Source organism: Stegodyphus dumicola, chromosome X2, assembly GCF_044657685.1.
Source record: "Stegodyphus dumicola isolate Sdum_Otavi_A_Nest chromosome X2, ASM4465768v1".
Classification (NCBI taxonomy): domain Eukaryota; kingdom Metazoa; phylum Arthropoda; class Arachnida; order Araneae; family Eresidae; genus Stegodyphus; species Stegodyphus dumicola.
Window position 1 is genome coordinate 178,725,222 of NC_140781.1, and position 134,898 is coordinate 178,860,119.

At 32.5% G+C, this 134,898-nt stretch overlaps 1 protein-coding gene across 2 annotated transcripts; it reads right to left on the reverse strand.

Moving 5' to 3' along the window:
• Positions 1 to 1,576: 1,576 nt before the first annotated feature.
• On the reverse strand, positions 1,577 to 119,312 carry LOC118180854 (uncharacterized). 2 transcript variants are annotated; one of them, XM_085809612.1, is made up of 15 exons: positions 119,182 to 119,312; positions 89,558 to 89,642; positions 88,430 to 88,493; positions 76,850 to 76,989; positions 63,361 to 63,460; positions 55,306 to 55,418; positions 49,905 to 50,060; positions 33,260 to 33,376; positions 29,543 to 29,668; positions 28,949 to 29,077; positions 26,440 to 26,608; positions 23,736 to 23,906; positions 17,359 to 18,641; positions 10,167 to 10,302; positions 1,577 to 6,747 (listed from the first exon to the last, which is right to left on the reverse strand). In XM_085809612.1, exons 3-15 carry the CDS (start codon positions 88,479 to 88,481, stop codon positions 6,503 to 6,505), a joined length of 2,937 nt encoding a protein of 978 aa, XP_085665738.1. In that variant the 5' UTR covers positions 88,482 to 88,493; positions 89,558 to 89,642; positions 119,182 to 119,312; the 3' UTR covers positions 1,577 to 6,502. The 2 variants fall into 2 exon arrangements, with proteins under 2 accessions (XP_085665738.1, XP_085665739.1); XM_085809613.1 differs by lacking the exon at positions 119,182 to 119,312 and adding an exon at positions 115,479 to 115,500.
• Positions 119,313 to 134,898: the final 15,586 nt, after the last annotated feature.

Consider the following 134,898-nt stretch of genomic DNA (forward strand, 5'->3'; position numbering starts at 1 on the left):
GCAGAAGTTTTGTGAAAGTCACACAAATATATATATATTTTTTTCAAAATTAGAATACAAAAGTTAAGTTTCTTAGTTTGGAAAAAAAACTTATTTGAAAGTTACTCACGAGAACAACTCGTATCATAGTTCTACTAACAATGCTTTGTAGATTCAAAACCATGGAATAGGCAAACATTTGTTTTGTGGTACCATAATTAATCTTCCCTCAGCACAGCCAATGCACACTACGTGGCTACGCTGGAATTATACAATTGCCCTCGCTTCGCTGCTAGAAGCTGAGAATGAATAAACGTGTATACTGCCTTTCATATGGGGGGGGAGGACGATTTCACACCATATACTCTATACTTACATTTCTGATACAGATAATTATATTATATTATTAGGAATACCACATAAATCTGCTGCTTTTTAGCAATCATCAAGCAATGCACTTCGACAAACAAAATACAGTCAAAAGTCGTTAATTCGGACACCCATAATCCAGAATGATCTATAAACCGGACCTCAAAGCTACAAACTTTCTGCGCATGCATTGCGTTACAGCTGCACATATGCGTGTGCGCATAATACGTTTACGCATGAGCGTTTAATGTATAACGGACGGTATAAGCTAAAATTATCTATTTCAGTTAATGTTGCAGATTGTGTTGTTCCTTAATCTTCGAATTGAATCCGGCTTATTAATTTTTGCAGAGTGTTAGAGCAATTTTATAAAAGTAAGCTTGAACTTTCGATTATGTCAAATAGAATTTCCAATGCTGGAGCTCCCAAAGGATCTATAAAGCGAAAGTATGTTTCGATGTCCATCAAACAAAAAGTGGAATAGCTGCAAAAAATGGATAAAGGCATATCCTTTGTTTCTCTAACCATTCCGAAATCTGTTTATCAATTTCACGCCGCGGCACGCAATGAAATGGAAGTTGATCTGTCAGGAATATCCTTATCTTCAGGGCAGATGTTTTAATTTTATTTGGCTTATAATTCCTTACTAAATGTAGTATTTCATCTCGATGTACTCCGTCTTTGATATGATTTAAATCAAATTCTTCCTCATTATAATTCGCTTCCGATAGTGAAGAAAGTGACACAGAGGTTATTGAAAACGAAAAAATTTTGATTGACAAATTAGTCGGTATTCTCGACACAGCAATTATAGGACTTGAACAGCGGAACTTTGTAACTGAACAAGAAATTATGTCTGTTTATAGAATTAAAGAGAAAGTATTATCACATAAAACGAAGCAACTTAAACAACTTACATTGAAAGAAATGTTTAATAAAGTAAACAAATAAATATTAAGCCTTTTTTTGTTGTAAATTTTGATCCCTTTAGATCATAATTGTTCTTAATTTCATAAATTACAGTTTCATATTTTTTATTTTATAATTTCTGCATGCCATCTTACCAGATTTAAACTGATGATCTATAATCCGGAATCGCTGAAGTCCCGATTAATGACTTTTGACTGCATAAGACATACCTACTTAACAGACTAAATCTAAAACTAATTTCTACAAGGTCACGCTTAACTATGATATTAAAATTACACAACAAAGAAGGTACAGACAATGTTTGAACACAAAATTTTATTTCACATTCTATTGTCAGAGACACAAAAATACTTTTTCCCAGTAATATTTCAAAGAGGTCAATATGACATGACACAAAAATAAATGTCATAGACACAAATAATTTTATTCAAAGAAGTCAGAAAACATTTAACTGCAAATGCAGTGATCTACAAAACTAAATATAAATGTCAAATTACTTAAAAAACATTAGAGACTATATTCTCATCATGATAAATCTCCAGTGTCAAATATACATTTCACAACAACTAAAATTACAATAGGACTGTCAATACTTATTACTTTACAGAAAACACTTACTATAAAAAAATTCAAACATGGCCAAAAATTTAAAGTCAATACTCATCATTTACATTCTCATAAAACAGTTAAATTAGACCTTTCACTCATATTCATTTAAAAAATTACAACCAAAAGAGGCAAAAGTTTCTGTCTTATCATACAAGTCTGGAAAAATTAATAAAGTATCCAAAACATCATAAATATATATAAATGCATTTAATGCAATAATCGTTGCGCAGGTATTAATATGAAAAAGAGCACACTAAAGCTCTATTTAACACAATTAAAACAGTTTTAACTGCATAAGAGTTGCCCAAATTATAGTAGACTTTTTTTGCGCTCATGCTATTAGACACCACCACATATAAAAAAATAACCTAATATCATTGAAAAATACTCAGTGGAAGAGAAGCAAATAGATATGGTAATGTAACCAAACACTCTTTTTGCAAATGGAGCTGATATTTAATGTCGTAAGAAGAATATATATATATATATATATATATATATATATATATATATATACAGAACTTTCTATATGCAATGGTGTTCCAAAGCTACTTGTTTTAACTTAGGGGTATCATCAAAGAAAATGACACCTATGCATTAGTCTCTACATCCTGTGTGTAATCTAAGCAATAAACTGTTACAGGCTCCAAGTAAGTTACTAACAGAAATCAATAAAATTCTGTTTCATTTTGGCAACTCTTTATGCTACAAATGGTTACACCGTTACACAAGATTTGAAGATTCAAAACAAAAATCAATACATTTCAGGTTTCCAATATAATAAATTACTCAACCAAATATTATGAAATGATCAGAGACATTCCAGTACATGAAAATCCGCACAACTGTTTAATATGCAATATCTGTTGAATAAAAACTGTATTTGGTCTCTATCAATTCTCGTTTAAGCCAAACTTTACAGTTTTCTTTTGTCTATTTAAATGTATGCAGTCTTTATAATTTTTTCTTTTACTAAAGTGAAATTATATAACAATAGTTGAATACAGAATTAAACATAAGAATTGACGTAAATGACAGCGACATGCATTACCAATTTATATAAACTTGAATGAAACTAATATTTCCATTATTCCCTATTTTAAATTTATATTCATCATAATAAATAATACTTTTACACTTCATTGAATTTAAGACAACGAAAGAGGAAAAGAAACTGGCAATAAAATAATAAAACATGTACTTAAGTTCACTTTAATAAGTACGTCTATTTATTCCGATTTTCAGTATAATTAGCAGCCAGTAAATTATTTCAAAGCTTTTTATACTTATTAAGAAAAGTGTCTTTCTATTTATAAACAATACATTGGAGAAAAATTTTAATACTTTTTTTCTTTGACAAGAGCACACAATTTTTTTTTTTTAACTTTTTAATTCACAAACATTTTTTCCCTTTTTAATCCACAATTAATTTCACATTTTGCTTGTTTGAAAAACTTAAAAAATGGGTGAATAAGAATTAGCTACTTTTATAACATAATGTAAAGTAAGACATATAACATAAAACAAACTAAATAAAAGAACCCAAGTTTAAATGATTCTCTTGACGCACAAGATAAGTACAGTGGAATCTTGGACTCAAAAATATTTCAAGATGAAAAATTTCTTGGATGATGATATCTTAAGATACAAACAAGACAGCCTGCAACAAATGATACTCCAAAACATGATTAATGTAGTTGAAAAAATTTTCAAATAATCAGTTGATCCACGAAACTTGGCAAACTTTGCTGAACATTATCACCCCGATAAAACAGTAGTACGTCACACATAAATATTAGCAATGAAAATGCCATGTCTTGATCTAGAAATATTTTAAAATATAGACATAAAAAATCACAACGGACAATTTTTTTAGACAAAGGCTCAGCAATTCTCAAGTAGAGGCAAGCGGAGTTTAAAGAAAAATGAAAAATACCACCCCCCAAAAAGGTTTGAGGGGAGACAAAAATGGCAGCAGCTTAATACTTTTATGGAACAGAATTTTCATTTCAAAAATTAACATTTTGCACATACAAAATACTTTATTAAGTACTTTGGGGAAAAGTGTTTTGACTCACCATCTATTTTCAGAAATGAACGTGAACCATGATTTTCACTGTACTGCTTATCATTTACGTTTTTCCCTTGAGCACTGTTAGATAATAAACAATGAAGCAAGGAAATTGAAAACTCCCTTACCTCAAAACACATGAAATCAATAAAATTTAGTTTGCTTGTATGTCAAAACAAAATTTTAATAATTTAAAAATTAGCTTTTAATTGCAAAATATAATACAATCAATGACAAATGACTGAATCTTTCTGACTGCACCACATATACTCTTGCACTATGAGAGGAATAAAATGTAAATAAATCGGTCACAAAAGATGCAAAATAAAATTTGTAATGCAAACCAAAACCTACAGATCGAATTTATTGCTTTATAAGAGCAAAAAATTACTTGTAACATATACAAGTTTAATATATATAGATATATAACACTCATAATGCAGGAAAATTTAAAAAAAAATCTAACTTCCTTTATAATTAATTCACTAACTATTTTCTTTCTTCTGGTGACATCTAACCAGTAAATCAAGATGCAGAATATCCAGTAAAATTATTAAAATGATTACACAGTTCGATTTATAAGCAGAAAAAACACGAGTAAAACTAAATCAAGAAGTAAATTTAGTTTCAAAGAGAAACAAAATTTATTAACCACTAAAAGAACATCTGTTCTTTATTACTATGTATGTAAAAACCTATATACACTCCACTAGTGAATTTTACAATAATGATTTAAGCATTTCTGTTAATTCTAGTCATACATTTCCTTATTGACAAAACATTTCTGTACTTTGCTTTTTCTCAATGTTTTAAATCTTTGGTTGAATTATAGCCATCTGCAGATTTTGATCAAACATTGATTTAGATTGTATTTAATCTTCAGATACACAAAGAACTGATAAACAAAGCATGTACGAGTCTCAACAACTAAAATTCTGACTTAACCATCATATTTACACAAGGATACAATTTATCTCAGTAAAACACTCCTTTAAAACTTTGAAGACAACAGGCAAATGAAACTCAAACATGTAACAGTGAAGATTTTCAAATTCGGTCATATTTGTTGCTTTTAAGTTGAAAAGCAAATGTCTTGCGGATATAGTTCAATAAAAGTGCTTCGAGATTAATTTCAGTATCAATGGTTAATTTTCTGTAATATTTTTCTGAATTATGATCAAGAAGTTATTCCATAATTTACATAACAGAAATAAAAATTTCCTGCAAATACAAAAAAAAAAAAAAAAAAAAAAAAAAAAAATTGAATTCATTTAATGTGTATGTATGTATATAGTGCAAAATGAAAAGGAGACGTATTTTACCACAAATAAATTATCCAATTTAATTTTTTTTAAAAAGGTAAAGATTGAATAGAAAATACGTATTATTGAATGCATTTTATGTACTTATTTAATAATAAGTTATTTAAATTTACCGATGTCAATAGAAACACAGTGCCATTACACTTTATATGTGCCTGTAATTTGAGCTGAAACAAATCACCCTTGCCAAGTAGAACAATAATATATGGTAAATTTTTCTCTATTAATACAGAACAGAGAACCCCTAAATGACAATACTGAATATGTGGTGGGGGGGAAAAAAACCTCACCAAATTCCATGCTGCATTTTGAAGTTCTGATACATAATTATTCAAAAAACTGTAAGCTTTGAATTAAGTAATGACTAACCCCTTTTAAATTTGACATATGTACAGGACCATAAAATGGTTGATGTAAAATGAAAATTTAATGGCTTGATGAATAATGCTTCTGCTAGCATATGCAGACAGATGTTCTCAGCTCTATATCCACAATCTATTTTCAACATAAAGTCTAAAAAAGAAGCAAACTATATTTTTCTCAAGTGGTAAATAAAACATGATGTTCTAGGTATAGAATACTAGAAATCAACATAACTACTTTTACAGATTCAACATTAGCAACCTAATTAAAGAATACTATAAGTAATTTGACAGTTAATTATAAGGAATTGTGCAAAATTATGTCGTGTCAATTCTATTTATATTTACCAAGTTTCTGAAATTTGCAAAAAATAAATGCCGCCCAAATTATTTTAGAAAAAGGAATGGCTGGAATGAACACTGTTTTACAAAATACAGTTCAGAAAAAGACAAGACTTTTCAAATGTTTACAAAATGTATGACAGCTGATCTAAGTATGACAATAAAACTAAAGGAAGTTGCGTGTCAATTATCAAACCACATTTTTTTTTCAATATTTATAAAAAAATTATCTACATGTACTTCTATAACCCTAAAAATGATCTTTCAATGAAATTGCTTAAGACAATGGTGCTCATTTTCAATTAAACTATTATTGAGAACAATGAATTTACTGATGTTTCTCAAAAATTTTGAGATAAGAGAATTCCAAAATGTTCATGACAATCAGAAAATGAGATGAAAAACACTTTGCAAGTAAGTTGTAATTCCCCCTTGTTATGATGCTTTTATTCTAGTTTAATGTACAATGTGATAAAAGAAAAAAGTGAAATTATCTGTACACCCAACAGAAGGCTTTTTCATTTTGCACCATACACAGATCCATATGGTGGTGTAGTTGTTGCAGTCTGCTGTCCATAATATTGACTAAAGTACTGATTAGGTTGTGACGGTTGTTGCTGATAAAATTGAGACCACTGTGGTTGTTCAGCAGCTGGTGGTTGTCCAACTGGATTTCCTGCAGAACCTGCCTGGGCTCCACCCCACTGCTGTGACCCAGCACCACCTGTTGGTTGATAGCCGTAAGATTGTGTTCCTTGAAAACCTGAAAATTGCAAAACAATAAAATTACATTCATATCAACAGCTTCTCAGTACTTCTAAAAATGAAGTGCAATCTGTTGTTTGCTGCTTTTCTCATCAGCACAATCATGCTGATTATAGCCACAAATGCTCAAAACAAGTTTGAAAAATGAAAAATCAATAAAAAATTACAATTATAATCCCAAGTGCTTTCTATCTCCCCCAAATTACAGTTTACAGATGTAATAAGCCCTTATCTACCTATATATAAAGAGTTCCAGATAATACTGATTTTCTGAAGAGGTGGTCTAATTTATGTCTGTGCTTGAAAAAGAGCTGCTTATACATAAAGCTATTATTACCATTTTTGTCAAGATTCTTGCAATACACACAGCAATTAAGCAAACTTACTGCAGTCATTTTTCTACCTGCTAAAGCAACCAGTTGGATAAAATTATGATACTCAATTTAATCATTGATTATCCCATTATTGAAAAGAAAAGGCCAAATTAAGTTTCAACGATTTAATTCTTAAGCAACTTAAAAAAAAACCTAGCTTCTCTTAACAACCCACTGCAAAAGCATCCCTATGGCATACACTCTTTGCTTGCTTTTGCTTAATCTTATAATTCATAGTCACATGCATATATTTGCATTTAGGCCTATATAAAATAGCCGATATTACTTCTTTTAACTCTTTGAAATCCAGACCCTTGGCTAACCTGTACCCTCAAAATACTGAACCACCTAAAATACTTTTCCAGTTTCACAGCAATTTACTCCCCTCCCTGTCCATTAATGCAGAAAATGAATGACATCCTTTGTACTCTTTAACAAAGATTCCATTAGCCGTTGACCCTGTTCTTTATAAAACTATTCTGGCTTTGTTATGATCACAACTGAGATTTTGCTTATTTCCATTATTTTTATAACAAGGAATAAATTGATTAAAAATAAATATAATCCTTAAATTTTTAAACTGCACTTTTATTTCTGTTTAAAGCTTAAAAGAACACTGTACAACAAAAGAATCAACAACGAAATTTCACGAGCAACCAAAAGATAAGAAACCTCTTAGGACAAGCTGTCTGCAGCAAACTGATACAATGCATTTGGGGAAACTGCACCAGCTATTGCATACCTTAGCGAGAAGGAAGAAAAAAAGGATTACAATCTTGGCAGACTGCAATACATGCAGGATGATTCCAGACAGAAACGAGCAATATTTTTCTCAGAGATGAATATCTTGTTCTATTATTTAAAACTAATCATCCAAAATGGAGAAACATTTCGGATATATGATTTACTGTAATTTTCAAATACGATTACGATGTCACTGAAACTGTAAGAGGCAGTTGCTTTTTTGATTACATAATTACAATCATACTGTATACCCAAATAGATTTCACAATTAATGCATTTGCATAAATTTTAATTGTAATTATAAAATAATTGCATACTACAGTTACATTTGCAGTTAAGACCATGACTTTCCTGGGCTACATAACTATATTTATCGGAAGCAATTACTTTCTTAATTATATAATTATAATTACCTACAGCAGTTACAATTAAGGTGTAATTGTAATTAGATTATATAATTGCAATTGCACTGAATATGAAATTTTATTTCACAATTACAGCGTATTTATAATTTAAATGGAATTGCGCAAATTGTAATTAAACAGCTACCTTGTAATAGTATTAACTAAATAATTGCATAATGTTATTATAATGCAATTGATACTACAAATACAATTATGATCATGATTTCATTACGATACATAAATTCAATTATCAGGGGCAGTTAACTTTCCTATTTAATTTCCCAATTGCAATTAAAATTACATTGTAATTAGCTAATATAATGTATTTACAATTACAGTTTTATTGTAATTCAATGTAATAAAATTTATAAGTGTAATTAGATTATATAATTATAATGTCTGTAAATGCAATTACAAAGTAATTACATAGTCTAATTATAATTGCACTGTAACTGGAATCACATATTTTCAAATTATTATTTCAATTCCTGTTGCATTTTAAATTTTAATTGTAATTGCAGTTACATGACCTAAAATTTGAAGAGTAATTAGGCTGGAAAATGAAAATTCTGTTAGTGTACATAACATTTCATTTTACTATAGCTGGCATATATACAGAAAAGACGGAGGTTTTAAACGAGCTATTTATTCCAAGTTGTTATTCAAATCTTAACGAAAAAACCTCTCTGCTTCTAGCATATACTTAGTTTCCCATTATCAGTTTAAATTAAAAGCAGAGTGAAGGGCACTCCGAGACAGGCTGTATATATGCTGCTTTGTGCCCCAAATCAGGTTTCCATATATATTATGCCTTCCTGTTATGGGGACCAAAATATTTGGACACATATATGCTGCCTTGCTGGCAAAACAGCCGATATTTTTAAACGCATATATGCAACCTTGCTGGTCAAGAGGGTTAAAGTTACATAATTGAATGAAATCTTTTGCAGTAAAAAATAACCTCATCACAATCTTAAAGATCTATAATTTCATGACATGAGTTTATGGCTAAATGAGTATTTTAAACTATAAGAAATAAGTTCAGCTAGATCTATTGTCTTCAATTAAAAATACACAGACAGCAGGCACATACAGGCTTTATTGCAAAATCTTTTTCTCTACATGGGCTTCATAACTCACTGTAATTCCAGGATTTCGTGATAGTTACAAAATTAATAAACTTTTATATCAAATTTTATTACTGGGATTTATTTATAAAATGCCCATTAAAAGGAATGCATTAAGCAAGCCTCTTTTATCATTCAGATAAATCTAATACTTTTCCATTAGAGCTTTACAATTTAATTTATGTTCATTATACACTTACATCATTAGTTTGCATTCACTACACTGAAAATGAAGTTTACAGTAAATTAGCATAAGAACTTTACTAAGAAATATTTGAAGCATTGTGGAAGTAAAGTTAAACCAAAATGCAAAATTTCAATGAAAATATGCATACTACTTATACACATTTTTAATAATATCAATGTAAGAAGTCAGTATATTTTGCATAATGAAAATTGAACATCTGCCAAGTACAAAACTGGTGAGATAAGGACTGCACCATTTTGCCATTCTGAAATTTCTGTACCAGGCATAATGTTTTGTGAAAGGACTGACTGAATGAGTTTTATGTAAGCACTCCAAACATTAGTAATTATACAGAACAAAATATTAATTAAAAATGAATTTGAATTTTCACTCCCCTCACAACTCATGAGCAGCAGTATCTTTTTCTGTCTTAAATGAAAATTTCCTGTTTACTACAACTTCAGTTTCTTAAACCTCCTATTCTTATTCAATGCTTGTATTTATACATAGCTTTGGTATTTTTTAATTCTGGTGCATATAATAAAAGAAGTTATAAATCAATTAAAATAATGAAAACAAACTTTGATTAGATGGAGTGCCTTGGCCGAAGTTTCCATAATTAGATCCTTGCCCGGAGAATTGATCATAGCGTGTATTTGCAGCAGGACCACCTACTGGTTCAGATTTGACTGCAGCTCCAAAACCAGAATAAGGGCTCTAAAAATAAAATAAAGTTGAAATATCAAAAGTACAATGAATTTCAAATATTAAATCAGGTAATGTAAAATTACTTCAGAGAGAATTTTTATAAATTATAAAGTGTTAGTTTTCACAAATGATGCTTAATTCTTAATCCCCCCCTAAAAGAGTCAACATTACAATGGGAAAACATATGAGCTTTTCTTCTCATATTAAATTTCTGATACATTCCTACACACATTTCATTTGTATGGCATTAAAAACGTAATACAGTACAAAGTCCGAGATCCTGACATCCAATATCCAGAATGATCTAAAATCTGGACCTCAATGAAATTCTCAATTGTCAATCAATTAACGAACAGTGAAATCTGCAGTACGGTTTTAGATCCAGAAAATACCATCTCTTCCCAGAGGCCCATTAGCATCAAAGTGATAAAGTCAATGAACATGATTCGAGGTGAATGGGCTGGCTGCATGTTTTTTTTTTTTGGTTGTTGTTTTTATGGTTTCTTATCTTCAAATGAATAAGAGCATGTTTCTTTTAGAAAGTCTTTTACGAAGGCATCCCTTCCCTTAGGTAGATAGTCCTTGCATGCTTTTCCATAATCAAATAATACCAAACCACAAAACGTTCTATTCCAAGAATATAAATTTCTGTAGCATTTAGAATTATGTAGCATTTAGCTATATGTTCCTGCACAGATCATGCAATATATATCTAAAAGCTGGCATTAATGATTTAAAGCAGAGACTGCAAAAAGTAAAGACTTTCAGATAAATAACTTCAGTAGTAGTAGTATATACTATACAGGAGAAATGTTTTACAAAGAAAAGGAATTGTGTTCAGATAGGAAAACTGGAAATTATACCAAATTACAGAGTAACCAAATAGCAAATAGCTACACATTCGGTGAAATAAACTTTGCATTTTATACAATTTGTTTCCTGATAAGCTCTCATGGATTTCTTTCTTTTTCTTTTTTGTTCAGCATTACAAACATGCCATCTTTTGTTATCAACTGCATTTTGGCGAGTTTTTTAATAGTATATAATATCTATTTATAAGAATAGTTTATAGACGGCACGTGGTATTTTTCCATAATACAAATAACACACAGTACTTTTCCGCTACGCATACACACGTCAAAACGTGAAGCAGATATATAATGGAAAAGTAGTGAATGTTTAAATTTCCCTGTGCACATATTAAATGCTTGAAAATGGGAAAGTTGTTCTCCATTTTGCATGCCTTGTGGTGCTCTAGATATTGTTTAGGTCCAAATGCCAACTATTTGGAAACAAATGTAACACTGTAATAAAAGTATTTATATGAAAATTTGAGTATATGGCAAGTACTTAAATACCAATTTTAACAGCTTTGAATGCACTTATTATGAAATTTAGATATATTCTTTGCAATCGTACATCATCACTAAACTGTAAGATGTCTTAAGTAAACAACTAAAACATGAGAAAGGTGCAAGAGAGCCTTTTTTAAAACTTAAGTAAAAGTAGAAGGTACACTTTGTGCGTACAACTCAGCCAACCACTTATGGCAAAATAACTTCAGTAAGTTCGAATATAAAATTTAAATTCAAGGGCTGCACAATTCAGTTTAACATAAAGTTGGCTCAAAGCTTAATGGGCGTGAAGTTCAACTATTGGCAGTTATAATGCAAGTCCAAAAACTACAAATCTTAACTCATGGTCTCGAGAGGCAAACACTGCCTTGTTTCACGAACTTAAAACCTGACCGTAACTACATGCTAAGTGTGCATGCTGGCAGGAAGGCACTAAAGATCCAAGAGATCAGTAAATTTTATCTGTTATGAAACTCAGTTGCTGTTGGAAAAACTGTTTCAGGCTGGAAAAAAGCGAGGTAACAGCTGTGAAAAGCTTTCATATAAAACTGACGTGGATAGCTCCTGCAGTGTGAGGCATAGAAGTATAAAAAGTAACATTACTTTTCAGAATATTTCGTTTTAAATCTTAATTAGTAAAGCTTTCATATAAAACATGCGTGGATAGCTCCTGCAGTGTGAGACAAAGCATTGCAAAATATTTCATTTTAACTCATAATTAAAAACTTTTTTTTTTCTTTATTAAAACTAGCTTAATTTTTTTGTTTTCTTATTGTGAAATGGCAAACAAACCATAGGGATCTGTGTTTAAGAAGACAGAAAAGTATTTATGAATAGAAAATAAAAATATATGCAGGATAGCAGAGGAAGGGATGCCTTTGTAAAGGACTTTTTAAGAGAAACTATCTCATATTCAGAGTGCATATGAGTGAAACCACAAAAACTGCCATATAGCTAGCCTGATATACCAGTCTTCATTGGTTTACCACTAGTGGATTTCAATGACTGAATCTTTCATAGAAATTATGAGTTATGACCATTGTTGCTGTGCATTATAACCAGTGGTACAAAATTTATTTACTATGATAATTTAAATTATAAGTATAAATTACTTATAATAGGTTGAATGAGTAATACACACTTCTTAATAATAATATTAACATTACATAATTTAATTTATGAAAAGTATTTCTAACATTGTGTATTGTTACTGGTATATATATACTGGTACAAAATTTACTTGTTATGCTACGTTAATTCAATTTACTTCAACTTGAAACAATTGTTTTTTATTTCCCTTTGATAATGGAATCTAAGAAAGTAAAGTAACATATACAAGCTTTGAGTACATTTATTAGCCTTTTGTAAATTTCATTTTTCATGACATATGATTCATTCATGGCAGTATTTCAAGAATTTATTTTTGCAGTATTAAGCTTTGAAAATTAAAGAAGTCTGTTTTGAGGTGAAAGATTTATGACAGTACTGTCAAATTTTTTGTATATATGTATTTTTTTGAATTATCATTACTTTCTTCAGTAGAATTTACCTGAAACATTTGTTTCCAAACAGTTGGCATTTGTACCTAAACAATATCTAGAGCACCACAAGGCATGCAAAATGGAGAACAACTTTCCAATTTTCAAGCATTTAATATGTGCACAGGGAAATTTAAACATTCACTACTTTTCCATTATACATCTGCTTCACATTTTGACGTGTGTATGCGTAGCGGAAAAGTACTGTGTGTTATTTGTATTATGGAAAAATACCACATGCCGTCTATAAACTATTCTTATAAATAGATATTATATACTACTAAAAAACTCGCCAAAATGCAGTTGATAACAAAAGATGGCATGTTTGTAATGCTGAACAAAAAAGAAAAAGAAAGAAATCCATGAGAGCTTATCAGGAAACAAATCGTATAAAATGCAAAGTTTATTTCACCGAATGTGTAGCCATTTGCTATTCAGTTACTCTGTAATTTGGTATAATTTCCAGTTTTCCTATCTGAACACAATTCCTTTTCTTTGTAAAACATTTCTCCTGTATAATATATACTACTACTGAAGTTATTTATCTGAAAGTCTTTACTTTTTGCAGTCTCTGCTTTAAATCATTAATGCCAGCTTTTAGACATATATTGCATGATCTGTGCAGGAACATATAGCTACATAAAATAGTAAGTTATTCTAAATGCTACAGAAATTTATATTCTTGGAATCGAACGTTTTGTGGTTTGGTATTATTTGATTATGGAATAAAAGTAAAAATTCTTAATGTAAAAAAATTCAGATTTCTGTTAGACTGAATGCCTAAGTAATGTAGAAAATTTGCCTAAAATTTAAAAGAAAATGTCAACGGGTGAACATGCTATTAATAAAAGTAATGATAATCAATCATGGTTATTCATGTACAACTATTAGATTGTGAGACTTACAAGATTTGAGAACTGTAAATTATGTGCAATATATTCCATAATCTAGACAAAATTATATTTTTTACAGTCAGACAAATTATAAAAATGTTATTTACAAGCAGTAACGAAAACTTGATTTCACTCTATAAATTCACTCAGTTAGACATTCCTATAGTTCTAATTTAAGAAATAAAGCAAAATAGGACTTCTAGACCATGGTAATTTTGATCATGACATACTTTGCTTGAAGAATATACTTCCTGCGCTTTTCCATACTGCGAAGAAAGGGGAAAAGTGAAAGTTTTAGAAAAGGCTAATCCCTGAATTAATTTACTTGCATCTAAAAATATGTTCTTTTAGAGTTTAAAAAAATGTAAACGATATTCATTTTATGAACTCTAGATAATGTCACTTTTGAACTTCGACACCGGTTTCGAGCTTTGGCGACAGATATATCGCGCATGCACAGCTGTTTCCCTCTACGATGGAACGGTGCCATGTCCTTTGCAGAGAGCTTGAGGTTACCGGAAACCAAAAGTTGCGGGAAACTTGCTTTGCCTTTCTAAAAGACAATCAAATTGGAGCTGCGAAAATTGGCTCTACGCGAGCTGCCCGAATGACACTCGCGTGATACACAATTCGCCAAAAAAGTGATCTCTTCCAACGTCGGCGCAAAACTCGCCTTTTTTGGCGATATCGTTGTATGAAATTCCCTGAATTTTTGGGTCAATTTCTGAATTCCCAGGTAGCGTGGCAACCCTGTATAAGAGTAGACCAATCAGAGAGAACAGGCAAAACCTGAACGGGATAGGCTGTAGATACATCCACGCATGTGCAAAGTTACATTCCCAAATTGGCTACTGCTTATATGGGTCCTGCAGATGTGAACGGAACTCCCGCGTTTTATACCTTATGACTAAGCCGCTGTGACATTTACGCCACTGTCTGAATGCAATTTAAAGTAACAAATATGACCTTAAAAGACTAACAAGATACTTTATTTTGCCTTAGTTTGATTTGGGGACCCAATATTAAAAACAATGGTTGTTGGTGGTTGAGGTTGGTTTTCATCAGCCTGCTGGATCAGAATTTAACAGAAGAAAAACATCACATCAAGTCATTGAAATCGATGTATCTTCAATACATCTTGATTTGACACAATTCAAATGAACGTGCGATTCATTTTTTATTTGACACTTGACACAATAGAAACATGGCAGTTGGGGAAAAAAAAATAATGTATCTTCAGTACAACTTGATTTGACACAATTCAAACCAACGTGCAATTAATTTTTATTTGACACAATGCAAACATGGCAGTTGGGAACCAATCAGATTTCACTCGAAGAAGCTGAACCTCACTACAGTTCATATGATAGTGAACTTCTCATAATTTATCTTTCTATTAAATATTTGAAACATTTGTCAGAGGAAGGAAAATTCACAGTGTATACTGACCTTGCATGCTGAACAAAAAAAAAGGGGGTACAGTTTTATTCTACTGGGTTGTTTGACTAAATTCAAATTGAGTTTTTCATGTCTCAAAAATGCAACTTCTGGTATTCTGATACAAAATTGGACATTTTCTGAAATGACATGCCAATTTTCTTTAACATTTCAATTCTATGACTAAATTATGCCAAACTGGCAAGTTTTGTAAAAATTAGCTTCCCCATGTTAACTGAATTTGGTACATATGTATTAATGATACCTCTTTTATTATTAAACTAACTTACTTGATTCTTTCTTCCTGATTTTGAAATTTAGGTTTATTCCAAATAAATTCACCCATTTTTAATGATTTATTTTAAAAATCTGTATTTTTAAATAATTTTAATAAATTAATTTATTAAAATTTCTGAAGATATACATGAATTTATATACTAGGTCGATTTCAAATTTGGCCTTTTTGTTGAAAGCAGGAACAATGCAACTTTTTTTCCGCTCATGCACAACATAAAAATATGCCATAAATTAAGAAGCTTGCCAAGTGAATTATTCTTCATGCAAACTGGGGAAAAAAATTTAAAAATGCCAAAATAAATTTTTAAATTTCTCCCCAAAAATTACAAATATATCTAGCGATAATTTGTGTGTCATAGAATGGAAATAAAAAAGAAAAGTCGATTTTGTGCCAAATTACCTGTTAGAATAATGCTATATATAAATCTAATATATATTATATAGTTGCACTTTCAAGACATGAAAAATGCAATTTCAATTTTGTTAAAAGGCCCAGTAGAATGGGAGATATAGAACTTGCTTTTTTTTGGGGGGGTGCAGTGTACATTACCAGCAGTTTCCTTAGGCTTAGAAACAGCAATCCATGACAATACCAACTATATAATAGTCAAGAAGGTACACTGAGAAAATATTAAACATCCCAGAGAAGCAGAATAAATTATATACCACCTGGAACTTTTATACATAAACTACAAAAGTATATGGAACTGATCCAGAAGGAAACTCAACAGAAAAGCATCCCTAAATTATTTGTACAGAAAAGTTTAGGATCAAGCTCTCATGTTTTTCTTCGCAATGGCACAGCTTGTAAGCAATTCAAACCCCCATATGAAGGCTATATTCCATTATTCAATCGTCCAAAACATTTTTTACTTGGATAAACAAGAAAGACATAAATGTACAGATAGAGAAATATACATCTTGTACCACAGGAAATTTCTAAACAAGAGAAATCCACAATTCCAATTTTTGTAAAGAATGCACCTACACTGCTTGAGATTAAAACTAGAAGAAATGAAACTCAATCCAAAATCAAATCAGATTTAAGACAATCCAGAACTGGTAAAATTCGTTTTGAAAATTTACATTTTATATTTATATATTAACTTTGTTATTATCTTGAGAATAGGCACCATTACTTTATACCCAACATGTAACATGTATTCTAACATAATGTTCATTACTGGTAAGTGAAGAAATGTAATGCCATAAAATGTAAATAATTTAAAAATAACTCACAAATACTTTAATAACTGTAAACATTTGTTTTGCGTATTTTTGTATTAACTTTTTTGGCAACAGTTTATGTATGGGATTCTTTTTCGGATTCCAATGTTCTGTTTTTAAAAAAAATCAGTTTTACTACTAGAGCTAAAAATTACAGTATCTAGTGTTAATACACTAGTAAGTTTTTATCTGGAACTTATTATATAGTCTCAACTGACAACCAAGAAAAATGTGAAGGTTCTACCTCTCTTCATATTTTATTAATCTTACAAAATACTAGTCTAAACACAAGAACATGTTAAATAAAAAAATTATTACCGAATCTTGAGAGACAGCAGGTGTTCTTTGAGGGTAAGTTTGTGGAGTTTCTGCAGACCATCTTGTACCTGTCCTTCCACTTGGTCGCGTAGTACCACGCACATTTCTACTGGAACCATCAAAACCACCGCTTTCAACTCCTTGACCTGGCTCTTTCTTAAAACCAGCTTGAGGTGTAGACCCATATGAACCTGCATCTCTTCGAGGAAAACTTTCACTGCCACCTCTAAAGCCAGGGCCAGGTTGGGGTTTTTCATTGTAATCTCCATAACTACCATACCCACTACCATATGCACTGGGTGGTTCTCTTCCATAATCACCACCATAACCTCCACGTGATGATATGTTACCTCCACTGGCATAGCCTCTAGAGCTAGCAGTATTTCCTCTAGCACCAACACTGCCACCACGTGAAGGAGCTCCTCGAAAACCCCGCTGGCCTCGGGTACCAGGTGAACCTCCTTTATCATATGCACCCAGGGCAGGTTCTTTGTTAAAGCTACTTTCAGAAAACTGCCCAGATGAACTATCATTACCATAATTAAAATCTCTACCACCATAATTACTCTGAGCTGCAGCTCCCCGCATGGGTCTGAATTCCCCTCTCCCTCTAGGTGCTCCCCGAGAACTATAAGTATTCGAACCATTACCAAAGCCAGTAGAGCTTTCACTGTAATTACTTGAAGCACCATAACCACCCCCATAATGACTTTGACTTCCTCCACCATAACCTCCAGGAGAATTTCCCCCAAAACTGCGATTTCCATTTCCATGACCAGGCTGCAACCTATCAAAGCGCCCTGGACCCTCATCAAAACCTCTTTTTCTATCAAATCCTCCCCGGCCAACATCATAACCTCCTCGATTAGCATCAAATCCCCCTCTCCCACCATCATAACCACCTCGATTGGTGTCAAATGCACCACGGCCACCATCATATCCTCCTCGATTGCTACCATAACCTCCTCTCCCACCATCATACCCACCACGACTGCCATCATATCCACCCCGCCCACCGTCATACCCACCACGACTGCCATCATATCCACCCCGCCCACCGTCATACCCTCCAGAACCACTATTGTAGCCACCACGGCCACCATCATATCCTCGATTTCCGCCATAGCCACCACGACCTCCAAAACTGCCTCGTCCGCCATCATGACCACCTCTCGAACTTTCAAAATTACCCCGGTTAGGATAGCCACCACCTCGGCCTGGACTTGATGTGTTGCGATTAGAAACAAAATTTCCACGTCCAGTGTCAAAACCTCTATTATTCCCTAAAAAAAGAGGAAATGAATTAAATTTAGAATAGATTCAATCACAGAGATTTCTTCAAAATACAATAGAAAGTTACATTATACTTTCAATGAAATAAGTTTACATTTACTGCAATCAAAACCCTTCTTTGGATGTAATTAAGAAGAAGTTCAGTTACTATGCAGATTTTTTTTTTATTTGTTCATACAAAATACAGAAAATAACGACATACAACTCATTTCCATCTAAAGCATACATTAATATATTTACTAACACAACAGTTAAAAAAGATCAAAATATAAGCACTATATTTTCAAGTGATCTATATTTTAATGCAAATACATTTTTTAAAATGTAAATGATGCATAACATGGATGGCATGAATACCATTTACAAAATTTCACAAAATAAAGTATACTGAATGTATTTGAAACTATTCATTTAATATTTAGTACATATAGTTTACATGGTAAGAATGAATACTTGAGTTTACGGCATTCATATTATAGCCTTATATAACTGATGTATAAGTGAATCCGAAAAGTAAGTTGAGCAGCAAGATATATACTTATGCCACTCTACATATTTTCTAAATAACACCTATCAAATACCCATACTTCGTCCCTACAAACACATAGACCATATTAAGAAAAAAAATTGGGGGGGGAGAGGGGGTTGCATGTGTGATACATCCAACATGCTAGTAATTTAACCCCCTGCGGCACAGTGTGTCTGGTCTGGACACACCTAAAAATTTCCTTCTGTACGCACAGAAAAATTGAATGAAAAAGGATTTATAGATTACTCTGAACCTTCTTTATTTATAGTAGATGGCAACTCAACACAGAACAGTCCATATATATTAGCCATATTTTGTAGAAAGAAAAAGTGCATTTTTCAATTCTCCAATATATATAGCTTTAAAATATGGAAGGGGGGGAAAAACGCAACTTTGGAAGCGATTTTTTCTACAAATTGAGCAGTCAGAGGGTTAATATAAAGTATTTAGAGCAATTTTTTGTTAGGACAAAGTAATAGTACTTTCACATAGAATTTGCTTAGAGAAATTCAAAATCTACATTTCACAGCAAAGCATGATAGATGAATAGGAAAAAATGTGTGATAGGTAAAGTAGGGAAAGTTTGAAATTTTCTACTTAGATATATATCTCTAAAAAAAAAAAAAAAAAAAAAAAAAAAAAAAAAAAATAATTTAATCTGGTATAATTTGGAACGTGAGCAATAGTATTCTATTTCTGTTCTGAAATCCCACTTTCTGTTTTCCTTTTCTTTCCCCACTCTTAACCCTTTTCGGCACAGTGTGTCCGGTATGGACACACCTAAAAATTTTCTTCCGTACGCACAGAAAAATCAAATGAAAAAGGATTTATAGGTTACTCTGAACCTTCTTTATTTATTATGGCAGCTCAACACAAACCAGTCCATATATTTTAGCCATGTTTAGATTTTTAAGACCCTCATTTTTCAAAGAAATCTTCCAGATTTTTTTTAGAGTGTAAAAGGAATTGTTTGAAAAGAAATTTCTATGTTATTTTTTTGCCTGTATGCTAATTTCCTTATTCTATATTAGTTTTAAATTTTTACCTTGAAATCTTGCCTAAAATCAAACAGCGAACTCTAGGTGTGCCCACACCGGGTTCACCGATAACCTAGGACAACTGAGAGTCAGTATTCTTTGTTTCTCCATAAACAAACTTAAAAATTTCCAAACAAAAGACACGGTTAAATCAGGTTTCAAAGGTTTTTAATCAATTTTTGGCAAAAATATTTAAAATATTAGCACAATATTATATTTTAAATCTAATTTCATATTTATTTGAAAATGTGCATGCATTGACTGTAAACGTTCTCTCAGCCAGGTGTGTCATATATGAATCGCCATTTAAAATGACACAAAGAACAGCTGCACCATATAGAAATTTTTATATAGAACATCAATTAGTATTTTTTGTTGGCCCAAGATGTAGCTCTATGTATGTTACAGTGGAATTAATAGAAACTGGAGAGCCCATCTTCATACCACTGCAATATTCTATTTTTGGTATTTTGTTTCAGAGTGAAAGATGGAATTGCAGGAATGAGTATGTATGTAACAAAACAGAACTGCTTCAGCTGATATAAACATATGCATGTGTTTTACATGCTTCTAAATACTTTAGCATTTGGCAATTTGAGGGTACACGTTCTATGGTTTCAGAGGTTTCATTCATTCACCTATCCGAGAGAGAGATGAATAATATGTGCATCATTTAGTGAACTACTATTTTGTACTGAAAATGGCAAAACAAAACAGTACTTAACAGAAGAATATACATGCAAGAAAAATGACTCATTTTCTGAGACTGACACATGGGAGGCACTGGCATAGGTGATGCACAATTACATACAATACACCATTTCTAAAATCAAAGTGGTACAACAAACTTTGCTTTTTATGGCTGATCGATGCTCTTTACAAAAAAAAAAAAAAAAAAAGGGGGGGGGGGAGGAAGGACTAAAGACATCATTCTTTGAATTTAAAATGAAAATTGTGAAATAAATGTTTGAAAACTAAGAAGGGCCAGAAAAAGTTAACTAGATCACTACTCTTCCTTTATCACTCTCCTGCTTAAATAAAAGTGGGGGGGGGGGAAATGGCACGTGATATGCAGTTTGCTCACATAAACGGCACTAAACACCAGAGAAGAGCAGCAGACATTATTTTCTTGTAAGCTGTGCAATGAAGGACTTTGTATACAAATGTTTGAAAAAGTATCATATACTTGAAATATTTTTTTCCGTTTAATCATTTTCATGATGGTTTTTTTATGAAAGATTTTTACTAATTCTTATTTTTGTTAATCTGTTGTGTGAAATAAAATATCTGATTGTGTGCACATTCTTCTTACATACTCATATTCTCTTATGAAAGTAAATAATTTTATTGTTCTACAATTTATTTATTTGTAGAATTTCTAAGGAAAATATGATGCTTAAAAATTAATTCTGATAACTATCCAAATGCCTCCCAAAATGCACTAAAAATTGGAACCATCACTTCCAAAGCCTAGAAGCACTAATTGTTTGTTTTCATAGGACAGTGCATCCTGTAAGCGTGCCACTGTGTGACAGCGGTTAGATGACCGAGTGCTTGTTGCAAAAAGGTTAATGTATGAAAAGTTTACTTCAGCCTACTGCTCAGTATTTGATCAACATATTCAACACTGGAAATAAAAAGATTCTGCGTAAGGAGAGACTAGTATCCTGCGAGGTTGGACTGTACTAATTAGCCAAAGAGAAAGCTGTTTCTGTATCTAGTCTTGCATTTTCAATAAATGAAGTATAGTATGGTTGAATCTACTCCAAAGACTGTGATAAATATATACCGACCACCACCTGGACATTTCAATGAAATTAGGGGGGAACACCAAAATGCAGGATGCTCACAAAAAAGGCTTGACCAACTACCCCAACTTTGGGAGCACGGAAAGCAAGGAATCCATTGGAACTGTTGCAGGAAATGTCAATGTAAAATTTTTTTGTAGTATACAAGATTTGTAATTCTTAATGATACAAAAAGTTTAAGGCACTGAAGTTGTGATTGCAGAACAAAAAATTCATCCTTAGACACTAAGAAGAAATTCAGTAGAAAGAAGTGTTCTTCCTTAGACAATAAGAAGAAAACGTGCAAATATTTGTAATAACACCATGGAGATATAGATTATTATTCAATACACTCACATCAATCGGGATTTAATCCTTTGCGGCACAGTGTGTCCGTTTTGGACACACCTAAAACTTTCCTTCTGTACGCACAGAAAGATTGAATGAAAAAGGATTTATGGGTTACTCTGAACCTTTTTTATTTATAGTAAATGGCAGCTCAACACAAACCAGTTCATATATTTTAGCCATGTTTAGTTTTTTTTAAGACCCTCAAAGTAACTGGTTTGGAAATTTAAGTAAAATTTCCACTGAAAAGAACATAAAAATTCAACCTACCAAAAACAGCAACAATTAATTTTACAGTGTATGCTTTGAACTTCTGACTGATTAGGCCCTGCACACATGGCCTATTTGTAACATCTTTAAGAAAGTATATGAATTTTGTACATACATAAATGAGAAGCTCTGCCCGAAAAATAAGATAAAATATATTTAACATTGAAGTAAATGGCTATCTCACTAAACTGGCAAGATATTGCCATGCAGGCGATTGTTTTATCAACTAATATTTGTTGCCAAATCTGGTGAGAAAGTGCCAGGTATAAAGTACCAAGGCCATTAAAATCAAATACTTTTTTCCTCATGGCTGGATCGAAGTTAATATTTTGAGTAATCAGTGTCACCCAAGTCTGCATATAGAAAAGAAGATACATTTGTGGTTTTTTAAAATTTTTCTCATCTTCTAATTACACTTCCTTAGCCTGTTAACTGGGTATGATGACACTTTTTGTAACTGAAATTAACTATATTATGCTGAACGCATTGTGTTTTTCGTAGTTCTTATATATTTAACGTTTCCTTGGAATAACGGCATCACATTATTAATGAGTTATGTACATGTACAATTTCTGAAAGTTGCCAATTCAGCGCTGTTCACAAATAATTGGCCCATGCTCGCACTCATCCGCTTATACATTGTGAAACGCATTTGCACAATTTGCCTTCATTTTTGTGTGCATTTCAGTATTTTACATATTACTGATTTCAGTGATTATTATTTTCTTCAAAATATGGTTAAAAGTTATTTGTTTGAATGTTTGCCATATTGCTTCAAGAATTATCACATAGTGCAAATTAATTCTTTGAACACTGAAAATACGCAACTGACACATTAAATATCTTAACATTCTTTTGTGAAATTAAAAAAAAACCCACAAGTTAACAATTTATTACTTGAGGTGTGCTGACATTATTTGCCACTGTGAAAAAAAAGGTCCCTAATACAAAACGAGTTTCACAACATTTTATTCCCTAGTGGACAGTTTAACCAATTAGTTTTTTTTTTTTTTTTCCAGGAAATCTGCCACCTCCCCAAAAAAGTGCCACTGCACAAAGAACAGGTATGCAAAATAATACACAAATACATTTTTAAGAAAATGTTACACATACCAAACCCTGAAGGCTCCTGGTTTGGTCTGAATTGTTGTTTTCTTGGTGGTCCTACTGCTGCTCTACCCTCCTCATTATACACATGAACAAGTTTTTCTGCTTCTTCTTTTGGCAGCTCAGTATAAATAACATCATCGAAAATATCAGAAACCTCTGGCAACTTAAAATTTGCTAAAAAATAAAATATCATTAGTAACAGTGCAAACTGTATAGAAATTTACACCTTTTAAGAGCTAAAAAGAAAACTACTTTAAAAAAAGTGAATATCAACTTAAAACTGAAATATTAATATCGGATTAAATTTAATTTTTGGAATGGTGATCTAATATTATAAGCCATGAAAAAATATCAAACTAATGTTGATATCCAAATAAGTGCATTTAATTTCGAGCTCTGACCCAGGTGCTACTAACATACTGAGACGTGCATATGCATTTCATAAAAAGGGGAGGCTGAAATTTAAAACACTAAATCAACATAAAAAAAGATGTTAAGACCTAGTGGAAAAAAATGAAGGTGTATAGTGTGAGAGAAGAAAAAGAAGTTAAAAAATGTACGTGAAGATAGCCCAGAAGCAGGTATTCCAAAGAAACAATGGTGAGTATTAATTATTAACAGAATGAATACAATAGAGTCAAATAAACAATTAAATGCAAGACTGAGTTAACAAATTACAGATTATATGAAAAATGCTGAAGAACTGGACATCAGAAACATTTTGGCACAGTCTGCATCTCTTATGATTACAGAACTCTACATACAAGGAATTTTAAGACAAAAAAAAAATATATATATATTACCCATTATTCATCCAATTTAACTCTTGGTAATTTCTGTTCCCAGCAATAAACTAGTGCGATACCATTTTTAAAACAGAATTGATACTTTTAATATAGGTTTTTCAGTAGCACCCCAGAAAATTAGTTAGCAACCAGCTTCAAAAATGACAATACTCTCTAAGTGAATGTAATAAAGTACAAAGTCCGAGATCCAGAATGATCTAAAATCCAGAACTCAAAGGCATCAACTTTTTCATTTATTTATTTTGTATGCTTTATTGAATGCACATTTGATCTCCCCACATAATAAAACATAGAGAGGCAGATCCTTAATTTCACTTCAGCACTAAATAAAATACCTCGCTATTGAAGAAACAATCATTTTAGCATAAATTTGGCTTTGTAGCTGCTTGGTATGGATCTCAAACTAAAACCGGCTACATAGATAACATCGTTGATTTTATACCTACTAATACTTTATATCCCTGATGCCAACCTGAAATCATTATTAATTTTATTTTGCTTTTATCACCGCATGTTTATCAACATGACAAGTTGAGTAATAATTCATGTAGTGAAGCCTAAAATTTTTTTGGTTAATAACTGAATAATAAAGAGTATGGTAACCTTTCATGCTCACATTACGCTTGGCGATCATTATAAATGTTCACGACGAAACATTTAATATAAATTTCTTCCCATTTGCTAAAAATAGATTTTGTTAATGATACTCATAAGCCAAAAGATTATATTTTAGTGCTATTAAAATTAAAGAATAACCAATTTCTTATTCATATAAACCCAGACCCAGCGCTTGTATGGCCGCACCGAGTGGCAGAATTTAAGGAAAACAAAGGGAGGCGCTTGGTAGCAGAATGTAGGACTTGCAGAGACTGCATCAGACATACGATAATGTGGGAATTTATTCAAGACTAAGATAAGCATATGCAAGAAAAAGACATGAGTATATAACTACAGTTCAGGCTTAATAGTCTCAGTGCGCAATAGAAGCAAGATAAAATTTAGCGGAACTTGTCTGTAGTTGCCAATATCATGATACACAGCGAAATATGTATAGCGAATGATAGCTAAATTTTATGATGATAGCCACAAATTTTAAGCATTTTCGGATATCGCAAATCAAGATGAAAATTTCTAATTAACAGATTTTGTATATATAAAAAAAAAATGCAGATAAGTGGTAATAAATGAAGATGTTATAAATGTAGTTTTCACTGTGATGACAATGCTCCTTAATCATCAATCAATTAATGAATTGCGAAATCTGTAGCATGGCTCTACATCTCTAAAATATCGCTACCGATAGTGAAGAAGGTGACAGAGAAGTTACTGAAAATGAAAAAAATTTTGATTGACAAGTTAATTGGAATTCTTGACACAGCAATTACAAGAGTTCAACAACGTAACTAAAGAAATTAGTCTGTATACAGAATTAAAGAGAAAGTATTAGCACAAAAAACGAATCAACTTAAACAACTTACATTGAAAGAAATGTTCAATATAAATTTTAACCTTTTTTTGTGTAAATTTTGACACCATTTAGATCATAAATGCCTCATTACTTCGTAAATCACAACTTCATACTTTTAATTTTATCATCTTACTAGATTTAAACTGATGATCTAATATATGGAAAAATCCCAGATCCGGAATCAGTGAAGTCCGCAGGAGGCCGAATCTCAGAATTTCTACTGTATTACCTAAGGAGTACTTTGATCAAGTGTTATTCTACACATTTTTTCAAGAGCTCATTACAGGAACTAAATTTCACAACTGGTAAATTATTTTAAGTGCAAATTATTAACAAAAGATTTTACTTTAGGATATAATTTAAAATTTGATATATATATCTAGAATAAAGGGGGAAAAGTGGAATTCCTCTCTACTCTCTTATTATATGATACCTTTCATTTCCAAAACAGCCTGGTCAGGCACTTCTTTGCCCTCTTCGCGATCTCTCTTATCACAGCGCCTTTTGTATTCTTCTTCAGTTGGGACAACAACAACAGCTATACGTTTAAAACCCTCAAAATTCCTCATCTTCCTTCTTTGAGCAGTTGGATAAACATTGGTCTAAAAACATATAAATTACATGAGTGTAACAGAATCACACTTAATAATAAAAAGCAGAATAAGCATACAGGCAAATTTTCTTGAATTTATTTGGATATGACATTTACCAATTAAATGGAAATCTAAAAGATAGGTCTCACAACAAATCGATTCGAAATGCTTAATAAAACCCAATAAAGCTATTATCGTATTTTCTAAATTTCCCAACATGGATATTACTGCTAAGTGGTGAGTACTCAGGAGATCTGAGTAAGCACTGTTCTTTCTAAGGAATATAATAAAGCTTTGAGTGGCAAGAGTTCAAAAAATAAACAAACACTTGAAAATTTTTTTGCCTAAATAAATTTTAAATAAATGTTTAAACATACAACAGATCATACAAATGTTACAGTCACACACCTTTGCATACCAAATCATGTCAGATGATGCTTCATACATAATGGTAAAAGATTACGCATGGAAATTTTGTTTCTATTTTTAAATATATAAATATTTGCCAGATATTACAAAATCTAAATGATAAGATTATTAGCTAAAACAATAGCAAAACCCAGAAAATAGATTTCTTGTAATAATAGCCAACACATGCAAACAGAATGCTCTAAAAGGTACACTCATACACATTAATAGAAATATGTGCACATTTTGTCAGGTTCATTATTGAAATTATATCAGAATTTCTACAAGTATGTTTCTAAAACTCACAGGGAGTTTTAATATTTTGATGCAAAATTTTCAAATATATTCAATCTATGTCGACAGATTTCATTCAAAGGCTAATATACACCACTGTCGCAAGGCTTTTGGATAATCAAGGAAATCAAAGTAAAACAAAAGGGGGGGAAGTTAAGTTAAATACAGACAATAAATTTTATTACACCTACAGCAGTCACACACAAAGAATTTGCAGGCAAAACAGCAGCAGCTGCCATTCCTCTAGTTCATCACTTCTGATTTAAAGGATATAATTCGGTTCATAACAAATTGAATGCACACAAACTATGATAGCTTGATAAACTTTATTTTCTCCAAAGAAACGCTTTACAGTTCTGGAACTTTACACAAAAGCACACGTACAGCTCTTTTCATTGTCAGAGAACAATCAGCAGTTATGCTTCAAACTACTAAAAATGTTTAAACACAAAGTAATGTAAAGTATATCTAAGGCGATGCTCTCTTGCAGATCTCAATACTCTCAAGTCAGCTCTGAACTAAAAACTAAGAATTTATGCTCTCTCCGATCTCATATATTTTCTCCCTGCTGCAAATAAATCTCTAGTACCTTCCATTTCTTGAAATTACTGGAAGGTAGATTTGGTTACAGTTACACGGTACTGCACCAAAGTGTTGCCACTACGGGACATTTGTTGATTTTTTGACAAATTTGGCAACAAAAACAAGTTGCAAAAAACCACTATCCTCAAAGAATTTAAAGGCATCAGAACTGTGATCATTTGTGTATTGATATTCTTTAAACTGTCAACTATATTGTGGACAGCAGCAGAAACTATTCAATTTCTCCAACTGTGTCTATTCTGCCTTTCCTAGTTTCAAACTTGTTTTCTATTATGGCAGTAATTTCTCTTTTCAGTTCTCATGCATCAGTGTTTTTTGACATGCTTCCATCTTTTCTTTTATGGACTTGAAGGTACCTTTTTATTTCTTTTTGGATTGCAGATATTCCTCGATCACTCTTGTCACCGGAATTCACTCCTGATACCAATAATTGTCTCATGGGTTATGTTTTTGTAATGCATCGAATACACACAGAACTAACGAGAGCTTGATAAAATTTATTTTCTCAAAAGAAAAACTTCCCAGCTCTTCGCAGTATGACATAGGACAATCAGTAGTTATTACTTCAAATAGCTAAGAACATTAAATACAAGACAATATAAATAGCCTCAACTGCATAAACATGCAGAATGATCTCTCAGTACTCTGGGATCAATTAGCTATTCAATCATAGTACCAACTACAATAACAGAGAACAGGTCAGAAATGTCACCAAGATTGGTGACTTTTTGCAATCCATTGCCAAATTTGGGACAAAAATTTGTCTCTAAAACTAAAGTGAACTTGGCGATATCTCGCCAATTACGTCAAAGTTAAATAAACTTACACCTGCAGCTTCACTCTGCAAGCAGAGATACACTTTTTTAAGCATTCCATGTTACATTACACAAGTTATTATTATTTCACATACAATTACTTATATATACACAAAATTCGTAATAAAATTAATAAGCATATAAAATTCCCCAGCTCCTTATATCAAATTCCAGATTTTAATCTCAATTTCCCAACATTTTCTTATACTACAATAAAATTACATGTTACCTGATCCAGTATGTAATTTCTTCTCAGTTTTGAACCAATCTCAAACATTTTATTTAGACATTTAGTAGCCATCTGAATTAATACATCCCATCTTCCAGCATAATTCCTCTTTCTAGGTAACCCCATGACCTTTATTTGAAAAATATTACGTTAGAAAAATTTACACACATAAAAATAATTATACCATAAAAGAAAGTATAAATGCAAAATTTCAAATTGATTTTTTTAAAAAAAAGTATTGCACATATAATAAAGTCCAAAATTATCTTTACATACATACAATTATCATTAAACAGCCAATGATTTTATATGGAATGAGCAAAGACCTAATCATTATCAGATCCAATCTCATCAATCTGTTATTCAAATATAAATAACAATGCACAAAGGACTATTTCCCATACAGTTTAGGATTTATTTTGTATAGGCTGTTTAACGGCAAGTATCATTTGGAAGAAACCTTGAGTGGATAGCTTTTAGTGCCTTGATGTTTCACCTATGGACTGTGCTTTTTGTCTCTTGAAAATAGACCTTTCTAAGCATAAAGCCAGCATGATCAATGGACTTAGGAAAAAATTACACAAAATTCCTTACCTTCATTTTGTCTATAATGTTATTGGTTCCTAAAACATTGTATTTCTTATCAGGATGCTTCTTCTCTGAATACTCTGCTGCCCATACAGATTTTCCAGCACCTGGCAATCCACACATCATAATCATCTAAAAAATTTAGATGACAAAAGCATTCAGAGATAATACAATCAATTCATAAATGTAAGATTATGCACAGTTCTAAAAAACACCATTTTAAAAAATACTAAACTGAAGTAATATGATGCAAATGGAAGCAGAAGTGTTTTTGGAATCCTACAAGACAAGATTCCTCTTTACATTTTAAATGTACATTTTTATTTCATTTTACGTACACAAGCACATTTACAATTCATATTTAAAAGGTAAAAGGCACAGAGTACCTGAAACAAAATGTCTAAAGCAATGAATAACTTAAAAGTGTACTTGAATTTACATATCAGACAAAATTAAATATTCATACCTGCCAACTTCTAAAGATAAAAATTCAGAAGAACACAAAGAATTAATATCATGCTTTGATATTAAAAAAATAACAATTTATACAAACAGAAAAAAGAAAATTGTACTTACATTAGTAAATCTCAATTAAGTAGTAACTAAAAAATTTATTAGGAAACATAAAACAAGAACTTAATGTTACACAAAAAAATTATTGCAATGAATTTAGAGTGCATTTTTTAGCTTTAGCAAAAAATTCTTTGGAAAATTTCCTGTCATAACAATTAGTTTCCTCATGACATTTAGCAATTAAAATGTTTTCTAGAGCTTTTGGTGAAATTGAAGAACGAAACATAGTTTTGTTTTTTTTCACAACACTGAAGACTCTCTCTCACTCAGCATTACTGTGTGGAATTACGAAAATAGCACATAAAACTCTTGCTGGTCTATCATATATTGGTGTTCCATAAGCTCTTTTTAAGGTACCAATGAGGACATCAAGTTTATCTTCTCCAGAACTGGCAAAGTCTTCAAACTGTGCAGCAGAAAATTGGTTCTGTAGTTTCTCTAAAGCATCATTATGGCATTCATTTTCTTTAATTGTTAACAAAAATGGAAATTTATCAATAAAAAATCTGATGTGTACACCACATGACTTCCTTGTACGGAATATTAAATTATACGCAATTTTTCTTGCATTTTATTTAAACGTATTAGATTGAATTAAACCTACTTCGCCAACAGCGCATAAACCACAATAGAATAAATGCATTCTTTAAAATTCACTTTGTTTACCATAGCGACACTCTGGCACTAGGTTTACTTAACAGTATTATATTTCATTCATATTATAACTCAGAATGCACAAAATGTATATCATTTAAAGAATTATCTAATCGTTGCCACATGTTCTATTCAAATACTATAATAAAGCTAGAACTATGCATAAAAGAAATTAAGCAAACAAAACAAAAAGAAACAGTTTTTCACAGACAATTGAGTATTTCTCATTTAATTAATTCAGTTCTCACTTTGCGAGAAGGCAAAAATACATAAAAACTCAAAATATCTATATTAAAAATTCTGAATGAAATCTCAAACGCTTATTTCCTCGAAAAAATTCCAGAAAGGATTAAGCATGATTTAATTGGCAATTATAAATGAATGCGTTATCTTTGTTGTTGCGAAGCTAAGTTTCTCTAGATTGGCAACAAATGCACTAGTCTCCTGTTTCAAATGTAAACATCAATGGCTGCCATTAAAAACAGGCTTAGCGGCAATTAAACAACTTTAAAATTGCTGATAATTCTAAAAATATTGCACACAGATTTACCAAAGGCATAAAATCCTTAACCCGAAGATAAAAACATAATTCAATCATTTTTAAAGCAAAAAATGCAACATATAAGAGTAAAGAAACTGAGATCACTGAGCCGGGTAATAGAGTGGATATATTTATAAATATATTTATATACGTTTGGTGCGGCCAATTGTAACCAAAATACGAGGTGCACATCTACATGTTATAGCAGTCTACATACAAAATTTCAACGTTCTGAGGCTACTCGTTTTTGAGTTATGCGAGATACGTATGTACACACGTACGTACATACGTTCGTACAGACGCCAAAATTCTCTTCAGAATTAATTTTAAAGCAGTTTTAAATTTTTTTTGAAGGAAAAGAGTATTTTATTCTGTCCTTACGTACAGATATCATGCAAAAACATCGTTAAATTGAATTCGATAGTGGTCAAAATGGATATTTTCGTTGAAATATGCTGCCTGAAACTTTTCGCGTTTACAATATTTCCTTTTTACTTCGTATAAGGAAGTAAAAAACGAATCATCTTTTCAAAAGATGAATTTTCAATTTATTTCAAATTTGCCACTTCACCATTTAAAAGAACTTCATTTTGCAAAGGAAGCTTCCTTACACTGTAATCACAGGCTGAGGAAAAGTACTTTCTAACACATTGAAAAAATTCTTTTGTCGACATTGTCGAAGCCGAAGCATTAACTTCATGCTTTTTAGACATGCTTCACAATGTCGCTTCTTCCGTGAATTATTATGTAATCACACACTCACACGTTGCAAAATGCATAGTTATTTCCTTTGAAGGATTCTTTAATTGTTGGAAATTCGGCTTTGTAGGCAGGCCGAAAATATTGAGAATACGTTTTTTTTAACTCATTTCGTAACAACGACGTATTAAGAAAATTCAGAGCACGTGCCAAAAAAAAAAAAAATAGTATGCGACAATCCATGCTCGCTGAGTAATTCCCTTGCTGCTGCCAGAGCCAGAAGCCTATGATAGGTATTCAACCCCCAGTGGGTTTTTACCTATACATTTCAAGTTTCTTGTAATCACTTTCGAAGAAGACTGCTAGGTTTGAGTCGTGGAAATACAGATGTAATGACATCTGTAGCAAGGATAAGGCAATTATGTATGGCAATCTTCCTTTTGGCAGCTGCAAGTTGAAGCACCGGGGGTGACTTCTATATACATGAGTAAAAATATAAAAAATGCAGTAAACATGAAAAATAAAATACTAAAAATCTTGATTAAATATGTGGAGGTGAGAAATAATATTTACAAGTCCTTGATTTCATTTTTGAAAAATGAGTACGGCCAAGGCCCGAACTCGCTATCTTCGCGGAAAAAAATCTTTGCTGCTGAAGCGAACGCGAAAAAAATAATCTGGCGCCCACAAAGAAAAGAGTGGGAGAAACAAGTTCAGGGCATTGGATTGGCTGGTTAAGCGGCGAGTTTTAAGAAACCGCAGGTTACTGAATTCGAAGTAGTCGGTAGTTGGCGGTAAAACACGATGCAATTGGCGAAAATCGCTGAATTGGCGAAAAATTCTAAAATTTCGACAAAAATCACTAAAAACACTTAGGAAAAAAATGGATTACGATCGTAAAATCGTAAAGACAAACGCATTTTCGTAAAAATTACGAAAAGTTCATAAAAGTTGGCAGGTATGAATATTAGAAATTTCCTACCTGAAATAAAAGCCTATACAATTTAAATTTACATAACTGATATTTTTAATACCTTTAGACTCCCTTTTTAACATACTGCATGCTAGAAACAAGAATCACTATTTCATCATTTCGGAGTTATGTGGCTATAACAAGGATACGGATATGCTACGCTCACGTAAAAATGTTCCGAGTTAAAATATATTCACTATACTGTGTTTCTTAAAACTAAATTCAACAATTACGCATTATTACAATTACTAAAATTATAGCTTGAATGTTAAAGTTCACATACTTCACAATCTTCCCTTCGTTTTGGAGGTCTAGTCCCACATTCTCTTTGATCCAAAGGCAAGCATCCAATAAATGTATAATCCTTCAAACTATCAGGCAGAGGGAAATATGGCTGCTCCTAAATAAATATACAAGTTAAAATTTATTGTGAAAAAATGAAACAGAATAGATTTCACTTAGGTTTACAAACAAAAACTTGCAGCAAAACACATTTTAAGAATATCTTCCGATGACAAATAATTTTTAGCTCATTTAGAAAATAATAAAATATTACAACAAGATTATGTATATAAAGATATCTCAAGACTAGCCATTCCACTCAGAGAAAGAAAAAGGTAAATTTACCTACTTCCTATTTAAAAATAACTTGGCAACATAGATGACATTATTGCATGCAATAAAATTTATCAGAAGTCTCTCAATGAAAAAAGTATTATAAAGAAATATGGAAACCACAAAATTAAGAAGAAACAAATGATATTGTGTGCACACACACAGATTCATAATGGATTGATGGTAAACAGAACTAATGATAGCTTCATAAAATGTATTTTACAAAATGAAACACGTTACAGTTTTAGAACTTACAAAAGTACTTGTACAATTCAAAGTTGCAGCATGATTCAATGCTTTCAGAGGCAGGTTGCACTTCAGTAAAAAGGCAGAACAGGTATGCTGCATTATTAACTTTTTTGTCCTTTGTTTCCAGTCCCCCCCCCAGTACAACTTGCGCTGTCTTTCCACTGTGCGAAATCAAAAAATGGCTAACAATGCAGATTGCAATGTTACATTCTGTGTAAGATTTTTGAAAAGTACATGAGCATTTTAATTTTTTGCAGACATAACTAATGCAAAATATCAATGTTTCTTAAGCTGTTTCAGGGAAGCACGTGAAACTTATGCCAAAAAATGTCTATAAAGAAGGAAAAGTTCAATAGACTTAGTGTAAACTAGTTTGCTATTACGCCACTGGAAAGCGGAGGGAAAATTCGGCAAGGGATTTAGTGACGGAACCTCACAATGAGAATTTCCTTCTCCGCAATGCGTACAGGAAAACATGTGTTAAGAAGAAACGTTCTTTGACATTTGCAATAATTTAAAGTCAGATTTTTGTACTATTTTTGCTCAAAATAACTAAGCCATTAACTTACATGCACAAAAAAATATTGCTGTGTGCATACAGATTCGACATAAAATGAATGTCCAAGCCCAAATAAATAGTGAAAAAAATTTATTATTATCACAACAAATAAAACAAAATGCTTAAATATCAACCGATAATAAAAATCAAAACGTTCAATAGAACTAATTCTAAATAGAGAAAGCTAATCCGATTACACAGCGAATTCGCTACAGTAAACAGCAACAGTTTTCTAAACAAACTCATAAAACAACTGAGCTGAACTGTTCTTTCTCTGGCTTTTATGAGCTTTCTAATCAGCACAAGCACAGTCTGGCACTTACTCAATTTTTCCCAAAAAGTAAAAGCATACAATTACGAGATATCTATTTATTAAATGCGTGTGCTCCTGTAGTTTTAATTTTTCCATGTAGTTTTCTCTTCAAGTAAGTCGCATGCAGCATTGCACGAGGAAATGAAACAATTTACTAACAATTCTATTAAAAACAGCAAACTAAATAAATCAATACAAAACACGTTACCTCCCTTTCCAAGGTCTGCAAGTCCCTGGCAGTACAATCCCTGAACAGCAAAACTTACTACTAACGCATAAATGCTATAAAAAATATTACTTCACAATAACAAACAAATAAAATGCTATCATATACTAAATACACATTTTGAAACAAAAAGGACCATGGTCTTGCACTACTTACAAGTATTTACACTATGGCCATAGTAATGTGCTAACCTGTTGTAATAAATGACTTTAGGTTGAGAGTTCGATGACTTACGGATCCAAACCACGACGTCATTCAGCCCGTTTAGGACTGCGCATGGACTTTCCCAAGGTGACTGTTGTTTCCGACAGAATCCTTTCCCTTGAGTCGGATTTGACAACCACACATTCTTTCCTTCCTTGAATCAATTTCCAGTAGCTCTAGTGTCTTCATCTTCTCCGTCACCAAATTCACTCACTCTTGTGCAAAACTGTGCATCACTGCAAACTAGGCCTGGAGATTTTGAATATATTCCTCAGGCGATGAAGGCGCATCTGGAGGGCGACTGAACAAGAAGTCACAAGGCAGATGAAGATCACAACCGAACAGCATCTGAGATGGGAAATAGACGGTAGGCCTGTGGACAGCACTGCGGTAAGCCAGTAAAAAAGAGTGGTAACTTCTTGTCTCAGTCCAGTTAGTTTCTGAAAACCACTGAGAGGTTATTAAGGATGGTTCAATTTAACCTCTTTACCATGCCATCCGAATTAGGATGTTAAGGCGTCATTTGAGTTTTGTCAGTACTGAGTATGTTGCAGAGTTCTTCGATTACAGACCTGGTAAAATTCCTTCCCTGATCAGAACGTAACTGAAGCGGCACTCTGAATCTGGAAATCCAGTGCTGTATCATCACCTCTGCTGCTGTGACAGCCTCTTGATCAGGTAAAGGATATGCTTCAGGCCACTTATTGAAGTAGTCAACGACGAGTATGTATCTGTTGTTATCAGCAATTGGTGGCAGAGGTTCCAAGATGTCAAAGGTGATATGCTGAAAAGGCACTCCTGCATTGTAACATTCCAGCTTGCCCTGGCTGAATTTCTTCAGTCCTTTCCAACATACACAGGCATCGCAAGAAAGATAGGCACCACTTTTGCACGTCATCCATTGAATTATTGCAATAGAAGTGTTCCCGAACTCTCTGCAAGGTCTTCATTATTCTGAAGTAGCCTCCTGTAGGGCTGCTGTGTAGTTCTTTAAGGAACTCCAGAATCGAAGATCATGGAACTATCAGTTGTCATAGGAAAGTCTTCCCATCATCCGATTCAAATCTCCGGTATAAGATGCCATTTCAAATGTGGAGTAAAGCCCAGAGAACCCAATATCGGTTTGTCATAGCTCATTGGCTAATATATGCCAGATGACCTGTAGTGGCGCTTGATTCTCATTGGAGAACAGGAACACGATGTTTTCAGACTCTCATATAAAATGCAAAAATGCTTCATATTTCAGGGATGAAGAGACTTTGGTCATTTCTTATATGCATCTAGAAAAAACAAATGCTTTCAGACACCCTAAATCTTTTTTCCTGCAGGCAAACAATGAAGTACTTACTATCCTTTTCGCGACGGCGCACCTTTGTTTAAGATGCTCGTGCGGGATGCAAGGGAATCGAAGGCAGTCACCGTACAGGACGGAGGTTTTGCTTCGCTAAGCCTAATTTTATAAAAAAAGATCAGAAAAAGAAAAGTTTCGCTTCTAGCATCCTAATTTTTTTTATTCTTTTAGATTATTACTTGAGCTCTTATATATGTTAAAATTAGTACTTAATAAAGTTTTTAAATTTATTTTACATGAAAATATACTTAAAAATTGCTTGCCTTGTAAAATAATTTTCGGAAGCGGTATTCAATTTATTCCAAAGTTTTAATTGATAAAATCCATCAATAAAGTTTTAAATTAATAAAACAACACAATAAAGACTATTTACAGTAAGAAGTAACAAAATTTAAAATGAAGACTGTGGTAAATCTCGAAGTACGGAGAAGTATCACTTTCTAAAACTCTTTAGAAATGAATCATCACTCTCATCTGCGTTAATAAATGGTTCACAGACCATACAAGAGTATTCTTATTCTGATAAATAGCGCCTTTCCGGTATAATAGACTGGAGGTGAGGCTTTCCGAAATAAAAAGAGCAGAAACGGAACTATATCTGAAGGGCAACGCATAACGTAACAGTACTCCACATACTAACCCTAAAAGACCGTATATAGTACAGGAAAAAATAGAATAAAAAAAGGAATTGGATATAAATCAGACACACAAATGTTTTCATTAGCACACAGCGATTTAAAGAGCTCATCTCCGTTTACGTTTTCCCTCTCCCCCACACTTGCAAGAGCTGATGAGTAAAATACCAAAAAGTCAAGCAGACTATATCAAACTCAAGGTCAGGAACTTAAAACTGTTCATTTCAAAATTAATGGACATGGGTTGCCATCTAGTGGCCTCCAGAAAAACGTTCCAGCTTAAAATGCGCATACGCATCACCCGTCATTCTGAACGCAATCTCTAGCGATGCGTGGATGGGACGGCCAGCTGTAAGAGACATTCTTAGCGAATGCATATATGGGACACCCGTCCTGAAAGGGTTACGCCAAGTTACATAAAAATCATGAGAAACACGTTAAAAATCGGGTTGGCGGGAGTATGGTCAGAAATCGGGAGTCTTCCACCTAAATCGTATGAGTTGGCAACTCTGCGAAGGCCTTGTCCCGTAGTAAATGTCGTCTTTTTTCGGTCATCAGGATGTATTTCTACCTGCCAATACCCACTCTTTTAAATCACGTGTTGAGAACCACTTGCTTCCAGAAAGAATGTCTAGAATTTCGGCAATTCTAGGACGAGGGTAACTGTCTTTCTTCGTAACCTCATTTAACCGGTAATAGTCAACGGAAAATCTTGTTGAGCCGTCTTCCTTTCTGACGAGGACGATGGGAGATGCCCATAGACTTGCTAAAGGCTCGATGACATCACCTCTTTCTACATCCTTTAAAAGTGTTAGTAACTCTTCCTGTTTAGCAAACAGTAGATGTCTTGCATGTTGCTTAATCGGGAGATGATCACCGGTATCGATTCTGCGTTGTGTTAAACTGGTTCGACCCACGTCAGAAGACGAGTGAGAGAAAACATCTTTAAGATACTGAATAACAAGATCGGCAGCATTCCTCTCTTCATAGTTTAATTGCGAATTCTGCAGTAGCTCTGATGTAGTGCTTTCTGAAGAGACAGATTCTGGGGTGTTACTCTCATTTAATACTGGTCACCAAAGTACATGCTGCAATACTTCACTTGTCTTAATAACTCTTGACTTGTCAGTTATATTGGCAACTCACACCTGGATAACGGTCCTCAACTAATCGATGAGCCCTTTGGGCTATTGCAATTCGTGGGATAATCCATGACGCCTTAGCGGAAATTTCTATTTTTAGCTTTGGATACAGGAAGTAAAATTTGTGTTCTCAATGGTACTGTGATATTGTCTTGAGCTATATTATTGTGAATAGATTTAACTCCTTCATTATTAATTCCAAATAGGGGTTATGTCCTCAGATGCAGAATGCAATTTGTTAAAGTCCAAGAAAAAATTGTATTTCCTTAATCTCCAAGTCTTCATCATCTTAAGTCCAATCCGAGTATGCAAGAATCTGTAATATCTGCCACATATGCGGTGTGATGCTGAGCAGCACTTCCAAACGCGATGTTAACATTCAAACTTCCATCTATATCGATCTTCTCATCGGACACAGTCCGCCAGTAGCGCAGGGCGGCGTCCGTATAATTTTGCTTCTTATGCTTCTTAGTTATAGAGCCAAATCTTTTTGAATGATGGTAACGTTGGCTCCTGCATCTATCATCATATTGCAGGGAACTCCATTATGCCCTATTATGAAAAGTCCATTACTGCTGTCTCTCACTGCAGAAATCTGAAGCGCTTAATCTGGGGCTTTTCATTATCTGGCAACATCCACTCCGCGATATGGCCATTAATTAGTTTCCCTGCTGCTTGTTATCCATGCCCTGGGGTATTCTGCAGTTTTGTCGTATGTGTCCTTCAGCTCCACAGTTCCAGCATTTTAAGGTTGATTTCTTGTCATTGATATTTCGTCTCAAGGCATCGAGTAAATCATCTAAACATGCAGCCATTTGGTCCTCTAGCTTTTGGACTTGAGCAGCTCTGACTCGGTGGTGGTCTCTACGAGTTGCTGGGCCGACTCAAATTTCAAGGAGTACACTACAGTGCTTTTCAAGTCAACATCCACCATTCATAGAGTTTTCTGTATTTCTGGATCCCAGATGCCATCGATAAAGTATTGCAGGGACAGGATTTCCCTTGTTTCTGTTGGGCACTCAGGTGAGGTTGGACAGCTCTTCAACATCTGTGGCAAGCTCCTGGAGTGTTTCCGTGGGTTTCTGTTGATGGGATTTTAATTGAAGCCTGCCGACATTTCTTGCAAAAGCGCAGCTCCAATGCACCGGATAGAGCTTTGAAATCTAGTCCCTGATTTTCTGGAAGCGTTTGAAGAATATTCGCAGCGTCTGCTCTCAGACAAGCCTTTGCTTGGGGATCCCATTCATTTTCTTCCACCACTATAGAAAAGTGTCTTATATACTTGAGAAGAGGACTTCCCATCCTATGTGGATAGCTTCAAAAACTGACAAGTAGGCATGGGTAGAAACTTAAAGCCATCCAAATTGCTTCCTGCCATCACTACGAATTTCTTTAAACTATTAACTTCTTTGGTTACTGCAGAAATGCTGTCAACAATTTGTTGTTCAATTCGCTGTTGGATGATTGAAACTCTTCCTTCAATTCATTGCTCCACAGCACACTCTTCCTTTGATTCGTTGCTCCACAGTAGAAACTCTCTATTTGTTCTTTCAGAGAAGAAACTCTTCTTGAATTTATCCAACTTTACTTTCAACAGCATCAATTCTGCCTTCCACAGACTCAAATTTGTTTCCTATTATGCAGGCAATTTCTCTTTTTCTCTCTCTTCTTGTCCTGCTTCAATCTTTTCTTGACCAGCATCCATCTTTTCTTTCACAGCTTTCATCTTTTAACAAGGCAGAGGCTGATTTCAACTGCCTTAATTGTTTTTCCATCGTTCTTGTTATTGGCATTCAAACCCCACTCCCGACATATAAGAAGAGATGCTGGCCTGGTGGTAGGAATGGAATCATCGAGTCGTGCCAACGCGACGTTGGTTCTGAACAGATTAAGGTTAAATATTCTAAATGAATTACATGATTCTCATGTCCGGCCAATAAAGTATGTGTGTGTCTGATTATGGCAAAGCCTCGAGGGCTATCTGTCTAAAGAGTGGAATGCCTTCGTGGAGAACTTTTTAAGGGAACTGGCTCGTATACACGTTACACATGGGAAAAACCATGAAAATGCCCATGCAGCCAATAACGAATCAGGAAAACAACACAAGTTTGTGAGGTGGTGTATTTTTTGCAGTTACAGAAGTTCGTAACTGCATTATGTCAGGTCACGCAATATTTGGTAGTTAAATAATGAAATTAACTACCAAATATTGTGAATAGCCTGGCCGCATACTTAAAAAATACAAATAACTATAGCCTGGCTGCGTACTAAAAAATATAAATAACTATAGCCTGGCTGCGTACTTAAAAAATATAAATCCTACATTCCTAAAAAACTGGTCGACATTGTCATGTTGGAGACATATCCCTGCAACAAAATAAATGATACAACAGGGAAAACTCCAGCCGAGCTATTTTTAGGCTATAAGTTAATTATGCCACTGGACAAATTAATGTTTGCACGAAACAGAGCCCCGAAATTTCAAATGACAGATATCGAAAAGATAGCAGATGAAGCAGTTAAAAATTGAGACATGGCAAAGGAGAAACAAAAGACGTACTGTGACAGAAATCGGAGGGACGTCAATTATAAAGTGGGTGAACAAGTTCTTAAATCAAGCATTCACTATTAATGCCATGTGAAGAACGAGTAGCCAAATTTTTTCCTCTAATTCAAAGACCGTACAAAGAATTAGGGAAGCTGTGGTGTGTTTGAAAGATGGGGGAACAATTAATGGCACATGTGGACCAAATTAAACTATACTATAATAAAAAATTAACATGGAAAGTTTTAAAGATATTTTACAGGAAATAAAGCAGGCAACGCGAATGCCTCATGGAGCAGTGGGGGGCAAGCAGGCAATTATTTAAGTACAAATGCCCTCTGGAAAAAGACAACTGCGAATATAGAGGACCAAGTAAAATAAACATAGGAAGCAAACAGAAACAAGAAAGACCAAGATGTTAAAATGCAATGAATCCAGAAGTTGACGAAAACTACCAAAGGTGAACCAAATTACACAAAAACTCTGGTGAAAAGTTCCAGCAGTGGATAGGTACCAACATCAGGATGGCTAAGGAACAAGTAGCTAGCTGAATAAGCCTCAGACTCCAAGGAAAGTCCAACATTCTTGAATGCCTGAGCTATGGAAGGGAGGGTCTACGGGGGAACTCTACGCCACCGAAGCAAGCGGAACAGAAAGCCCTCAACTCTGAGGGGGGGAGCCGAGATTCCATGAAGGCCCTCCGTGAAGCAAAATACAGTGGATGAGGGGGGGAATCAGCACTGGCTATGGTCTTGAGTTTGACAAACAAAGACCTACCCTATGTGGAATGACTTTGTGACAAGGGGAATGGAAGCCTTTAAAAGCTTAGAAAGAAAAGTGCAATTTTATTTTTACTTTAGTAATGTTCAGTTTTATTTTATATCCAGGACTGGCTGCTAGTTTTACCTAAAGTGGTTATTTTTTTTATTTTTTTTTTTTTTTCTAAAGCCTTTTTCTTCCAGAGGCTGCAAGCTGCTGAAAAGTTGTACCTTGTGAAAAAGAATCCAGATCTTTTTGTAAACACACACAAAAATAAATTTTTTTAGACTTATAAAATTTCATGTTATTGTAAAAAGTTTGCTCTGAAACTTTTAGATAGGAAATTGAATAAAAGTTCCAGAACGAGGTTCTTAAGAGCATCTTTTTTGTATATTTAAATTTAGAATGAGGTAGAAAGAAGTGCTATTTAAGGAAAGGTTTTGGAAGGTGACTTCAGTTACAGAGAACATGTTATGCCTGCTTGAAGGCTATGTAGCTATTTTCAGTTACTAGCGATTCAAGTGCTGTCGCAATGAGTGCTTTAAGAAATTGGGCTTGTTTCCACCGCCTTCTATCAGTCACAACCTTCTTGCACATTAAATTATCCTATGAGCCATTATGCTAAATTTATTTATATTTTTAGTTCATCATTACCTGTTTTGAGTTAAGCCAAAGTGTTGGCTTTATGTAAGCCCAAGTGCAGTCATTTGTGCCAGGGTTCATAGCCACATTTTAGTTAAAAACATAAGCACCTATAAGCACTTTCAAAGCACATTTTAAGAAAAAAAAAATAAGCACCTGCCTAATTACATCATACACAACTGCATAACCTTAAAAATTAATACTTGTAATTTAAAATATGAGAAATGAAGTACTTATTAAGAGAGAATAAGTATTACCTCAACCATGGAAAATAATTACTTTTTTTTGTTTTTAATTTTAAATAATAGTTCAATTTACAGAACTAGTTTACAATGAGAGGGGAAAAAACTATGAAGAACTAAGCTATATTACAAGATTTAATGATGAAATTTCAGTTCAAAATACAGAAAATAAATAATAATAAGGCATATTTATTGTATTCGCTTGGAACCTAATAATAAACACAATTTATTTTCCAACTCATATTGATATTTAATTAATTTAAATTCTGAACATTTTCTAATTTTCACTGTATATCAGTTTTCTCTTAACAGATATTGCAAGCAAAGTAATTTAAGTAAAAAAGAGGAACATTTCTGTAATCAGAAGACAGAAATTTGCTTCGTGCAGTCATCTTTAACAGTAAAAGCTTAATTAACCCGCATACTTGGAAATTGGTGAATATTCGGACAGTCGAGCGTAACTTGAAGAAGCGGAGTGGGGGGGGGGTAGACTGTAGCTGCTCTTTAGATTTTCCCGCTAAATAAATGCTTTTGACATTTCAATATGTGCATCATATAAAAATAAACCAACGGAATTAAAAAATATTCCACTTAGCAAGCACAGTAAAACTCTTTTAAGTGCTCATAAACAAATCTCGGACTGAACATAAAAATTAATTATCTCTGCAAATTATCGCAAACATTACTGCGCAATACGTGCGCCATAATTCTTCCCTACGTGATATTACGCAATCGGAATCAACAACTGCCGGTATTGGGAGAAAAAAGAACTAAATGACTGGGGTGTTCTTCATTCTAATTTTCAACCGACTGCGTTAAATTTCCGGAATAGAATCATTCTTCGCTTGGGTTGGTAGACCGCAGAACTTTTAGTTCTATTCAAATCAGATTGGAAAGTGACCCCCCCCAAAAAAAGGTTCGTTGCTTGTTTTGCAGCGAACTGTAACAGTTTCAATATTAGGGATTTTGCGGAGAAAGGGAAAACCTCTCAACCTTCGTACTGTATAATGTATTGGCCAAAAAAATGAAATTATTTTGACTATTCGATTACTTTCCCTTTATTTAAGCCATTCCGAATATTATTCCTTAGAAAGCTAATCTGTGTTAAAACACAACCATTTTTGGAAGTTTACTATACTTCAGAAGTTACTGCATTTACGTTATTATAAACATTCATACATATGCTCTATAATATAAGCATAACGATCACAATAAACACGAATATGAACTGACCAAGCAGAACGAGAATGCAAATTTTTAAGATCTCAATAGAAATTCAAACGTGTGTAGTATTTGGGTGGGAGGAAAAGAATGCCGAATGTAACGGAATTTTCTACTGCTTTCGCAATTCTTTGACCAATAGAATGACAGCCACCTGTCTGTACTCTTCGTGCACACCAAAGGTTATGTTAATGCAGAGAAAGGGGGAAAAGCTATTTCGGGAGTATGACTCACCATCTGACATTCCATATTAGGAAGAAAATTTGTTTATTTAGTTTTGGCTTTGGTACCGGGAACAATAGCACGTTCATTAAAAAAAAAGCACAAAAAACAAAAAAATAAGGGCTTTAAATAAAAAGTAAGCACCTATAACGGCCTTTATATTTTATTTTCAAATATACGGACTTATAAGCACTTATAAGGACCGCTACGAACCCTCTGTGCATTATATTGAGTGAATAAAGAGTTTTTTTACACTCTCCGACTTTGTTGTGATTAAGAAATGTAGATAATTTCTCAGTCTTTTAGAGCTTGTTAATTTATGCTCCCAAAGAGAACAAGATTCGTTTAGCTTAACCCCTTCGCGCCGACTGTCACGTCTACGTGCCAGCAACCACTAACTTCCCGGCCGATACGCAAGCATGCTAGAGCACTTTCCCGTTCAGCCCTGACTGTCACATATTTGTGCCAGTGTCCTGGAACGTTTTAAAAACTATAATTTCTGCCACAAGATGGCACTGTTATATCCATATGGTTTCAGATACATGTACATTAGACCTTCTATTCGAAATGAGAGAAGCATGACTCACATACACGTGTTTTTGATTATATAAACAAAAGGGGGAATAAATCTTTCCGAATGGCGTGCTTTATGACGTCTCTTTAAATTCACACGTGGTAGTTGTTTATTGTAAGTAGAGAAGTTTTATTTTTGCTAAAGCATTGGGTATTTTGCTTTGCAGTTCATTATTTAGAAAATAATTAGATCTTGTTAGACGTGAATTCTTTCTGTTTTTACCGTTGCAATGCTGAAGGGTCGAAAATGTTTAACAGAGCATGAAATATCAGAAATGATGCAAAATATTTCAGATATTGATTCTGAAACAGATTCTGATAGTAGTGATAGTCATACTATGTAACGTATCACTAGGATACTACGTTACATAGTATCACTATCACATTTTCCAAAACTTTGTTCAGAAGAGACTGATAAGAAAATGAGGCGACGATGCTTTGTTTGTTCACATTCCCAGAAAAATCCTCCAAAACGGCAAATGAGTTATTACGAGTGCAAGGAATGTAATGTAGGACTGTGCGTAGATCCCTTTTTTCAAACGAAAAGAGAATTTTAAGTAATATACACTAATGTGCAAAAATTAAGGATGAGATGGTTTTTTCAATATAACTTTGTACAAAAGCTTTCCAAATCAACACATTCAATACCGTAAGATCCCCAATACGTAAGGACATGAGTAATGTAAGCAACACTTACTAAAAGAGAAATCAGAGCGATAAAAAGAAGCTTTATTGAAAAAGTAGCATGGAGCGCAATGCGACTGAAGGCCGAAACATCCCTGTGATGGGTGTCCAGCAAGAAACACCCGGTCTTTAATAGGAGATATGATCTCCCCTGACTGCTAGGCAGGTTTCACAGCGTCTGCCCATGCTGAGAATGAGAGTGTCAATGAGTTGTTGAGGCACTGCTTCCCATTCATCTTGCAGCGCCAATCGAAGCTCCGGAATCGTTACTGGTGGTAAGGTACGAGCTGCCAAGCGTCTGCCTAGAAAATCCCATACATGCTCGATGGGATTGAGATCCGGAGATCGTGCAGGCCAATTCATACGTTCAATATCCTCACTCCCTAAGAGCTGTTTGGCAGCTACTGTGCGATGACATGGCGCATTGTCGTCCATGAAAAGGAACTGCGGACCCACAGTGCCTGTAAAAAGACGCACATATGGAAGAAGAATCTCGTTACAATAACGGGTCCCGTTGACTGAACCTGCGTCGAAGATGTGAAGGTCTGTACGACTACCAAGCATGATGCCTCCCCAAACGAGAACACCGCCACCTCCATACCTGTCCCTTTCAATGATGCTCGAGGGATGATTGCGGCTTCCCCGCTCTCTCCAGATGAGTATGCGATGAGAATCGCTACTCAGACTGAATCTGCTCTCATCCGTAAAGAGTACTCATCCCCATTCATTGTCTCTCCAATTCCGGTGTTCCTGGCACCACAGAGACCGCCTTCTTCGATGGGCAGGCGTTAGAGGTACACACCGTACAGGGCATCGTGCAAACAGACCACCACCGTGCAGTCTTCTGGCCACGGTAAAATGTGATATCGGTCATCCAGTCGCCTGTGTCGTGTGTCTAGCGATTTCTCCCACTGTCTGCCGCCCGTTTCTTCTGGCCCGTAAGGCAATATCAGGTCATCTGCAGATGTGGTTCCTCGTGGACGACCACTACTAAACCCCCGGATAGCTGTTCCTGTAGTTTGAAATTGTCTTCAAAGTCGTGAAACGATGCTGTGAGCAATTCCGAGCTCTGCAGCCACACTTGTCGCACTGCGGCCTTCCTCCAACTTCCCAATGATTCGATCTCGGGTAAAATCGGGTAATTATTCGGCATTTCTCAAGAAATTATTTGCCATTTCTCGCTGAGGCAGCAACTCGGTGTGATTTTAACTGCTATACGGCGTGCACTCTCTTTGCCAGAAATACTGATCTTACACCAAGAACATGCTTTATACTACTCAGACACTACCCCATTACGTCTACCTGCATATCTGTGCATGTGCTACCGTACATCACCTTACTTAATCTCCTGATTGGTCTTTCTGTCCGCTCTGCCTCTTCGTTCAGCTGATATGCTAATTTTTCGATTTCGTCCTTAATTTTTGCACACCAGTGTATTTAGTTTTCAGATGTATAATGTTAAAAGTCATAAAATGGTGAGTAATGAAAATAAAATGTGTAAAATATGCATTTAAACAAGAAATAAGGTAATTAAATTACATATATAAAAATATTTATAAAGCATAAGCCGTTTAAATACTCTATAGAGCATTATTAAACAATGCGTTGATACTTCGGAAATTTCATTGATTTAGGCTTAATAGCAAAAAAGCCCCCGGCCCTGGACAGACGCTCGCATAAGACATTGCCGGCCTCCGCGATAAGTGCGTGTTTGCGCTACCCGGCGCGAAGGGGTTAAAGCTATGCCCAACATTAATCTAATTAATAAATTAGGTATAAAACTTGTTGCAATTTTTGCAGTTATTAGCATTCAGGATCTGATGCACTTCTAATTTATATGAACCTCCTATATGTTCATTCAATGAATATGTGTTTTAACTTTCGTGATTTCAATTTGCCTCATAATTATTTACAGTATTTTTAAAGGAAATTTATAAATTTTACTTCCTAAATTTGCACACCAATTTCAGGAATATCTTATACTTCAAGGCATGCTAACTTGAGAACGACCTTTTTATGGCTTTTCACCCATTCTTCAAGTTATATGCACCAAACCGCTCGCGTAAATTCAATTCCTCCAATTCGCTACTCATTTGGTGACTTCTTGCCAATTATCTAAATGTGACGCATGTGAATTAAATGGCATTTAAAACCCAAATCATTACTTAAAACAGTATATGTATGTGTTCCTTGTATTTCGGGTTAATTCCCCCCCCCAAGACTGTTACGGTTAGTTAAAAGTAAAACATATAAATTTAGAAAATCTAGTAGTAAGTTATTTTCTCTTAATTTTTAAGAGTTTATGCAGTTTGTTGCTTTCAAAACAGTGAACCAGGGAAAAATGTAGATTTTCATTTTCTGTACAAAGTATACAAAAAAGATGTTAATTTGCGATTATTTAAAAACTATATTTTGTAGCAGACATCATAATATTTTTATTCCTGTATTGTCTCATAAGACATACTCTTCCAATCATGCCCAGACAATCACCCTCTTACAGTATGTTTTATCCTATTTTTTTTATTACTGTACAAAATCAAAAATAAAATAAATAAAATACTGGAAACTGAGATCAGATTACAGTCTAACGACTAAAGAGTTCACCATTAAAAATTTCATGATGCTAGAAAAATATTAAAAACTTTAAAATTGTAAAAGAAACAGAAAAATTAACAAACAAATAATCTTACACCAATTAATTAAAAATATAACATTAGAAATGTCTTTTGTTAGTTATAACAATGCATAAATGTTCATCAGAACTAAAAAATTAATAAAAAAGTAAACTGTAATGTAATGACTGTAAGCTCTGAACTGTATGGGAGTATCTCAGTGTATTATAATATAAAAGAAGTCCTTTACCCTAATAAAGTCTCCAAAAAGACATTTCATCCTTTAGACAGAAACCCTTGCTACTTCTACTTTCTCATCAGTACTTCCGCATTGGTTAGGTTAGGTAATTTGAATATGGCAAAGCACACATGAGCTCACTAAGATGTGATCACAATACACATGGGAAAAACCATGAAAACTGAGCATGAATCCAGCCCGTTCGCCTGGATTCAAACCAGCATTCAGCGAGCTTAACCATTCGGCTACTGATGGGACACTTTCGTATAATATTTTCCAAGGGATGTTAGCTTATATTCATAATGTTATTTATAACTTTATAGTTCTGCCTTTTTTTAATTTAAGAACTTGAAAATAGCCTTGCATTTTTAATTTGTGGCCCTGAAAAGAGCCTTTTAACTAAGGCATTCAATTCTGCTAAGATTATCATTTTAAGAATCTAAGCTATCCGACTAGTCAATATTAAATTTCCCGCACTCAGCGGTGTTCTCCACCAGACAATTTAGTTTCCCATTTTCTCTTCTATTTCATGCCTCACATATTTAGCCCATTGCATAGGAATCACCAAACCAATTCCTTTCTCAATCAATTTATGGACTTCGTTGTTTTTAAAAGTTCTGTTTTCGGATGCTACATATCTTTTCACACTACTCCATACGAGTTCAATTGGGTTCACTTCACGATGACATGGTTGTAAATGGAGCACAGTATTTCCGTCTTCAGCAGCCTATAGCACTAATACGATGCAATTCAAATTGTTTTCGAACCTTAGAAACGAGAACTAAAAGTTTGCTTTCAACATAGCTTCCAAAGGAATATTTTTTTCTGTCAACCAGAGCTGAATGTCTGCTGAAGAAGAAATGGTTTTAGACAAAATGCCGTGATGCATTACCCAGCACAATTACTTTGTTCAGTTGTAGGTTAGGCAGTAATTTTTTTGTCAAACCAGTTTTCACAATATTCTGAACTCACTTTCCCATGGTAATCGCGTCTCGGGTGTGATTAAACCTTGAAAGACCGCTTAAAAAGACTCTCTTTGCACTTTTTACAGTTTTGTATGTTCCAGAATGCCCAAAATTTACACAAGTTTCATCAGCATAATAATAAACTGCTCTGCCCTGTGAATGATATCTTTTTATCTCTCTGATATCTATGCCTCCAGCATTCAGTAGAATCAAAATTGACCACTGTATGCAAGTCTTAAATCATTCATCGTTTGTTCTACTGTGCGAATGAAAATGTATGTTTCACACATTTCCCCCCTTACATTCTCTTTGTTCAGCAGTATTCATATTTCACAGTGTAATTTTTACAATATTACTTCTTGAAAAGGTAGAACTATATTCTTTGGTGGACGCATACACTTTTTAACATATCCAGTGTTCTCAGCTTAGATTGACCCGCAGTACAGTAGTTTTTCAAAATAATTTATCTTCCATATGCAACTCCCATGGTACTGCTATTGAACATGACATATTTACCTTTCAAATTAGAACTGATTAAAAAGCATTTTTTAAAAGAACTTTTTAATCTAACTTTTCAATATATTTAAACTAGTAAAAGTTTAAATTAATTTAGCAACTATTTGACATGAAATATGATTGCTCATAGCAACTTATGCATTAGAATGAGTGTTACTAAATGTTCAGCACATATCATATCACTCATAATTACCAGCACCAGTAATTAATCCAACTGAATTTATATCTCCTTCAGATGTTTCCTCAATGCCTGAACATACCCTTTTAAATTATTAATGATGCCTTATACAGAAGAGTTATACGAGTAGCAGAAAGATGAGTGCACAGATTTTTCAAAAAATTTCTGATTTTTGGTATTAAAACATGCAGATATGTATGCAGACATTAAATAAAAAAATAAAAACTTCAAACTTACCTTTTGTCCAAAATTTACATCAAATTCACAGTTTTTTGTCAATACATGTGGAAACAATGCCTTTCCTTGCAGCTCACTTTTATTGACTTTGTAAGCCCAGCCTAAAAATTTTCCATTCTTTGCAAATCCTATCTGGATAGGGTCAGAGTCCATATTCTTAAAAAAAAAAAAAAAAAAAAAAGTAAGAAAAATCAATAGAATATAAGAGAAATACATTTATGAATCAGCAGTTTTTATATAACATGATCTAGGAATACTTTACAGGCAATGAAAAACAAAGTGGAAATTATTAATTACGTCTAAGTGTTAAAGAGTAAATCATCTTTCAGTACTATCTTTTAGACCTGCATGATTTAACAAAGATTTTGTTATGAATGTCTTTATAAAAGTATTTTCTCTGGTAAACGAAAAATTCATATTGCAAAGACAGCCGTAAAAATGCCTATTCAATCAGCCTGTTTATGTGAAAATCAAACCTAATCGTACAATGGTCTTCACTGAGCAAAAATTCTGATCCTGCCACTTCATCGAGTGCTTAAAGTTAGTAGGCATTTGTACAGATATTTCACAGGATATAATAAGACTATTAAACTATGATAAAATTAATGCAGAAACATGCTTTATTACAAAAAATTATTTACAATTTAATGTTTTAAAACATTCTCTTTCATTTGAGTAGCATAATTTGCAAGCATGCCTAGTGCTTTGTCCAGAAGTTCTTTTTCAGATGGCAATATTATATACACATTATACAGTGGAGAGCCATTTACATGATTCTCGTTTATATGTCTTTTACATTTATACCTCATTTCATGTTGATCTTGAGTCAGATTTATTTATCTTAAAAGTAAAATTTCAGTTATACATTGTTCTTTTGTTTTACTTATAGCACTGGTTTTGCATTTCACACTCCCACCATAAAAGAAGGAAACAGACACGAGCCATTACAATCTGGTACAGAAGCTGAAAACCAGCTAATAAACAGAGGGTTACCTGAAAGGAAAAATAGATACTCCTCCCCCTTTTTGAACAGGTTGTGGTGTTAAGTAAACTTGGTAAACTTCTACAAAATGTCATGAAACAGAAATGCACTAATTAAAAAATAAAATTCAAATTTTAAAAGAAACTGTTGAAAGCACTGGTTTGATGAAAATTAAGGCAGTAAAGAACTTGGATATTATGGTGACAATACAAAAAACAGCTGCTTATGACAGAAAAAAAGTTGAAGAAAGAGCAGAAAATTGTAGATAGTCAGCTTCAAAGAAATTACATGTTCAAGATGAAAAGATGCCTAAGTCAAAACCATTTTGCTAAACTATTTCATTCAGGGTCATGCATCCAACATTCCAATGAATGTCACCATATTAACTGAAAAAAATTTAGAGCATTTCAAGTGATTGTGAAGGAAGCTAGCTTTTTAACTGGACGGCTGCACAAATTTAAACTGCAGCATGCAATAAATGGAGAATCAAAAAGTGTTCCTGCTCAGTTGGTTGAAGAGTGGTTCAAGAATTTATCCACAAAAATAGATAGCTATGAATTAAAAGACATTTTGAACATTGATCAATCTTCTCTTTAAAGTTATACTTCCAAGAGTCCTAGCTTTAAAAACTAACCAGTGTCATTGAGCTAAGTCGAGAATGTCTCACCGCTTTACTTGTTAAAATGTTGATAATAGGAAAAAAATGACCCTTTAGTTATGGAAAGTCACAAATACCAAGATGCTTCAAACATGTTTTTCATTTTTTTCAAAACAACTCATATTGTCCTTGTGTTTTTGTGTACACACATGTTTGAGAACATCCGCCCTTCCACCATGCAAAATCGAAAAATCGCAACGACAGGCAGTACACATTGCAAACTTATTTTTCCTTGAGGAAATAATGGAATGAAAGTCAACTATGTACGATTTTTGAAACGTACACAAGTATTTCACCTTTCTCGCAGACATAACAAAAGATGATAATTTCTAAAAATATTTTCCGTGTACTCACACAACTCAGGACAAAACGACCGAATTAACTAAAGAACATCCAAATAACAGCTTGCTTTGTCCTCATTGGCTAATATATGCCAGATGACACGCAGTGGAGCACAATGCCCATTGGAGAACTGGAGAACGACGTTTCTGGATACATATATGCTCTCACTCACAAAGCAGAAGTTATCTAATTCGCAAGGTTTTGTTTTAGATATAATCTAGAGAAAATTCAATTGCTTTTCAGACGTCCAAAATCACTTTATTTTTGTTCATATAACAAAGTATTAAGCCAAGTTCCATAAAAATTGTGAGAAATTTTAAGAATAAGAAAACGTCGGGAGAAATATATTGTAAATCGGGTTGGCGGGAGTCTCCCGCCTAAATCGGGAGAGTTGGCAACTCTGCCACCTTCTTCACAAAATTCAATCTACTGCATCCACTCTAAAAAATTTCTTTGCGTGAAAGAACATTTTAGGAACTCATTTTGATTCATAGCGCTTTAAGATTCAGAATCAAAAGACACGTCAGACAATAAATAAAGACGTTTTCCTTTAAAAAATTTGTTTTAAATTGGTTTTCGGAAAAATTTTTATTACCTATTCAAGATGATAATTGAAATAAATCATTACATTTTCTTTTTTCAGTTTTATGTAACTATGTACAGACATTTGCATTCTTACAATTAAAAAAAATTTTGCTGTCTTCTAAGTATTACTAAAATCTTATTTTTGCTTCAAATCAAGAAGAGTCTTGTTTTTAAAATATGGCAGGTTATAGCTGAATATTCTAAAACGTAGTAGAATTTTGGAGCAGAATATATTTCTCAAAATCTACAACGAACTCTGATAAACTTACAGCAATGCATAATAATCACATTACATTAACACGCTTCAGCAGCATTTTTTTTTTTTTAATTTTTTTTTTTTTAAGATCTGTTAGATTGTTAGTTTTAGATTGTATTTAAATGGCATTTTTTTGCTAAATTTGTAAAATTACTTATTTTAGTATTTATTTTCATAAAACTTACATTAATTAAGATGACATTTACATTATTAAAGAAAGCAAAATATCTTAAATTATAAGTGAATATATATGAAGTGCCAAAAAAATATAATGACTGGATAAAGCCAGTCAAGCCATTCAGAGGGTTAATGGCTTAAAATTCCCTCCCCATTTTATAGACAACATTTGAGAAGGGCCATTGGTAATACTTAAATGAATTATGATTGTAACACTTAAGCATGCCCGACATTGGTGGGACAGGATTCAATAGCATAAACTGGATGTTACATTACATAAAAAACATGACCTACAATTTTGCAGAAGAAACAACATTAAAAAAAGTTAAAATACATTTTCCCAAATCTGTTGCATGTTTTGCTACAGCTAACTTCATGGCTAAGCTTTACTCTGATAATAAACAATAAGCAATTAATTTCACTTCTGCACAAAAAGGGCATTTAGTGTACCAAAGGATAAATTAGGGTTAAAGTGAGTTTTAATTCTTTAGCACAACGCTGAAAATTTCTTCAGCTAGTGCTTTACTATGAAATACTAAATGAATAGTCTTCATTAAATTTAGTGAACTGCCAAGATGCAGATTTAGTTTCCAATTGATCAAAATCAAACAGATAAGTTCTTGAACAATGAAACACAAACTAAACAGAAGAAACCAACATCTCCATGAATTGGCGGCTACTGCTGCTTGCTTCAGAAACGTGCTAAAGAACATTTCTTTAGGATATTATAATAGCAGGTTTTCAAAATTTCTTTCCATCAGAATAAAACGGATTTATCCATGAAGCTGTAGGTTTCTTTTCCTCTAGTCCTAGCAACAATCACCAGATCAGAATCATATTTCTGGCTTTTCTTTTCATAAAAAGTGAACATCGATTCTTTCCGGACATGTATCCTATACACGTATTTCCTATGAACGTCTCTTATAGCTGGGCACTCCACCCATGCATCACTAGAAAACAGAGGTACAGGACTACAGATGTTTATATGCATTTTAAGCTGAAATATCTTTTAAATACCACTAGATGGCATCCTGTTGCCCTTTACTTTTGAACTGAACAGCTTTAGGATCCTGATGTTCAGTTTGATTACATTCTGCCCATCTGCTCTTTTACTTGCCGTGCGATATAAACATTTGCATCCCATATCTTTTTTTGCTAGTATGTAGAGTGTTTCAGGGTTAATATGTGGGGTTCTGCTATACTTCGTGTTGCTTTTATTGCTTATATTTCGCATACTTCCTTATTTATTTCGGAAAGCTTCGCCTTCAGTTTAGTATGTCGAACAAGCATTATTTATCAGAGGAAGGACATACTCGCAGGGTAAATCAGTGACAGGGATGAGAATGATGATTCATTTTCTAAATTAGCAATGTTCCAAGTGATTCTCATATGGACAATTTGTCAGTCTGAGCTCTTTGAGTGTCTGCCTTCCACTTCCCATGAAAGTTCCGTTACTTCTTGTAAATAGCCTTTCTAGTATTTTTAATAAGTTTTAATGTTTATTACTGTACTTTGTTAATTAAAACTTTGGAACAACTTACGAAAATTGTTTCTCAAAGTAAGCAATTTTTTAAATAATATATTTTCATATAAAGTAAAGGAAAAAGATGATTAAATGCTAATTTTAACATGTATGATAGCTTAAGTAATAATCTAAAATAGTACAAAAAATTACAATGTTAGGTCTTTTTGAGGGGGCGATTTTTTCCCTTAAAGTTAGGCCTAGAGATGCAAAACTCGTCCTGTGGGACGATTTGACTCCCTGCTGTCCTGAGCGAATGTCTTAAACAAAGGTGTGCCATCATTGTAGTTTGCTATAAATTCATTTTTGTGATACAGTTTCATATAAAAATAATGCCACATGCAAGCAGCTATTGTGGCATAGGAGAAATAATTTTACCTCTAGAGCTAATCACGAGCTGATGCATCCATGATTAAAGGCTTAGCAACCCCAGTTATACACAAAGTTATTTTTAAATCATATTTCTTATAAGTCGGCATATGGGTGCAATCTATGTCTATGTCCTGGCAATAACTATCAACACAACCTCCATAAATGGCAGGAAAAGTATTAAAAGAGTACATTTCAAATGAAATGTAATTTACACAGACCAAAATTCCCGGTATAAAAGTCATCATAATTAATAGCCACACATTCTAAAGAAGTTAAAAAGCCTTCATAATAGAAGTATATAAAATGAGTTTAGCATAGCAGCAGTATCAAATTTTCTGAGAAAGTTTCAGTTGAAATGCACTGCATGTCATACTTTTATCATCTGGAATAGCTTGATACAATTTTAAATAAGCTTTTCTGACTTAGCTAATATTTTTAAAAAGTTACAATACTTTGTGTTACAGTTTCATAAGGAATGACATTTAAAGAGCACTATAATTAACTTACCACTGCTGCCAAAATACAATCACCAGCCATAAATGGTGAACCATAATCCTTGAATTGGCAGTTAGTTGATATTTTCCCTGTGCCACCATAACCATATGATAGTGGATCTTCTCCTGCAATCCAATCAAACACAATGGTATTTTTTTTTTCTGTTTAAGTTATTTAAAATAATGTTTAATGTTTATTCTGCTATATGCAGCATAGCAGAATAAACATCATTATAAGTATTATATTAAGTATAACATTTCTTTGTTTAAAAGACTAGATTTTTCTTTTAATTCTCAGAATAAATATTAGCATAGCAGAATAAACATTATTATAAGTAACTTAAACAGAGAATTTTAAAAATACAGTCTTTTAAACAAAGAAATGCCAATGAAACAGTTAAACTATAAGCAAGAAAATTCTATTTCTGGCAATAAATATGAAAGACAACCTTATACGTGATCAAATTCAATGCATTACTTCTCTGTAAAATAGATGGATTCATGCAACCAAATGGTGCATGATTAGCTAGACATTATAAGTACTTTCCTAACAAAGAATGTACAATGTGGCTCCCCCCCAAAAAAAACTAATAAAGCATATCATATCAATTTTCCAATTAATAAATACTGCAAAAATAAAGAATGTAAAATAGAACTGACTGCTGTCAGGAAAATAATTAAACATTATGTATATTAACAGATTTTAACAATTAGGTCATTCATCAGAAAATCACCCCAACAGTACACACAACACCTATGAGAATCACATTATATCAAATGCCTGTACATAACACGATTTTATCTCCAATATAATCATTTACAAGGCATATAAAACACATCACTCAACCTTCCTTTCAATCATATTACTCATATTATGACATCAAGTATACTGTTCAGGAATTTCAATCACAGGCATGAACAATAAACAAGTATATTCTCGAAGTTCTTGAAATTGATTGTGCTGCAAGAAAATGTGCAGAAAAAGGGCCCAGGATTCAAAAAATAAATACTGGATCTTCCTTCGTAACACTCTTGCACATGCATCATTGTTCATTTGTCACTTGTTTCAAAACCAAGATGACCACCTCGCATAATGTCCTAATTTGCTTGACTTAGTCCCCCTGGATGAAACGTGCACTCTAATTGAAGTTTGAGTGCCCTTTGACAGGATAAAAGCTTGGCATGATCAACAAAAACTATACAGCTGCAGAAGTGCAGTGATACAGCCTTAACTTTACAGGTACCATTAAGTCTATGAAAACAGCTATGAATTTCATCAGGATTCTTGTTAACATTATAAGAAACAAAATGATGGAATTGTTTTGCTGAAAAGTGTACATAAATGATCTTCCATCTGAAACTTAATGTTAAAAAAACTGTGAATAAGAAAATTAGCATTTCCTTCAGAAAAAGAAATGCTCTAAAGCTTTAAATTTCTCAATTATCCTGTCAGTAAAATATAAAAGCAAAAATCAGAAGAGTACTCCCATGTTTCAAAATTTTGTGAGGTTTAGTTCCACACACAGCTTGGCATAATTTGAAAATTTTTATATTTTAAGCTTTCCTAAAGAAAGTACACTTTCACTAAAAGCTATTTAACAGTCCAGAACAGACCTAATTTTCGGAGATATACATAAGGCTGAACTTCTATAATAAAAACTACAACTTTTTTTGCAGTGCTGACCGTGGTATTTGCATTATCATAAGCGATAACGACTACATATTTTCCGAGTAAAATCATTGCTCAAGATGCTGAAAATTTATTCCCCCAAATTACATGGGTTTTAACAGTGACAATAGCATTGAGCACATCTGGACATGATTGCTAACCTAGTATGAAACAATGAGATGAAATTTCACAGAACTCGGAACTCGTATTACAATCTAAGCTACTATAGGTAGCTATCATAAATTATGATTTTTGTAACATTTGCATCACTTCTATTGTTATAAAAACTACCTGCACTTCACCAAAACAGTTGCCTTAGTCTGGCGCACATTTTTTTTTTATACAATCCAGAAAACTATCTAAACCACGATTTCATATAGTCAACAAATGCAGTTGGAACACTGTTTCCCACCAGAAATGAAAAGGAATAAAGTTTCACATCTAGAACAAGTTTTGATATAACTTAAAAAAATTGATACAGTACAAAGTCTGAAATCCGGATTGGTCGAGACTTCGGCGATTTCGGATTTTTCCGGATAATAGATCATCAATTTAAACTGTAATTTATGAAATAAAGAACAATTATGATCTAAAGGGTATCAAAATTTACAAAAGGCTTAATATTTATTTGTTTACTTTATTAAACATTTCTTTCATTGAAAGTTGTTTAAGATGCTTCCACAAGAAATTTAAAAAGTTTCTTTCTTGTGTCATATACAGTGGACTTTCCAATGCCATAGTCCTCGCATGATTTTGAGATGGATATGCCTTTATCCATTTTTTGCAGCAATTCCACTTTTTGTTTAATGGACATTGAAACATGGTTTCGCTTTGTAGATTCTTTGGCAACTCTTTTTGACATAATCGAAAGTTCAAGCTTAGTTTTTATAAAATTGCCGTAATAATAACAGTCTGAAAAAAATAATAAGCTGGATCAAATTAGAAGATCAGGAAGCAGCGCAGTTTGCTACATTAACTGAAATGACTTAGAATCAGCAAAGATAATTTTAGCCTAACTTAATAGCGTCCATTATACATTATTGGCTGTGTGTCACAAGATTGGCGACGAAAGCCAAGTTGTTTCGCTAAATTTTGTTTTGTTCCTATTGCATACTGAATTAAACCTGAATTGTATTAGTTTAGTTATTTACTATACATACCTTTATTTCTTGCACATGCCTCAAACTAATCAGAGTCCTGAATAAATAAACTCACACATATACTTAAGGCTTTATCTAGGGCTGGCGCTCGATACCGCCTGGTGCAGTCTCTACGCTGCTACAAAGCGCTTTCCTAAGTTCTAAATTTTTACCGTGCCTAAACTTTAGATCCCAGTGCTTTGCCTAAATCATATAATAAACACTTAATTACCACTCGGTTCCCAAATTCCATACCTGCCAACCTCTAAAAATAAAAATTCAGAAGATTTCTCCAAAATTCAGAACAACACGAAGAATTAATATCATGCTTTATTGAAAAAATAACAATTTATACAAATAGAAAAAAGAAAATTATACTCACATTAGTAAATCTCAGTTAAGTAGTAAATAAAAAATTTATTAGGAAACATAAAACAAGAACTTAATGTTACACAAAAAAAAATTATTGCAATGAATTTAGAGTGCATTTTTTGGCTTTAGCCAAAAATTCTTTGGAAAATTCCTGTCATAACAATTAGTTTCCTCATAACATTTAGCAATCAAAATGTTTCCTAGAGTTTTTGGTGAAATTGAAGAACGAAACATAGTTTTGTTTTTCTTTACAACACTGAAGACTCTCTCGCACTCAGCATTACTGTGTGGAATTATGAGAATAGCACATAAAAACTCTTGCTAGTCTATCATATTTTGGTGTTCCATGAACTCTTTTTATTCTTTTTAAGGCACCAACGAGGACATCAAGTCTATCTTCTCCAGAACTGGCAACGTCTTCAAACTGTGCAGCATAAAATTGGTTCTGTAGTTCATCTAAAGCATCATTATGGCATTCATTTTCTTTAATTGTTAACAAAAATGGAAATTTATCAACAAAAAAAAAAAAATGAATCTTTTCAAAAGATGAATTTTCAATTTGTCAAAAGATGAAACATCCATCTGAAAAGTTGACCGGCATGATCGGCAGCACTTAGCGGCATGTTGTGTTCGATGAGGAATGCAGTAAACAAACACTCTGCCAAAATGACATCGGCATCCGAATGCGTAGCCGAATTTGAAAAAAAAATCATCCACTTTCTTTGACGTTGTCGAAACCAAGCATTAACTTCATGATTTTTAGACTTAACATGCTTCACAATGTCAATTCTTCCACCGTGACTTATTATGAAGGCGCACACGTTGCAACAATGCATAGTTATTTCCTTTGAAGGATTCTTTAATTGTTGGAAATTCGGCTTTGTAGGCAGGCCGAAACTATTGAGAATACGGATTTTTTGAACTCATTTCGTAACAACGACGTATTAAGAAAATAAGAAAATTCGTAGCACGTGCAAGCAAAAAAAAAAAAAAAAAAAGAAAAGAAAAAGAAACCGACAATCCACGCTCGCTCAGTCCGAGCTGAATAATTCCCTTGCTGCTGAAGCGAACGCGAAAAAAATAATCTGGCGCCCACAAAGAAAAGAGTGGGAGAAACAAGTTCAGCGCATTGGATTGGCTGGTTAAGCGGCGAGTTGGGAGAAACCACAGGTTACTGGATTCGAAGTAGTCGGTAGTTGGCTGTACAACACGATGCAATTGGCGAAAAATTCTAAAATTTCGACCAAAAATCACTAAAAACACTCGAAAAAGGAAAAAAATCGTAAAAAATGGATTACGATCGTAAAATCGTAAAGACAAACGCATTTTCGTAAAAATTACAAAAAATTCGTAAAAGTTGGCAGGTATGCCAAATTCCAAAAATTTCACCTTCCCTAAATTCTGCCGCCGCTTCTGGGTTTGTGGTGAATTACATATCAGTTATTCTTAATTAAAATAGCACTAAATGTAATCTTTTAGCCTATGAGTTTCATGAACAATATCTATTTTTAGCATATGAAAAGAAATTTTTGTTGAATTTTTCCTCGTCAACATTTCTTAGAGCATTTAAAAATCCATAATCATCGCCAAGTGTAATGTTAGCATAAAAGGTTGCCATACTCTTGTTATTCAATTACTAATGCATACTTCTAACATGAAGATAAAACTTATTTTTGTCTTAAGTTCTTCCACTATTTTTGTAGTTGCAGCTCCTATTACCATATCTTCATCTTTCTTCTGGTTTTCTATTTCACTATAAATCACATCATATATAGAATTACAAGACAAAACACAGACTGGTTTTACAAACTTTGATAAAACGTCATTAAACAGATCATAAATCTTTGATTGCAAAACATGAATTAATGGAATTCTGCTTTGTAGGACTGTGTTAAGAACATGGAATGATGGCAAAATGAATTGTAAAAAAAAAGCAAAAAGCTTTGTTAAGGTCCGAAGAAAAAGACATAAATATTCGTTCTTCACAAAATGAAGTAATTGAAAAATGTTTCGTGTGTTGAGCATTTTTTTTTTTTTTTAATTTAGAGAGAAATTTGTATCAGCTTTACGCTTATATTTTGCAGTATTATTTTGAGAACTGCCAGTTGAATTGCTGAATGGTGCAGAAATTACTTTTATTTTTCTCAAACATATTTTTAACAATGGAAGTAGTAACTACATCTCCATTTACTTTAGGTATTTTATATCTTTCAATAGATGCTTTTATCTTAACTCTCGAAGCATTTACATCTTCTTTATAAAAAAGCAAGAAGTTCCATTGATCGAGGATTCTAGATAAGCATGTCTTTAAAGACAGCCAGCGTGTACACACGTTTCAAAATTATTCTCATTTCAGTATTATGCAGCTGTTGGAACTGTTTCAATTTTTCCTTCCTGTTAGAATTCCTTTCAAGATAATAATAAATATCAGCAATATGTTCATCCACATTTATTGGTAAAGACGTTGCCCATTTTTTCAGGTGCTTAATTTAAGAGGTGACAGGTGCACCTCTTAATCTGCAAATCTGAATTTTCCTTTCTAAAGATGCCTGCAACACCAGTCTTCAAGCCTACTATTACTATGCACTGGTGCATTATCGGCAACAAGTGCTAAGCAATTATCCAAAGGCACTGCATTTTCTTTTAAAGTTTTAACAATTAGCTGTGCTATATTAAAGCCTGTCAAATGTCCTTCTAGAGTGGGGACAGAAAGTAAACTGCACTCAATTTCTGAAGACTCTGGATTAAAAAAAAGAAACAACAATTGGATACAGTTTTGAATCGGTATTATTGCTTCCATCCGTAGAGATGGCAGAACGGAGCTGTTTTAAAGCAATCAATAACTGAAGATTTATTTTTCAAACCCATTTCTTTAACAATTGCACCTGTTTTAGTCCTTGTACTTGAGTATTTCTTAGCGATTTCACTATCGGGAAACATTTTTCTAAATAAAGCTGCCGTGTGATCCGATGCATTCAATGGCAGGTTGTGCTCCAGTAAAAAGGCAGAGAATAGATATTCTGCATTAATTACTGTTTGGTCCTTTGTTTGCGAAGAAAAATTTAATTTTTCGTTTTTTTCAAAACAACTCATGTTGTCTTTGTGTTTTTGTGTACGCACATGTTTGAGAACATCCGCCCTTCTACCATGCGAAATTGAAAAATCGCAATGACAGACAGTACACATTGCACATTTATTACATTTCCTTGAGGAAATAATAGAAGAAAAGTCAACCGTGTACGGTTTTTGAAACGTACACGAGTATTTCACCTTTCTCGCAGACATAACAAAAGATGATAATTTCTAAAACTATTTCCCGAAGTCCGTTTCTTTCTAAAACTTGCCCTGAGTATGTATACGCGCACAACTCGGGGCAAGATGAACGAAATAACTAAAGAACATCCAAATAACAGCCTCGAGCTTGCTTTGTGCTCATTGGCTAATATATGCCAGAAGCCACATAGTGGAGCTCGATGCCCATTGGAGAACAACGTTTCTGGATATATATGCTCTCACTCACAAAGCAGAAATTCTTATCTGATTCACAAGGTTTTGTTTTGGAAAAATTTGGATATAATCTAGAGAAAATTCAATTGCTTTCAGACGTCCAAATCATATTTTTTGTTCATATATTGAAGTATTAACCTAAATTACATCAAAATCGTGAGAAATCGGGAGAGTTGGCAACTCTAATCACAGCATGAGTTATTTTTGAAGCTGTCATGTATTGATAAACATGCAGTGATGAAAGCAAAATATAATAAATAATGACTCGCCAGGTCGGTGTCAGGGATATAAAATAGGTGAATGTTTCAGTTTGAAATGTATGCCAAGTAAATACTCAGCTACGGAGCCAAATTATTAATCTCACAAATTTATGCTTACATGATTAAATTAAGAATCTAAATTTGTAAGTGAAAAATCTGCACGTTTTATTATGGAAGAAAAAATCAAATGCACATGCATAAAGCATTAATAAAAAAAAATGTTTGTGGCTTTGAGGTCTGGATTTTAGATAATTCCGGATAATGGACATCCGGATTTCGGACTTTGTATTGTACTACTTTCAAAGTTCTTATTTTCATTTAGCCCTGGTGTTTACTGGATTGCATGCACCACCTTGCAGTAGTCACCGTTGCAAAATACAACACAGTTTACTGAAACCTTTGAAGCAAGTAAACATGCCACTTTTTCTCTGTATTTTCGAAATTTTTTTTATATCTCTGAAAAAATGGCAAGTATATTCATCATGAGATATTAATAAAAATGTACAAGAGTACGCATAAATGGGTTAAGATCATAATGCATGCATTTAACAGCTCCAACAGGCAATGCACAAAAGCCAAATATGCCAATGTTTCTGATGTCAGTACAACAGTTTAAATAGATATGACATATCGACAGTGACATCCTACAACCATAGGAAATGATACATCAGCAATGACATGAGTGCAATCATAGGCAATGATCACGTTTTTCTCAGTTGAACACAACAGCTGTGTGATTTGAAACATCCATAAAACAGAGGTAATAATTATGAAATATTCGTAATAGTTGGCATCGCTACAAAAAAAAAGGGGGCGAAAATAAAGATAAGATGTTGCTTAAACAACATACATGTAGAAAATCAGACTTTATTTAGAATTAACCCAAAAGAAAAAACAAAAAACACTGCCTTTGATGAATATGGATTTACGCTAGATTACCCTTAAGATCAATAGCTTTTATCCACAATCTATTGCTATCTACGGCTACCACATTTCTCTTCATAGGCATTACTTTTCAGAAATAACCACACAGTAAATTATTATAAAGATATTACTTCATTTACCTGATAATCTTGAAAACACAAATTGACATTAAATCAAAGAAAGCATTGTAAGCTTACCTAACTGCAGGGTTGAACTCTCAACAGAAAATCCAATTCTTACAACATGCGGATTAGGTTCATCTGATGGTAAGTGTGAAACATCCAGATGTTGCAGAACCTAAGAGATTTTTCACATTAAGTCATATGTCCATCACTAACATCAAGCAAAAGTGCAATTAAAAACACTTCACATTAAGTTCTGATTCATTATTTCAAATATGATCGTGTTTCAATCATTGTTAACTTCACATAGATTTGCACAAATCTTAAAATAGGTTTCCACCCATACATGATTAATGAGTTTTATCAGTATTTATACAGAAATTTTAACGCCATAATAATAAATATACTGCAGCACATTTTAGTCACACTGAAAGAGAAAAAAAAAAAAAAAGAATTTCTGACAGGTAGTACCTATGACAGATAGTAAAATTGTTTACAGGAAACTCGAGTTTTCTAACATTAAAAACATCCTACTGATAACATCAGTTAGTTTCAATAAAAAAACAAAATTATTACCACTTGTATATATATATACCAATCTATAACACTGCCCCCTTCCCCAAGGACAGCACGTCCCGGGCAGTACAATCCCCGGACAGGAAGCCAAACTTACAACTAAGGCATAAATGCAATTAATAAACACAACATTACAATATCAAACAACATGAACAATAAATGCAATAACTAACTTAAACAAATCAAATACTATCATATATTAAATACAAATCCAATACACATTTAGAAACAAAAAGCACCATGGTCTTACACTATTTACACTAAGTACTATGGCCATTGTAATGAGCTAACCTGTAGTAATGAATGACTTTAGATTTAAAGTTCAGTGAATCACAAGGTGACTAATTTTGGACAGAGACCTTTCCGTCGAGTCGGATTCCACAACCACACCGTGTCTTCTTCGTGGAATTGATGTCCAGTAGCTCTTGTGTCATATCGGGTCTTCACCTTTTCCGTCACCAAGTTGACTCGCTCTTGCATCATTTCAAGCCGGGCCTGCAGAACTTTGATGTATTCTTCAATCATAGGGAAGACGAGGGTCACGACCGATGAGCATCTGGCATGGAGAATAGCCAGTAGTCTGGTGTTTCTCGTCCATCCTAGTATAATTCTGGCAGCTTTCTGAGCCGGGTCTTCTAGACAAGCAGTTGGGGTTTCCAGGTGAGGATCTCTTCTGATGATGGATGGTTATATCCTCTGATGCTAAAAAGCAGTTTGTTGTTTTAGGTCCAAGGAAAAATCTTATTTCCTTAAAAAGTTCAATCGAGCATGTGGTGATCTGCAACATATGGCATGCGATAGTAGGCGGCACTTCCAAACGTGATGCTCACATTTAACTTCCCATGTATAGCAATTTTATCGTGAGACGCAGTATGGAGGATAACACAGGATAGCGTCTAAATGAGTTTAACTTTAAGCTGTTGAGCTAAATCTCCCCAAATGATGGTAACATTAGCTCCTGTGTTGCCAATGATCATATTGCAAGGAACTCTATTGATATACCCATTTGTAGAAAGTCCATCAGTGCTACCACTCACTGCAGAAATCTTGAGTGCTATAAAAGGGGGTTTTTCACTCTTCTTTAAATTCTGCTCCGCAATATGATCATTAAGTTATTTCCTGCGTTGTTGCTGGGAAATGCTCTTATTTTCCATACCCCAGGATGTTCTGCAGTTCCTTCGTACATGGCCTTCAGCTCCACAGTTCCAGCACTTTTGTTTCTGTGCCCTGGGGTCTTCTGCAATTCCATCATAGGTGGCCTTCAGTACCACATTTCCAATACCTTAGAGCCAATTTTTTCTCACTCCTACTCCATATCAAAGCATTCACTTCTCTGGATAAATCGTACAAACGAGCCATCAATTGATCCACAGGCTCATGGATTCGCACAGCTCTGAGTGGGTAGCAATCTCTACGAGTTGCTTGCTGGGCTGCCTCGAATTTCACGGCCTCCATTGGCAGAGCTTTCTGCATTTCAGGATACTAGATGCCTTCGATAAAGTATTGCAGAGACAGGATTTTCCTTGTTTCTGTCGGGCACTCCGAAGCGGCCAGGTGGGACAGCCTTGATGAATGCCTGCAGTGATTTGGTAGGCTTCTGTTGGCAGGATTTTAATTGACTGAAATCTAGCCTTTGGTTTTCTGAGACTGTTTGAAGACTATCTGCTGAGACTCTCAGAGAAGCAGCGAGATGACAGGCCTCATGTTAGGAATCCCAACTATTCGCTTCCACTACTATTGAAAATTGCATCTTATACACTTGCCAAGAAGTCTTCCCATCATATATGGATAACTTTAGGGAGGCGACGAGCAGGCGTGGGTAAAAATTTAAAACCATCAGAATTGCTCCCTGACATCACTATGATTTTCTTCAGGGTATCAACTTCTTTTGCGACTGCAGATTCGGTGTCATCAATTTGTTGTTCCATGGTAGAAACTCTCTCCTCTATCTGATCTTTTACAGAAGAAACTTTTTCTTCTATTTGTTCCTTTACCGAAACAACTTTCTTCCTTTTTTCCAACTTTATTTTCAACTGTATTTATTCTGTCTTCCACAGCTTCAAATTAGTTTTCTATTAGCAGGTTATTTCTCTTTTTATTTCTTCTTGGCCTACATTCATTTCTTCTTTAACGGTATTAGCGGATGGAAAGTAGACACAAACGTTTGTTATTGCGTTTATTAGACTGTGTGAAGAACAAGTTCGTACAATAGATATACAGGTAGTTCGGCGCTCTCTTGCAGGGAACAAAATCAAAATTTACATAAAGCGCAAACAAACGGATTCTTGATCAGCTTTAATTTCTTCTTTAAAGGATGCTTGGTCAGCTTCCATCTTTTCTTGAAATGCAGCAAATGTAGTTCTCAACTGTTCTTCCAACGCTCTAGTTATTGGTATTCAAAACCCCACTTCTGAAACCAAAAAGCGCTGCATGCGCACGGGTTCATTATGAATTGAATGCACAAGTCCAATGAAAAATGAATAAAATTTATTATTAAATAAAACAAAAATCCTTAAATTTCCTCATATACTTGTACAATATTGCAATATCTCACAGTTGTTATTATTTAAACTACTAAAAACGTTCAACAGAATTAATTCAAAATAGAGAACCGTAGAGAAAGCTAATCCAATTTCACCGCAAATTCCCTACAGTAAACAGCAACAGTTTTCTAAACAAAACTGAGTTGAGGTGATCTTTCTCTGGCTTTTTAAATCATCCGCACGAGATTGTTCCAGCAATTTCTCGAAATCAAAAAGAGATATTTATTAAATGTTAAATGCACACCCTCTTTTTTTTTTTTTTAATTTCGACTGGTAGGAGCAACTTGACGACCAGTGCTGCCTGGTGTTTTATCCAGGTGGTGCGCTGCTCCCTTGGAGGGTAATAGTGGAGGTTGAACCTCCACGAGGTGCCCAAAGGGGGAGTGGACCTGTAATGTGATTGAGTTCCATGAGGCAGGGAAGCCCTAATTGTTGTATTTTTAATTTTCTGGCTTAGCCTTCTCTTAATATTCGACACGTGCTGCACTGCACAGGGAATAAAACAATTTAATTTATAATTCTACTAACATTAGCTATTTAAATATAATATCCATTACAGTACCATTTAGTCACATAAAAGAACACTAAATATAAATATTAAATGATTAAACATTAATTAAATCTTCCATGCTACTTGCATGTTGATGCTACCATCTTTGCGCAATTTGACACACTTCGCAACTGCTTTAAAAAAAAGATTCTTAAACAATATTTATTTATTTATTGAAATTGTGAAAAAATTTATCCACATATCAAAAGACGACCAGTTCTAGCAATTTGAAATAAAATTTTTAACTATTAAATAAGGATTAAACATTAAAAAAATAAAACATTTACACTTGTGAAATCCTCTGTATTTTTTTTTTTTTTTTCCTTTTCCTACCCATGTGCACAGTAACCTGTTTTCACTTTAAAAAAAAAAAAAAAAAAACAACAACAACAACAACAACAGAACTGCAAACTTGCCACTGCTCACTGACTACCTACCAAACATCTCTCATTACTTATCTTTTGCAGCAAAATATTATTGTGTTTCTGCAGAAACTTTATCACATTTAATTCTATTGTTGGCAAATTCCACAAGTACATATTTTAAAATTGAATTTAAGGCAAAAAATTCCATAATTTTCCCATAAAAATAATTGCATAAGAATGCATAGGAAAATGGCGATCTTGCTTCACTGAAGAACTGTTATGAGCAACATTACATGAAAAAAAGTTATGTGCATGTTTTTCAGTGTTTGCACATTCTGAAAATTTGATGACTTCTACTAAGGTGATTAATAGAATGATATGCTTAAAGTCAAATAAAATTTAATACGAGATATTAGGCTCAAAATAACTGAGGCTGGAAAATGGAATATGCACTATTTAAGTTGCATTAATTCAATAAATATTATTTTTTGGAGGGAATTATTCTCTTAATTTCTAAAAATTAAATACCGTGACGCTCAGAGATTTACTAGGAGATATATAAAATGAAGTCTCGGTAAAACCAGTAGAATGTATAGCTAGAATATAGTAATGCTACACAGTGTATAAATGAGTATATAGAATAGATAAAAATTTGATTTAGGTTCTGCAGGCATTTTTAACAGCACATAAAAGAAACACCTCACAGCAAAATGGTTTTCTTTGTATGTCACAGAGTTCACTCTTTTCACACAGCATTTGCATTCTGGCTGCCAAAAATATTAAAACTAAGTAACATTTATGAACAGCATATAAATGCTTCATAACATATTTACATATACAAAATAGTACAAATGAAAAAGTTCATAAATTAAAACATGGCAAAATACACCTAAAAGCAGATCGGGCATTAAATATATGGGTTCTACTCGTATAAATACAGTACAAAGTCTGATATTTGGACTTGTTGGAACTTTGAGAATTGCGGTTTTGGGATTTTTGCGGATATTAGATCATAAGTTTAAATCTAGTCAGATGGCATGTAGAAATTACAAAATAAAGAATATGAAATCATGGTTTATAAAATAATGAAGCATTTATGATATAAAGGGTATCAAAATTTACCAAAAAAAAAGCTTAATATTTATTTTCTTACTTTATTAAACATTTCTTTCAATGCAAGTTGCTTCTTTTTTTATGCTAATATTTCCTCTTTTAATTAAGACACAATAACACACCGAACAAATAATAATTCAGAAGTCAAACAACAAAAATCAACGTTATATTTTCGAAATTTTCACAGGACTAGTTTCGATGGTTTTACCGAACCACCATCCTCAGCTGTAAAACCGCATATGAACAAGATAGGAAATAATGATTAGATAAGAAAGCCTGGACAAGAATGATCAAGTGGCGCCATCTGTTGGTGAAACCAGAACTAAAACAATTTCTTTAAAGGCCGAAGGCAAAGTTGGATTGGAATTAGGATTGTTAACTAGACCATAAAGATTTTTTTGAATGTAAATGCCTCTAGAAAATCCAGTTCTCCAATGGAAGATGTTTTTTGAATAATTTTGGCGGCAGAAAAATTGAAAGTGTGATTTTCGGACCAACAATGTTGAGCAACAGAAGACTTCTGTGTTTCCTTTTTTCTAACATATGCCTCATGTTCTTTGACGCGAAATTTTAAGGCTCTCTTAGTTTGGCCAATGTAAATTAAACCGCACTGGCAAGGAATCCTATAAATACCCCAGGAATTCATATCCGGAATGGGGACCTTGAGTATAGAAGTTGGAATTTTATTGATGGGAGAGTAAACAACCCGAAAGTTAAATTTCTGCAAAATATGTGCAACTTTATAGTAATTGATGGAAAGAAGGGAATGACAACAGAATTTTTATAATCTCCTAAAACAAGAGTGTGCCTTTTAGTGTGTTGAGATGAGAATTTTTTAACTGCTTGATTAATAATGTTGGGTGGAAAGCCCCTGTCAATAGCTATTGCTTTTAAATAATTTATTTCTTCATCAAGGGCTAGTTTGGAGGAGCAAACTTAAAGAGCACGGTAAACATAGGAATAAAATGAAGCTAACTTTTGTTTAGTCGAATGACATGATTTAAAGTGTGGTGGAAGGCAAACCGATGAAGGTTTACGGTAAACCGTAGTACTGAAGTTAGATGTGTTACGTGTGACCAGAATGTCGAGAAACGGAAGAGAATTGCAAGTCTCAAGTTCAAAAGTGAACTGAATAGCAGGATCAATAGAATTCATTGTTGAAAGAACTTTATTTAAATCAACTTTATTACCTTCAAACACAGTAAAAGTATTGTCTACGTAGCGGAACCATGCCGGGAAGTTTAAAGTTTCAAACAATTTAGATTCATAATAATACATGTAGATATCAGCTAGAATGGGACTGAGAAGGCTTCCCATGGCTAATCCCTCAGTTTGCTTGTAATATTTATTTTGGAAAACAAAATGTGTTTGTTTCAAACAGAGTTGAGTGAGAGAAATTAGCTTATCAATTTCGATGCAAGAGAAATGAAATTCACGAAGTCTGGTTTCTAGATATCTTAATGCACCCTCCACTGGAACATTGGTGAATGATTTTACATCAAAAGAAACCATGAGTAAATTTCTAGGAGAAATGTTTTTAACCTTTTTTAATAACTCTATTGAATTTTTTATGGTGTAAATGTTATTGTCCGATAGAGTGGAAAATCTAGAAACTAAATATTTAGCTAATGGGTACGAGGCAGTACCTAAATTTGATACAATAGGGCGGAAAAGAATACCACTTTTATTAATTTTGGGAAGAGCATATAATCTGGCACAATTCGCAAGAGATGGGATAAGTGAATGTTTTAGGTTGCTTGAAATGGTTTGTGAAGATTTGATCGCAGTTCTTATTTTTGACAGGTCCGAAGGTGAAGGATCTTTAGGGATAGGATTATATGGTCCTTCGTTTAAGAGTTTAGTGACATCATCGATGTAATTTAACATTTGATTATTTTATGACTATCTGGCCACCTTTTTCGGCCTTTGAAATGATAATATCCGGGTTAGAATGAATTTCGCGCATTGTAGTTCTTTCTCTTGCAGTTAGATTTTGGTTTCAAAGGTTTATTATTGAATTTTACGTTATGAGCGGTAAGCTGCCTAATCATTTCTTTCTGTGAATCTGAAACTCTACTGAACTTGAAAGCTTTTTCGATAGGAGCCAAAATCTTTGGAATCAAGGGTTTACAGGTTTGTGAGAAGTTAAAATTATATTTTAGAATTCTCTCTTGTTCTTCTGATAAACTAACATTAGAAATATTAACTATTGGCTTAATGTTTATAATGGGAAGATTTTTTGAACTAGAAGACTGTAAAAGAAGTTTTCCGAATTTAACTGCAAGGGTGTTTTTATGACGGTTAACTGCATTCTCCGTTCTAGACCAAGACTTTTGTTCAAGGGCAGTGAATTTTGGATATGTTTTAGCGAGTTCCAGATGAAGCTTATAGAGTTCATGTTCAATTTTGGACAATTGTTGACGTGTATCCCTTATCACGGACCGAAGTAAGGCAAGTTTGCAATTTATCCCTTATGATGGACCGAAGTAACTTTGCCTTCGGCCTTTAAAGAAATTATGTTTTAGTTCTGGTTTCATCAACAGATGGCACCACTTGATTATTCTTGTCAGGCTTCCTTATCTAATCACTATTAGCTATCTTGTTCATTTGCGGTCTTACAGCTGAGGATGGTGGCTTGGTAAAACCATCGAAACTAGTCCTGTGAAAATTTCGCAAATATAACGCTGATTTTTATTGTTTGATTTCTGAATTAGTATTTCCTCTTTTATTTTACAGACAATTTCTTGTTTAGTTACAAAATTCCTTTGTTTAAGTCCTCTAATTGCTGTGTCCAGCATTCCGACTAAGTTGCAATCGAAATTTTTTTCATCTCCAATAATCTCTCTGTCAATTTCTTCACATACTAGCCAACCTATGATACTCAAAAATCAGATTTTTTTAAGAAATCTGGAGATTTTTCACAATGTTAAAAATACTTTTTAAATGATAAAAATATAGTTTTTAATAATGAATTAACTTTAAATAGTAACTAATTCTTAAATGCAAACAGCACAAAAATACCTTACACATAAAAAACATTTTTATTACTTGCATCGTTTAAGGGGAAAAAAAAGAAAAACCAACTTAAATCAGTTTTCGTACAAATGTTATAAACAGTGGCAGATTTTGCTTTCTTTAAGAAAGAAACTTCATAATTTTGTTCATAGCAATTGCCACTTAGGCTTGCTTTCACTAATAAAAGTTTTCTAATGTGTCATCACTAATATTAGATCTAAATTTAGTCCTCGTTTTCCCAACAACACTGAAAATCCTCTCACACTCCACATTACTATTTGGAATTGTCAAAATGGGCAACATAATTCTAGACAGTTCACTATATTTTAAAATTCCATCAGCATCTTTCAGTTTTCCAATTAAACTCCACTGGGTGTCAATACTAGCTGATTTTATAACTTCATCCAAGTTTTCTAATTGTAAACTGCTCTTATGCAACTGTTCGAACTGTTTCAATTTTTCCTTCCTTTTAGAACTCCTTTCAAGATAATAATACGTAAATATCAACAATGTGTTCATCCACATTTACTGGTAAAGAAGCTGCCCCTTTTTCACAGCTGCTAAATTTAAGACGTGACAGGTGCACCTCATAATCTGCAAATCTTACCTTTCCTTTCTCAAGATGCCTGCAACACAAGTCTTCAAGCCTACCAATACTGGTGCATTATTGGCACCAAGTGCTAAGCAATTATCCAGAGGAACTGCATTTTCTTTTAAAGTTTGAATAATTAGCTGTGCTATATTAAAGCCTGTCAAATGTCCTTCTAAAGTGGGGACAGAAATTAAACTGCACTCAATTTCTGAAGACTCTGGATTAAAAAAAGAAACAACAATTGGATACAGTTTTGAATCGGTATTATTGCTTCCATCCGTAGAGAGGCAGAACGGAGCTGTTTTAACGCAATAAATAACTGAAGATTTATTTTTCAAATCCATTTCTTTAACAATTGCACCTGTTTTAGTCCTTGCACTTGAGTATTTCTTAGCGATTTCACTATCGGGAAACATTTTTCTAAATAAAGCTGCCGTGTGATCCGATGCATTCAGTGGCAGGTTGTGCAGTGGCAGGTAAAAAGGCAGAGAACAGACATTCTGCATTAATAACTTTTTGGTCCTTCGTATCTGAAGAAAAATTTAATTTTTCGTTTTTTTCAAAACAACTCATGTTGTTCTCGTGTATGCACATGTTTGAGAATATCAGCCCTTCCACCATGTGAAATCGAAAAATCGCAACGACAGACGGTAAACATCGCAAATTTATTACATTTCCTTGAGGAAATAATGGAACGAAAGCCAACTGTGTACGATTTTTGAAACGTAAACGAGTATTTCACTTTCTCGCAGACATAACAAAAGATGATAATTTCTAAAATTATTTCCTGAAGGCACGTGTACTCGCACAACTCCGGACAAAATGACCGAAATAACTAGAGAACATCCAAATAACAGCTTGCTTTGTCCTCATTGGCTAATACATGCCAGATGACACGCAGTGGAGCACAATGCCCATTGGAGAACTTGAGAATGATGTTTCTGGATACGTATATGCTCTCACAGAAGTTATCTAATATCTAATTCGCAAGATTTTGTTTTAGATATAATTTAGAAAAAATTCAATTGCTTCCAGACGTCCAAAATCACTTTTTTTTTTTGTTCATATAACAAAAGTATTAAGCCATGTTCCATAAAAATCGTGCGAAATTTTAAAAATAAGAAAAAAGTCGGGAGAAATATATTGTAAATCGGGTTGGCGGGAGAGTGGTCGAAAATCGGGAGTCTCTCGCCTAAATCGGGAGTGTTGGCAACTCTGTCTTCATTATCAGTAACGGTATTTTCTGGATCTAGGACCATACTAGATTTTACCATCCGTTAATTGTTTCATTTGGGTGTCATCTCAATAAAAAATTTCTGCTATATTATCTTCTTTTATTATCATTTCTTCACATTTCTTTACAAAATCCAGTAATTGGAAAATTTCACCTTCGGTTTGCAATATCCGCAAACCTTCAGATTCACGGCTATTATCTTCATCACCATGAAATGTAGTAGCTGGCCATAAATAATGTCAAGCATTTCTTAAAAGTATCTGGAGGAACATCCTTCTGTGGTCTTATGTTGCTCCACATGAGAGATTTCATGCTAAAATATTTCAAAAAATTCTTGAATAGTTTTTCCATTATTCAGGTAATTTAACATGGATTTTTAAAATGCTACTTTATATTTGCATTTCAGCACTTGCACTATTACAATATTCATAGGCTGAATGATGGACACTCAATTTGGAGAAAAGAATAATATGGATACATTATCTTTCTCTAAAACTTTAAATGAAATGTGAGCCGAACAGCTCTCTATCTACAATCAGGGCAATTTTTGTGTCAACCGAATTCAAATGCAGCCGAGCCACGGGTATGAATGATTTTCAAAACAATCATTCATTAAAGCTTGTCATCGATGCTGTTTTATTTGCAGGATATATAAAGAGGAAAATCTTTACTACTTTAAATGATCGAGGTCCTGTATTTTTTCCGCTTACAAAAAGTCTACACTTGTGTGTTCCTATCGCATTTGCACATGCTAAAACTGTTACTCTCACTTTGGAATCTTTGATACCAGTTGGAGTCTTTTCTGTAGAAATTGTCAAGTATTGCCATGAACTAGTCAAATTACATTTCACCAGTTCATGGCCAGAGACCAGTTTCAACAGAATTGTAAATTTGTTCTGGAGGCAACTTTTCACCATTAATGAGTTCAATGAATTCATCTGCAAAGAGTTTAGCAGCTTCAGTATCAGCTGCAGCATTTTCAAATGAAATTTTTAACTGCCTTTTACCATGATGATTTTAAAATTTGGTTAACCAACCTGTTGAATATGCACATTCATTTTTTAAGTTCATTTCTTCATGAAGTATTTTGGCCTGCCATTAGCATTGGCACGTCAATGGCACGCCCTCGCTGCGACGCTGTTTGATCCATTCACTCATCCCTTTTACAACAAATTTTCATAACAAATCATTTTGCTATTTGATTTGTTAAATATTTTGTGTTTTCATTGCAAGTGGGGTGTCGGAAATCACAAAACATTCAAAAAGTCCCTTTTTTTGTTATCTTATGTCGTATGCAGTTGACTTTCCCACTGCCATACTCTTCAAAATTTTGAAACTGATATACATTTACCTATTCTTTTGCAGTAATTCCACCTTTTGTTTAATGGACATTGCAATATGTTTTCGCTTTGTAAATCCTGTTGCAGCTCCAAATTATTTCAACATAATAAAAAATTCAAACATTTAATTTTTATAATATTCCTGTAATAACAGCCTGCAAAAAATAATGAGCTGGAGCAATTCAGAAAGCTAAGGAACAGCACAATCTGCTATATTAACTGAAATTCTTTGGAATCAGAAAAGTATAATTTTAAGCCTAGCTTAATAGCGTCTCCTATAGATTACTGCCTATATATCATGAGATTGTCAATGGAAGACAAGTTGTTCCGCTAAATTTTGTCTTGCTTCTGTCGCACACTGAGACAATCAAACTTGAATTGTATTAGTTATTTATTATACTTACTTCAATTTTTTGCACATGCTTAAGGCTTATCTGACTCCTGAATAAATAAATTTCCAATTCTTAACCCCTTTGCGCCGGGTAGCGCGATCACGCGCTTATCGCGGAGGCCTGCAGTGGCTTACGCGAGCGTCTGTCCAGGGCCGAGGGCTTTTTTGCTATTAAGCCTAAATCCATGAAATTTCCGAAGTATCAATGCATTGTTTAATAATGCTCTATAGAGTATTTAAATGGCTTATGCTTCATAGATATTTTTATATATACTTTAATTACCTTATTTCTTGTTTACATGCACATTTTACACATTTTATTTTCATTACTCACCATTATGAAAAATTTGAAAACAGGGATCCACACACAGTCCTACGTTACATTCCTTGGACTCGTAATAACGACATTGATGATGACGACATTAATTAATTAAGGATTAATGATGATGAGGAATTTTGGACTTCTGTACGCCGACGTACTCGGCATACTCCGAAATGTCCTCGTCATCATTAGATTCGCCAGATTCTTTATGATCAGAATATATCAGTGTCACTATCACTACTATCAGAATCTGTTTCAGAATCAATATCTGAAATATTTTGCATCATTTCTGCTATTTCATGCTCTGTTAAACATTTTCGACGCTTCGACATTGCAATGGTAAAAACAGAAAGAATTCATGTCTAACAAGATCTAATTATTTTCTAAATACTGAACACGTGTATGTGAGTCATGCTTCTCTCATTTTGAGTAGAAGGTCTAATGTACACGTATCTGAAACCATATGAATATACAGTGCCATCTTGTGGCAGAAATTATAGTTTTTAAAATGTTCCAGGACACTGGCACAAATACGTGACAGTCGGGGCTGAACGGGAAAATGCTCTGGCACACCTGCGTGTCGGCCAGGAAGTGAGTGTGTTCGTTGCTGGCACGTACACGTGACAGTCGGCGCGAAGGGGTTAAGGCTTATCCAGGGCCGGCACTAGATGTCTTACTATTTGATGCAATCTCTGCGGGTCCTAAATTCTGCTACCAAATCCTTCCTAAGCCCTAACTTTTTGCTACCCCTAAATTTTAGGCTCCATTGCTTTAACTAAATTCTAAAAATTTTGTCTTCCCTAAATTTGGCCATATGAGCTCTGGCGCCAGTTCTGGGTTTATGTTAATAACAATTCAGTTATTTTTAATTCAAATAGCACTAAATATAATATTTTAGCCTATGAGTATCATGAACAAAATCTGTTTTGAGCATATGGAAAGAAATTTTTTGTCATGAACATTTCTTAGCGGATTTGACTTGGATCATCAGGAAGCGTATTGTCAACATTAAAAGCTACCATACTCCTTTGTTATTCAGTTACTAATATAAGAAAAATTGTTTAGGCATTGCTGCATAAGTCACTATTGAAGTTGTCATATGCTGATAAACATGCAGTGATAAAAGCAAAATATAATAAATAATGATTTGCCAGGCTGGCATCAGGAATAAGAAATATTAGTAGGTGTAAAGTCAACAATGTTTCTCTGTAGAATGTTTCTGTTTGAGATGTATGCCAAGCAGATACACAGCTACAAAGCCAAATTATTGATCACACAAATTTATGCTAAAATAACTTTCTTTAATAACGAGGTATTTTTTTAGTACCGAAGAGAAATTAAGAATCGGGCTTCTTCGTGTGTTTTATTACCGGAGGAGGAAAAAATCAAGTGTGCCTATATATATTTTATATAAAGCATAAAAAAATATTGGTGGCTTTGAGGTCTGTCAGTTATCAGAAACCACAAAGTTACTATATCCAGGTAAAGATTCTAAAAATGGTGAACATAACATACAATCTTACCTTCATCTCAAAACAAAATTTCCCTTTTGAACTTCCATGAGTAGCTCGGGCTCCAGCCCACATGAAAGCAAAACCTTCATTTGTCAAAGGATGAGCAGAATATTTTGATGCATCAATTACTAAATTCAAGTCAGAATTATCTGAAAAAGCAAAGTCTGATTAGAAAAATGTTTGTGTGTATCTTAAAGTAACGGTCTGAAAGGTAAATGCAAATTAATATTGATATGGTTTTGTAACATAGCAGAAATACATACTTATATGGCATCAAAATATTTACAATTCAGAACATCAAGTATGCTTATTTACTGGCAGCTCCAGTTAAACAACACAAAGCAAGATTACCTTAGTGACTTGAAATATGCCAAAATGATATTCTGAATGGGTTTTATAAAATATTTATGGAATGAGAGCTAACCAGACATGGTATATAGCTAAGATACTCACACAAAAAATATAGCAAAAACATTTCATAATTACATTTTGAATTTAGAATGATACTTGTTCAATTATACAGATACATTATTTCGAGGGGGAATATCATAATCAATGATTGAAGTCAAGGCCTTAAGGTTCCAACTAAAGTGCTAGGTTCATATACTGAAATCTTGCTTTCTTTTGCAACACTATGTTTACAGAATTTTTTGTATATCTATGCTTACACACATTAAATTGATGGATATGGGAAATAATGCATTTTCTTTGAAAAATTATTAATTTTAAAATCCTTACAATCTCAACACTTGAATTACCGATGTAAATTTTTAGTTGGTTTTAATCAATGTTAAAAAGTTATGATAGTTTTAACGCAGACTTCAACACAGCAATCTTCACTGATACTAACTATTCCCTCCAGCAATCCAGTATCTCTTCTTAAAATTACTCATGATGACTAAGGCTATTTCATCAGAATAAAGTAAAACTAGCACTTTCCTCTAATTCTATAATGACATTCCTAATACTCACAACAGTTCTTTCTTCTTGATCGTCTCTACTTGCACACACTGAAACCTTTTCTAAAAATGTCTCGACACACTGACTGGATCACAATTCAAATTGTTCTTTAGTCTTGAGCCTAACATTTTACATGTACGTTTTGTGCACGTATGACTGACACATAATCAGACATGACATACTCCTTGCTCTGGTGAACTGCAGTGCATTGAGATTGGGTTTGAAGTTATCGAAAGATATTTCCACAATTAAGATTTTTATTTAATATCTACATTCTAACAACTTTCACATTTTTCACTAGGAAAATAATTTAATAAAAAAGCCGATTTCTTACGATTAACGATTAAACTAGCTTCCCTATCAAAATGACCATATCTGTAAAAATAGGTATAAATCATACAGAACCTCCAAAATGAAAGGGATGAAGCGGATATAAATTTGGGTATATACAGTACAAAGTCCAAGATCCGGACGTCCAATATCCGAACCTTAAAGCCACTAACAAAATTTTTTTAGGAATTTGTTTTAATGCTTTACGCATGCACGTTTTATTTTTTCCCCCTGTAAGAAAGCATGTGGAGAAGCCCGATTCTTAATTTCACTTCAGTACCAAATAAAATACCTCATTATTGAAGAAACAATTATTTTAACATAAATTTGTGTGATCAATAACTTGGCTCTGTAACTGCATATCTGCTTTTCCAATAAATGGATTTTGTAAAGAAATGTGGAGAAGTGGTAATAAATGAAGATATAACAGAAGTTTTTCATTGCGATGGCAGTGTTCCAATCATCAATCAATTAACGGACGGTTAAATCCATAGTATGGTTCTAGATCCAGAAAATACCATTACAAATAGTGAAGAAAATGACTAGAGGATATTGAAAATGAAAAAAATTTGACTGACAAGTTAGTCAGAATTCTCAACACAGCAACTACAGGACAATGGAACTTCGTAACTGAACAAGAAATTATGTTCGTCTACATAATTTGAAAAGAAATATTGGCACAAAAAATGAAGCAGCTTAAACAATTCACATTCAAAGAAATGTTTAATTAAGAAATAAATATTAAGCTTTTTTTTTTGTAAATTTTGATACCCCTTTAGATCAGCGGTTCTCAACCTTTTGACTAACACGTACCATCTAACCAAAAATTGAAAACCTTTAGTACCACCACTACTCTTGAACAAAGCTCAGATCACATAAATTTATGAGTGTTAGAGAAAAAACTCGATCAGGATGTTGGGGTTTTAATTTTTTAATTAAATAGTTAGCTTTTTTGTGTACCACCTATTTTTCTCTTGCGTACCATCTGTTGAGAATCCCTGCTTTAGATCATAGATGGTTCATTATTTCATATTTTTAATTTTATAACTTCTGCATGCCATCTCACTAAATTTAAACTGATTATCTAATATCCGGAAAAATCCCAAATCCGGAATCATCGAAGTCCCAACGAGTTCGGATCTCGGACTTTGTTCTGTATTCGCCTCATTGTTAGCATAAATTAGAAACTAGAAAAATGATGGTTTTTGTAATTTCACTCAGGAAGTCTGAAATCCGTCAAAACGACAGATCCTTTAAATCCATTAAGAATATGGATTTATGAAGTTTATTGCTAAAATTTTAAATATGAGATGCTGCATAAGAACCTCTAAAAACTACATATAATCTGTTTGTAGCAATGTTGAATAATATTAAAATTGGCTAAAATACAACTGGTTGAAAGTGGCTATAGTGAAAAATATTTAAATAATAATGTTTTAAAAAAATCAATGTCTTAAATATGATACATTTTCTTTAAAATATTACAGGGAGACGCTATTTTTAAACAGAAAACTAATATTTTGCAATGTAGTGAATGCTACATCCTTTTTGTGACATGGAACGGGTAGAGAAAAATAACATTTTGTGATGTATAAATAGCTATGACCCAGAATAGGTAACAGTGGCAAATACCCAGAAGACAGGAAGGTGAGATGGTGCTAATTCTTTTGAAACTATGACGATCAGTATAAGAATTCTACCTTTCTGGATAGATTAAAAAAGAAATTTGTTTTATCAGACAGAAGCACAATTTAAAATTAACGGTATAACTAATGATGATACCAAGTTTTACTACATGGCCTCATAAATGGAACCTAAATAAATACACTGTTTGGGACATAACCGATAAGGCTGAAAATAAATATTCATTGGCAAAAGAGCATCTATTAAATGTATTCAAAGAAAGTGAAAATGAATGTAACAAGAAATCTTTTCACTAGCATTGAAATTGGCAACATGAAGGCAAGTCATCTATTAAAAACAATGAAATCCTTCGCAACAAATGATACTTCTGACAGGGTATTAAAACATATTGCTCTAGCATTGCTTTTGCACTTGTATTAGTGGTTAGTGATAGAGGTACTGATAAACTGGCGATTATGGCTGATGAGATATTTGATAATGCATTCCCAAATTACACCAGTACCAAAGCACACCAGCATGAAGTTAAGAATTTGAGCGCATCACCAAATACCATTTTCACAATTACTGGAGCAGATATTTTCATTGAAATAATGAATTGAAGATCTCCATTTCCATCATCAGCCAAATGATAGGAGTAGTACAGAAAGAAATAACAGATCAGTGTCTAGAGGCAGAAGACGGAGGCGATACAACCCAGATGATAAACTGTACTATTACAGCTTTACTTCTGGATCAAGATGGTTTCCAGGAAAATGTATGCCACCATGTAACTTGAAATACCAGGATAACTGTGCAGCAGAATCAAAAACAGCAGCACACTAGAATAACCATAAATTCAGTTATAGACACTTTGTAGACAAAAAAGGGGGATAAAATTTTTGGTTGACAGTGGTGCAGTTTAAGTCCAATTCTAGCTACATGTAATGACAAAATAAGTGTTGACATTATGCTACAAATAGTACCAAAATCCTGTGCTTTGGGCACAAAATTTTAAATCTCGATTTGGAACTTTGCCACGATTTTCTACTGACTTTTGGCAGCAGATTTTTTTTAACCAGCCTAATTTATTGATTTGATATTAAAAACAAAAATGTATTGACGGTGCAACAAAACTCAGCATTACTGGTGAAATTACATTGTCAGCTAATGAATCAAATATGATAATATGGATTTTTGGAGGGGCAATGTTATTATATTTCCAGGCATGGAAGGTTTCTTTAAAAAATATGACATTTCGGGAACAGATTACTGTGATAGTTTCCTTGATTAAGTGTTGTACCCTTCATCTCCATCATACCCAAGAGAGACCCTAGTTCCTTTTTGTCAATCTTTCCCCTCTTCTAAACTGGAACATGAGCACAGCAAACTGATCTAATAATACCTACATTTTTTATTCTAGGTTTTTTTCTCATCCATAACTCATACGGATTTGAATTAGGAACTGAAGACTTGCCCATCCTATTCAGTACGCATACTGAAGTGCTGACGTTTTCTGCCCATAAGAAAACTAGAAAGTTCACTTCTTCATTCGAATATTTGAGAGTTCTGGCCATTTCGAGAACTGTTCTGCCCTATTGTTCAGCTTTGCCACGTTGCTCAGGTGTACATGGAGCTGTGAGCCTCTGCGAAATTCCATGCTTTTTCAAGATCTTTCGAACTAATTGGTTGTCAAACTCCCACCATCACCACTGAAGATTTCTTTAACTTTATGCCCTAAGTTCTAAGTATAAGCTATGAAATTTTCAAGCAAATCTTTTACTTCTGATTTGTGCTTTAAGAAAAAAACAGCATTAAAATTTGGTGTAAGCATCTTTGAAGATTGTGAAATATTAAATTTCATGAATGATCAATCAAATGGCCTACAAGTATCTGTCGAGATCAATTCTTCAGCTTCTGTAACCTCTTTTCTGCTTCTAAAGTTTAAACGGTGGGCTTTTCCACATACACAGACTTCACATAATTTCGTATCAGACTAACTCTTTCTCAAGAATGGCCTTTACATGCTTTTTATCTTGGTGATCCTATCGTTCATTATAAAGGTGAAAAGTTTATTTATTATTCTCAGTCACATTCATGTCAATGTGAGTTTTAGGAGCAAAGGACTTCATTATGGCTTTGAAGAGACCTTGTACCATGCAGAAATATTTCGCCATGTATTTTTAAACAGTCCTTTAATGTTGATTCAAACACACTGTTTTGGTTTCTATCTTGAGTTGCTAACAAGGAAAATAGATTTTTATTTATTTCTGGAAAATACCAGACATTTTCTAGGTTTTTCGATTTGATTTATCCCATTTACAATTGTCATTATCTTGATAGTGCCTTTGCCAATTGTTGGTAATGATTTTCCATTTTCTGCAGTAATGCTAAGGTGATGCCCAAATTTTGCTGTTACTGACATGTTTTGAAGTCCCACTGTCAAACAAACCAATCATCAAAAGTTGCTTCAGCAGAAAATATTGCCTTATCTACAGTTAGGATTGTCATATTTGCAGCAACATCATTTTTACCTCCTTAGTTTAGCCCTATATGTAGAGTAGGTTTTAGTGGTTTTCCCATCAGTAGTTATCTACTTCTTGCATGTTCTGACTCAGTGTCCTCTCTGTTGGCAATAATTACACTCTTTGCTGTTTTTCTTATTAAGAGCTAATTTCTGCCTAAATTTAAAATTTGATATAGATGCTTTGAGATATCAAATTTGGATCTTTCCTTAACTTTCTTACATGTAAATATTAAGTTCATCTTCAGTATATCAGTTCTATATTTCATGTCTGTATTAAGCCTTCATGATAATACGAACTTAATTTGATATTTCCAAATAGGCCAAGCACTTGTTCTGCATAATTGGCTTAACTGATATCTTTGCAGCTTTCATTTTCTGCAAACTAATTTGACAAAAAACGGTCATGTTAAGCTTATGAAATGCTACTTTTATCTCCGCTCTGCTTCTAAACTTTTTTCTGCCCAGTTAGAGCATCTTGGGCTTATAAACCTTTTAAGAGTCTAACAATTATGAACGGAGACAAAAGAACATCGTCTATATTGACATTAAGCATACAAAATGAACATAATAAAAATAGACATGGAAAAGGAACTATGGTTACAATTACTGAAACCGTTGTCAGAAATAAAAAGTAAAAATCCATGTTGCCCTACAGGTTGCAAAAGTATAATGGGAAATATAATCACAAATATAAGTTATTCGCAACATCTCTTGTTTATTAAGTGAAAATTTCTTTAAATTTTTTTGCTCATCTAGCAAAGCATTCACAAACCAAATCATTTGCAATTCAAGGTTTTACTGCAATAACTGTACTCTTTCTAATGTTTAATAACTTAGAACAACTTCTAAAAGATTCTATGAAACATTAAAGCTGTGTTTCCACTGCTGCGTATGCATTGCGTTTCTCCAATCAGCGAGCGAATTTACTTTGATTGACATCTGCAATCCGGTCGATGTGCGGTGACGGATGACGTATGGATGGAGTTCAACAATGTTCAACTTCTATCCGTATGTCTGCGGATGCGTTGGGCTCCCGTGGTAAAAAAGGAGCAATCAGGTGTAGTCACCAAAAATTAATGGTGGCAGAAGTAGTGATGAACACTCGCTTAGGGAAAAAATGTTTTGCTAAAAATTACTTATTTCTGAATTAACATTATACCGAGAAATCTGCATGCTGAAAAAGACAGCAATCAGCTGAATTTAGTTTAAAAAAGATAAGAAAAATAAGATAACTGCAACTACAGTACTTGTTTGCAGATAAAATTAGGCGTTCAAGAAAATCAGCAGAAAAAATTATAATTCCAAGTCCATGAAATAGCAAAATTTGTCCTGCCAATTATTTCCTAGTTCTGCATACTCATTTATCTTTAATGAAAATGAACGTCTGACTATATCAAACTGCTATAGCAAATTAGATATGATTAAAAGATTTGTTAATTTTTTTTTCTTTTGAAACAGGTAAAAACTAAAAACGTTAATTATAAATTAAATTTGATAGCCTTTTAAATATTCCACTGCATTAAAGAGTATATTTATAAAGGGAAATACAAATTTAACATATCTTTTTGGCAAACATATATTTGAAAGCACACGAAATATATTTTTAGCAGCCCGTTTAACTTCAATTGGAACATCACTTTAAAAGATATTGTTTTTTGTAAAAAATGTACTAGAAGCTGAAGAACAAACTCTGGTGAATTTTTCAGATGATAGCACACTGAAATAGGACCAAAAAATTTAGTTTTAAGAATTGATTTACTTGATGATAAGCCAAAATATGCATGTGACTTCCGTGTGATGCAAACTTATTGTTAAAGCTGACGGTAACAATGTTTACTTTTGGGGGTCGTGAGTTCAAATCCCATACGCTTTTTGCACCCTGTCTGCAACTTTCTTAGCTTTTTGTTGCAATTTCATCTATATTCTTGTTTTATAATTTATTTCTATTATTATATGCGTTAAATAAATATATTGTTTTATTTATGCTCTTATTTATTTAAATTTCCCCCCACAAAAAAGTTTGAAAATTATATAATACTAATTTAAAGCTTACCCTGTACATATATATTTGAATTTAACAAACATTCTCTCTATTCGTAAAAAGCAAATTTAAAGTTAATTAAATTTAATGCAAACAAATGATTAATTATTGCTGTGAACTAATCTACAATATCATTTAAATTCTGAGAGCATATGTAAATCAAGTGCAAGTATCAAAATCCATGAATAAATATATAATTCCCAAAATTTATTAATCCTAAAAAAATTATAAAAATGCATAAGTGAATAGATTATTAATCCTAAAAAATTTACAAAAATGCATAAGTGAATAATTATTAATCCTAAAAAAATTATAAAAATGCATAAGTGAATAGATTATTAATCCTAAAAAATTTACAAAAATGCATAAGTGAATAATTATTAATCCTAAAAAAATTATAAAAATGCATAAGTGAATAATAGGATAAATAAATTTTTGGAATTATATAGTTATTCATGGATTTTGATACTTGCACTTGATTTACATATGCTCTCAGAATTTAAATGATATTGTATATTAGTTCGCAGCAATAATTAATCATTTATTTGTTTGCATTAAATTTCATTTAACTTTAAATTGCTTTTTATGAATAGAAAATGTTTGTTGAATTCAAATTTCATTCCTTGCAGCAATGGCGCAAGAGAATTATTTAAATTTAATTTATTTTGAAACCCTGTAGATATATATATATTTGTTTCACTTTTACGTGAATGTATATACATGTGCTCAGACTTTGGCATGTTTACGACTCTAAACTTTCATTACCAATTAACATGAGACAGTATTAATGCCCTTAACATTTTTTTAACAAAAAATTACTACAGTCAAAAGTCTTTAATCTGGACTCGTCGGGACTTCAGCAATTCCGAATTATCGATTTTTCCGGGTTATAGATCATTAGTTTAAATCTGGTAAGATGGCATGCAGAAATTATAAAATTAAAAATATGAAAGCGTAATTTATGAAATAAAGAGCAATTATGATCTAAAGGGTATAAAAATTTACAAAAAAAAAGCTTAATATTTATTTGTTTACTTTATTAAACATTTCTTTCAACACGCGTATGCGTAAAGCATACATTATGCATAGTTGAAATTAGAAAATTGCAATCAGAAAACTATTTGATGTGTACTCGTGATATTTATAATGACGAAGAATTTGATTTAAATCATATCAAAGATGGAATACATCGAGATGAAATACTACATTTAGTAAGGAATTATAAAGCTGAATAAAATAAAAACATCTGCCCTGAAGATAAGAATAGCGCTGACAGATCAACTTCCAGTTCATTGCGCGCCGCAACGCCCCCCCCCCCCGCAGAGCAGCGTGAAATTGATAAACGGGTTTCGGAATGGTTAGAGAAACAAAGGATATGCCTTTATCCATTTTTTGCAGCAATTCCATTTTCTGTTTGATGGACATCGAAACATACTTTCGCTTTGCAGATATTTTGGTAGCTCCAGCATCGGAAATTCTATTTTGACATAATCGAAAGTTCAAGCTCACTTTTATAAAATTGCTCTAACAGTCTGCAAAAAATAATAAGCCGGATCCAATTCGAAGATTAAGGAACAACGCAATCTGCAACATTAACTGAAATAGATAATTAGATAATTTTAGCTTAGCTTATACCATCCGTTATACAGTAAACATGCACGCGTAAATGTATTATTAGCATGCGTGAAAGTATTATGCGCATGCGTTATGCGCGGAAAGTTTGTAGCTTTGAGGTCCAGATCATAGATCATTCCGAATTAACGACTTTTGACTGCATAATAATTGCTTTAAAATTCAATCCTCTACAGCAGAAGTGCAGGAATTAATTAATTAAATATCTTCCTTTTCTTTACCTAATGTGTGTATATATAAAGAGAAAAATCTTATTTTTATAACTTCTATAAAAAGAGATATGAATTAAAAATAATATTTTATGGATTATGCATAAAATATAACTGCCCATAGTGCATTTTAAAACAAACGAGATTTCTAATAACTTATCCAGCTATGACCATGAAGTCAGCATTATTGAAGCATAGCAAATTTTGTGTAAATATTGTGAACCTTTCTTTACAGTTGCTCTGTATTTTTAAAGTACGAACTATTTTTTAATTCCTTTAACTTTATTTTATTTATTTGTTTATTTTTTCACCAACAGTACATTTTAGTTTTAATAATATATGTATTATTTCATTGATATTTAAGGTTTCTAGAAACGCAAAAAGTTTTAAAAATTTACTTCCACTTCTATGGAATTTGTGATGTTCATAATATGCATTATAACCTTACTTATTTAAAAATTGCTAGCGTACTTTACTTTCGCAGTTCATAAGCAGAAATAAAAAGTTCCAAAAACATGGAATTTAGTAAACAAAACTTTTCTGCATTTTACATCAGGATCCATATCAAATCCAAAACAAACAATACTCACTTAAAGCGGGAAAAATTCAGATGTTCAGCGTCGAAACTCGCGAACTGCTTGTTTGACGCCAAAATATTACAGTGACACCTAGCGGTGGAAAATGAAAATATTCTACGGATACATGGCAGTGGAAACGCTTGTACGGATGTCATAGGCGTGTTTTCAATTGACGCAACGCGTTCGTACGCAGTAGTGGAAACGAGGCATAACAGGAAACATATAAAAAACATTATTCAGCATAACTTAAGTACCTTTTAAAACCAAAACATTCTCTACTGCTGCCAGATACATGAAATTCCATCTTTTTACAAGCACAAAAAACAATGTTGCCAAAAACTGAGAACAAAAGTCAGTCTTATACACAAATAGCAATAGTAACAAATTAGTACCTTGCAAGTACTGGAATATAAATGTGTTTCAATGAATATAGCACCTTTTTCTGAAGTCAAATAAAATGAAGTTAATTCTAGTACTGTCAGGTGGAATCTCGATATAATTAATATATAAACAAAGATATGGCTCTGCTAAATTTTAAACTTATACACATCTGAAAAAAAAAATTAATTGCCTATTCAATTACGACTCCTAAGTGCCTAAATGAGAATATGAGAATACAAATTACTTAAAAGCTATAAAAGATATCTGCTGAAAAAGTTTACTTCAAATACCATTATATTTCTGAATATAGGTCAAACATCTTTTTTTTTTTTTTTTTTAGAAACATTTGTTCAAAATTCAAAACCCGAGACAAAATGAATAAAAGAAATTACTCTAACATTCATATATGTCACCATGAGGGTGAAAATATTGCCAAGCAGGTAAAAAAGATTTTAAAATCAAATCACCGTAAAATAAAATGCCAGATGCCAACAATGAGAGTTCAGAATAGAAATCTTCATATGGCAAATCGTAAACTACAAGTGATCGCATTTGGTGAAAATTCTGACAGTATGGCTGCTCAGCATGGCTCCACAAATGAAAAACAAATTCGTATGGAAAAAGTGGAGAGTAAATTTTGCCAGCATCAGGTTTTACGTTTTGGTGACGACTTCCCTAACCAACATAATGAACAGTTTCGAAAATAATACAACTCCCGTTTCTAAAATGTATACCTCAGTTCATTCAAAAAAAATTTTTTTTCATAAACGTAGGAAATAAAAAGTGAAATATTTGGCAAGTCAATGCTTGAGCCCAGCTAACAGAAAAGTGCCTATCTTTTTTGCGAGATAAGTGAATCTGTATACATAATTTAGCTTCAGAAAAAGTTTTAAAAATTCTCGGCTTAATACAAAGAAACATACGGTATTAAAAAATTTAATTTACAAGAATACCAAATGACCGTTTATTGCACAAAATCTGTTAAATGCAGGGAACAAAATTTCCAAAATAATTAGAAAGCTTATTTATACATAGATAGGAAGAAAATATAGAAACCACTAAAAATGCTTAATTCATTACCTTCAAATTTGTTTTAAGAAATAAACAAAATTTATAAGAAATTCTCAATTACTTTAAAGTTCTTTTACAGAACACAACATTCCTCTTTACTGACATAATAATCAGGAGGAAAAAAATTGCTATAAGGAGTGAAATAAAAAAAATTCCTATTTTGGATGGCTGAAAAAATAACAAAAAAAAAAAAAAAATATTGTCATCTTTTTAAAACTTTTTGAACTGTAAAATACTCACATGTATCTAATGTTACTACAGATTCATCAATTTCTTCAGTTTCAATCTTCATGATTTATGAAAGCTATAAAAACAACAATGAAACATAAAACTCAAAATAATTTAAATGTTTTACATACCATGCTTAACATTAATAACTGACACATTCAGTAGTTACGATTGCAAAAGGTTTTCAATATTAACAGAAAAAATATAACTTGATAAAATGAAGAAAGGCCCTAAGCTGCAAAAAATTCAGGAAAAGTAAAATAATTTGGTCAGAAAAGTTCTAATGCCTAAAATCCTGTTATCCACCAAACAGAACTGACTCCCTTTCAATTTAACACGAATCATGCTGCCAATTTTTTACATTTCCTAGAATGAACACAATTATTTGAAATTGGCTGCCACTGATTGATGCTTTTCTTTTACTTTTATTGATAAAGCTTTTTTTAAAAAAGTCTGTTTTTCATTCATTGAGAAGAAAAAATTAACCAGTAAAAAAACTTTCATTCTTTTCCTCTGCTATTTAAAAATTTGCTCTAACTATTGAAAACTTCAACTTTCAAGTTAATTTCCCTCTTAATAAAACCCAATACTCAAAGAATCCATTTTAGATTTTAATTTTTAGGTTACAAAGTATTCAAAATCAGGCTTAAAATACATAAAATTCTGTACCGGAAAAGGTAATAAATACATTTTTATGGATAATCCTAAGATCTCTTCTAGGTTTAGCTCAGCTAAAATTATTTAAAAACTTTTTTTAGCTGGATAATTAGATTACATAAAAAAAAAAACTTATTTTTTAAATGATATTAATTTCCTTCCATAATTCCCAAAAGCTTTTAAAGCCAAGTTTCTTAATTTTCCCTTTTAATTTCTGTTTTTCATGATAAGGCTTGTTCTATTGATTTTAGCTTATTTATTTTACTTCCACCTCACTCCCAACATGAAACACTTTTGCACCTTGAAAACTCTGGTTTGAAGCGTGACTTCTTCGAAATCCACAATATATTCAGAAACAAATACAATCTTTGCTAAATGCCAACTTTTGCTAAAGTTTATATTTAGTCATATTTAAGAAATTGATAACCAAACAATTATCAATAATGCAGAAATTAAAACTTAAACTGCAGTGGTGTTACTTACTTATATCAAATCTGGAAGTGAAATAAGGAAGTAGTGAAGTGAAACCAAATTCAAATGTGTGTGGAATGTCAGTGCTTTGCAAAATCTGAAAATAATTCTAGTTTTAAAAAACATACATTTGTATTTAAAATCTTAAATAAATGCATTTAAAATATTATATATAAAACTTAGTCACAACCGAACAGTTTAACCATATAAAAAAATAAAATTCTAATGCAGAACAAATGTACACTGCAAAAGCATCCCCCCCATTTCCATAATTTAAGAATACTAAAAAAAACCACAGTCATACATACCACATCACATTTGCTTATTGAGCTAGCTTTTATATGTATCACTGTTTATTCTGCTTTAAACTGCTAACATATATTTTTTTATAACAGATTTTATGCTAATAGAAGGCCAAAGCTTTAACCCTTTGACGCACGCTATATTATTTTAAAAAATATTTTAACTAAAAACACTAGAAATCGAATATTATGATCCTAGAGACAAATAATTTACGAATTAAAAAAAACCTACTCCCCCCCCATTAATCTGTGGGTGCGGGGTTTCGCTGTGAAACCAGCACGTGCCTAGGACTTTGAAACTTACTGAGTTAGTAGGAAAAAAAAAACTTACTTTTTTCCGTACGTATTTCCAATGAATGACGAAATTTGTGAATTAAAAAAAAACTGCATTTAAAAATTGCATCAAATATAATTTTTTTACTTTATTTTACAAAGTATATCATCAGAAAAAAAAATTATAATTTATGTAATTTTTCTGCAGCAGTAAAAACATAAGAATGTACATAATAAGGAAATTGGGATAAATAGATGGATAAAAGGCCATAATAATCCATGGGTTTTGCATCTTCCATAGAGGTAATTTTGTCAGTTGGGCCATAATCCTCAGAAAATTCGGGAATGGATTTCACTACATTCTGCATTTTATTCCATGTTACATCTGCAATTCTGGAAGGACCTGGTAAATTTATATCATCATTTTCTGACTGATCATCACTTTCATATTCTATATTTCCATAAGCAGGAGGGAAGGAGATAAAGGAGTACTTCCTTCTCCTTCACTTTCATCCTCAGAGACCACTGATTCTGGATCTGAAGGTAATTCTTCAAGTAACACTAATGCATCAGCTATTTCTAACCCTTTGCGAGGCATTTTGAATCTCAACAGTAGAAAATAAAATATTGGCAAAATATTTTAAATTTAATTAAATTTTTGTGCGATTTCTATTTTTAATTATTCAAAAATATATTTGCAATTTTTTGGAACCACACAAAATAATTTAGAAAATCACAGTACTAGCATAGAGAGCAAGCATGTTGAAAGCAGAGAAAAATCTCTGGAACGAAAAATATTTTATGGGGGCAGGTGCATGTATTGTTTGGTAATACAATAACTGTGATTTCAAAACCCCTTATCTATATCCAGGTGAAAATAAACACTTTTATTTCAAAGCAGCAAACATTACTATAAAGAGCAGTGGTTTCAGGGTGCGACCACCGAGCCTCTAGGGCAATGTGAGCATTGTAGCGCAATGCTCTAGTGGAGCAGTGGTCGCGCCCTGAAACCACAAAGAAAATACCATAAATATACACAGGTTGTTTATATATGCAGTTTAATTATTGCTGTATTTTTATTGTTTGTGATAGAAATAATGATGTGAGATAAATTTTTTTTAATTTTAAGTTATTAATATAAATAAAAGAAAGTTATTTTGTCTCACTGAAAATGAATTTTAAAAGGCATCTGATTTAAAATACTAAGACCTAAAAATGTATAGTTCTGCAGTAATTTTGCATTATTTAGAGGTAAAAGATAAGTAATCAATCGGTTTTCACTCAAACAGTTTGGAAACAAGAGCGGAAAATATTTCGAAAATTGGTGGTTTCAGGGCACGACCACCGCCTCTCAAAGGGTTAATAAATTATGCACTCGACAATATATACATATACTTTTTTTTCTTTTTTCAAATTATACAGAGTGGGCCATAGGTAAGTATCCTGTCTTCAATTCCCAGCCACACACTCTTTGGATGAGGCCAATGACCTTTCATCTTGGTCTGCAAACTATCTAACTTGGTATCACCATATAAAGCATTGTTCCAGCTTTATTTTGCCTTCCTATTTACTCCTGTACATCTGGCACACTTGCCAATCTAAGACACTCAAAAAATCAGGAGATTTTTCTCAACGACGAAAAGACTTTTTAAATGATAAAAAGGTATTTTTTAATAATGAATTAACTAAACAAATATCTGAAATTTCAGTTACCAATTCTTAAACAAACAGCACAAAAATACTTACTTGTAAAAAACATTTTTATTATTTGCATCTTTTAACAAAAAATAATATTTTAATTAGTTTTCGTGCAAATAGTTTAACAGTGACAGATTTTGCTTTCATTAAGAAAGAAACTTCATAATTCTGTCATAGCAATTACCCCGTGGGCCTGCTTTTGCTAATAAAAGGTTTTCTAATGTGTCATTACTAATTTTAGATCTAAATTTAGTCCTTGTTTTCACAGCTACACTGAAAATCCTTTCGCATTCTGCATTACTATGGGGAATTGTCAGAATGTCCAACATTATTCTAGACAGTTCACTATACTTAAAAATTCCATCAGCACCTTTCAGTTTCCCAATTAAACTTCACTGGGTGTCAATCCTAGCTGGTTTTATAACTTTATCCAATTTTTCCAATTGTAAACTGCAAAACTGTGACTGCAATTTATCAGCTGCAACATCAATATCATCATCTTTCATGATTAAGATGCTATTTTGCTTATATGCTTATGCTTAACTATCTATGACTATTTTGTTTCCATTGGTAGAGAGGCAAAATGGAGCTGTTTTAATGCAGTCAATAACTGAAGATTTATTTCTCATACCCATTTCTTTAACAATTGCAGCCGTTTTAGTCCATGCACTTGAATATTTCTTAGCGATTTTGCTATCGGGAAACATTTTTCTAAATAAAGCTGCAGCATGATCTGATGCATTCAGTGGCAAGTTGTGCTCAAGTAAAAAGGCAGAGAACATGCATTCGGCATTAGTAACTTTTTGGTCCTTTGTTTCCACAGTAAAATCTAATTTTTTATTTTTTCCCCCAACAGCATTCATGTTGTCCTTGTGTTTTTGTGTATGCACGTGTTTGAAAACATCGGCCCTTCCACGATACGAAATCGAAAATTCGCAATGACAAACAGTACGACATTGCAAATGTATTACATTTCCTTGAGGAAATAAATAGAAAGAAAGTCATCTGTGTAAGCTTTTTGAAAAGTACATGAGTACTTTACCTTTTTCGCAGACATAACTAACACAAAAGATTGTAATTTCTTAAACTATTTCTCGAAAGCATGTGCACTCACACCGGTCAGCAACAAGATGAACGAAATAACAGCCTTGATCTTGGTTTGTGCTCACTGGCTAATATATGCCAGATGATACGCACTGGCACTCGATGCTGATTGGAGAATCAGAACACAATGTTTGCAAACACATGTGGTCACACTCACAAAGCAGAAACGCTGCAGAATTTCTCACTGACGAAACAAGTTTGGTTTTCTTTTAGTGACGCCCAGAATCACTTTTTTTTTGGTGCAAAGAACGAAGTATTAAGCCAAGATACATAAAAATTGCAAGAAATTTTAAGAATGAGAAAAAAGTCGGGAGAAATCCATTGAAAATCAGGTTGGCGGGAGAACTGTCCGAGAGTTGGCAACTCCGTTACTGGGAATAATCTCATATTATTCCCTAAAGAAGGTTACTTTTCTGTGGCCCACCGAGTATAATACAACCAAATAATAGATAGAAGACAACTTAAATTGATTTGTTCATACAAATTTAACATTACTCACTACCATTAATCAAATTTAACACTGCTGTGCATAATTGATTTGTTCATACAAATCAATTATGCACAGCAATGTTAAATTTGATTAACGGATGAAACTGCAAAACGTTACTTAAATAAAATGAGCAGCTTAATTCAAAGAACTTTAATGTCAATTTAATTTATAGATGAATTTACTGTAATCATACACTCAATGAACCATGCAATGTCCAATTTCACTGTTTATAAATTTATAAGAAAATACCATTAATTACTCACAATACCAATTAACACATCTTGCATAAAATTAGGAAACTTTTGTCACGGCAGATTAGCTATATCGTATGTTGTGCACCTATAATTTCAAACTTGCATTTTTTTAATTTTTAGGTGTATTCACCATATAATGCACATCTTTATTTTTATGAAGATGTAGAGCTATTACATATTTTGGAAACAGGAAAAATGAAAAATTAATAATGCCTTCACCGGGAATCGAACTGCGGACCTCAGGAATACCGGCTCGGTGTTCAGACCACTACACACGAAGGCATGCCAAAAAGGTGGGAGAAATACCTTATATACACCCCCTTTTAAAGGGTGACTGGGGTTTTTAGGGGACCCAATCGCCAAATCCTGGGTAGGGAGAAATCATCATTCACCACCCTTTTAGTTCGGGCGCCACTGTAGAGACATTAGGTATTTTGGAAGCAGGAAAGATGAAAAATTAACAATGCCTTTGCTGGGAATCGAACCGCAGATGTCTGGAATACCAGCTCAGCGTGCCGACCATCACACCACGAAGACCTTATAAAGAATCTGAAATATACATGTGCAATGCTCTTATCTTTTGAAGTCATTCATTCGAAGATTTTTCCGAGGCTTTCGAGAGAAAAAGGAAGGTACAATTTGAGTATGAATAGAATTCCGACCTCAATGAATTCGTGGAATAAGGAGTTAAATATTTCCTCTTTCTGTAGTCATTTGTGTAACATTTAATATTTAGTAATTCGTAAATGGCAACATTTAACACTGAGTATTTACCAATTGGTGAAAGGCAATACTTTTGGAAATGTAAAAATAGAACTATGTCAGCACTGCAGTACTCTATAATTCTCCATGCTTATAATAATCAGTTAAAATTATACCCTCTTTTCTTTTATACAATGCCAGGAGTGTTTTGCTTTCAAAATGGAAAGTTTAAAACCACCAGAGCTAACGAAATTTGATGGAAATCTTGCTTCAAACTAGCAAAGATAGCTGCAGTCATTCAAAATACATAAAGTAGCCAGTGGCTTACATAAATAAAGAGACGGGGTGAGTTAATACTTTTCTTCAAGTAATAGGAATTTACAGTCTTGAAATATATAATACATTCCCTGCAGAAGGTAAAGAAATGAAATTAAGACAAAATTTATGGAATATTGTAGAAAAATATGGAAAATTAAAATTTTATTGAGAATGTAAATTCAATGGTCACTGTTGTCATATCTGACCAAATAAGAATATGTTTAGATCCTAGAGATTTTGAAAAGCGATAAACTAAGAACAATACCCTATGTTAACTATAGATGAAGTTGTCACTAAAATGGCAAAAGCAAAAATATTTTCTGCTATAAATACTAATAATGCTTTTTGGCAAATCCAGCTTGACAAAGAAACTAGCAATCTGTATCAATTAAACACATCTTTTGGCAGAAACAAATTTAAAAGATTACCACTTGGCATATGTTCAGCTCCAGGAACTTGCCCAAGAAAATCAAACTAGTAATGGAAGGTCTAGAAGGCATTCAATGCAAATAATATCTTAACATGGGGATCTAATGAAAACGAACATGACCTTCTACTTAAACATAGGTATACAGAGGTATTTTGATACAAAAAGAGATATTAAATTAATTCCAGAGGGCTTGAGAAAATAATCTGAAATTCAGTAAGGCTAAGTGTAAAATAAAAGTTATTCGTGTGAATTAGATATGGCATAATTTAAATGAAAATGGGTTAAAACCTGATTATTTTACAGAGAAAAAAACTGAAAAATACCACAACCTACAGACATGCAGTCTCTATAAAGATTTTATAGGAATGATTATTTACTTAGCCAAATTTATTCCAAATTGAACTACTATATTAGTGCACGATTAAGACGCTTACTTGAGAAAAATTTTCTCTGGTACTAGAAAACAAAAAGCTTTTGAAACACTTAAAGAACTGGTTGTAAAAGCACCCATGTTAAGATTCTATGATGTTGATAAGGATGTAACTCCTTCAGTAGATGTAAGTTCGGAAGGATTAGGTGCACTTTTACTGCAAGAAAATCAAACAAATATTTATGCTGCCAAAGCTCTAACGAAAAGTCAGAAAAATTATGCTCAGCTATAAAAAAAAAATAATTTAACTATTACTTTTGGATGCTCTAAATTTCATCAGTGTGTGTGTGTGTGTGTGTGTGTGTGTGTATATGGCAAACATACTTAAAACTGACCCCAGACCATTAGAAAGCCTCTTTACCTTTTTTAAGGCACCTTGTAGAGACATTAGGTTATTTCGAAGCCGGACATGTGAAAAATGAGCAATGCCCTCGTCCACTACACCGCAAAGGCATGCTAAGAAAGTGGGAGAAATACCTTATAACCTCAGCAATTATAAAGAATGCTGTTAAATTTACAAAAATATGATCTAGATGTACATTACAAAAAGGGAAAGACTTACTAACAGCAGACACTTTAAGTACAGCATTATTTGAATATAACAGAAAATAATGAAGATACAGAAATTTGTATGCTGATTCCAGCTTCTGACAACAAAATTTATGAAATGAAGAAGGAAAGTGAATGTGAGCACTTTCCTTCTTCAGTTCTGTAAATGTGAGTCTACACTAAGTGCTTAAAGAAATAACATTTTGAGAGGTGGGCAGAAAGGAAACATCAGCTGGATCCTTCAGTATTTTGGGACTATAGAGATGAGTCGACAATGGAAATTGACCTTATTTTTTAGAGGAGGAAGGGTAATTATCCCTTTTTCCATACAAAAAGAGATATTAAATTTAATTAATGAGGGTCACTTTGGAATGGAAGAGAACTAGAAATGTTCTGTTTTGCTCACTTATGAACAAGCAGATAGAAGATAAAATTTCAAAATATCCTATTTGTAATGAATATCAGAACAAAGGGAACCTATGATACCACGTGATGTACCTAATTTATCTTGGTATAAAGTTGGAAAGTTCTGTTCTTTGTTAATCTCAAATAAATATGTTTGAGATTACCAAAGATGTACAGTGAAAAAAAAAAAAAAAGAAAAAAAAAAAAAGAAAAAAGAAAAAAAAAAAGATAGTTCTATATCTCCTGTTCTAGTGGGCCAATTGACGAAATTTAAATTGCATTTCTCATGTCTCGAAAGAGCGACTTATGATATATATTAGATTTATATATAGCATTCTTCTAACATAGGTATTTTGACACAAAAATTGGACTTTTTCTGAAATGACGTGCGAATTTTTTTTCCATATTTCAATTCTACTACTCAAATTATGCCTAAATATTATTTTTTTTTTAATTTGGTGAGAAATTAACCAAGAAATTCAAAACTTTATCTTGTCGTATTTTTTTCAGTTTTAGTAAATTATTCTTGGTGAACTTCTTCATTTATAGCAACCTATTTTTCTTCTCTTTTTTCCATTGTAGACGAGCGGAAAAAAGTAATCGCTTATACTTTCAAATAATTTTAACAAAGTGCGTTTGGCATTATTTTTGCTCAAAAAAAGATGCCACATTTCAAAACATTCGATATGTAAATTTATGTACATCTTAGAAAGCTTTGAATAAAAAAACTAATTTTTTGCAGGTGTGCCTAGAAATATATCTACTTCAAGATGATGTTAAAAATTTTATAGGTTATACTACAGAAAGTTTTCCAAAAGATTTATAAAAATTATTTAAAAACACAAATTTAAAAAATAAATCATAAAAAAGGAGAAAGAAAATCTGAAGGCTTTCAGATTTTGAATTATGTCCAATGGGGCATTTTTTTCATCGTTTTGTGTGTTACGTTTATTTATTAAATATCATGTTCTTTGCACTTAAACCATAAAATTCAGTTCAACAGCAATGTCACAAAATAATTTTAAAATGACCATATCTTTAGAATTTCCGATACACAGTTCCGCACGCTGGAGATAAAAAAGTCCCCCCACCCCTGTAGAGTGTTGCCAATGCTTGCTTTTAAATCATTGAGTTTGTTAGGCAAAAATGTTTTACCAAATATGAAATTGATAGTTAAACAAATTCCAAATTTGGACTTTCGGATGCCCATATTCGTAGTAGGATTACGTCATTCAAAATTGGATGACTCTAGGCACCGTTGTTTTATCACAATGCGAGAAACACATACATTTATGCAGTCTTCATTATTTAATTTCTTCAAATATAATACAGGGTGGTAGTATTTAGTGGCAATGATTTGAAAAGTGATACAGTACGAAGTCCGAAATCCGGAATCATCAGGTCTACGGCGATTCTGGATTTGCGGTTTTTCTGGATATTAGATCATTTTTAATCTAGTAAGATGGCATGTAGAAATTATAAAATTAAAAATATGAAATAATGAAGTATTTATGATCTGAAGTATATCAAAATTTACAAAAAAAAAAAAAAAAAAAAAAGCTTAATATTTATTTGTTTGCCTTATTAAACACTTTTTTTCAAGGTAAGTTGTTCAAGTTGCTTTGTTTTTTGTGCTAATCATTTCTCTTTAATTCTGTAGACACACATAATCTCTTGTTCAGTTACATTGTTGAAGTCTTATAACTGCTGTTTTGAGAATTCCAACTAACTTAGCAATCAAAATTTTCTTGTTTTCAATAACTTCTCTGTCACTTTCTTCACTATTGGTAGCGGTATTTTATGGATCTAGAACCATACTACCTATTTCACCATTCATTAACTTGATTGATGATTGAGAAGCATTGTCATCACAATGAAAAACTTCTTTTACATCACCTTCATTTATTAACACTTCTCCACATTTCTTTACAAAATCCGTTAATCCTTTGTTGCTCAGTGTTCCACTACATGGAACACCCAACTTGAATCGTTTCTGAAACAGTTAAATTCAACCCTAAATGGATAAAAATGCCTTATAATACACTTTGAACTTTCCTTTTTAAATAATATGGCAATATATCACCAGGAGACCCAGAATTCTCACCTATGATGTGTTATTAAAATCCATTTATTTTCAAGTAATTTTCTTTTTTTTTTTTTTTTTTTTTTTTTTGTGATAAAAAAAATTTCTATATAATTTTAATGGCTTTTCTCTACATTATTTGTTCTATATTTTTTAAATTTTTCATACCAAATGCATGCACAAAATCATCGAATAAAACAGGGTGTTCCATCATTGGGAACACTACGCCTTTAGCGATCTCATGCATTACGCATCAGAACATCCAATTTAGGAGTAAACATCTTTGTATATGTTTTCTGTTTCCGTTGTTTTTGGGGGTATGAATTCAAACAAAGCAGTATTGAGGGGTAAGATGTGGTTTGTACTATGAAAGCCCCAACATGGGCATCTTGAAATTTTTTCGAGTAGTTTTCAGGCGGGAATTTTTTCAGTAGCTCGAGTCATCATAAAACAAGTTTTGTGTACAAAACCTGCAAAGTTGGTTTGTGCTTCTATCAAAAAGGTGCGACATGCTTTGAACAATTTCACAAAGCTAAGAAATCGAAAAATTTTTAAATATTTTTTTTTTTTAATATAGGACTTGTGCATATACATATATTTATCTCATTTATCCAAATATATTCAAGGATATTGTGTATATCCAGAAAACCACGTATACAGCCATAATACAGTGTTTTTAGATTCTATACAAAAGCTTCTACTAATTTTTGTGCTTCACCACATTGCTCGCTTAGTCATGCCTGTAAGAGCTCTGGCCACACAGTGTTCCACCTCATGGAACACCCACAAAATTAAAACGGTAAGTGCAATTTTTACAAAACTTTACATGTATACCCCATTAAGTTTAAATAGACTGCATAAAACTTTTTTTGTTGAAATTCCGACTGTAAAGTATAGTGCGCCACAAAGGGTTAATTGGAAAATTCCACAATTGTTTTACAATATCTGAAAACCTTTAAAACTAGTGGCTATTATCATGAGCTTGGCTACTAATGACAAGTTGTTCCGTTAAATTTGATCTTGCTTCTATCGCATCCTGAGACAATTAAGCCTGAATTGTATTAGTTTAGTTATTTATTATACTTATGTCTATTTCCTGCACATGGTTAAGGCTTATCAGAGTTCTGAGTAAATTCTCACATATACTTAACCGTTATTCAGGGCCGCCGCTAGATATCTTACCGCCTAATCCAGTCTCTGTGGGTCCTAAATTCTGCGACCCGATGCGGCCGTATGAGCCCTGGCGCTGGTTTCGAGTTTATTGTGAATAACAAATCAGTTATTCTTAATTCAAATAGTCTTAAATGACCCCCCTTTGGGTCTATGAGTATCATCAACAAAATCTATTTTTAGCATATGTAAACAAATTTTTAGTAAATTTTTTCTCAACATTTTTAGTGCATTTAGCTTAAATCTGTAATCATCGCCAAGCGTAATGTCAACATAAATCATCAGATCAACGATGGATTTATGAGAAGAAGCCTAATTAATTTGTCCATCCCCCCAAATAAAAGCATCACCCGAATTCACTCCATTTCACCTAGTATATATGTATACAAACTCTCCCAATACACAAGTAAAACAATTATCACTTCTAACCTAGACTGAATTAAACTGAAATAGAACTTATTTGCCATAAAAATAAATTTTTGCAACAGAGTTATACGAGGACTGCAAGATAATAACTTCGATTTGCACATAACGTTTTGCTCGCTTTGTTATCCTTTTGCCAATTCTGTATTTTTTTTTTTTTCTTTTGAGATTTGGCAACTGACACTTTTATATTGCCAGAGAAAGAAATTCCATGAATTTTTTTTTTCACAATTTTTAGCTTATAGTCAATTTTAACCTGGGGCACAAAAATAAACACTTTTGACATATTTTACTTTTATTTTCATAAAGGCAAGAAAGCGGCTAACACTCAGTAAGAGATATGTGAAGTTTATGGTGTTGATTGATTTACAAGAACACATCTGTCAGAATTGGTTTAAAAACTGTCATTCCAGAGATTTTTTACTTGAAGATGACCAATATTTTGGATGACTTTTCGAAGATGATGACGAAATTAAAGTCGGAATTGTATCAAATTGGTCATATAACTGCGATAAATTGCAAAAAGGTTAAATGTATAATACACAACACTTAAGATGTCCCCAATGCCTTAAGAAGATTTAATTTTTTAAGCAAAATTGCTGATGTGTATATTCATAAAATTGGGAAATCTCAGATAAGCAGTTCTTGGTGCATTTTTTCCCTTTATCTTGAATCGCAAAAAATCACCATATTCCCGTGAGGAATTTTTTTTATGCTAAGAGAAAAGTGGCATCGAAAAGCACTTTCCAAAAATTCCCTGTTCAGCTCAGTATTAGGGAAAATCTCTGTTGGACGCAAATCATGTAAGGTAAAGGTGTAGCATTTACATCAAGAAGGTAAACCATAAAAATAGAACATATTGTAAACAATGAAGTTATTGTTGTGATTAAGTAAAATCTACATACTTTTTTTCATCTTACTATTTTAGATTATGATATATAAACTTTTATACTTTTCTTTTTTAATTCTTACCATTAATTTGAACAAATATCCATAATAATGGCTATATATGTTTGAAAACATGTTCTTTATATAAATGCAGTAATGACACCAAAAATGCAATACATATCACATAGTTAAAGATGAAAGTTTTAAAAAATAAATTATGCATGTATTTCCACAACATATTATATCCTCGAAATGTATTCCAGGCTATTCAATCATCATCCAATCCGGTTTATATTGGACATTCCGAATTCTTTTATGTACATAATTTTGCTTAATAAAGTTAAGAGGGTTATTTTTATTCTTTTCCCCTCCTGTTTAAGTGTGAAAATAGCTTCTCATGTAGGTAAATAAAGAAATGTAATCCTGAATTGCACAACTGCATGAAAACAAGATTTGTAACATAGCTTCTATGGCTTTTCACAACATTATGCAATAGTTTAAATTTCGGAAAGAGACCAAGCAAATAAAATATGGTAAAGTTAATTGAATTTGTCTGTACTTATTCCACAAAAAGCTAAAACATAAAATATTTTTGTGCAGTTTGAACGCTGTCTCTAACAGTGGTTTCAAACTGGCACCCCTCCCCCCCGGAGCAATTTGATGTCGTTGGCGAACGTATTTCAGTTATGCATTTGTTGTAAATACAGTGATACAGAGATTTCTATGTTTTACTTATTTGAAGTTTCAGTTTATTTTGCATTCATTACTATTAAACTTGAATATGAGTAACACGTCAGAAAAATATAAATCTTATTCAACGATTTGAAAATACAAATTTAATTAACTTTTATTCATTTTCTCTGAAAAATTAAAGAAACGCTCACATTTTGGCTAATGGTTAGATTTTTTACTGATATACTCAACTTTTAATCTACAGAATCCTCTAAAGAAATCAGTGAAATATGTTTGACGTAGAAAAATAGCAGAATAATGTTTGTTTATTTTATACTAACTTATTAGCATTTCAAAGTCTGATTATCATTATATTGCATTTTTAATAATTATAATTGAATATAAATTTGATTATGAGGAGTTAAACTGATTTTATGATACAGGGTGTCTTTCAGCGGCCTAATGGTAAAACTGTTGCACACTGGTAGTTCATCTTGGAGTCATGACCCAGCTAACGGGCTTCCCTCTCCTTAAGCAAATAGCCCGGGAGTGCTTTTCATATTCTAAATAATCCTAATTCTATTCATACATGGACATAATTAGAAAAAAAAGCATTTGGTTAGATTAAAAAAATGGACTTCCAAAATTTAAAAAATGTATATGTTCATATGGGAAGTACAAGTAATTTATTTAGAAATTAAATCCTGTTTGTTACGGCCAGACTCCCATATATTTAAATATTAAGTAGATAACTGAATTTTTTTTTCATTCTAATTAGAAATTATTTAGAAATACAAGCAATGAGTTAGAAAAAGAGTATATTTTATCCTATAAAAATAAAATTTTGTTCTGATTAGAAGTGTAATTAATTTATTTAAGTCTATAATTAAAATTTTTAAATAAATTAAAAATTTATTTAGAAATTAATTATATGTAAATACACATGGTATAATGTGCGCCAGCAGCAAGGAAAAGGAGTGTATTTTGTAATTTTCTTGTATAAAAATAAAATTATCTTATTCTAATTACAGCTGTAATTAATTTAGAAAATAATTAAGCTGCGAATTCAAAACGTCTACTGACATGTGATCATCAGAACAAAGATTTATGTGCGAAGTAACAAAACCCAACGGAAAGTATCTACATATAGATAAAAAATATCCATTTCATTTTCCATATTTTATTTAACATGTGGGCTAGCAACCTAAATACTCTTCCCACTGCTTGGAGCCTATCGTCCAAGCTGGTGAATGCAATTTCAGGAACCGTGCCAAGTGCCGGTTATCTGAGTATCCTCATAAAATTAGTAACACAAAAAATTGAGTTTGGCTTAGATTTATTGAAGATCTTAGATTAGAGATCTTTACTTTAAATCTATACCAAACTCAAGGTTGTCGCATTACCAATTTTATGCTTCATTTGGTGTGTTTCTCTTCTGTCTTCAATTATGTAAGAAAACATAATGTTTTAAAAGCACAATGCTGAACTCTTACAATTCCCATCTTTTTTAAGCAAAAACAAATCACTGTATACATGGACAGAACAGTAATGTATCATATAATATAGTATGTATAGTGTTAATGTATCATATGATCCTTATTTAATAGTTCTAATTTATACTTATAGTTATATTCTTAATTATCTTCTTGTTGATGTATACAATACAATAATGACACTTTGGAGTTACAATACATAATGACAGTTTGGAGTTCTTTTTTAAAAAAAGTCACCAACTCACAATAGTACTTACATATTAGTGCTTATCAAAACATAAAACTGAGAAATAATCAGTCCCTTTCCCCAAAGAAACTCAAATTTTTCTTATTAATTAATTAAAAAATTATATTGCATTCAGCTTAAAGCCTTTAAATACTGGTCAATCTCAACCAATATATTCTTAGCATAAATCTCTTTAGCTTATACCATTTACGGTATTGCTCTGTTATCAGCACCTGATTCAGAAATGTATGAACGTTTGAAGGTGTGTATGTATATGCATATACTACATGTGTAAATGTATACACACACACATACATTAGTGCTTATATATATGCATACATGAACCCATACATCAAGCATACATACATTTCTAGATCCGGCCCTGATCAGAACAGTACCCAGTGACTCAAGCACTTTTTACTTTAGCTTATACAAGTTTTAAATTTTAGACATAAATTTTTACTATTTCAAACTGCACAGGCTACAGTGAAACTCGCTGAAAATAAAATCTTCAAAAATAAGGAATATTCAGCTCTGTTGGATCTAATAATTACAGCCACTTAAACAGGAGAATGAAATTTCCTGACTTTTCCAGGTGTGTTTTAAGAAAATTCCAGTCTATTAGTGTTATGCATGTTGGCTGTGCTAAAAGGTAAATTAATTATGGTATTACCTGAAAACACAAAAATTTGGCAATTACATGTCTTATATATATATGCATATAAATATAATTCCCAAAGCATTACTATTATACTTATAATAGGAGTTGTTTTCTCCACTGAGGATTGAAATTAGAATCTGCCCAATCTGGATTAAAAATGTCTTTTTTTTTTCAAGACAAACAAAAGAAATTTATTTAATGATATTTTTTAATAAATTTGGGTATTTTATATTTATTTAGCAGCACACTTAAGCAAAAAGTATGTGCATTAAATTTTGTGATGTTATGTCATCATACTGCTAGAATTAGTTTCAGGATTATGCCAGAGAAAATTTCCTGAAATTCAAAAGTATTATTTACTAATAATAAATAAATTTAAAGGGAAGAAGCAACATTAAATGATACGAATGACATAAAACTAAAGATAATTACTTAAAAATTGAATTAGAATAATCAACGATATTTTAGCGACTATAGTTAAAGTGCCTAGATGGCTGGTTACTATTTTTTTATTTTACTGAAAAGTGACAAATAAAGCATTTATTAAAAACAAAAAAAAGTTTAAAAGATTTTGCGGTAAAATCCCAGTACGGCCTTGGCACGATTTTGAAAATTATTGCCAACACCAAAATGACCCATTTACTATTCATCATAATGTCTCCAAATCTCGTGTGTACCGCACATGGAGGGGTTAGAATAGAATACATGGAGGCAATTCTATTCTAAACAAAGAACGTCTATATAAAAAAGAAAAGGTTCCATAGGCATAATACTCTTAAGGCCCCTTCACACGAGTACGCTCGAAACGTAGCTGACGAACGTGCTTTTACGTCACCAGCATAAAAGCATCCAAACGAGTACGCTTCCAAAGAGTGCGTTTAACCAATAGAATTATTTTGAACAAAAATCATGTGACGCCGTAATATAGCGTCAATACAGCTGTATCTTATTACTTCGATGTGCTTCTGTATGTTTGCGGCAAGTTCTCCGAATGAGATGATTTTTTTTTAAATAGCTGAAACTTTACTATTAAGTGCAATTATTAAGCAGAGGCAAAACTGCAAAAAATGGCAAGAATGGGTCCGAAAGATTTATTTAGAGCAACCTGTTCCAAGAGTTTTTTTTTTTTCTTTTTACTGCCTCGTTTGCAAAATGAATATCCGGAATTATTAAATTCCTACTATTAGCTCACACTCTCCCTATACCTTGTTCAAATTTTCAGTACATAAAAGGCTTTTTATTCATCCACTCAAGTTCAAATACAATTTTTTAAACTTGTAGTGAATGACACGATATTAATACAGCTTTCTCACATATTAAAATTTTTTAATTTTCAATTTTAAAAAATTCTGTTTGTATTTTTATTTATTTACTTATTTATTTTTGTATTTTTTTAAATTTTTCTTTGTGGACCTAAGTAGGAATCGACTTAATTTTTTTTGTATATTACTTGTTTTTTAATCACTTCAGGATGAGTATCGACCAGTTTGACAGACTTGCAGATTTTATTGTATGAAAATTAGGATTTATAAAATTGGTTTGGAATACAGTATATAAAGAGAATTAAATTACTTAATTCTCTTTATATACACCATCCACCATATAACAAAACCAACTTCATATTTTTTAACTCCCCCTGCCTTGGTCTTTTGTTTTTCTTTTTATTTATTTTTGAATTTAGAACGAGGTTCAAACTTTGGACAGTTTATGAGAAATTATGTGCATGATAAAATATGCAATAAAGTAAAAATAAAGCAGAATTTATAGATGATATATGATAAAGAAATGCAAATATATTATTACATAAGGGTTTCTTTTTGCAATGCACATTTTTAAACTAAATTAAAAACAATAATAATGAATAAAATAAGAAATGAAAACAATAATAACAGGTAAAATAAGAATATAATGATTCATGATTAAATATAAGAAACACGTTTCAAAATGAGAAAAGCTAACTGAATTATATACTGTGTACGGGTGAGGTTTGAACTCACCACCTTTCCATTTCCAAAGGGAAGCGTGCTGACCACTCAACTATCTGTGATAGCAGTGTTTATGAAAAATAATGTAACAAGCAGAAGTCACTGCAAAGGTAATTTAATTAAACTTGAATAAATGATTGCTGTATGACACATGTTGTAACTTTCCTCCAAAATTTCGCAATTGTATTTTATATTGAATACTCTTTCACGGTCAACTGCTTTATTTTAGAAGTTGTTATATTGCTGAAGTTAGTTTTTGGTGTATTTAATATTGGGATATTTATAGAGCTTTTTATTACACTTGATACAGCCAATATTTATAATAATTAAGGAGAATTTTGTAAGGCAGAAACTTTGATTTCGTAGAAACAGTAATTTATTTAGGTTCCTATTACTTACGGTGTTATAAATAGGTGAAGCATATGGATATACTGATTGGATCATTGCTTTATATAAATATACAGTTTTCCCCTTTAATGAGAATTTTAAATTTATACCAATATATACGGTTTGAGGAATCTGAAGATGGCATGAACAACGCTGATTATTTTATTGCTGTATACAGTTATGAAATTTCTAAGAAAAAACTCATCTCTGTGGGGTTCTGACGCCATATTTAAACGGGTAAACAAGAAGGTTTTCTGATTATGACATGTGATAAGAACTCGGTCGGCTATTGACTATTCGCGCACGGCGCGGGTGGAAAAGCTGAACAGGAGCGAACTCAGTTTTACGTCTTCTATGTCACACGAATTTACGCCTGCGGCAACTACGTCGCGAGCGTACTCGTGTGGACGGGCCTTTACGCCGCTATAAAGCGGAGGGAAATTTCGTCATGGAATTTGGCGACGGAACCTTGTGGCGAAAATTTTCCTCTGCGATGTGAAGAGGAAACTGAGGAACACATGTCCTTGACAAAATGTTTTTCTTTGACTTTTCACAATAATTTAAACACGGATTTTTCGTAGGTTTTTTTTTTTGGGTGGGGGTGGGGGGTCAAAAAACTAATCTATTAGCTAATTTACTTGTGTGAAAAAATATTTTCTTTTAAAATTAAAAATTTTTAAACAATATTCATTTTATGTCGATATCGTTTTCGAGCTTTGGCGACAGATATTTCGTGCATGCACAGCTGTTTTCCTCTACGTTGGAACGGAGCCACTCCTGTTTCGCACCTTTCCTTCTTAACAATACATATTCTCTGATTCTAACCTCCATAGTACCATATACTAGGATTAAGCCGATTTTGTTTTATACGAGAATAATTATTTTATTTAGTTCAACATGCACATGCGATTCTCTCGAGGTTACTGGAAGCCAAAGTTGCTGGAAACTTGCTTTGCCTTTCTTAGGCTGCTATCACACGTCGGTTTGTTTCGGAAGAACAACTGTTTGGAACAATTTTTCTGCCTTGCCACACAGCCAATCACCATAGATCGCTTTGGGGTTAACGCAGGAGAAACTGGTTCCCCATTACAAACAAGCTGATAGCTGATTGGTTGAAAACGAAGGCCCATATCACACGGCATTTGTTTCACACGAACAACTGTTTCGGACAACTTTTCTGCCTGCTTTACTATTGAAAGAAAGACGTGCGACTTTTTCCTTTCTTTCCAAAAAAATTGCAAGTTGTTCGTTTTCAACCAATTAGCTATCAGCTTGTTTGTAATGGGAAACCAGTTTCCCCGGTGTTAACCCCAAAGCGATCTATGGTGATTGGCTGTTGTGACAAAGCAGAAAAATTGCTCCAAACAGTTGTTCTTCCGAAACAAACCGACATGTGACAGCAGCCTTAAAAGACAATCCAATTAGAGCTGCGAAATTGGCTCTATGCCAGCTGCCCGAATGACGCTCACGCGATACATACATGAACCTTATAACAAATAGACTAACCCAGTGGGCGGGGCTCGCGTCACCGACATGTAGGCAAGAAAGAGTAGGGACGATCTGGTTTACTTTAACACTGAAACCTATGGCGTTTGTATCACATAACTCTTTTTAATTATTAAATGTGATACGTTGTATAGTGATCAGATTATAAAAGCCACAGTTTTTTCCAAATAGGATTTAATATATCTCATTAAAGCACTTTTTACTGCATTTCGCGCATTTTTTTCACGCGTAATTCTTGTACAAATATCTTTACTTTGGTAAAACGGTAAAAACTCTAAGCACAAAATTTATGAACTTAATTTTGCGTACAAATAACGTAAAACTAAATAAGATTTACAGTAGGTGATGCTTTGAAATAAATAAGGTAAAATTAAACAAGATCTGATGATTTTTTTAAAAAAAATTAATGAACCTTTTCAGGTAGTGATTTTTCAAACCATAATAACTTTACAAAACGATCATATTTATTTGATTATATGATCATTAAATTATTAACATTAAAGTGGATTAGTTATTTTAATAATTCATAAAATTCGGAGCATAAAATTTTCTGAGCGTAATGAAGCAAAAAAAACATAAAATCTAGAAGTACTCAGATTTTATATTACGGCCAAAAAGAACCTTTTTTAATGTTTTGTGTGTTACCTATATTTATTGAATATCATGTTCTTCGCCCGTCAACCACATACTTTTGAAAACAGCATATCTTTAGAATTTCCGCACTAGAGATAAAATTGTTATTTTCCGTACAGTGCTCGCTCTGAACTCGTTGAGTTTGTTAATTAAAAATTCGTTAAAGTTTTCCAAAATATGAAATAGATTAAAACAAATTCAAAATTCGGCCGGCCAGATGCCCATGTTCGGGTGGAGGATTACATTATTCAAAATTTGATGGCTTTAGATACTGTTGTTTTTGTCACAGTGCGAGAAACATACATGTATTCATGCAAATTCTTCATTATTTAATTTCTTTACATATAATACAGGGTGATAATATTTGGTAACAACAATTTGCAAGGAGACACAGACATTTATAGTAAAACAGCGTAAAATGCCACTTCGAAACTAACAGCCTTTTTGGCTACCGCCCCTTTGAGCTAATGAATTAAATGAACGGTAAATAAAAAAATTCTTATGCAGAACTAAAAATAAATTTAAAAGAATAATCACTATAAAATACAAGCAAAATTAATTATTATGGTTAAATACAATTTTAATATTAGAATTAAATGTATAAAAATTTTTAAGGAGTCAAAAGTGTTTATCACTATGATGTATTATGAAACATAATTGAAATAAAATTCCTTTATAAAAATTGTGCTAAATACTCATCTATAATTTTATTACAATTTAGAATTTTAAACAAAACTTTCAAAAATTAGTTTTTAAAAATTTTAGTATTTTTTTATGCATTTATACCAATAAAAAGCATAAAAATTGCAAGAGAAAATTGCTTGTTTGAAATTTCCTATTAGTTCAGATTTAAAATATTATTTTCTAAAAGAAGTAGTTACAAATCTCCTTTATAATTATTTTGAACATTAATTATGCTTGATAAATATGCAAAATTTTTAAAAATCAATCTCAGTTTTAAAAATAAAAATATGTAGAAATTCTAATTTGTGAAATGAGGCACTACAACAACCAGCTTTTTCTTGACAATTATACATGCTGCAATAGGCAACCAATGTTAAATTTCTGCAAGTCGTCCCTACTCCTCCAGATGTGATCAAGGTGACAGCCGGCAATGCCTCAGACGAGGGAGAAAACCCGTCTGGGTTAGTCTATTTCTTATAAGATCCATGGATACACAATTTGCCAAGAAGAAAGTGATCACTCCCAACGTCGGCGCAAAACTGGGCTTTTTTGGGAGGATTGCCTTATGAAATTCCCCGACTTTTTGGGTCAATTTTCGAATTTACTGACTTTTTCCAGTTTTAAAAATAGCGTGGCAACCCTGCAATCAGCTATATAATTTGCAATGTTTTATTTACTTCGTATGTAATAAAATTTGTGCATATTTATATATATAAAATATATTTTGCATATATTTAGTGCCTCTTCCCATAAATGGACATCTCTTTGCTATTAAACAGAAATTTATTCGGATTCTAACAGCTGTACTTGAATTTTGACCAATGAGATAATTTCTGTTGTCACACTTCCGGTCGCCATATTTGGAGGGACTATCTTTATATTAGCAGTTGGAATAGTTACTTAAACGCTTTCAAATACATAATAAAATGTATAGTTGAACTAATGAAGATGACTATACAATCCACATATCAGGTACATTTTTGTCCAATTTCCTTCAAATTTTTGTTTTATTCTCGAATGTAATTTGACTTTTGTTTTTATACACTCCCCGTACGATAAAATGGCACCCAATCAGTTGTAGAACAGCATAGTCGACCGTTTGCTTTGATTTTTCAAACTGAATAATTAATTGAATTTGCACTTAACAGTTAATAACAGTCAATAAAATTTATTAAATTTAAGATATTTTTTTAGGATGAAGATTCTAGATGCTTTCAAAACTGCGGTTGTCTAACGGCTGTTTCTCTTTTAACAGGAGTGATAGGACGCCATTGTTATCATACGGGGAGCATATATAAACCAGAAATTAGCAAATGTTTCTTTCATAAATGAGTACTTTTCATAAATATTTAAAATATGTCTAATATTTCAATTCCACTACATTAAAATATATTTAAGAAAATTCTGTTTATACCACAGTCTACCCTCGTTTATTTTAATATTTACATTGTAAGGTTTATAGTAAACTTTTAACAGTTATCTTTTTAGTTAAAGCTACTTTCCTGTTGCTTTTAATTTTAGCTTGCAAATTTCCTGCCAAAGTGCGTTTTTAGAATCGCGGTTAAATGCAAATGAAGTGAAAAGTACTTAAGTCGAAGTTCATCTGACTTCGTTGCCAGAGATTCGCCTTTTGGCTACACTCGGCCATATTTCTGGCCCTTGATAGCTTCATCATTTAACTATCAAGCTAAACCTTATTTTAGCTATCAACCTTATTTTGAGCAATAAAGGGTGATAATTAACCTTCCTTGAGTTTCTGTTTCATGAGCTAAAGCAATTATTAAGTCAATAGATCCACACACACTTTACCTACAACTTCTACATTGGAACCTTATAACATATGTATTATTGATTTAATATTATGTGTCTTATTATTATTTTCATTTACACATACTGAATTGTTCTTCATTTCTTATTTTTCATTATTAGCACATGTATATTTTATTTAATCAGTTTCTGATTGTTTAGCAATGAATCTCGGAAATTAAAGTTGACAGTTAATGTCTAATAAGGCAAAAATAGCATACATATTACTTGATGCATTGGTACTATATATTTGTTCACTTCAAATTTAAAAAAAAAATAGTTCCTTCAAAGATATTTCTCATATCTTTCATATATTATTTTTACCCTTCAAAAGAATTAAGTTCTTATAAAAAATTATAACTTTAACTTAACTATGTTTTTTATAAGATATGATATCTTATAAAAACATAGTACACATACACACGAAAATTTTCAAAAGCTGATTGTGAATCCAGTGGCTTGGAATAAAATTTTTAAACTTTAAGAAACAACCGATTATATGTCTGCAGGCAAATAAAAATATGAGACAAATATACAAAAACTAATTACAGTCCATGCCAAACATACAAAAACAAAGTCTATCAAGCATTACTTCATATTTCTCTCAATTTAACCGAGAAATTATCTATAGAAAAGGCCAGAATCTGAAATTATAAAATGTCTACAGATTTCTTGGGGGAGGGAGATAATATTTAAAATAATATTTCCTATAAACCTAAAATGGTAATTTAAATATTTTAAACATATGTACAATTCATTTTCAAAGTAGTTTTTAAATTTTAAAATTATGACTAACAAAAATAATTTTAAAATTTATCATAGAAAGAAAGAAAAGACTTATGTTAATAGCAGTCACCTGGCTTTGAAAACAGAAAACATAAAAATCTAACTAGAGGCTGGCTCAAAGAACAACTATGAATAAAATTGTGCGTTTGTGTAATGACATTTTCATTACTGTCATATGGTGAAAACTTGATTATCTATCAAGTTATATCAGTGAGAAAATGGTTTGGTTTGATTATGGCTTGATGGTTAAATCCAGCTCTAACTATCAATTTCACCAAAAATACAACGAAATTTAACCATAAAATTCTATAATGACTGGTCATAATCCATACCAATGTTTACTAATTAAATTTATTTATGGACTATTTTATGGTTTCAGTAACGTAATTAAAGCCCTTAAGTGCTTTTAATACAGCATACAGAAGTGAATTCATTGTAGTGGAGAATTCTTGTGATTCTGGGTCAATATACATTTAAATTGAAAGTTTAATATTTCCAGAGAAAGTTCAACTATTTTATCTTTTTTTCATGCCACAGATTAAAAAAAAATGGCATACATTTTTATAAGTTCAGGATAAGCTTCTCTTCTCCTACTTTAACCTATCTGATAAGACCATAAGATTCAATCACTTGTGTGGGTTGTCTTTGTAGAAGACAACAGCGCTAAATTATAGTCAAAATGCAAGATACGTTAGCTTTGAATATAAATATATATGGCAAACATACAGTAAAAAAACTACTGTAATACTGTTACGGAAACCAGATATAGAAATAATTATAAATATTTGAATTTGGCCAGTCAACGTGAAACTTCACCTAATTTTCTTATTCATCTTAACTGTGTTCCTCAATTTCCTGTACACGTCGCGGAGGGAAAAAATGTCGACCAGGTCCGGTACATCACAGAGGGTGAAATTCTCGCCAACAGGATCCGTCGCCAAATCCTTTGGCAAATTTTCCCTCTTCTTTCTAGTGGCGTAGAAGACAAACTGGTTTACATTACATCTATGGAGCCTTTCATTCTTTACATAGATGTTCTTTGACTCAGATAACTGGCACTTGGCACCTGAAATCACGTTTGCCAACTTGGGCGATAGGTGCCAAACAGTGGGAAGAGTATTTAGGTTGTTAGCCCAGATATTAACTACGATAGGAAAAAGGTAGTGTGGTGTATTTAATTATGGCACACTAGGGCAATCTGCCTAAGGTGTTGGGTGCCTTCGTGGAGGACTTTCTAAGGGAAACTGGCTCGTATACACGTTACACATGGGGAAAACCACGAAAACACCCATGCAGCCAGCCTGTTCGCGGGTTTCGAACCATGGACTGAACTACCAGTGTTCAGCAACTTTACCACTTGGCCTCTGGCGGGCCGTAGGGAAAAAGATATTTTCTTTCTATATGGTTGATACTTCGGCAATGGGTGTCGTGACTTTGCACATAAATCTTTGTGCTGATGATCACATGACTCTGTCAGTAGACGTTTTGAATTCACTGTTTAATTGTTTTCTAAATAAATTACAGCTGTAATTAGAATAAGATTTATTTTTATATAAAAAAATTACAAAATATGCTCCTTTTCCGTACTAATGGCTCACATTATCCCATGTGTATTTACATATAATTAATTTCTAAATAAATTAAGTATACTTCTAATCAGAATAAAATTTTATTTTTATAGAATAAAATATGCTCTTTTTCTAAATTATTGCTCTTATTTCCAAATTACTTCTAATTAGAATGATTTTTTAATTATCCACTTAATATTTAAATATATGAGAGTCTGGCCGTAACAAACAGTAACTAATTTCTAAATAAATTAATTGTACTTCTAATAGGAATATATATATTTTTTTTAAATTTATCTCAACATTGTCTATAACATTTCATAACATATAAGTCATTTGTTTAATCTAACCAAATCCTTTTTTCTAATTATGTCCATGTATAAATACGATTAAGATTATTTAGAATATTAAAAGCACTCCTGGGCTATTTGCTTGGAGCGGGAAGTCTGTTAGCCATGGCTTGACTTCGAGACAAACTACAAGTGTGCGACAGTTTTGCCCTTCAGCCACTGAAAGACACCCTGTATCATAAAAGCAGTTTTTTAACCCCTCATAATTAAATTTATATTCAAATATAATTATTAAAAATGCAATAAAATGATAATCAGACTTTGAAATGCTAATAAGTTAGTATAAAATATTAAACACACATCATTCTGCTGTTTTTCTACGTCAAGCACATTTCACAGATTTCTTTATATAGATTCTGTGAATTAAAAGTTGGGTATATCAATAAAAATCTCAACTATTAGCTAAAACATAGGCATTTTTTTATTTTTTCATAAAAAACGAATAAAAGTTAATTAAATTTTATCTTCAAATCGTTGAATAAAATTTATTTTTATATTTTTCTGACGTGTTACTCATATGTTCATATTTAACAGTAATGAATGCAAAATAAACTGAAACTTCAAATAAGTAAAACATAGAAATTTCTGCATCACTGTATTTGTAACAAATGCATAACTGAAATTCATTCGCCAACCACATCAAATTGCTTCAAGAGCCGCCAGTTTGAAAACACTTTTATAGACAATGTTCAGATTGCACAAAAATAATATTTTAGGATTTAACTTTTCATGGAATAAACACAGACAAATTCAAATAATCTTATTCTATTTTATTTGATTCGTCTCTTTCTGAAATTTAAACAATTGCATAACACAGTGAAAAGCTATAGAAGCGTTTGTTACAAATCTTGTTTCCCTGCAGTTATACAATTCAGGATTACATTTCTTAGGTTAACAACATGAAAACTATTTTCACACTTAATCAAGATATAAAGAATAAATATAATCCTCTTAACTTTATTAATCGAAATTATGTGCATAAAAAAATTCGGAATGTAAAATATAAACCTGACTGGATGATTGAATAGCCTGGAATACATTTCGAGTTTGCAATATTATTGTGGAAATACTTGCATATGTTATTGTTTGAAAGAACTTCCGCAGAGAACCCGGTAAATGTCAACATCGCCAACTTTGGCGACAATAGTTCAAACCTGGTAAGTCGATTCATCCTATTCGCTTGTTCGAAAGTTGTCATCGTTCGCATTTGGAGATTTATATTATTCTTCTATTATTTATTATTTTTTCTGAATTTTTTAACAACGAATAGACAGAAATATTTTCGTATAATTAAAAAACTTTTCGTCGATAGATGCCGGTTCTCGGCTCGTTAGTTCGGGATCAAAGGAAGAAAATATGGCGGGAGGGGTGAATGCTAATTTGTAACACGGCTGTTCACGTTGTGTTCTTAATTATTAACAGCTGTAAGCACGCAGAACCATGAGGTTTCCAACCCATAAAATAATTTGTTTTCATAGGCCACAAAAATGTGCACGTGCATTTTAAATAATTAAGGAATGCTTTTACTTTTATGGCGTAAAACTTTAACAAGATACTATATTGTTAATGCTTTTCCAACAATAACCTTTCAGATGATGGCAGGTGTGACATAAATAGCTGATTAAATTGAAATAAAAAATATTATTGATTATCTCACATGACAGAATAGTTTGATGCATCCCCATGGTCATCAAAATTAGCAAACCACTGCTGGTGTAAGGAATACAGTTCGAATGACTCTAAAAATTAATAAAACGTATCAAGTTCTAGTTTTATTAACAATGCTAATGAAGAAAATTTGATTACTGTTGAAGGTTATCTGTGAAATATATTATGACAGGTATTTGTTTTAACATAAAATGCTTTAAGCTGTATGCAAGTAACTTGGAAAAAAAAAAATACTGAAAACTATGTGAAATGGATGTACTAAATGTCATACATTCATTAATTTATCACATGGGCATGGCTCTTACCGAAATACATCAATCAACAGGCAAAGTACTTAAAAATGAAAAAAAGACACTTAATAGAAATATTAGTATTCTGGGTACTATTCGGTTTCGAGGGCCGTAAAAAATCGCCAAACTATTGTTGATGCCAATGCTGTGAAAAATAATTGCGGCAAGAAAGGAAGTATAATAGTAAATAACTATTTAAGATTGATGCTTTAATTTAGATGAAAGATTAATTTCATATAATACTTTTTTATTATCATAATTTATATGAAAAAGGCTAAACATGACTGAATGGAAGCATAAGAGTAAATAACTATTTCAAATCATTATAATTTATATAAAAATTGCTAAACATAACTGAATGGATGCCTGCATCGCTATTTCGCTACCGACTTATCGCTAAAGCATAATTTCATCTCGTTGGTTGTTCAAACGTAATTTTCTATAATGAATGATGCCTTTTCTTTGAAAAAATTCTCGGTAAAGTGCAGAATCGCCCACTTATTTGTTTGCCGCTTTTTACAAGGGTAAAAACAATTGGACCTTTGTCATTTTTCTTTTACTCTTTAAGTGAAAATAAGTCGAAGTGTACATAGATAAAGTCAAAGGTGTGCACAGCACCATTTTTGTCCAATTCTGGGATTTTTTTTTAAAGTGAAAATAGGTCGATGTGTATTCTTATCGAGTATGTGATATTCTTAAAAACGTGTCAAGCAGTGGGTGATTCTGCACTTTACCCAAAATTCTATTGCCGAGTTTTCTTCAAGGGCAATTCTCAAATTGTTAAATCCATAGGATATCAAAAAAGGATTTAAAATCAAAAAAGGATTTTAAAATTAAACTAGTATTTCAATGGCGTCTTAAGAAATATAGAACTATATAAAATTACGCAATCTGAAATTAGCGTGTACGCTAGATTTGGCGCGCTGTTTAAATGGGGGCATCTGCTAGATTTGGCGCTTTTGCGCATACATTTTCGCTGAAATTTTTTTACGGCCCTCGAAACCAAATAGTACCATATGCTGTATGAATTAGAGAAAATACATACAAGTATAATGTAAACGTAAGCATAAGAATACTAATTTTTATTTTTTAAATGAATTTTTACTTCCCGTTATGTTTAATATATTGTTTTCTGTCTAATGTTGAATTTAATACAAATTTATTTTCGCATATCACGTTTAACTGGTTAGTTTTACATCTACATGCTTATTATCTGTGAATTTTTACTACCATTGTCTGCTAACTTGAATTTACATACACTAAAAATCACGTTTACGGCTCATCCTTGGTGAGTAAAAATGCAATGGTGCCAATGGGTTCTCTGCGGATGAAAACCCTATTATTTTAATCTTTCATTATTAACTCTGTGATATATATTGCATTTTCATGATCATTACTGCATTTATATAAAGAACATATTTTCAAACATATATAACCATTACTACGGATAATTGTTCAAATTAATGGCAAGAATTATAAAAGAGACATATAAAATAATGCTGGAGTTATATATATCATAATATAAAATACCAAGATGAAAAAAGTACGTACATTTACTTAGTCACAACAATAACTAATTGTTTACAATTTGTTCTGTGTAAATGGTTTATCATCTCAATGCAAACGCTACACTTTGCCTTACGCGATTTCGTAAAGTCTTAATTAAATTACTTGAGTTCGAAAACAGGAGAAATTAAGCAATGCTTTTACCAAGATTTGAACTCCAGACCTCCCGACCGGACATGCTTACACCTGAAGGCACACAGTATGCAGAAAGACAAACACACACACACACACACACACACACACACACAAAAAAAAAAAAAAAAAAAAAAAAAAAAAAAAACAGGTAAGACAAAGATCATGAGCTTCTTTGTTAAGACATAAAATTATTGAAATTCTGTCTACAAAGCTATCTTTGTGTACAAAATCTCTTTTGTAAGGTATTTTGGATGTTGATGAATGCAAGCTAGAATTTTTAGTAAATTTGTACCTTTACAGGTCATGCGGTTCTGGGCAGTGTTTAAGAAATATCACATTCTTACAAAATCAATTATCAGTCAATTAATTCACAAAATATTACAAAAAAAATATGGAAGTTGTTTGGTGTAAAAAGCAGATTTACTAAAGTATTAAAAATAGAATGGACTGAAAAATAAAATTAACAAAGGCATGATAAAAGCGTACAAATGCAAGACTTCATTCTGTCATAAAATAGAGCAGTTATAATAGCTCAGAGATGTATTCAAGAACAATACTTTAGCTTCTCTATTCAAAGAGGCTCCAAATTTTGAACATTGCAGATACTAAGTATGAAAACAGAGATATCTTTAAAAAGTATATATGTCTATTATTATAAAGTGGGATGCTCTCAAAAGTTCAAGTGACAAGAACCTCCACTTTAAAATCAACCAATGCACTTTTTTAATTTGTTAACATGCTCAATTTTTAAGAAAGTTGAAATGATTTTTGGCCTTTTTAAGGATGTATGAAAAAGGGCCTGCTTTTTCTAAACTATGAACTTGTTCAAAAGTTCCAAAGGCAAGAAAGACACTGCTTACTATACTCAAAACAAACCTTAAAATTCTTACCTTTTAATAACTACTGCTTACGATTATGTTCCAGTAATCAAAACTATTACAATATTTTGTGACATGAAACTGTCTCAATAAAGCAGTTTTTTTTTTTTTTTTTTTTTTTTAAATTTCATAAAACATAGTACAAAAGTTCAAATTCTTACATCTTTGAAGTACATCACAAGTTCCTCAGTACTTAGAATCAGTGGCAACAATCTTTTAACATTATATTGATCAAAATCCTACATTACAATATAAACAGCACTGATTGATCGAAATTTTGGATGTAAATTAGAGAAAAATTAAAAACGATTTCGAAACGGCTGAAAAATTTGTAAATTGCAATATGACAACTATTTTCATCAGAAAGACAAAACACTTCAGACTTCTAACCCACAGTCACTACTAAATACATGTATCTTAAATACAGTTTTAAAATTATCATCTTTATTCTTTCTTCTCCCCTTCACTGCAATAAAAATTTCCACAAAACACCGGCACGCGTTACCACTTTAAAAACTGCACTGATCTGCAGCATTTCAAGGTTCATGTCTTATTATTTCTCGTACCTTATATTCATAATACATTTTTTATTACGATTCAAGAATTTAAAGATACATGCGCTACAGATCACTTGCCTACAACTCATATCAACCAATTCAACAGCACCGGTTCATATCAGCCAGTTCGGCAGGCGTAATTATGAAATATATCCAATAAAATAACAAAAACAAATGTACAGTTTCAGAACTAAAAAGAAAAGAAACTTAATTGCTGATATAAAAAAATTATGGAAGATAAATTTAACAAAAAGCTAACATCTTACCCGCAAAATGGTTCGAATTCAAATACCAGGATTAACGTGAGTACAATGACAAGATTTATAGCGCGTTATTGCTCAAGGAACGCCACAACAAGTAGAAAATAAGACATGAAACAGCCATAGGAGGCCAGAAACTAGCATTAAACTTCACAACCGAGTTTATAATGAAATCCTGCAATATATTTGCACGGCAGCCGTACAGTTAATTTTATTAGAACACATAAAATATTTTAGCGTATACAAATGTTCCATTTGCATATTTTTGTCCAACTTCATACTGCCTATCGTAATATTTGCTTTATTTTTATATTTAATTTAATATGTATTGTGTTGCTTTCTGTTAGTTTAAATAGCAGGTAAAATTGATCCAGAAAAGCAGGTGCAAAAAGATGGTGTTAGGAATATGTTTTTTACAATGACCTGACTGTCGTTTTAAGAATACATTATTATTTTAATTTTATTTTTATTTCCTTGTACGCGATTGTATCCTGAAAATCTTCGGGTACAGGGCCCTGGTCTGGACACCGTCGAGGTGGAACAGTCGCGCTTTGCGATCTACTCGACAAAGAGCTAATCTCCTATCATCATCTCGATCATTACAGAAATCGACGCATCGGAAATTTTACCGTCAGCTGTGTAGTTGCCCTTTGACTTTCTGACTGTCGTTTTAGAGCTAAACTAAAGACGGCGGAGGTCACGAATAATTTTTGGAAGTGTACGTAACGGATATTTTAATTTAAGACTTGCGAAAAACTCGAGTATTTCGTGACAGAAGTAACGAATCTGATGACGACGATGCTAATTTTTGTTGGATTATTTCGACTTACCAAACGTATAGCATGAACCCTTATCAATAAATTAAGGCTGTGCATTCCCAGAGCATCCACGTCAAAGACAGCAATAACTCTTAAATTAAAGTGCTGGATATGCGCAGTCCCGGATCTAGGGGGGGGCAAGGTGGGGTCTGTGACCCGGGCGGCAAGTTCAAGAGTGGCGCTGGAATGTTGTCAAATTTTGATGCAACATTAGTAGTTTTAAAGCCAAGTTTAAAACCTCTTTTAAGAATATTTATAATTAAGTGCTCGAAACCTTTTAATGGAGCAAACAGTTTTAAAAGTAAGCTAAGTACAGCCGAACACGACTTTAAAGATAAGATCAGAGAGAGGACAATAGAGGGACTCCAGGTGTCACTGAAAAAGTCAAAGTACCCTTTTCCTCTGCCAACCCAATATGCAATTTTATTAAAAAGGTACTCCGTAAACGCCTTGGTCTTTGGTCCCTGTAAGTGACGCCTGAAGCAAAGAATCTATGTATCTTTCCCTTCAACTTCTTTGCCTAGAGTCCCTCTGTTATCCTCTCTTCTGACGGCAATATTCAAATGAAAAAGAGAACGATAGCATAGAGGCGCCTTGTTTTTATACCAACGCCTCTTGCAAAATAAATGGAGAAGCCTTGTAAATTGTAACTCTTTCCTAACACCCAATACAAATTAACATTGGACCAATGAAATAATTAAAATTAATATACGTCGAGAATATACAACAGAAATAAAGTAAGGCATTTTGATTTTTTGCAGCTAGTCGGCAACTTAGGTTTTAAAAATGGATTTATTGTTTTTCTAGTTTTTAAAGTTTTATTTTTTAGTTTGGAAGGTTTTTTTTTTTTTTTTTTTTGTTGTTGTTTCTTTAATATGCCTGCTTCCAATATTCCTCACCATATTTAGCGAGATGGAACCATTTAGTTAGCACGTGCTTCCGCGACGCGGCCCTAAGACTGTAGAATATAATTACGTTAATTTTTAGCCTTTCTTTTAAGGCAAGTTATACTGTATATTATTTAGGGTGCAAGAAATGAGAGGGTCTAGCAAAAACTCTCAGGGGCAGAATATAGAACCAGAGCAAAAGATAGGACCGAACAGAGAAAACAAATTGCAGCTAAAATGAAAAATGGCTTCACGGAAAAGACGAACCGTCAGACCCTGCCGCAACTTCCGATGGTGCCGAGATTCTAAACGATATTGATATTTCTTGCAATTCGCATGACCAAGATGAAGAATCTTCATCTATCATCCTCAAACAGACTTCATTTCAGCAACTGAGAGAACAACTTTCTTTATAGACCCTCAAACTAACATCTAGAGCACATGAAATTAGGATATAAAGTATTTTCTCATTTAGGTGAGTGTGGGCAGCAGAACGAAGACTTAAAATCATTTGATTTGTCGGACCCAGGTAGTTGGCCAATCACAGAAAAACGATCACAGAAATCACAGAAATCACAGGCCAATCACAGAAAAACGATCTTTCTTAGCAGTCAAGCTGTATTATTAGCCGAAAAATATCCAGACAACGTAGACCTTAGGTACACTGAACATGATAAAAGACATTTGACATCTTCATTGTGGCACAGAACATTACCAAATAATGAAAGGCTTAAAAGATCTTGGATTATTTATTCTAAAACTAAAAATACAATTTTTGTACACCCTGTGAGATTTATCAGAAACATGCCACTGCCTTTACATCAGCATTCTGTACGACATGATTCACTAATTGGAAAAAAGCTTCAGAAAGATCAACTGAGCATGAACTATCTGAAATCCCACAGAGAGTGCATGATTAAGTGAAAAATTCCACTACAACAAATGAAATAGTGTCAAGGCATCATGACATCAAGAGACTAATTCACACAGAGAAAGAAAAAGGGAAAAAGATCCTTCAAGTGAGTATGGATGCCGTATTGTATCTTTCAACAAGCTGTCTTTCTTTACGTGGGTCTGATGAAACCCTGGCAGTCTGCTCACAAAGTGTCCTCGGCCTAGTCAAGGCAATTTTTGAATATGATGACTCTGCTAGCCAAACATAACTCTTAAATACTAGTTAGAATACCTAAAGAAGGGACAAGTATCATATTTAACAACGATAATTCAAAATGAAATTACTGATGTAATGACGAAAACAGTTCGCAATAGCATTTTAAATTATATTAAAGAAGCCAAATATTATACAGTAATATTCGATTGCATTCCAGATGTGCCGCATACAGAACAAATGAGCCAGGTGATTCAATACGTAAAAAATATGTGGTGATGTGTGTGAAATAAAGGAAAGCATTATTGATTTCATAGAAATTGGTGGAAAGACAGGAGAATGTATTTCTCAACGGATTGTGGAAAAACTGACACTTGATGGTTTGGATATTGACAATGTGGTGGTCAATTTGAGGATAACGGATCTAACATGGCCGGTACTTACCAGCCATATTAGATCCTGGAGAACAAGCCAGGATTACAGAAATGAATAAGCTGGCCGAATATGGGCGATGTTTGGCGCACTCTTTGAATCTTGTCTGTGTGCTTTCTGCCTCGTCTTGCCACGACGCAATTAACTTCTTTGGAATTATTCAGAAGAAATTTAGCTTTTTTGTCGGATTCACTATTCGATGGGATATTACGAAAAGATGTCCAAACAGTGGCGTAACTAGAACTCTTGGGCCCCTATGCAAAAAATTTTCCTGTGCCCCTTTCCCAATAAATTTAATGTGCTTAAAAATTAAAAATTTAAAAAAACGCAAAAAGTTTAAAAAAAAGTCAAGGATTTTCAGAAGCCAATGTTTTCATGTTGATTTTTATCACATCTGGATTAATTGTAAAACAATAAAAGCACGTTCTTAGGGAACCAGTTGAAAGGTACGTAACATGAAGAAAGAATAAAAAGGAAAAAAATTTCCCTTGACCAATTGGTGAAATAAAAATTTGCTTTAGTCTGGGTATTTGACGTCAGATGATTTTAATTCTGCTACTTAAGACTTTTTGTGTGAGTGCGAGAGACAGATTTTTCTCTCCTTTCACTGAGATGCATATTGATAATAAATGAATAAGTCTAAGAAAATAAAAAAAAAAAAAAAAAAAAAAAGGAACATGTCGACGTATAGCATTAAGAAAAGGAAGAAAGCCTAGATTTGCGGAGATATTTATATAAAATCCAAGAAGTTTTACATACTAATGTTTTAAATTTTCATATAAAATCTGCGCCTATGTAAGGTTTTTCACTTAAGTTAGCAAACTTGTAAATAATTAATTATAAACTGACAGACAAGATAATTGATAAACGTACAGAAAAGCTATTACATTAATATATAGTACTCTGTGATTTAATCAGCTTACGAACGTAATTTATGCAATAATATACAAGTAATAAATAAGAACTTTTATAATGTAAATGATACATTTGTTAAATATAAAACATATTTATCATAAACTTCATAAAGAAAACTATTTGAAGATACAATTTTTGAAGAAAATATGTATGGTATAGTTTTTTTCTGTCTTTTAAAAAAAAACCTTTCAGTACACTAAACTACTTGAATGCATGATTTTTAGAAAAAATATGAATGCTAAAGTTTTTTACTGTTTCCTTTTAATTTTCCTCAGTCCGTACTGCTCTTCTTCTCTAATTTTTTCTTCACTCAATAAGTGTAATGATAACATTGGTGGCCAAAATTCATCATAAAGAAAAAAATCCTTTTTTTAAAATTTGCGTGTCCTAACCTTCCTTTCCGCAAAATTATTTATCAATATTTGGACGTCCATTTTCTCATCCATCTCAGCTTCAACGCTCAATAGTGAAAGGTTTTACAACTGATCTTGTGTCACACTGTTTCTTAAATATGTTTTTATTAGTTTCAGTATTGAAAATGACCTCTCACTCGTGGCTGTGGTTACAGGTAATGATAAATACAATATAAGTGAATTTCACACTCCCGAATAACTGCTTCTCATGTCATAATATTTTATCATTGCTAATTTAGCTAAATCCTTAACGGATTACAAATTTTGGATTTCTGTTCTGAAAGTATTTATAAATAATAAAAGTTGTACTTCCAGTGCAAGTCTTCTTTATGTGTTTTCTGTATTTTTGAAACATTATTAATAATTTACGTATTTGTTCACAATGACAGTGTTTTAGGTTCTTTATTTTCTCTTTTATTTTTCAAATTTAGTTTCTATGCCCCATTTATGTGCAATAAACTCAGCTTCTTTCATAATGTCTTCAAACTTGTTTCTCATATCTTGCATATTAATAGAAACGCTTTTTAGATGTTGATGAGCTCCGTTCAAGTCGATTGATTTTCGATTGTCGAGCCGATTGATTGGTTGATCGATCCTGCACTATAGCGCAGGACGTGTTTAAAAAAAATTTTTTTTTTTTTTAATTTTGGCCTGTTATATAACATATATATTTCTTAATGTATGGAAACATAGATTATATTTATATTTCATATTTATCATAAAAACATTTCATGTTAATATAATAATACGTTATTAATATTAGTAGACATTTGCATTGTTAATGGTGATAATTTTAGATTTTTCAGATAAATGGATTAAAAGTCTAGCTGAATTGAATTTTTGGCAAGTTTTAATTTATAAGAATTTAGTTTATGAATAATTTAGATATTACAAATCAATAACTTAGCTTTATAATGAAGAATTATATTTGAGATCACTTTGAAATGTAATTTTAAAGAAAAACTTCTGTTTGTTTTCGCCACAGACTAGAGAAATGACATTAGAATAAGAGCAAGTTTAAGTTTAGTTTACAGTTCTGAGTCATCAGCCAATTTACAAGTATAGTTGTTTCACACTTCAATGCAGCTGTTTAACGAAGAAAGGGTCCCCGCCTCCACTATAAATTTCCAGTGTCTTCCCAAGTTGAGTCACAGTAAAACTTTCATCCAAGACTTTACTGTAAAGATGTCCATTGTCCATTTCCCTTTTAAAACGCTGAAACATCTGTTTTTTTTTTTTTTTCCTTCAGTCAAATTGTACATTTACTATTGTATTCCAATGATACATAATACATCACCTGCAATATCTTTCTACATTTCCTCTGTACTATAAATGCATTTCAGTAATGTATAATTATTAAATATTTAACAGTAAAAAATGTGGATATTCGAATACTTTTAGGAAATTCTTCACAAGTTTACGATGAAATCATAAACAGGTAGAAACAAATTTTATTGATATGTATCCAAAGAGCTTTGAAAATGATTGTGTAATACGAAATGGAAATTTTAAAATTAAACACAAAATACTTATGATATGAGGATTTATCTAAATTTATATCTAAATACCCACTGTAGCAAAATATGACAATTCCCTTCCAAGTTTCAAGGTTCCAGAAATGTTTAATAATTTAAAGTTAAGCTTATTGACACTAACGTATATTTGAAGATGAGTACTCACACTCTGTCACATGGATTCTAAAAGTAGTACACATAAATACTTGTTTAGGAAACAATTATAAAGTTTCTCCATAATTAGTAAAAATAAAATTGTATGAAACAAGTTTTGCGTACTTCGTAGAGAAATGCCCAAAACTTCATTTAATGAAAATAGGTTTGTTGTACCCCAGACTCACACTCTGTCACATGGATTCTAAAAGTAGTACACATAAATACTTGTTTAGGAAACAATTATAAAGTTTCTCCATAATTAGTAAAAATAAAATTGTATGAAACAAGTTTTGCGTACTTCGTAGGGAAATGCGCAAAACTTCATTTAATGAAAATAGGTTTGTTGTACCCCAGGTGGATCAGAAGGCAAAAATCAGTTAGGAAAAGCGGATATATTTTAGGAGCATTAATGTTTATGTTTATTGTTATCTGTTTTATTTGCCTTTTAGAAAGCTATTTATGTCTTAGAAATTAATGACCTCAGATTTCCAGTCTTTACATTGCTTATAAATTAAGCAGTATCAATATTTTTATCTTAACCATTAATTTATTAATGACAAAAATATAAAAAATAAAAAATATGTATGGGAACATATATTAACGGAAGCTAATTATGTCTCAGAAAAGTTATGCAATGATGCCGAAATGACAGAGAATAATACGCAAAGGGATTTTATGAGTGAAAATCGCATAATTTACTATTAAAACGTGTTAATTAAATTTTTTTAATTTTCAAAAATTATTGAAATATTGCAATAACGGGAGAGCATTCTTTTCTGAAATATTCCATTCGTTTGTGTAGTGAAAATAGCATTCGCGTTCTTTCAGATGTTGAAATGCAACTTAAAACTATTAGGGCAACGCTGCCATTGATATGTTTAATATTTTCAGTAATTAATTTATCGAAATTTACGAAGTAGTATATACTTTTAATTGTGCGATGCCATTTTTATTATCATTATTATACTATTATTGATGATTTCACGTACTGTATGCTGTGGAAAGTAAATTAAAAGCAAAGTAAATTGTAAAATTTCATTTCAAATAACGATTAGAAAGTACTCCATGAAGGTGTTCTTCCCCTTAGGCAAATAGTCCTTTATTATTATATAATAAATCAATTCCGTTTAAATAACGTACAAATTATTGCGCATTACTCAATTATACGCTTAAATGTTTCACGTTGTTAAAAAAATTGTAATTTATTATATTTTTTTCAAACGAATATAGATTAATCTATTACTTTCAAAACAAATTTAAAGTCTTCAGAATTATATTTTACAGATAAGTGTGAATTTTCGGTAGATGGGTAATTTACAGGTTAAGAAACACTACAGCTCTTCTCTTTTCTAAAGCAAATCAAGTAAATCCTGAAACGAGTTCTGTGCTTTCAGATTTAATTCTCGATTAGGGATTTTAAAGAATTCCTAATCTGCATTTTATCTGCAATGTAAGAATATTTTGAAAATTTTGATATGAAAAATTGGATAAATATTTATTTACTCATTATTTCAAGTAAAAATATTCATCCATTCCATTTTTACCCCCATGAGTGAAAAAGTAATGAATTTCGATAAATTTAATTAAAAAAATTTCATTAAATTTACGCCGGAAATTAACTGAAATATTTGGCCGCTTAATGTTTGAGCATTTGTGTGTTCGTTAGCTCGTCGTAAAACTACCCCCCTTTTTTCGGACCTTGAATTCATTCAAAGATCCCTAAGCCGAACGGGAAATCTCTCCTTTCCAAATGTGGTGCCATAAATTCTTTGCGTTTCCTGGACTAGAACGGCATTTCGACATGGGGGTGTGGCAAAGTCCTTTCATGCCACAACTGCTCAACTTACGTCAATGATTTTGTGTCCTTAAGAAAGAAAAGCATGTATTCTGGAGTTAGCAATTAATACTTACAAATGATTCCCCCCTCCAGCTTATTAGTGTAAAAAACAGAGAAAAAAATCGAACCGCCTTTAACTTTGCCATTTTGTAATATCAATCGTGCTTCTAAATCCAAATTGTTTCTGTCCCTTACCTTGCCTCTTGGTGCGACTGCACAGGTTGCAAGTACCGTCATTTTTTACATTTTGAGAATTATACATTCAAACATGCAGATTCTTCCTTATTTAATTTCTTTAAAAATAATACAGGGTGAAATTATTTGGTGGCAACAATTTGAAAAGTGATACGCCGTTTATAGCGAACCAACGAAATGCATGTTATATTAAATTCTAAGAATCATTCACATTAATAAATTTAATTTCAAAGTGAATATTAGAACTGATTTTTGGATTTGCGTTTAATGGAAAATATAGTAATAGATTCAATATATGAACAAAATTAAACGCTACCGGAATGACATACTATGAAAATTACGAACTGCAAATAATTATACCACGATTTCTCTTAACTTGCAAAGTTCATTCCAAAGTACCAGAGTCCTGCCTAGTTACTTCTTTGATTTATACTTAGAAAATATGTCTACTGATTATTCGATCATAATGCGAATTGTACAAAAACCAATTAATATACAAAATAAGTACTTTATAATAAATAGTTACAATTAATTTCCATTTCCACCGCTTTTTAATTTGGGATTGCAAAAGGAGAAACCTTTCCTTTAGAGGGTCGCCTTTAATAATTTTCAGGTTTGAGACTAAGGAATACAAAGGAACTTTTCCTATTTTCCGCTCACTGCTATCCCTAAACTGGGGTAGGTCATGAAGTTATTGTTTCATAGTCGAATGCTGGAATTTTAACTTTTGCAAACACGTGAATCTAGCTGTTTCAGGTGCTTCCAAGGGCCTCCTATCTGCGTCATACACAGGGAATTGCGTCACTGCACCATATAGGTAGAAGGTACTTAAAAACTTAAAAGAAAACGAATTCTATTATCTACATATACTTAAAGGTTCTAAAGTTAAAAATAAATTGGAGTCAAATCAAGGCTATTCCTCAACTATATTAATATTAACAATCGTGTAAAAGGGGTTTAACACAAAATCAAAACATATCAAAATTAAAATAAGAATTTATAGTAGTACAAATTCTAAAAATAAAAATGAAAAGCAAAAGGGAAAAAATACAAGATAAAACTATAAAAATAATAATTAATCTTCTTTTATTGAAATTCTAATTCCGAACTCATCAAGGGAAAATGAATTAAAGCTTCTATATATATGTAATGGAATCCGTCTTTTAATTTTAAACATGTAAATGTAGTTCAGCAGGACATTTAAGGGTCCCCTAAGCCTTCGGGCCCCTATGCGACGGCATTCTTTGCATACCCTTATTTACGCCACTGTGTCCAAAAACCAACTCAAAAGGAAGCAGCCAGACGAGATGGTCGTCAAAATATGTGGCTGTCAAAGCCCTTCTAACGAATTTACCAGAAGTAGTAAAATCCTTGAAAGAAATTAATTATCTTTCAAAGTACTATATTACTATTTCAAAATTAATTATCTGTCAAAGTACGAAGCAGGACATCTGCTACATGTTGTAAAAAAAAAATTTGAATTTATTATCAGCCTGACAATTTGGGCTAATATTCTTCGAGAAATCAATCGAATAAATACTGAAATTCAAATGGAAGATATTATTCTTGCGCGTTCCGTCGCATTAATGGAAGGTCTGACCAAAACTTTTCAAAAAATGAGAGAAATTCCTACGGAATATTGGATAGAAGAATTTAAAGCAGCAGCTGAAAAAAATACAGGTTGAGCCTATTCTGACAAATAAACGAATTCTAAAACGCAGAAAGGAATTTGATGAATTGTGCGAGGACGAGTCACGAACATTTCATCGCGTTCATCTACTTTCTAATGCAATGAAAATTGTATTTAATTGAATCTTATCAGAAATTAAAACGAGAGTAAACAGGGCTATTACACTAAATTCAAATTTCCATTTCTCAATGGTTGTGAAATATTGAATATGTCATCTGAAGAACTGCAAAAGAATGGAGCAGATCTTGCACGAAAAGATGAGCGAGATCTCTAAACGCATTTGAGTTTTGTCAGGAACTTGTCGTTTTTAAAGAACAAGCCCAGTGTTATTCGTTGACATAAAAAAGGCAAGAGTTTTTTTATCTCTTGCAACAGATCTACACCTATGACTTTCAGGATGCCTTTCACAATATTTGTATTGCCTTGCGGATTTACTCTATGCTTCCAACTATATTCGCAAGCTGTAAGCGAAGTTTTAGCAAATTAAAACTTATTAAAAACTATCTGAGATCATCGATGAGCCAGGAGCGTTTATCAAGTTTCGCAACAGAAAATCAAACCGCACATCAAGTTAATTATGACGATACCATAGATTTATTTTCAGAACAAAAGGCTCGAAGAGTAAAATTTTTATTCTGTAATATTTTAAGAGCGTTAGGTAAGAACTTAAAATTATTATTGAAATAAGAATTATGAAAAGAAGTACAAATACTAACCTTTTCCTTTCAGCAGTAGCCCGTATTGTTGTTATGTGTAGCTAATGAAAGTTAGCACGTTAATCAGCTCATCTATTTCTATTGTCCTAACTTAGGTAAGCTATTGTTTGTAACTAAAGATCATTTTTTTTTACGGGTGCATAATCAAGCGTATCGAAAGTCGTATATAATTTTAAAAGTACCATAAGGTATTTTTCATTTTTTAAACGTAACATTTTTGCTAAAATCTTCTTTAAACTTAACATTTTGTATAAGCATAAATATACAAATTTTTATTATCCATCACACAATGAATGCTTTTTTTATGCGGAAGTGTCCCGTTTTTCGATTTGTATGGAAGTATCGTGTGTCGAATTACTATCAGTGCGCTGTCAAGGTAGGTTCTGAATGTAAACAAAAACACTCCATCTGGAGACCGAAGCCCTCGGAGCAGTGCTTCACTCGCAGTGCGGGGTTGGCCCCTCCTTTCTTTGTTACCTCCATGGTCTGGCTAATTATTGTTGCAAATATTGCAAAATTGCGTATTTCAGAAGAAATGATTATTACAGTACAAAAATAGTCTTTTGCATGAATATGTAAATATTTATTACGTTATTGAGCTTTGTGAGGACGATAGTAGAGTTCTTGAGTAGGCTACATGAAGGCGTTATTGTGAAATGAATATTTAACGTGCTAGGTTAAAGTTACTGTTAGTATCGAGAAATGGGTTCAAAATTATTCAATCCATTCTATTAGTGATTTGTAATTTGCTTATATTTGTTTAAATGAATTTTTTTATTATTTAGTAATGTCTGGTTTCCATTTTTGTGCTGTGCTTAACTACTTTAGTATTTAGTGCTGAATTGTTTTCTATTAACATCATTTATTAGTGTGAGTAGGTATTGTTGCAAATATTGAAAAACATCCCCATTTCAGGGAAAATGTAGATTTGATTATTTCAGTTCAAATGGTAAGGTTAATGCCAGCGTTTTTTAACGTATTTTTAATTACTTTTTGAGGAATAAGGTTATTTTTCAATATTGTGACGAAGTATAGTACTTCTTCTTGAAGGTGTTTTGTTGTATTGCGAATTCTTTTAATTCTAAGTAGCTGTGAGTAAATTGTTTTGAGGATGACTCTTTTAGAAATATATGAATTCCAGTTGGTTAATTTAAGCGTTGAAAAGTTCAATTCTCTTCGTTTGTCATAGACTTTCAAAAATTTGTAATCTATAATATGCAAATCAAGGTAGACTATATCATGTTGCACGGTATTTGTAGTATTAAGTTTTAGACATGAAAGGTAGATATTAGCATTTTCAATCTTGTTGAAGTTGTTGAAGGCTATTACATCATCAATATATAGAAAGATGTGTTAGTAAAATTTATGATCTTCCTTATTGAGTGAACATACACAAGTCAATTCTTTTGTAAAAAAGGAATAATTCACAGACAGAAGTTGAAAAATTACCTCCCATAGGAATTTCCTGTATTTGTTTAAATATGTTGTTGTTGAATTGAATATAATTATTGAAAAGTACGCATGAAAGAAAAAGCTGCCATTTTCTGCATTTAATATTGTAGACATTTGGGGAAATAATTCAGGAAGAGCAAGTAAACTTTTATAAATTTCTTCAAGTGGCAAAGTAGTATAGAGGTTTTCAAAGTCGTAGCATTGGATATGTTCTATTTTAAGTGTATTTAAGGTTATTAGAACATGTTCGTTACTTGAAGTCATCCAGTTGCAATGTAGATCTTTAAAATCATAATTATTAATGAGGTCACGTATGAGATGAAGTTTTTGTGCAAAGAAATAATCTATTTCCTTTAGATAACTTTTTGTACTATTAGCAATAACCCTAAATTTGACCGGAGTCTTATGAAATTTTGGTAGTGCATATAATTTGCAAATCTGTTATTATATTTGCGAGGACGGATTTTTAAGTTTTTTATGAAGTGCATTAAATTTATTGAGAAGAATTTTAGTGCTGGTAGTAATCTTTTGATAGGTGCAAGCGCTATTCAATTCTTTATTCAGAAGGTCGAAATAAAACTTTTTTCAAATAACACTAAAATTGTTGCTAGCTTTGTCAATTTTTGTGATGATAAAGTTATCTTGCTGTTTCTAAATAAGAGCCTCAAGATGCCTTTTATTGTGTAAATAATTGAAATTGGGTAACTTGAAGAGCATAAGCTGAAATTCTTTAATTAGTGAAGCTTTCCATTCTAGAAAAGTAGTAGTAGGTAAATTGGTACTATTACTAGCTAAAATAATAAATTTATCAAGATCATTATTGAATTGTTTAAGGCAAAAGCGCTGATTAATACTGAAAGTTGGACGAAAATTGCTGCCGAGTTGCATAATTTCTGGTAAATGCTCATCTCCAATGATATTGAGATCTTCTGTAACAATATGCTGGTGATACGAATCTACATATTTATTGTAAACAGGAAGTTTGCAATGACATATGCTATCTTCTATTATATTGTGGTGGTTGATAATTAGTTGACCTAAGGTCTTTTCAAATTTAAAACAGGGCTTGATTTGAAGTGGTTGGTCAGGTAGCAAGTGTTGACACTTTTTAAAAATGCTTGGAATTTTTAACTGATCGTAAGAATTGTGCTTGAATTGTATTGAACAAAAATTTTTTTGTGAAAAAAATTACCATTCTTTAATTTAAAATTGCAAAAGTCTATTATCAGATCTTTGACTATTTGGAAACATTGAGACTGTTGATTAAGTATTTTAATAAGATTCCATAAAGTAACATTCATAAAAGTATGAAGAAGTTTAGTGGCATTTTTTGCGAACGCTTTATTTCCAAGGAAGGAATTTAGATTTTTAATAATTAATTTCAGATCTTGTGTTGAAAAAAAAAAATTTGTTGTTAGAATTACCTCCTCTTGTTTCTTTGGGAGTAATAGTGCTAAAAAATATAAATTGTCCATATATGGAAACTTCTGAATGTTTATTGGTGGTATTACTTAGATTGGCATTAAGTCCGTAAGGATAAAGTGACCTTTTTTGCAGTATGTAAATGGATTCTTTAAACAGTCTTAATTTAGTGTCAATATATGCCAAAAATTTTGATTCAAAGCGTTGTTGTTTTATTGTATCATATTATTTATATTGAATTGTATTGTAATGTTTTGTATTGAATTCTTACTATTCACAAATATGTCAATGTATTTTAATTACCTATGATGACAAGAATGAATGCACGTAATACATTATTCATAAATGGTATAAATTGTATAATTCAAGAACTTTAGAATTCTATGAGAAAAGATTATGATCTATGATAGGACATAGTTAAAGCTTGTAAACTATGTCCTGGATGTTTCTTCGTGTCTTTCCTCATACTTCCTGCTTCACTAATCTACTAATGCTTTGCTCACCCGGCCTCTTGTTTTGAGGGGGGGAGAAGATGTAAAATATAAAAAAATACGATGGCTTTGCTTTTCTCGAACACGCAACCTTTAATTTACTTTCTGCAATTTAGAATCTCCCCCCTAGACCAGTACCTTCTAGATTTCGCTATCCTATTACGTAACCCCTACTATAAATAACGAATACGCGCCATTTTGCGTCAGAAGCTTTCCTCTCTCTATGCCTTTAGGGTCTACGCTACTGCGCTTGCTCTCATTGTTAGAATAAGTTATGACACATTATAAGTTTATAAGTCACACATTTATAATTTAAATACTCTTATTTAGTAACGAATAAATGATCTACAGTGATAATTGAATAAAAGCTATGGAATAAAGATGTACCATTAAAAACTAAATCAACTTGCCCCTTCATTTGGATTAGCCTTACCACTCTGCAAAAACCATGCCTGAACTTTGATCCCGAAATATCACAGTTATTTAGAAATATCATATATATATATAAATCATTAAGCTTGCAGGCCCAGCCCGTATGTTTTTGTATATTTAGGACTAATATCAGACCGCTATTTATTTTTGTTTTTATTTTTTATTTTTATTTTTATTTTTATTTTTATTTTTATTTTAGTCTAGATTTTAGATGTATCGGAATAGTTTTTACATATTTTAACACCTTAATGTGTCATTTTGTGCGGACGCGTCGGGAAATTGGAACAGAGAATTGAGACTGTTAAATTTTCCAAGACACTTTGTCTAAATTAAAAAATTTTGTAGCGAAAAAGTTTCAATTGTCTGTTTCGGAGAAACGCGTAATGGGGTTAGCTTGATTCGACGTTCAAACCAAAAGAATTTCCCTTGAAAAGCCAGTTTGGAAGTCGAGTTCGGCTAATTTACCATTTTCCGCTTACTTTTTTTATCTGATTTTGTTTTTTAATGTTTTACCTGTTACATGGTTTGATTTTCATATGTATTAATTTTTTTAAAACGTGTTGAACTTTTTGGAGCAACAGCTCCTGGTAACTTTTAGGCGAGCTTACTACGAGCTTTGAGCAATGTAGAGGTGAGACAGACTGGTTGATATACAATAAACGTTACTTCAGCGCGGAATTTCCATTTCATTTTCCGCCGACGGAATCTGAAGGGGTCAGACTGGCTCTTCCGTCTACTGTTGAGTGGAAGGAGAATCCCAACTGGCTTTCCGACATCGATCTCGACCGATGTCCAGACTAGACCCAATAATTTAAGGGAAAATATCCATTTTAACCGTTTCCGAATGCATTTGAATGATTTTTTTGCATGATGTCTGCAGGTACGGACAGAATAAAAGCCTCTTGTTTCCAAAATGAATTTAAAATAGATTCAAAAGGCACTTTATTTCTTCACGTTCGTCAGTAAGTATGTATGAATGTATGTATCTCGAATATGAATGTATGTATTTTATATATGGGATTGCTATAACATCTAGTTGTGCACCTTTTTTTTATTGCAATAGACAGTATCATATATATTGTTACGAAATGGCCAGGTGCAGTGAGATAGCTTTCCCGCAAAGCAGGTTTATGGTTGCCATAAAATGGGAAGTTAGGGTTGCCACATTTGGCGAGAAATCGCTGATTTGGCAACAAAATTGGCGATATGCCATGGACGGATGGAGAACCTTCTGGAACGAATTCT

Coding starts and splice junctions, on each gene's coding strand:
- LOC118180854 (XM_085809612.1), bottom strand. CDS start 88,481: ATGAAGATTGAAACTGAAGAAATTGATGAATCTGTAGTAACATTAGAT. Junction 55,419..63,360: donor GAGTTCAACCCTGCAGTTAG/GTAAGCTTACAA, acceptor ATTGGATTGCAG/GAGAAGATCCACTATCATAT. Junction 6,748..10,166: donor AGGCACTCCATCTAATCAAA/GTTTGTTTTCAT, acceptor TGCAATTTTCAG/GTTTTCAAGGAACACAATCT.